Genomic DNA, 132,240 nt, shown 5'->3' with positions numbered 1-132,240 from the left:
AAGCTTTAAATTTCGGAATGGGGTGAAAATGGCAGCCAATCCAAACCAGTCTAATTGGAATTCATTGCAGTAGAGTCATAATCCTCATTTTACTTATGAAGGAAAATAAAAGTAAGGCATGTCATATATCCGAAATGTTAAGATTGTCATCCTAAATATTATATAATTATAAATACTGTCATCCTAAAATATTATATAATTATAAATACTGTCATAAATGTTGCTGTGTTGAAGAGACCAAACTGCAGCAGGTGAAATGTAGATACTCATCTTTTTAATATATAAGAGCAAAGTATCCACGGGAAAAACAATAAACAAAAACAGGCTAACAGGCTAACAGGCTAACAGGCTAACAGGCTAACAGGCTAACAGGCTAACAGGCTAACAGGCTAACAGGCTAACAGGCTAACAGGCTAACAGGCTAACAGGCTAACTACATACCAAAGACTAGCAGTGTTAGCACAACCACCCACAACCCCAAGTGACAAACATACTCCTAATTATATGACTCCCAATCAGGAACAACGATAACCAGCTGTCCCTGATCGGGAGCCACACAGACCCACATAGAAATACAACACCCAGAACACACAGACATACTCTGCCACGTCCTGACCAAAACTACACAACAACACCCTCTGCTGGTCAGGACGTGACAAATTCAGTTTACATGGGTTGTATACCAATTTTCTGTAATAATAGCCTGGAAACAGACCAAATCATGTCTCAATTTTTGTTTTCTTGGAAAACTGTGAGTGCTATTATAAGATACAACATCAGTACTTGTTGCATTTGCAACTTGTCTAAGTCCTATCATCAACTGATTTCAGCCAGTGTATGGCTGTGGATTGACTGCATTGTTTGAATGGAATGTTGGCATATTGGCAGATAATTTGAATAATTTATGGATTCATTCCTCTAAAACATTCTGGCTAGCTAGCTAACAAACCTACAGTGCAGATTATTTATTTAAATTCATTATTTTACACTATCTTATTACAGCACTGGCAATAATGGTTGACCAACTGCCTGACCAAAATGGCTGACCTTTATCCCATCATAACAGGTTCATGTCCTTTCTAGTATTCTAATTTCTCATTCTATGGAATATTTATTTAATTCAGAGATCTCTCAATAATCATTAAGCCGATAACACATTGGTAGTAGTCAGTGACGAATACCAAAGCTGAGCAGGGCATGTTAAAAACCCTGGAAGTTGAGACCAAATAAATAGCTGTAGATAGATCAACTCTCTAGTAGGAGGTGCTGCCTAGCCTATAGTTTTTTTCTGATAGTGGATAGAATGTTGAAGATCTGTCCTTGTTTCAAAGGTACAAATCAACATGTTTTATAAAAGGTTTGTCTATGTTGACAATTGGTTACAATGATGACATACTCATGTTATTGAAATTCCACGCTCAAAACAACATTAAATTACTTTTTTCAAATCCAATGTATTTTCCACTTTGATTCCATGCCACAATATGTTGTTGACAAATTATGTTGAAACAACGTTGATTCAACCAGTTTGTGCCCAGTAGGTTTTCTCTCTCCAAATATCATTATTGAGAAGCAGAGTTTTCAGGCCGCCTCTCCATTTAAGTGTTTTGTATTTTTTCAGCGTCTCTGTCTGTTGAGGGGCCGTGAGTCAATAGCTGAAATTAAATGGGCTCCATCGATCGGGGGGGATTTGGCTGTTTACTGTGTGTGGAGATCTAGTCAGTCAATGATGACGAATGATAGTCATCGGGAGACAATGCCTCCTAAACGATAGAAGGTGAAGTGCCTGACCATGGAGGCCAGAGGACATGCGTAATCAAGGAAATAAAATGTAGATTCATCCATGCACTTGTATGCTGGTTAAGTCAAAAAGTGGGCTGGCTAATATGGTCATCGTCCAATGGTCTCCTCCTTGCTGTTCTCTTAACAACTCTCACTTCACAGTTGCTGCCTTTAGGGCTCCTATCCCCTCTACTTTCCTCTTTCAAGTGGTTAACTGTGAAGACAGAGGGTTGGTATTGGCGCATTGGAGAGTTCAGTATCCGGCCATGAAATGGAGTGTTTAAAGCAGGGCCAGCAGGCAGTAGCAGCCTGTCTTTGTGCACTGGTGTAGAAGCCTGTATCGATTAACTTGACAGCAGTTTAGCCATGTGGAGAGCTGCTCCCTAAGGAGGTTAGTCTGGTCTTGCTGCCTTTACCCTGGTTGCTAATGGGAGTTGGAGGGAAGTTAGACGTGAGGGGAGTCCTCATTTCCTTTGTCCTAGCTACTTATATATTTCTGGCCATTACCTTGGTCTTTGAACATTTTGGTATGTTATAAGTTGGTACTAAGTGATCTAGAGTGAGATGAGGGGAGATTTCAGTTTTGTTTTCTTTCTACATCCAGTAAATGGCTGTGAACCTTAGCTGGACCTAACCCATTGACTCTCAGCTGTCCTCAATTTGTCTCCATTGACCAGACCACCACTGTCTCTGAGCTCTTAACACAGGGGCCAGCCATTACATCTCCTGTTATTATTTGCCATAAAGAGCAGCTGAATGGCGATTAACAGTGGGGCCTATAGAAGACATCGGGGTGTGAGATGGTGTCTGCATGTCATCAATCAGATACAGTGGTGAAAACAGCAGCTTCTCCACTGGGAGTGGAAATATATTTTTCTAAATCTCAAAAATGTGGTTGTGTGAGACAGAGGATGGAAGGAGTGGGGGAATTGGGCGAAGGTTGTGTGAGACAGAGGATGGAAGGAGTGGGGGAATTGGGCGAAGGTTGTGTGAGACAGAGGATGGAAGGAGTGGGGGAATTGGGCGAAGGTTGTGTGAGACAGAGGATGGAAGGAGTGGGGGAATTGGGCGAAGGTTGTGTGAGACAGAGGATGGAAGGAGTGGGGGAATTGGGCGAAGGTTGTGTGAGACAGAGGATGGAAGGAGTGGGGGAATTGGGCGAAGGAGGTCTGATGGTGGATGCTGTGAGAGAATGGTGGGAAAAAAGATTGTGAGAGAATGGGGTTGAAATAATTCAGCCTTAAAGTTTTCGAGAGTGGCACTACAGCTACAATAGTGATTTTGTGGCTTTGTATTCCTCAAAAGTCTTGGTTTGAGAATAAGTGGTTACTACAGTATTACACAATAGGTATTGCTATGCAATGCAACACTCTGCGATCAAATGATTGGATGGCCTTTACAGTGCTTGATATAACTATGTTAGCTACAAGACTACTTGTTTTAGATATTTTAACTCCCTCTCTCTCCCGTTTGCCAACTGACTACAACACCTAGCTACTATAGCTCCATGGCCACTAAGGACAGGAGGCAAGGAGACAAGGAAGGAAGCCAATGTTGAATTAGTGTGACTCCTCCAATGACAGTGACTCAATAATTCAACTGTGAAGAGTCTGAATCATGCTTTGATGGTATTCTGTTGCTCTAGCTACTCATCTATGAAATACCCTATCCATTCAAACAACAAGCAGAGCTCTTCAACTCCAGTCCTGGAGGCCTAGAACATTTTAGTTTTTTAATAATCTTCTTTTAATTAGAGACAGATTCAGACCTGGGACACCAGGTGAGTGCAATGAACTAGCAGGTAGAAAGAAAAACCTGAAGAGTTTCGGCCCCCCAGGACTGGAGTTGAAGAGCTCAGTACAGTACAGTCAGATCTGAGTCAGAGCTCTATTCTTATCATAGCCCTGGTATAGTGGTATATTCTAATACCCACGCTGGTGCACTGACCCCTGCCTGTGTCTCATAGCATAACCGTGTTCTGCAATGCCAGAGGTGTTGGGAGACAAGACACTCGTTCTGTCCTCTGCTATAATTTGTTTTTGTTACATGGTTACACCATATACAGTACCGGTCAAAAGTTTGGACACTCATTCAACGGTTTTATTTTATTTTTTCTATTTTCTACATTGTAGAATAATACAGAAGACATCAAAACTAAGAAATAACACATATGAAATCATAGACTGTTGGAAAAGCATTCCAGGTGAAGCTGGTTGAGATAATGCCAAGAGTGTGCAAAGCTGTCATCAAGGCAAAGGGTGGCTACTTTGAAGAATCTCAAATATATTTTGATTTGTTTAACACTTTTGTAACAGCAGTCTTCAAGAATGGACCAAGGTGCAGCGGGAATGTGGATACTCATAGTTTTAATCAACTCAAGTAAGGCATCCACAGGAAAAAACAATAAACAAGACAGCAACAGTTTTGCAGGCTATCAAACGCAGTGCAAAAACAACTACCCACAACCCCAAAGAAAAACACACACTACTATATAGGACTCCCAATCAAAGGCAACTCAACACACCTGCCTTCAATGGGAGTCCTAATCACCAACACAACACTTAACACACAAAAACCTGCCACGTCCTGACCAAAACTAATACAATTGCTCCCTCTGCTGGTCAGGACGTGACAACTTTTTTGGTTACTACATTGTTCTATGTGTGTTAGTTCATCGTTTTGATGTCTTCTCTACTATTCTACAATGTATAAAACAGTAAAATTAAAGAAAAAACCTTGAATGAGTAGGTGTGTCCAAACTTTTGACTGGTACTGTATATTAACTGTATATATGTAGGCTCTCATCCTTCTCTCTTATTCAAAGCTTCTCTCCATTTTTCAGCTGTGTACGGAAGTCTTTTTTCTCTTGTCGTTCTCCTCGCCTTTTGTCCTCAGGGTCAATTGTGAATGTGGTCAGGAAAAAGGCAGCCAAATGAATTCATGTTGTTGTAGAGGAGATGCGATGTGAAGGATGCCAGTCACTAGAGTATAGATGTTATCTATGATGTTTGAGGTTCATTGATGGGTTACTACCTCAGCTGTATGCCATCAGTTTAGTACGAGTGGATATGGACAAGAGTATGTTTAGGCCTTGATATAACACCAGGTGCACAAGCAAAACTAAATTCTATATTTTCACACAAATGAATTAATGAGCGAGAAGCAGTTGACTTTTGTCCAGCACAATAGGGTTGTGAAACCATTATAGCCCTGCTGCCATACAGTTACTACATTATCCAGACGTTCTAATTTCTAGTCTTTTTCTATCTGTTCCTTTGTTTCATTGTTCATGTATCCAGGCAGGGACACAAAAGCCTGTCTCAAGGATCAATTAATCAGTGAGTTACAAACCGTAGAGAGATGAGAGAAGGAGCAGGACAGACAAAGGCACAGGCCATGTTAGTCTATGGTAATAAAGTGACTACATCTTACTTCTGTGTCATTAACATACCACTGAGTGGGATGATATTACCATGCAGGTCAGCCACTCTCACACGAGCAGCAGTCCCTTCGATTCACCTCACCTCCATTCTCCTACCCTCTCCATCTTTTTGCCATTCTTCTCCTCCTCGTCTTCTGTAGTCTCTCTTTCTCAACTTGCTTTCCTTCGTTTCTTGGCGTGCTCTTATAGAGTGTGACACTCCACCAAAGCAAAACAGTGGGTTGGCACAGTAAGTCACAGCAGGACACAGACAGACACAAAACAGCACAGAGGGGTAAACAAGGTTATTTATAGAGGCTTGTGTTCCCTTAAGGATCTGAAAACACACTGCACTGCATAGAGGGGGAAAGAGACAGCAGAAAAGTGGGATGAGGGTAGTTGTCTGTTGTGGTACAAGTAGTGAGAGACAGAGAGGTGTGCCTGGTAAGGTGGCCTTCACAGTGTGACACCAAAGACTCTTAATTGTTAATACAGAATGAAGTAGCAGAATGCTGTCACATTATGTCTGTTTCTGGTGGGATTTAAACTCTGGTCTCCCTCTTGGAAATGTCTTAATCATTACACCAAATTTCCTCTTTGGCTGACGACTTCATGCAGGGTTACCTCATCAGAACAGCATGATTCCAAATCACCTCCACTACATGTACATACTGGAGCTGTGCCTGTGTGACCTGAATCAGTCCTTCAGTAATGGTGATCAGTAATGATGATCACGATTAATTTTCTTCTGTACATGTTGTGTTTGTGACAATCAGCACTTCTGTTCAAAGAAATGTGGTTATGGGTGTTAATGTGTTTGTTTCTCCATTACCTAAGCTTGGTCGTGTATCTCAGCTCCTATCTACATTTTGTGCTTGGCTGCACTGCACTTGCCCCAAAGCAAAGAGATTCTCTTGCTATTTAGGTACTGCCTTTCAAAGCTGTGTATATGCAAGTGTGTGTGTCTGGAGACTACATATGTGTGTGTGAAACGTGTGAAGTGTGTGTGTCTATGTGTGTTTGAGAGTGTGAAGTGTGTGTTTGCATGGCCATCATTTGAATGGCCTGTCAGACACTTTCACAATTGAAATAATTGGTTGAACAGTGACCAGATTTCACCATTCATTGATTCTGTATAACTCCGTGATTAAACATGAGAACTACCCTTTAGATATCATTGTCACAGAAGCTCTAAAGCCACGTTTTTACTGAACAATTGTCTCAACCATTTTGTCACCACCCCAAGAAATACAGGATCTTTCAAAACACCTTGTTCCGAAACATAATGTTGTCACGGTAGTCGTAGGGATTAGACCAAGGCGCAGCGGGTTGCGTGCTCATCATTATTTTATTTATAGGTGAACACGAAAAAACAATAAACAAAGAACGACAGTTTCGCAGGCTATACACAGCAGTGCAAAAACAATCTCCCACAAAGGGACAGGTGGAAAACAGGCTCCCTAAGTATGACTCTCAATCAGAAACAACGATGTACAGCTGTTCCTGATTGAGAGCCACACCAGGCCAACAAAGAAATACACAACATAGAAACCCTAGAATACAAAACAAGAACATAAACCAAAAACCCCGGAACACATAAATCCAACACCCCTCTACATACACACACACCCCGAACCATATAAAACAAATACCCCTCTACCTAAATACACAGCCCAAACCACATGAAACAAACACCCCCTGCCACGTCCTGACCAAACTATAATAACAAATAACCCCTATTACTGGTCAGGACATGACAAATGTATTAGGTGCTTTCTGTGAAAGGCATTACACAATGATAGTGTATACAGTAGACTTCACAGTTCATTCAGCTTTAGTATTCTGATCATAGAGCTCTGATCATGGAATTGTGAACGAGTCATGCGTCTACACCTACATTTAAATGTCCACAGTGTGTCCGAATTCCCTCTTGCACGCTATATTCAAATGCCAGTATGCATTCTACAAACGGTGGAATAGGTTAAATATGATAACAACTGATGGCAGTAGCTAACTCCTGTAGCTAATTAGCCAGCTAACCTCTGTAGCTCACCAGCAAGTTAGCAAGAAATGCTAAAGGGATTGCAAATGGGTTAGCATAACTCTAGCCAAACTAAAAATAGTTTTTCTAAATATTATCTAGCTGGCTAGCATTTATGAGTCCAGCAAACACATTCCTCACACACTAGGAACATATTTCCTCCAACGTTATAATAAAAGGTGCCTCTCGGGCCCAAAACACAAGTTTTCTGGAGACTTGTGGGAGGAGTGCTGATGACGTTGCCCACTGTATGCGCTTTTGGTAGCCTGATTTTCATCCAAACTGAGGGGAAATCCACACACAATGCATCGCTGACCACCTCCTGAATTGGTCAGCCAGATCAGAACACAATCAGATCACAAAGCAACTTTGTGAGTCTAAACGCGTATTTTCTATTTTATTTTTTGTAATTTTACCCCCTTTTCATGATATCCAATTGGTAGTTATGATCTTGTCTCATCGCTGCAACTCCCCAACGGGCTCGGGAGAGGCGAAGGTCGAGTCACCCGGTAGCCAGCCGCACCAATGTGTCAGAGGAAACACCTCAACTGACAACCAGTGGTCAGCTTGGTTGATGAATTCATTGTCAGCACTGCAGCCAAAACAAGTGATGTCACGACTTCAACTGAAGTCGGTTCCTCTCCTTGTTCGGGCGGCGCTCGGCGGTCGGCGTTGCCGGTCTACTAGACATCGCCGATCCACTTTTCATTTTCCATTTGTTTAGTCTTTGTGTGTTTGTGTTTGGGCAAGTGTAGTGTTTTACCTTGCACCATTCATTATTCTGAGTAAAGTTACGTTGCTCCCAATTCTCTGCTCTCCTGCGCCTGACTGCATACACCAGCTACATCCACCATTATGACAGAATCCCGCACCCATGAGGGTATGGAGTTAGCAGGAGCAAACAACCCCGTATTAGGGGCCGAGGAGCGCGTCCTGCAGACGATGGATCGCTGGGAGAGAAGAGGAGTGCCTCCAGCGCCTCCGCCTACACCACCAATGCACCACTACCCACCCCTCCTTCACCTGGTCCTAGTGGGATTCGGCTCGCTCTTCCGAGGGAGTATGATGGGATGGCTTCGGGATGTCAGGGGTTCCTAGTCCAGTTGGAACTTTACCTGGCAACCATTCACCCGGCTCCCTCAGGCCGTAAAAGCGTGTCCGCCCTTGTCTCCTGCCTCTCAGGGAAAGCCCTGGAGTGGGCCAACGCCGTATGGGGGGAAGGAGAAGCGGTGTTGGACCAATTCGAGGAGTTCACCCGTTCACCCACCCACCTGAGAGTAGAGCGGCGGGTGAACGGCTTTTTCACCTTAGGCAGGAGATGAGGAGCGCATAGAAGTTTGCGTTGGACTTTCGGACCCTGGCAACCAGCATGGGATGGAACGACAGGGCCCTGATCGATCACTACCATTGTAGTTTGCGTGAGGACGTCCGTAGGGAGTTGGCCTGCAGGGACACCACACTCCCCTTTGACCAGCTTGTGGACATGTCCATCCAGTTGGATAACCTGCTGGCTACCCGCGGACGTCCAGATCAGGGTCTGTTGGTTCCATCCCCCAGCACCACCGCTGCAACGCCCATGGAGCTGGGAGGAGGCGACCGGAGGAGGGGCCGTTCCATGCACCATCTGTGGCCCCAGAGGGCATACTGCCGGTCGGTGCAGGGGAGGTTCCACCCCATCGACGGGGGGATTGTGCGATAAATCTCCTGGTAGACGCAGCACCTCCCAGGAGTCACGTGTATCCCCTGTCGCAAGAAGAGATGGCGGCTATGGAAACATATGTCTCCGAATCTCTGGGGCAGGGGTACATTCTGCCCTCCACTTCACCTGCCTCCTCGAGTTTCTTTTTTGTGAAGAAGGATGGAGGTCTGCGCCCGTGCATTGACTATCGAGGTCTAAATCAAATCACGGTGAGGTACAGTTACCCCGCTACCTCTTATCGCCACGGCAATTGTGTCAATGCACGGGGTGCGCTTCTTCACTAAGCTGGATCTCAGGAGTGCGTACAACCTGGTGCGTATCCGGGAGGGAGACGAGTGGAAGACGGCGTTCAGTACCACATCAGGCCATTATGAGTACCTCGTCATGCCGTACGGGTTGATGAATGCTCCATCTGTATTCCAATCCTTTGTAGACGAGATTTTCAGGGACCTGCACGGGCAGGGTGTAGTGGTGTATATCGATGACATTCTGATATACTCCGCTACACACACCAAGCATGTGTCCTTGGTGCGCAGGGTACTTGGACGACTGATGGAGCATGACCTGTACGTCAAGGCTGAGAAATGCCTGTTCTTCCAGCAGAAATGCCTGTTCTTCTCCTTCCTAGGGTATCACATTTCCACATCAGGGGTGGAGATGGAGAGTGACCGCATTTCAGCCGTGCATAATTGGCTGACTCCCACCACAATAAAGGAAGTGCAGCGGTTTCCAGGGTTTGCCAACTACTACCGGAGGTTTATCCAGGGCTTTGGTCAGGTGGCAGCTCCTATTACCTCACTGCTGAAGGGGGGACCGGTGCGTTTGCAGTGGTCGGCTGAGGCGGACAGGGCTTTTGGTCACCAGAGGGCTCTGTTTACCTCAGCTCCCATGCTGGCTCATCCGGATGCCTCTTTGGCGTTCATGGTGGAGGTGGATGCGTCCGAGGCTGGCATAGAATCTGTGCTCTCTCAGCGCTCGGGTACGCCACCAAAGCTCCGCCCCTGTGCCTTCTTTTCGAAGAAGCTCAGCCCAGCGGAGCGAAACTATGACGTGGGGGACCGGGAGTTGTTGGCTGTCGTCAAGGCCTTGAAGGCGTGGAGACATTGGCTTAAGGGAGCTAAACAGTCCTGAGGATAATAAACGAGGTGTGTTACAGGCTACAGCTTCCCCCCAGATTACCGTATTAACCGTTAATGTGTCTCTCCTCAGGCCGGTGGTGGCTGGTCCGCTCCAGGAATCTGAGGTGCAGGAGGTTCCTCCGCCCCCTCTGGAAATCGAGGGGGCTCCGGCGTATGCAGTTCGGTCCATACTGGACTCGAGGCGTCGGGCGAGGAGCCTTCAGTACCTCATGGAGTTGGAGGGGTACGGTCCGGAGAAGAGATGCTGGGTGCCGGTGGAGGACGTGTTGGACCCTTCGATGCTGTGCGAGTTCCACTGTCTCCATCCGGATCGCCCTGCACCTCGTCCTCCGGGTCCTCCCCGAGGCCAGAGTCGGCATGCTGCTGGAGCCGCGCGTCAAGGGGTGGGGGTACTGTCACGACTTCAGCCGAAGTCGGTTCCTCTCCTTGTTCAGGCGGCGCTCACCGTCATTTTCCATTTGTTTTGTCTTTGTTTCTACACACCTGTTTTTCATTCCCCTAATTATTGTTCTTGTATTTAACCCTCTGTTTCCCCCATGGTGTTGTGTGGGATTGTTTTATGTCATGTTCGGTAATGTTGGTGACTGGTTATTTCGACGGGTGCTGTTTTTTGCCCGTGCGTAAAAGTTGATGTTTGTGTTTAGGCAAGTGTAGTGTTTTACCTTGCACCATTCATTATTATAAGTAAAGTTACGTTGCTCCCAATTCTCTGCTCTTCTGCGCCTGACTGCATACACCAGCTACACCCACCATTATGACAAGTGAATTGATTTCCCTGACCACAAATTAAGTTAGGGTGATAAAATTTTCAAAGTGGGCTTCTCCCACAACAACCTGCATGCCCCGGTGATCACTGTACAGCACAACAGCACACTCCTGCACAGCTATTTACAGCCACAGAGGAAACACCGATACACTGCTGCCTCCTGGTCGGCTCACCGATATTCTGGCTGTAAGATACACACAGAGACACACCAATACACGAAAATGTAATTAATGATTAATAGTAGCTCATTCCATTCTTTCACATTAATAGATATTACGGCTTTAAGATACAAACACACATACATACATACATACATACATACATACATACATACATACATACATACATACATACATACATACATACATACATACATACAAGCATAACATGCTGATTCCATTCTATCTCAGTCCAAACTGAACCTGACGTATGACTTGTTTCTGTAGATTTCAAAGCAAATGGCAGTCTCTGTCAGAGAGCATCATGGAGCCCTGTTTGATTGTTATCTGGTAAAGACTGAGTGCTCAATCACCCCAAATTCCCCTCAGCACCACCCTCCCCACAATAGAGTCAGAAGCTTTCTAATCAGACTATTTACAGTGTATTTTTTGTGTGTTTAAATGCTTTGAGAGGAGTTAACCGGCACAGATATTTGTGTCTTGTTCATACCCTGTAACACACAAAACCTCACTCTGCCAGTAGGTGGTGAGCTCTCAAACTAGTCAGGGCCAGTATTAATAAAGTGTCTTAGATTAGGACTGCTGATCTAGGATCAGTTATGCTTTAGATTATCATGAATGGACAGGGTGGCACCTGGTCCTAATTCAGCACATTTACTCTGAGATGCTTTGTGTCAATTGTAAACTTGGTGACAACCAAATACCCACAAGGATGAACCAACAGATCAGTTGACCTCACATTGTTACTGTGTCAAATGATTTAGATACCAGACAACTGTGTCTAGGTTCTCTACTCCCGGCCCCACTGAAATATCGACCTATCAGGAACATTGAAAATAGCAAGGCTGTTAATTCACAACAAATATTTAAAAGACCCAGTGAATTGTAAGAAACCCGAGTACAGTAAACTTCAGTATAGTACATACAGGAATGTAGAGTAGTTTAGTATAGTATAGTTCACTACTGTACTGAACTTAAGAAAAAAATATATATATATTTCACCTTTATTTAACCAGGTAGGCTAGTTGAGAACACGTTCTCATTTACAACTGTGACCTGGCCAAGATAAAGCAAAGCAGTGTGACAGAAACAACAACACAGAGTTACACATGGGATAAACAAACGTACAGTCAATAACACAATGGAAAAATCTGTATACAGTTTGTGCAAATGAAGTAAGGCAATAAATAGGCCATAGTGGCGAAGTAATTACAATTTAGCAATATACACTGGAGTGATAGATGTGCAGATGAGGATGTGCAAGTAGAGATACCGGTGTGCAAAAGAGCAGAAAAACAAAAACAAATATGGGGATGAGGTAGGTGGTTGGATGGGCTATTTACAGATGGGCTGTGTACAGCTGCAGTGATCGGTAGGGTGCTCTGACAGCTGATGCTTAAAGTTAGTGAGGGAGACATAAGTCTCCAACTTCAGTGATTTTTGCAGTTCGTTCCAGTAATTGGCAGCAGAGAACTGGTAGGAAAGGCGGCCAAATGAGGTGTTGGCTTTGGGGATGACCAGTGAAATATACCTGCTGGAGCGCGTGCTATGGGTGGGTGTTGCTAAGGTGACCAATGAGCTGAGATAAGGCGGAGCTTTACCTAGCAAAGACTAATAGATGACCTGGAGCCAGTGGGTTTGGCAACGAATATGTAGCGAGGACCAGCCAACAAGAGCATACAGGTCGCAGTGGTGGGTAGTATATAGGGCTTTGGTGACAAACAGATGGCACTGTGATAGACTACATCCAATTTGCTGAGTAGTGTTGGAGGCTATTTTGTAAATGACATCGCCGAAGTCAAGGATAGGAAGGATAGTCAGTTTTAGGAGGGTATGTTTGGCAGCATGAGTGAAAGAGGCTTTGTTGCGAAATAGGAAGACATTTCTAGATTTCATTTTGGATTGGAGATGCTTAATATGAGTATGGAAGGAGAGTTTACAGTCTAGCCAGACACCTAGGTATTTGTAGTTGTCCACATATTCTAAGTCAGAACCGTCCAGAGCAGTGATGCTAGTCTGACGGGCAGGTGTGGGCAGCAATCATTTGAAGAGCATGCATTTTGTTTACTAGTCTGCCGATAAGAATACAGTGATTGACAGAGTCGAAAGCCTTGGCCAGGTTGATGAAGACGTCTTTTATCGATGGCGGTTATGATATCGTTTAGGACCTTGAGTGTGGCTGAGGTGCACACGTAACCAGCTCGGAAACCGGATTACATAGCGGAGAAGGTACGGTGGGATTCGAAATGGTCGGTGATCTGTTTGTTCACTTGGCTTTTGAAGACTTTAGAAAGTTCTGGGACACTGAAGTCCATGGAGAATAAGAGCACCTCCTCCCAGCTGCTCACTGCTCTGAGGCTAGGAAACACTTACCACCGATAAATCCACTATAATTGAGAATTTCAATAAGCATTTCTCTACGGCTGGCCATGCTTTTGGGCCAGTTGCTGCTGGGGGTACAGAGCTGTTGGTCGGGGCTGGGGTAGCCAGGTGGAAAGCATGGCCAGCCGTAGAGAAATGCTCATTGAAATTCTCAATTATCGTGGATTTATCGGTGGTGACAGTGTTTCCTAGCCTCAGTGCAGTGGGCAGCTGGGAGGAGTTGATCTTATTCTCCATGGATTTTACAGTGTCCCAAAATTTTGGGGAATTAGTGCTGCAGGATGCAAATTTCTGTTTGAAAAAGCTAGCCTTTGCTTTCCTAACTGACTGTGTATATTGGTTCCTGACTTGCCTGAAAAGTTGCATACCGTGGGGACTATTCGAAGCTAGTGCAGCACGCCACAGGCAGTTTTTGTGATGGTCAAGGGCAGTCAAGTCTGGAGGGAACCAAGGTCTGTTCATAGTTCTACATTTTTAGAAAGGGGCATGCTTATTTAAGATGGTGAGGAAAGCACTTTTAAAGAACAATCAGGCATCCTCTACTGATGGGATGAGGTCAATATCCTTCCAGGATACCAGGGCCAGGTTGATTAGAAAGGCTTGTTTGCAGAAGTGTTTTAGGGAGCGTTTGACAGTGATGAGGGGTGGTCGTTTGACCATGGACACAGGCAATGATCACTGAGATCCTGGTTGAAAACAGCAGAGGCGCATTTAGAGAGCAAGTTGGTCAGGATGATATCTAAGAGGGTACCCATGTTTACAGATTTGGGGTTGTACCTGGTAGGTTCCTTGATAATTTGTGTGAGATTGAGGGCATCTAGCTTAGATTGTAGGACAGCCAGCGTGTTAAGCATATCCCAGTTTAGGTCACCTAACAGTACGAACTCTGACGATAGATGGGGGGCAATCAATTCACATAAGGTGTCCAGGGCACAGCTGGGGGCTGAGGGGGTCTATAACAAACGGCAACAGTGAGGGACTTATTTCTGGCGAGATGGATTTTTAAAAGTAGAAGCTCAAACTGTTTGGGCATAGACCTGGATAGTATGACAGAACTCTGCTGCAGGCTATCTCTACAGTAGATTGCAACTCCGCCCCCTTTAGTAGTTCTATCTTGACGGAAAATGTTGTAATTGGGGATGGAAATTTCAGAATTTTTGATGGCCTTCCTAAGCCAAGATTCAGACAGGGCTAGGACATCAGGGTTGGCAGAGTGTGCTAAACCAGTGAATGAAGCAAACTTAGGGAGGAGGCATCTGATGTTAACATGCTTGAACTCAAGGCTTTTACGGTTACAGAAGTCAACAACTGAGAGCGCCTGGGGACACACAGGGCCTGGGTTAACCTCTACATCACCAGAGGAACAGAGGAGGAGTAGGATAAGGGTATGGCTAAAGGCTATAAGAACTTGTCGTCTCGTGCGTTGGGAACAGAGAATAAAAAGGAGCAGATTTCTGGGAGCGGAAGGATAGATTCAGGGCATAATGTACAGACAAGGGTATGGTAGGGTGCGAGTACAGTGGGGGTAAACCTAGGCATTGAGTGACGATGAGAGAGGTTGCATCTCTGGAGGCGTCAGTTAAGCTAGGTGCGGGCTCTGCATGTGTGGGGGGTGGGGCAAAGGAGCTATCTAAGGCATGTTGAGCGGGACTAGGGGCTCCGCAGTAAAATAAAACAATGAGAGCTGCCCTAAACAGTATACAAGGCATATTGACATTAGAGAGAGGCATAAAGCACTCACAGGTGTTGATTGGGAGAGCTAAGACAACAACGGGTAAACAGCTAAGACAACAACAATGGGTAAATGGTGATGAATGGGCAGAGAGGGTCAGTTAGCTACACACAGGGCCTGAGTTCGAGGCTGGGGCCGACAGATAAACAAAATGAAGTACCGTGTTAATGAACAGTCCAGCAGGCATCAGCTGTGTAGCCGAGTGATCATAGGGTCCAATGAGAAGCAATAGATGAAACGGGGAGCAGTTCGGTAGTAGTTACTACGCTAGGTGAGCGGGAGACATGGCGTTTGGGAAGCTAACGGGCTGGGGCTAGCAGAAGGGTCTTCACCGACATCCACGATGCAGAGGACAGTTGAGAGCACATCAGCCGAATTCCGTCAGCAGACCAGCAGACCAGTCGTGATGGATCGGCGGGGCTCCGTGTCGACAAAGGGTCCAGGCCAATTGGAAAGAGAGGTATTGTAGTTGGTGTACTTCGTTTGCTAGCCGGGAGATGGGCCTAGCTCGAGGCTAACTGGTGATTGCTTCTGGACAAGGGTGTTAGCCACAATAGCCACTCAGTAGCAGCAAGCTAACTGCAATGATCCGGTGTAATGGTCCAGGGCTAGCAGCAGGAATCTGGTGATGTATTGGGAAAAAAAGCAGTCCGATATGCTCAGGGCTGATATCACGCTGTGCAGACTGGCAGGTATTATCCAGGCTATCCGGGCTAAAGCGGCTGGTGTCTGAGCTAAAGGTAAAGACCGCTAGCAGTGGCTAACAATGACTAAATAGCCAGTAGCTAATTAGCTGGCTAGCTGCTGATGGCTAGCTTCTGATGGAGGTTCAAGTTATAAGTAGAGGTCGACCGATTATGATTTTTCAACTCCGATACCGATTATTGGAGGACAAAAAAACCTGATACCGATTAATCGGCCTATTTATTTTATATATATATATATTTGTAATAATGAGTAACAACAATACTGAATGAACACTTTTATTTTAACTTAATATAATACATCAATAAAATCAATTTAGTCTCAAATAAATAATGAAACATGTTCAATTTGGTTTAAATAATGCAAAAACAAAGTGTTGGAGTAGAAAGTAAAAGTGCAATATGTGCCATGTACAAAAAACCTAACGTTTAAGTTCCTTGCTCAGAACATGAGAACATATGAAAGCTGGTGGTTCCTTTTAAAATGAGTCTTCAATATTCCCAGGTAAGAAGTATTAGGTTGTAGTTATTATAGGACTATTTCTCTCTATACCATTTGTATTTCATATACCTTTGACTATTGGATGTTCTTATAGGCACCATAGTATTGCCAGCCTAATCTCAGGAGTTGACAGGCTTGAAGTCAAAAACAGCGATGTGCTTCAAGCATTGCAAAGAGCTGCTGGCAAACGCAGGAAAGTACTGTTTGAATGAACGCATACTGCTCTAGGTTGGAGTCATTAAAACTAGTTTTTCAACCACTCCACAAAATTCTTGTTAACAAATTATAGTTTTGTCAAGTTGGTTTGGACATCTAATTTGTGCATGACACAAGTAATTTTTCCAACAATTATTTGATTAGATTATTTCACTTATAGATTATTTCACTTATAATTCACTGTATCACAACTCCAGTGGGTCAGAAGTTTACATACACTAAGTTGACTGTGCCTTTAAACAGCTTGGAAAATTCCAGAAAATTATGTTATGGCTTTAGAAGCTTCTGATAGGCTAATTGACATCATCGGAGTCAATTGAAGGTGTATCTGTGGATGTATTTCAAGGCCTACTGGGTGTGGACTCTCAATTGAAGGCAGCTGTTGGCAAGTTGCCTTTGATTGAGAGTCCTATATATTAGGGTGTGTTTGTGTTTGTATTTGTGGGAGGTTGTCACTTGAACTGCTGTCGGTTGCCTTCAAGTCTGTCTTCGTCGTCCATCGGTTTGTTTTGTTTGTATAAGTGTTTTCATTAAAGTTAATTATGAGCACTCAACCCGCTGCGCCTTGGTCCATTCCTGACGACCGTCGTTACAGAACCTCCCACCAAATCCGGACCAAGCAGTGAAGGAAGGAGCAACAGGGGGACTTAGTGGAGCAAAGGGAATTTGAATTGGACCAACGGGAGAAATGGACATGGGAACAGATTATGGCCGGAGAGGGCCCATGGAAAAAATGGAGCGAAGACCGGGAACGCTACAGGGGAACACGACTGGCTATTAAACCGGAGAGGCAGCCCCAATAAAAAAATTTTGGGGGGGGCACACGGGTAGTTTGGCAGGGCCAGGATTGAGCCGCAAGCCAAATCCCCGTGCTTATTGGGGGCAGCCTAGTATTAGTCAGGTCCCGTGCGTTGGAGTGAGGTGCACGGCGTTGAGGCCTAGTATTCACAGGCCGGTGTGCGCAGTACCTGCGCCCCGCATTTGTCAGGGGAAAGCGGGCATCCAGCCAGGAAGGGTGGAGCCAGTACTGTGCTCAAGACCGCCAGTGCGCCTTCACGGTCCAATATATCCTGTTCCCGCTCCACGCACTAGCCCTAAGGTGTGTGTTTCCAGGCTGGCATATCCAGTACCAGCACCACGCACCAGGCTTCCAGTGCGTCAGCCCAGTCCAGTACGTCCTGTTCCCGCTTCACGCACTAGCCCTAAGGTGTGTGTTTCCAGGCTGGCATATCCAGTACCAGCACCACGCACCAGGCTTCCAGTGCGTCAGCCCAGTCCAGTACGTCCTGTTCCCGCTCCATGCACTAGCCCTAAGGTGTGTGTTTCCAGTCTGGCATATCCAGTACCAGCACCACGCATCAGGCTTCCAGTGCGTCAGCCCAGTCCAGTACGTCCTGTTCCCGCTCCACGCACTAGCCCTAAGGTGTGTGTTTCCAGTCTGGCATATCCAGTACCAGCACCACGCATCAGGCTTCCAGTGCGTCAGCCCAGTCCAGTACGTCCTGTTCCCGCTCCACGCACTAGCCCTAAGGTGCGTGTCTCCAGTATGGTACCTCCATTACCAGCACCACGCACCAGGCTTCAGTGCGTCGGCCCAGTCCAGCACGTCCTGTCCATGTTCCTCGTACTAGCCATGTGGTGCGTGTCCTTAGTCTGGCATGTCCTAAGCCAGCCCCACGCACCAGGCCTTCCGGCAACAGTGCCTCGTCCAGAACTTCCGGCAACAGTGCCTCGTCCAGAGCTTCCGGCGACAGTGCCCCGGAGAGAGACGGCCCACTGTTCGGAACCAGGTGAGATGGCCCACTGTTCGGAACCAGGTGAGACGGCCCACTGTTCAGAGCCGAGTGAGTCTGGCTACAGTCCAGAACTTCCGGCAACAGTGCCTCGTCCAGAACTTCTGGCGACAGTGCCCCGGAGAGAGACGGCCCACTGTTCAGAACCAGGTGAGACGGCCCACTGTTCAGAGCCGAGTGAGTCTGGCTACAGTCCAGAACTTCCGGCAACAGTGCCTCGTCCAGAACTTCCAGCAACAGTGCCTCGTCCAGAACTTCCGGCAACAGTGCCTCGTCCAGAACTTCCGGCAACAGTGCCTCGTCCAGAGCTTCCGGCGACAGTGCCCCGGAGAGAGACGGCCCACTGTTCGGAACCAGGTGAGACGGCCCACTGTTCAGAGCCGAGTGAGTCTGGCTACAGTCCAGAACCAAGTGAGTCTGTCTACAGTCCAGAGCTCCTAGAGTCTTCCTACAGTCCAGAGCTTCTAGAGTCGTCCTACAGTCCAGAGCTCCTAGAGTCGTCCTACAGTCCAGAGCTCCTAGAGTCGTCCTACAGTCCAGAGCTCCTAGAGTCACCCTACAGTCCAGAGCTCCTAGAGTCACCCTACAGTCCGGGGTCGACAGAGAGGGACATCACTGTAGAGACAGTTTATGAGGGGAGTGAGCCAGGGGTGGAGTGGGGTCTGCGTCCGGCTCCTGAGCCACCTCCTGAGGGGGGAGTATTGGGGTTGGGGGGGGTGTTGCAGGAGCACCGTCGGTGACGGTGGCCACCCTCCCTTCCCTCCCATGTACTTTTGGGGATTTATTAGTATTTTGGGGGTTATTTGGTGTTGTTTTTTTTGTGTGTGTGAGGTGCATCCGGGGTCTGCACCTTTGGGGGGGGGGGGGGGTAATGTCACGTTCTGACCAGTATGAGGGTTATTTTGTTAGTGTAGGCTGGTCAGGACGTGGCAGAGGGTATTTGGTTTATGTGGTTCGGGGTGTGTGTATTATGTAGAGGGTAGTTGATTTATGTATTCCGGGGTTTTTGGTCACTGCTCTGTTAGTCTGTTCTTTCTAGTTGGTCTGTTTCTATGTTTAGTTAATTGGGGTGTGGACTCTCAATTGAAGGCAGGTGTTGTCTAGTTGCCTTTGATTGAGAGTCCTATATATTAGGGTGTGTTTGTATTTGTGGGAGGTTGTCACTTGAACTGCTGTCGGTTGCCTTCAAGTCTGTCTTCGTCGTCCATCGTTTTGTTTTGTTTGTATAAGTGTTTTCATTAAAGTTAATTATGAGCACTCAACCCATTGGGCCTTGGTCCATTCCTGACGACCGTCGTTACACCTACCTTCAAACTCAATGCCTCTTTGCTTGACATCATGGGAAAATCAAAAGAAATCAGTCAAAAAGTTGTAGACCACCACAAGTCTGGTTCATCCTAGGGAGCAATTTCCAAATGCCTGAAGGTACGACGTTCATCTGTACAAACAATAGTAGGCAAGTATAAACACCATGGGACCACGCAGACGTCATACCGATCAGGAAGGAAATTTGGTGCGAAAAATGCAAATCAATCCCAGAACAACAGCAAAGGACTTTGTGAAGATGCTGGAAGAAACCGGTACAAAATTATCTATATCCACAGTAAAACGAGTCTTATATCGACATAACCTGAAAGGTCGCTCAGCAAGGAAGAAGCCACTGCTCCAAAACCGCCATAAAAAAGACAGACAACGGTTTGCAACTGCACATGGGGACAAAGATCAGACTTTTTGGAGAAATGTCCTCTGGTCTGATGAAACAAAAATAGAACTGTTTGGCCATAATGACCATTGTTAGACAAGACATCAGTCAGGAAGTTAAAGATTGGTCGCAAATGGGTCTTCCAAATGGACAATGACCCCAAGCATACTTCCAAAGTTGTGGCAAAATGGCTTAAGGACAACAAAATCAAGGTATTGGAGTGGCCATCAGAAAGCTCTGACCTCAATCTTATAGAAAATTTGTGGGCAGAACTGAAAAAGCATGTGCGAGCAAGGAGGCCTACAAACCTGACTCAGTTACACCAGCTCTGTCAGGAGGAATAGGCCAAAATTCACCCAACTTACTGTGGGAAGCTTGAGGAAGGCTACCCGAAACATTTGACCCAAGTTAAACAATTTAAAGACAATGCTACCAAATACTAATTGAGTGTATGAAAACTTCTGACCCACTGGGAATGTGATGAAAGAAATAATAAGCTGAAATAAAACTCTACTATTATTCTGACATTTCACATTCTTAAAATAAAGTGGTGATCCTAACTGACGTAAAACAGGGATTTTTTGCTAGGATTTACTGTCAGGAATTGTGAAAAACTGAGTTTAAATGTATTTGGCTAAGGTGTATGTAATCTTTCGACTTCAACTCTATGTGTGCATTTATGTATTTATTCATTCAATTCTAATTACAGCAGCTTTGATCCTCCATAATGTATAGCCAGTCATCTGAAATGATTCATAGATTTTAAAGAAAAAACATTTTTTGTTCGTCTAGACAAACAAGAAAGGCGAGTTCCTAACAAGTTCAGGAAGCCAAAATAGAGCTCTGTAGGGTGTTCACAGCAATGGGGGCAGATCAAGAGAGACCTCTAGAAAATATGCACATTTTCTACAAAAGTAAACATACACATACAATACCAGTCCAAAGTTTGGACACACCTACGCATTTAAAGTTTTTTATATTGTAGAATAATAGTGAAGACATCAAAACTATGAAATAACACATACTATGGAATCATGTAGAAACCAAAAAAGTGTTCAACAAAGATCCTTCAAAGTAGCCACCCTTTGCCTTTGACAGCGTTGCACACTCTTGGCATTCTCTCAACCAGCTTCACCTGGAATGATTTTACAACAGTCTTGAAGGAGTTCCCACATATGCTGAGTACTTGTTGGCTGCTTTTCCTTAACTCTGTCGTCCAACTCATCCCAAACCATCTCAAATCGGTTGAGGTCTGGTGATTGTGGAGGCCAGGTCATCCACCATCTTTGATGTGTGTGAAGTATAAGGTGTGTGCCACTAGATCACAGATGATAGAAACTATAACCCAAGGAGTTAGCAATTAGTGTAAATGGATCTATTGATGCTTTGTACACACTTGCATTGAAATGAATGAATAACAGTATACTGTATATTCATATGTTATATTGCAAATACATAATAGCATGTAGTATAGCATTGTGGGTGTTTTCATATACACTATGAACTTATATCAATCTTTTTTCATTCACTCCATTGTTATGATAACCTATCCTCTAGGTTTTAAAGTTTCATTTGTGCTATAATACTGATGTACAACCGTTATCCACTTGCTTTTTGGGTAATAGGTATGCTTTGTTAGTCTTGAATCCAGACAAAATCCAGAAATGTGATTGTTTCACCCTCTACGCTCTATAACCAATAAATTGTATTCTAAATAACTTTTAAAGTTTAGAAATGGTGTGTTTGTGTAATGGTAAAACATGGCATGTTTTCAATTTCCTGAAAATGTTCTGTTTTGAGATAATAAAAAACATCACTATCCATCTACCTACACTCATAACCTAAAGAGAGTTTACAGTTTTATATCAACAGGTGATATCAAAGACTTTTTTGGAGAGACATGGAAAATAGGGTCTCTAAATATCTCCCCATGAAATGTTAATGTTGTGTTGTTTGCTACCTGTGGTTTGGGGAGGATACGGATGAGTTGGCATCTGACAGGGAGGCAGCAGTGGTTGAAGTTGCAGAGACAAGCAAGCTGCTACCAGGCTTCACAGTCACTTTACCTGCTGATAGTTTGACAACTGAGCGCCAAATTCTTCCTGCAGCTTTGACAAATAGTACTTTGGTTCCCTTCTCTGAAATGAGATGGCAGTAGATTGGTACTGTTCACACAAGGAAGGAAACAGCGGAGTATATACATCTCCCTTTGACTGAACACTCAACTCAGAGTATTGTGTTTGAGTCACAATATGCTTCCAAAATGTTTACAGTAACATTACACTTTGGCTTTGACAAGGGTGACCAAGCGCCCCAAGGATAAGTTCCATCCCTCCACTGATACAGTACTTTAGCTGCCTTATTCTCATTTCCCTCTGGCTGTGTCCTAAATGGGACCATATTCCCTACACAGTGCACTACTTTTGACCAAGGCCCATTGGGGTACCATTTGGGTCACAACCTCTGTCTGTAGGGTAGTGTCAGAGGTTCCTGGCAGTGTTACCAATTCATTTTCAGGGGAAGTTGGTAGAGGCAGGTCGATTTGTTGCTAAAAGTTGCTAAATGACGTTGTGATGTCATTGCGTAATAACGTAAAACTGCGTCATTACGTAGAATACACAATAATGTTACTCAAACTGACTGGCCATCTCGGCAAAAAATATGATTTGACATTTGTTAGTTTAGATTTGTTTATCACATTTTTATTTGTAAAATTAATATAAACACAACACATTTTATGTGATCAGATATTTTTAAACACAACACATTTAATTATTGAACAATTACACATTATTGAACAATTACATTTTATTTATTTTCTTTTTATCTAGTAAACCTACACATTCTGAACAATTATAGTTTTAACAGTGTATTGTAGTTAATTATCATGCCTGGCTGCAAAAGTGCATTGTGAGTGACTTCAGCAGCAGGTGCTCAGCTCGAATCCGGAAACAATCATCTCGAAAACAAAACGTTATTCCTGTTACATTGCACAACCTTCAATGTTATGTCATAATTACGTAAAATTCTGGCAAATTAGTTCGCAACGAGCCAGGCGGCCCAAACTGTTGCATATACCCTGACTGCGTGCAATGAACGCAAAATGACACAATTTCACCTGGTTAATATTGCCTGCTAACCTGGATTTCTTTTAGCTAAATATCCAGGTTTAAAAATATATACTTCTGTGTATTGATTTTAAGAAAGGCATTGATGTTTATGGTTAGGTACAGTCGTGCAACGATTGTGCTTTTTTCGCAAATGCGCTTTTGTTAAATCATCCCCCGTTTGGCGAAGTCGGCTGTCTTTGTTAGGAAGAAATAGTCTTCACAGTTCGCAACAAGCCAGGCGGCCCAAACTGCTGCATATACCCTGACTCTGTGTGCAAGAGAAGTCACACATCTTCCCTAGTTAAAAGAAATTCATGTTAGCAGGCAATATTAACTAAATATGCAGGTTTAAAAATATATACTTGTGTATTGATTTTAAGAAAGGCATTGATGTTTATGGTTGGAGCAACGTGTACCTAAGCGATTATATGCAACGCAGGACAGGCTAGATAAACTAGTAATATCATCAACCATGTGTAGTTAACTAGTGATTATGATTGATTGATTGTTTTTTATAAGATAAGTTTAATGCTAGCTAGCAACTTACCTTGGCTTCTTACTGCATTTGCGTAACAGGCAGACTCCTCGTGGAGTGCAATGTAAAGCAGGTGGTTAGAGCGTTGGACCAGTTAACCGTAATGTTGCAAGATTGAATCCCTGAGCTGACAAGGTAAAAATCTGTCGTTCTGCCCCTGAACAAGGCAGTTAACCCACCGTTCCTAGGCCGTCATTGATAATAAGAATGTGTTCTTAACTGACTTGCCTAGTTAAATAAAGGTCTAAAAAAAAGAAATAATAAAAATGAAAAAAATCGGCCAAATCGGCGTACAAAAATACCGATTTCCGATTGTTATGAAAACTTGAAATCGTCCCCAATTAATCGGCCATTCCGATTAATCGGTCGACCTCTAGTCTACATACAGTATACAATATATTGATTAGATACCATAAACAAAGAACAATTACACATTATAGGAGAATATTAGCAAATTGACAGTTGAGGATTGTACTCTTTTAATTTAGCCTTGTAACCAGCCTGACAGTTTTAAGCAAATTAATCAGGCTGACATGCAGGTTAGTATTTCTGTACTACGAACCAAATATTCAGTGGTACTCTTATCTAAACTATATTAAATACAGGTAATCCCATTTAAATAAATATCCCTTTAACAACAGAGACCTGTCCCAAGAAGGCAGCCATGCTTACACATACACATTTTTTATTACAAAAACTAAGGGGGTGGCAATCAACAGAACTTGCTCAGGATGGAAATGCTCACCTTCCTTTATAAGTGGGTTTAATGAATTTGTGGTTTTAAATAAATCACGTCACGCCTCCTCTCCTTGGTAATCAGTTCTGGGCCATTAATAAGCGGAGGACTATCGACTGCCAAAGAAGCTGATCATTGAATGTGTAGAGACCATTAAACACAAACACTTCGAGGCTACTCAACAACAGTGAATTCATGTTCCTTATTGGCAAAATCAAGTGAAAACTTGGTGGTCTATTCCCAGCTAGCACATTTGGTTCCTTGGAAGTTGTTGGAACGAACATTTTTGGTTTTCCATTGGTTCTAGGAAAGAAGCCATAAGTTTCCTGAACATTTTTTAAAATGTTCTGAGAACAGAAGTGAAAATTCTGCCTGTTTTGGGAACGTTCATTTTTAGGTTGCAAGGATTGAGAACCTTTTACTACTTGTCCTTCTTCCCCACAAAGAAGAATCCTGCACCGGCAGGAGAGGCAGAAGGGCAAATGCTCCCAACAGCCAGTGAGTCCTCTATGTACTTCTCCATTGCCTTGGTCTCAGGACCGGACAGGGAATATAGCCGGCCTCGAGGCGGTGTGGTGCCCGGGAGGAGGAAAATGGCACAATCGTAAGGACAATTTGGAGGAAGGGAAGTAGCACGAGCCTTGCTGAAATGCTCCAGGAGGTCCTGATACTCTGCGGGCATGGCAGAGTGATCCAAGGCCGTACTTAATCCTGGAGACAGATGTTTCGGAGATGGCTGTGCCGCCTTTAGGCAGTGTGAATGGCAAAATGAGCTCCAACCCAGAATGGAACCCATAGTCCTGTCAATGTCTGGGTTGTGTTTTTGGAGCCAAGAAAACCCCAAATCGACAGGTATGTGAGGGGACTCAATGAGGAGAAGTTGAATTAACGCACCGTGGTTTCCAGATACCTGCATATTAATGGGAACTGTGCTGTGTGTGACTCTACCAATGGAGCGGCCGTCCAGGGCCCTGGCATCCATGAGAACAGAGACGAGTTGAGTAGGGATACTTAGTTCTGAAACCAGGGTAGCGTCCATGAAACTCTCATCTGCCCCAGAGTCAATAAGCACTCGGAGAGACTTAGACTGGTCTCCCCACAGCAAGCTCACATAAAAAGGAGTTTGGGTAATGGGACTTAGAGGATTCCCAGTCAGACTCACCACAGTGCTTGACCTACTAAGGCTTCAGGTCTCTTAACTGGGCAGGTGGCTATGTAATGCCCTACATCTCCACAATACAAACAACAATTGGAGCTTAGCCTGTGGGAATGTTCCCTAGGTGATAACCTAGCCCTTCCCAGGTGCATAGGTTCTGGTGTATCAGGCTCACCCGTCATCGATGATTCTCGAGGAAGCTCGGGTGGCTTCGGATCCTCTCGGAAAAATAGCCTTCCGGGACTTCCGGATTCCTTCGAAGATGAGCGAGCCACTACGGTTGAACGAGTGTGACCTAGGCCAGACCACCTCTCACTCGTGCGTTCCCTTAGATGTCCATCAATTCTAATGGTGAGGGCGATGAGAGAATCGAGGTCCTCCGGTAATTCCCAAGCAGCAGATAGTCCAGCAGATAGTCACCTCAGATAGTCCATGAAGGAAGGTATCGAAAAGGGACTCCGGATTCCAGGCACTCTCGGCGGCCAATGTGCGAAAGTCAACAGCATAGTCTGCCACACTACGGGAGTCTTGACGTAATTCAATATGTTTTTGTGCTACCTCTCTCCCGGTTACCGGAGAATCGAACACCTTCCTCACCTCTGCCATGAAATCCTCCAGATCACGACAAATGGTGGATTGTTGCTCCCAAACTGCCGTAGCCCAGGAGAGCGCCCTTCCCGACATTAGCGTAATAATATGTGCCATCTTTGATTGGTCCGAAGAAAACGAAGATGGCTGTAGCTCAAAAATAAGGGAGCATTGAGAAAGAAAACCCCAGCAGGTACCAGGATCCCCAGAGTGTCACTCCGGAGGAGGTAAGCGGGGTTCTCGGGGAGCCGGGCTAGGCTGTACAAACTCACCACTCATAGGGAAAAAGTTACTGGGTGTTTGGGGGTTCTCAGAGGTGGCAGGCTGCCTATGAGCTAACTCCCTGATTTGCTCAATAATAGCCTTTAACCCTTGGTCGTGGCATTCCATCAGGGAATGAAGCCCTTCCAGAAGGTCCTGTAATAGCTCCTCATGCCTCCCAATGGTGGCTCCCTGCAGGGAGACAGTGTGGCGGAGCTGGTCCAGGTCTGCTGGGTCTGTCATGGCCAGTTCGTACTATAAGGGCACGAGGCCAGACCCAGATGCAGACACGTGAGGCAGATGGTTTGTCACTTCTTGTTCCTCTATTTTTATAATGCACACCAGATGCACATTGAAGTACAGATTGAACTCGTATTTGTAATATTATATTTCAATTATAATATTTATACTTCATGTATTATGTATTGATAACACTTGGATAATGAACTTCTTTCAATAAAGCGTTTCACATTCTCTACTGGTTGAAATTAAGTCTCTCGTTTGATGAAATACTACACATATCCTGTGTTTATCGGATCAATGCAGATGAAGAATATTGAGATGAACCGGTTTTAGAGTATTTACATGATGCATAGGAAGTGTAGTGTACTGTTTTTAAAAATTCTATTTCTGTATATATGAATTTCAAATCAGCCTTTAACTAGTTAAATCATGTTTCTAGTCTATTGCGTAGTTACAACGTGTAACCATTGATGTCTCAGGACCAGGATTGGTAAACACTGTTGAAGTGTACAATTGTAATACATACATGCAGACATAGCATCATTCAAAGACTGGAATTTGATACTGCTGGTATTGGATATGACTGAAAAATAATCTAATTCATACCTGAACTGCACCTTTATTTATCAAGGTAGAGTACATGATTAGTGAATATATTAAATGTACAGGCTACAATGTGGGGATCTCATGCATGGTAATAACTACATGTATATACGACTTGCATCCTTGCACAAAGTTATATTATATTCTACTTAATCCATAGGCTTCATTAATGTCCTTCAGACTGTTCTGAAGTTGATACAACTGGCTATGATAGCTGAGGTTCATAGCTAGGTTCTGAACTAATACAGTTGAAGTCAGAAGGTTACATACACCTTAGCCAAATACATTTAAACTCAGTTTTTCACAATTACTGATATTTAATCCTAGTAGAAATTCCCTGTTTTAGGTCAGTTAGGATCACCACTTTATATTAAGAATGTGAAATGTCAGAATAATAGTAGAGAGAATGATTCATTTCAGCTTTTATTTCTTTCATCACAATCCCATTGGGTCAGAAGTTTTCATACACTCAGTTAGTATTTGGTAGCATTGCCTTTAAATTGTTTAACTTGAGTCAAACGTTTCTGGTAGCCTTCCACAAGCTTCCCACAATAAGTTGGGTGAATTTTGGCCCATTCTTCCTGACAGAGCTGGTGTAACTGAGACAGGTTTGTAGGCCTCTTTGCTCGCACACACTTTTTCAGTTCTGCCCACAAATGTTATATATGATTGAGGTCAGGGCTTTGTGATGGCCACTCCAATACCTTGACTTTGTTGTCCTTAAGCCATTTTGCCACAACTTTGGAAGTATGCTTTTGGTCATTGTCCATTTGGCGGATTTCTTTTGATTTTCCCATAATGTCAAGCAAAGAGGCACTGAGTTTGAATGTAAGCCTTGAAATACATCCACAGGTACACCTCCAATTGACTCAAATTATGTCAATTAGCCTATCAGAAGCTTCTAAAGCCATGACATAATTTTCTAGAATTTTCCAAGCTGTTTAAAGGCACAGTCAACTTAGTGTATGTAAACTTCTGACCCACTGGAATTGTGATACAGTGAATTATAAGTGAAATAATCTGTCTGTAAACAATTGTTGGAAAAATTACTCGTGTCAGGCACAAAGTAGGTGTCTTAACCGACTTGCCAAAACTATAGTTTGTTAACAAGAAATTTGTGGAGTGGTTGAAAAACGAGTTTTAATGACTCCAACCTAAGTGTATGTAAACTTCTGACTTCAACTGTATACCAAAACGTTTTAGGGTCCATACACAGATTGGCTACATAGTTAGCTACACATCCATAGGCATAAAGGTATTTTTATCCTCCACTGCACAATAAGCAAGAAAATAGTTAGTTAGCTACGTTACTTCAGCCTCATTGCATAGCAAATATCAGCAAGGCAAGTTTACAAGATTGTACATTCAATTTGCAGTAAGTGCTTTAGCTAGCTAGATTCTTTACATGTTGAAAGCCTGGTTTGCTGGTTGTTTCAGGAGTCCCTAAAACATTAAACAACCAGAATTACAATTTCATACTGATGTCACAACACCCATACAGCTAGCCAGCTACCTGGCTAATGATAGCTAGTCAGCTAGGTTGCTAAATCTATTCACTTCATGACAAGAAAAATATGCATAATCATTTCTCTACATTAACTAACATATTCCTCTCAACTGTACATTTTTTGCATAATTCATTATGACGTTATAATCACTTACATTTGCTTCCATCCTAGTATTTTTGTCAGCCATCTTTGCTGAAGAAAGTATCCAGCCTTGGGTAGCATAGCGTCAAATTCATCATGGAAACCACTCGATATGATTGGTCATCGCCCAGCGGTCTCCGCTGGTGATTTGCATAAAGTTGGGTAATGTTGAACTTTTTCACAGCCTCCCAAGCTACATTTGCGCAGCCCAATGGTCCCCCGCCCTCTGCCTTCTCACCACTTTCTTTCCATTGAAAATGAATGGGAAGCGGTATTTCACCTCGTGGCACCGCATGCTAGTGTACACGGGGCACTATATCCAGGGACCTGTCCTGGGAGTGGCATCGCGTGGACATCGGCAAAGTTGTTGAGATAGAAAGCTATCCATCGATGGAGTAGAAAGCTAAGCTAGCTAGCTAGCTAGCTAAGGTGTAGCAGTAGTGACAGTGTGACTATATATGATGGGTTTGAAGTGCGAGAGAGTGTAGCCTGAGGTATACTCCCCCCGCAGGTGATACACTACAGTAGCTTTGTTTGGGCAAACAGGAAAATCATTCAGTTGAATAGCCTATTGTAGCTTGATTCAAAATATATAGCTAGCTAGGTAGGTTGTAATTATTTTATCATTTCGGAATATGGGAGGGTTTTAATAGTGCAGATAAGATAGTGCCCTGAAAGCCTGATGTGATGTGTTACAAGCTAGCCTCCAATGAACCGATGTGAAAATGCTCCATTTGTCACGCCCTGACCATAGAGAGCCCTTTTGTTTCTCTATTTTGGTTAGGTCAGGGTGAGATTTGGTAGGCATTCTAGAGTTTGTATTTCCACGTTCTATGTTTTCTATTTCTTTGTGTTTGGCCGAGTATGGTTCCTAATCAGAGGCAGCAGTCTATCGTTGTCTCTGATTGTCTCTTTTTCCCACCTTCAGTTGTGGGATCTTGTTTTGTATAGCTGTTAGAAGCCTGCAAGACTTTTCGTTCGTTGTGTTGTTTTTTTTTCTGGTTCACCTTAAATAAAATGATGATGAACCCAACTCACACTGCGCCTTGGTCTACCCATAATGACGAGTGTTACAGAAGATCCCACCAACAACAGACCAAGCAGCGTGATCAGGATTGGACATGGGAGGAAATCCTGGACGGGAAGGGACCCTGGAGTCAGGCCGGGGAGTATCGCCGTCCGAGGGAGGAGATTGAGGCAGTGAGAGCAGAGCGGCGATATTACGAGGCACTATACCAACCACGGGGCAAGCACGAGAGGCAGCCCCAAAAACATTTTTTGGGGGGGGGCACACGGGGAGATTGGCTAAGTCAGGGTTCAGACCTGAGCCAACTTACCGTGGGGAGCATAGGACTGGTTAGGCACCGTGTTATGCGTTGATGCACACGGTGTCTCCAGTGCGCAGCCACAGCCCGGTGCGCTCAGTGCAAGCTCCTCGCAGTTGCCGTGCTAGAGCTGGCATTCAGCCAGGAAGGATTGTGCCGGCTCAGCGTTCCTGGTCTCTGGTGCGTCTCTTCGGCCCAGGATATCCTGTGCCAGCTCTACGCGCTGTGTCGCCAGTACGCCTTCACAGCCCAGTTCTTCCTGTGTTAGCGCCGCGCACTTGCCGGGCTCAACTGAACATCCAGCCAGGACGGTTTGTGCCAGCCATACGCTCCAGACCTCCAGTGCGCCTCCACGGCCCAGGATATCCTGCGCCAGCTCTACGCACTGTGTCGCCAGTGCGCCTTCACAGCCCAGTTCGTCCTGTGCCCGCGCCCCGCACTTGCCGGGCTAAAGTAAGCATCCAGCCAGGATGGGTTGTGCTAGCCTTACGCTCCAGACCTTCAGTGCGCCTCCACAGCCCAGTATATCCTGTGCCTGCTCTGTGCACCCGGCCTCCAGTGCGTCTTCCCAGTCCGGTGAGACCGGTTCCGGCTCCACGTACGAAGCCTCCAGTGATGATCCATGGCATGAATCCTCCAGTGATGATCCATGGCACGAAGCCTCTAGTGATGATCCATGGCCCGGAGCCTCCAGTGATAATCCATGGCAAGAAGCCTGTAGGGATGATCCATGGCCCGGAGCCTGTAAGGATGATCCATGGCACGAAGCCTGCAGTGATAATCCATGGCCCGAAGCCTCCAGTGATGATCCATGGCACAAAGCCTCCAGTGATGATCCATGGCGTGAAGCCTGCAGTGATGATCCACGGTAAGGAGCCTGCAGCGACGGTCCCCAGTACGGAGTCTCCAGCAGCAGCCTGCAGTCCAGAGTCTCCAGTGGCGGTCTGTAGTCCAGAGTCTCCAGCGGCGGTCTGCAGTCCAGAGTCTCCAGCGGCGGTCTGCAGTCCAGAGTCTCCAGCGGCGGTCTGCAGTCCAGAACCTCCAGCGGGGGTTCCCAGTTCGGAGCTTTCCGGCGACGATCTACGGTCCGGTTCCTCCGGTGACGATCCACGGTCCAGAGCTTTTGGCGACAACCCCCGAAAGAGAGTCGCCACCGAGGATGGCGGATCTGCGAGTAGAGCGGGGTCTACGTCCCGCACCGGAGCCGCCACCGAGTCTAGATGCCCACCCGGACCCTCCCCTATTGAGTCAGGTTTTGCGGCCGGAGTCCGCTCCTTTGGGGGGGGGTACTGTCACTCCCTGACCATAGATAGCCATTTTATTTCTCTATTTTGGTTAGGTCAGGGTGTGATTTGGGTGGGCATTCTAGATTTTGTATTTCTACATTCTATGTTTTCGATTTCTTTGTGTTTGGCCGAGTATGGTTCCTAATCAGAGGCAGCTGTCTATCGTTGTTTCTGATTGGGAATCATACTTAGGCAGCCCTTTTTCCCACCTTCAGTTGTGGGATCTTGTTTTTGTATAGCTGTTAGAAGCCTGCAAGACTTTTCGTTCATTGTGTTGTTTATAGTTTTTTTTCTGGTTCACCTTAAATAAAATTATGATGAACCCAACTCACGCTGCGCCTTGATCTACCCATAACGACGAGCGTTACACCATTGCTATGTTCATCCTACGTTTATAAGATTAAAAACTATATTTATACTCTGAATTTGGCAGTAATACATACAGATTATGAAAGCAAAGACAGTGTTTTGTTAAAACCAGATGAGCTAGCTAGCGAGATCGCCAATTCAGGATTTTTTTTAACTGAGCTGTTCTTTATAATTGACAAATTCCTGAATTAACAATTAACTAGTTAGTTTAAATTTGGTTGATTGTCTGAACAACTGACAAGATCGCTAGTTAGTTGCTAGTGTCCAACATTAGCTAGCTAGTTAGCTTAGCTAGTGGGCTGATGTCGAAAGCACAGACTGCGTTGCATGTCCCAATAATCAAGTTTAACATTAAGGGGTACCGTCACATGTGCTCCCTCTCCGGCGCTCTAGGTCGCCATGCTCCCGCGTCTCAGCCGGACTGACAGGTTTCCCGCGCCTCAGCAGAAGTAACCGGTCCGCTCCTGATCCCCGGGAACGTCTTTTTGGTCAGCGTCCTGCGGCTGTAGCATCGTATTGGATAGGGGGTACTGTCACGTGTACTCCCTCTCTGACCTCTAGGTCACCAGGCTGCTCGTTTTGGCGCACACCTGTCACCATCGTTACGCGCACTTGCGGTCATCAGACTCACCTGGACTCCATCACTTCCCTGATCACCTTCCCTATATATGTCACTCCCTTTGGTTCTTTCCCCAGGCGTCATTGTTTATGTTCCTGTGTCAGTTCTCTGCGTTGTTCGTGTTTTTTATTTTTGCATAATGTTGTGTTTATTTATTAAAACACTCACTCCTTGAACTTGTTTCCCGACTCTCAGTGCACATCGTTACAATAAGTCAGAGCAAAATGTGTAGAATTGCAGGAAATTAGCTTAAAATACCTTAAAAGAAAATGACTCAAGTGAAAGTCACCCAGTAAAATACTACTTGATTAAATGTAAAATATTCATTGTTTTTAAATATACTTAAGTTGTCAAAAGTAAATGTAATTGCTAAAATAAAAAAATATAAAAAAATAAATCATTTTTGCTTAATTCCTTAAATTAAGCAAACCAGACGGCACAATTATTATACTTTTTTATGGATAGCCAGGGGCATACAACACTGAGACATCATTTACAAACAAAACATTTGTGCTAAGTGAGTTCTCCAGATTAGAGGCAGTAGTGATGACTAGGGATGTTGTCTTGATAAGTGTGTGAATTTGACGATTTCCCTGTCCTGCTAAGTACTCAAAATGAGTACTTTTGGGTCTCAGGGAAAATGTATGGAGTAAAAAGTACATTATTCTCTTTAGAGTGGAGTAAAATTCAATGTTGTCACCCTTTCCTTAACCCTTTAACCCTAAATCCTAACCCATAGCCTAGCTAACATTAGCCTATCATATCATATGAATTGTAATTAGTAACATATCATACGAAATTGATGATGACATCCACAAATTAATACATACCATAATAAGAGTAGCATATCATAAACAATGGAGATTTGGATTTATGTACAGAATAATACGAAATGCTCTGAGACCAGGTTACAGCGACTCATAGGCTAGGCCTACAGGTGACAAGCCATATGGCAAAAACTGGTTGAATCAATGTTGTTTCCACGTTAAACAAAAATGTAAATGTGACAGTGGCAGTCAGTGTTGTTTCAGATGAGGGAGGATGATTTTTTATTTTTTTACTTTGCCTTATTTTTATTATAGCATATTGGATGACTGTCATTCATATTCCATTCACCCAGTTAAATGTAACAGCGATAGGTTTAGGCTACTACATGATACTCAAACTTTCCCTATACCCATCATGAGGCTGCCAGAACCTAGCCTATGAATGAAACTTTACAAAGTAGGTGCACACAGGTGGAGAGACAAATTTGATAAACAGTGACACATGGACAGACAGTGACATTCAATACCGCCTTGCACACTCTTGCTTGCATCTTAAGCTTTAGCCCCACTAATCTCTTTAAGGGTTGGTCCAACCGTTCTGTACTAACTTGCCAGCTACTTCCAGATATCTAAGAGAGAGAGAACAGCTCACTGAACATTACTCGCTATATCTGTGGTTTCTCGTTCAGAGCGCACACTGGAGGCTCTGGCCAATAAGTAGGATTGTTCCGAAATCTCTGACCTCACAGCTACAGTCAAGCACCCAAACTAACTGGCTAACATTGGCTAGCTACGTCCTGACACATAATGAGAGAACACCACCTCTGACCATTTTACTCACCCTAGCAGAGCTGGTTAGGCATTTTTCATGTTATCCAGAGCGTTGACTGTAACTGTGACTGTGCTGCTGGCAACAACTGAATTAGGCTTTGTTGATGACGTTTACTGACACCGAACATATTCAACGGGTGTTGAGCTTTCAAAAATGCATCAGTTATTCTGCACTCTGGCACACTAAGACGAAAGTCCTTTGTTAATAAATGTAGCTAGATAGCTAGCTAGGTAAACAATGAATCCCAATGCATGACGTACCGTTAGCAAGCTAGCTAAACAATGGACCATAATCACAACTCATGATGTTACTACCCTGCATGAATATGCAGGTAGCTAACCAACCAGGTTCTATGGCTATAACTAGTCAAGCAAATGTGTCTGAGATACGAAGAATAAGAGCATACGCATAATGTTAGCTAGCTAACAGTACACTTGAAATTAAACCACTATCTGTCAAAATTAGAAACGTGTAATATCTGAAAATCTTACCAGTATACATCACGGTTGGACGCGTCTCCTGTCCGATGCAATGCATGGTTACCTTAGTTTGACAATGTAATCCAGACTGGTGTTTTTCTACATCTCCTTAGCTATCATACTCGAATTCCACTGACTTGAAAACTCGGTCGTCCAGAAAGTGGAGAGCAACACATATTGTTAGCTAGCTAGCGAGCCAGCCAGCTAACGTTAGCTAACTAACAGTACACTTTAACTTGACATTAGGTTTATGCAGTTTTACTAAGCGATAAAAAAAAAATTAAAAGCAGCATTCGACAGGATTACCTGAACATACTGACCAGCGCCAATAGACAGACGCAGGCTACATGGTAGACCAATCCAAACTCATCTCTCAGCATGTCCAGCCCTCGCATTATCTCAGCCAATCATGGCTAGCGGGAAGTTTACTCTTTTTTTCTGTGGATAAACCAACTAGGCTCATAATTTAACAATTTTATTCATATTTACAGATGACATACACGTTTGATATGAAAGCACATGAAAGTTCACATGTTCGAGAAGGCATTTCTGCCCCCCAAAAATATTTTTTACGTTCAAACAGCTCTCCTGTGAAGTTGTGACTTGCAACATACGCCTAGTTTCCTGAATCGGGTCGTATATTAGCTAAATTAACATCATAGTCAGCATAGCTAATAGAACTAACGCTTTAGTAAACCCACTACAATCATGCAGTAATGTTACAGTGCAGTCAGTAAGCAGTTTCACTGGCGGGCCCCGGTTGCAGTAAATGAGTAAAACCAAAAGCTTGTGTAGAACAAGTGTGCGGGCCTTCTTGTTCTATACAAGCTTTTGGTTTTACTCATTCTTGTTCTATACTAGTATTCTTGATTAGCCCAGCATCTATGTTTTTAAGGATGTGCATATGACCAGAAACTTTTCTAAAACCAAAAGCTTACCTTGACTTGAAAGAGTTCCAGTGATGTGTTGGATAGTCATAGCCAGCTAGCTAACATAGCATCCCTCTGTTTCAGTAGGCTAAACTAGCTAGCTGCATTTGCTAGCAAAATGAAACTGAAAAAAATTACAGAATCTGTCTTTCTATTTCTCTCTTGCTTCTCCTTCATTTAGGAAGAAATGGATTTGTCCAAAACTGTTCAACTATTTTCTTTCTCAGTCAACTACTCACCACATTTTATTTTACCTTTATTTAACTAGGCAAGTCAGTTAAGAACAAATTCTTATTTTCAATGACAGCCTAGGAACTTACACAGTAATTTTGGGTGGGTTAACTGCCTTGTTCAGGGGCAGAACGACAGATTTGTACCTTGTCAGCTCGGGGATTTGAACTTGCAACCTTTCAACGCTCTAACCACTAGGCTACGCTGCCACCCCATGCACTGCAGTGCTAGTTAGCTGTAGCTTATGCTTTCACTATTAGATTCATTCTCTGATCCTTTGATTGGGTGGACAGTTCATGCTGCAAGAGCTCTGATAGGTCGGAGGACATCCTCCCAAAATTGTAAAAATTACTGTGTAAGTCTATGGAAGGGGGTGAGAACCATGAGCCTCCAAGATTTTGTATTGGAGTCAATGTACTCAGAGGACAGAAGCTAGCTGTCCTCCGGCTACACCATGGTGCTACCCTACAGAGTGCTGTTGAGGCTACTGTAGACCTTCATTGTAAAATAGTGTGTTTTAATCAATTATTTGGTGATGTGATTATTTAGTATAGTTTTATCTAAAAAGGATAACTTTTTAAATGTTGTATTTTTATTCCCTGAGGAGGATGGTCCTCCCCTTCCTCATCTGACTCTACTGAAATGTGATAATGTTGAATCAACCTGGAAAATGTATTGGATTTGCAAAAAGTAATCAACTTGAATTTTTTTGTTTATTTCACGTTGAATTCATGTTAGTTGACAACTCAACCAAATGTAAATCAAAACTAGACGTTGAACTGATGTCTGTGCCCAGTTGACAGAGATGGAGACACCGATAGCCTAATTTTAATTATCAATCTTGTCCAAATAATTCCAATAACTGACCAATGCAATACGTTTTGTAAGTGTATACAAAACGAATCCAACAAAAGATCAATTTTATAAGCGGCCTTAATATGTTGACTTTTATTGCAGTCGCTTGCACATCACAATTTACCTTGCAGAAATGTATATCCTGTTGATTTTCACTAGCTTAACTTTTATTTTTATTGGGCGGAAGGAACAGTCAGTGGGTACGGTACAGGTTCCGTCGTCGGCTATTCACTTTCAAGCGCAAAGTTGCTTACGATTCTTGCGGAGATTTTGGTGTTCGCCTCCGCGTTTTGCACAAGGCTTATCTTTCCATCGACAGTCCGTGGATAGTTACACCTTACGGTCTACATGGGATAAACCTGTAACCTCCACCGGGATGAATGGTAGGCTATTTCATATAGCTGATGTTTCATTAGAATATTCTCCTGAATTTGAATGTGTTGAGAAACTTGCCAAATTGACATCTAATTTTGATTCAATTTTGGGCTATGACGCTTCTATCGGTGTTCCACTCCCAACAAATCATCGACAGAGTCACAGGATAAGATAAAAGGGGCATTTTGTAATAAGGGATCCTGTCAATCATAATCTTTTGGATTTTCCTCCGCAAAATGGATGCCAACGACGGGCTATCAGAACACCACACGAATAAGTATTCACCCATTTGAACGCCACTTTAAAAGTGGGAACAACGAGGGATACGTCGAGACGGGGCTACGGTCGGGAAAGGGAATGAAGAAGCTCTCGGCTGGTGGAGGAGCGTCACTCTGCTGTCTGCTGCTCCTGTGGGTCATCTACTCCCATCGCCTGAGAGAGGGTAAGTGCATAGCCTACATGATGCATGCCATGGTTACTCTACTTACTGTACGCTTTTATTCATGCAAGGAGATAGGACAGATGCAAATGGATCATCTTCTTGATACTGCTATACTGATATCTCACTGTATGATTATAATTACAGAATAATGTTGTTTTGCTTTGTTTTATTGCTTTTTACATAAAAATTACCCTCTCTTAGGGTTGGTATTGTAGACCTTTTGTATGGGTGTGTTAGGGATTATTTAAACAGTAAAACCCGAGAAGGTGTTATATGGCCAATATACCACAGCTAAGGGCCGTTCTTTCACAAGACGCAACGCCAAGTGCCTGGATTCAGCCCTTAGCCATGGTATATTGGCCATATACACTCTTAGAAAAAAAGGTGCTATTTAGAACCTAAAAGGGTTCTTCGGCTGTCTCCATAGGTAGAACCCTTTGAAGAACCCTTTTTGGTTCCAGGTAGAATCCTTTTGGGTTCCATGTAGGACCCTTTCCACGGAGGGTTCTGCATGGAACCCAAAAGGTTTCTACGTGGAACCAAAAAGGGATTTCCCTTGAACCAAAAATGGTTCTCCTATGGGGACAGCCGAAGAACCCTTTTGGAACCCTTTTTTCTAAGAGTGTATCACAAACCTAGAGGTGCCGTATTGCTATTTTAAACAGGTTACCAACGCAATTACAACAGTAAATAAGTAATTTTGCATCATACCCGTGGTATATTGTCTGATATACCATGGCTTTTAGCCAATCAGCATCCAGGACCCAAACTACCCAGTTTATAATTGTTGTTAGCCTACTCAATAGATGAATACGGGAAGCACTACTACTGTCATGTATGCTTTGGACTATCCCCGGCTATAATGTAGCCTATTCATTTAGCTATTAGGCCTACACTATTATTCTTCATCATGTGCCTAATGATTTCATACTGGTTTGTATTCATTCCTTGCCATTCCATGACAGTAGTAGCCTTCCGTGTTGAATTATGTATGCGCTAGTGCAATTACACCTTCACTCGTCCACAGAATGGAAAGCAAAACCATGTTTCTCTCCGTTACCTCGGCAACGATTTGGAACTCCATAGTCATGTCTAACAGTGAAGGACACCAACGCTTAGGAACTTGGTTATTCACTTATTACTACTGTGTTCATTTTCTTCTCTCTGGTTCACAAGGCAAATGCACTATGGCAAATGCACTATGTCCTCCTCGGCTCCTCGTCTCTCAAACAACAATATTTTATCCCTATATTCATTTCTTTGACCCGAAAGGATTGACAAAAGGATGCTGTGTTTGAGTCTGTTACAATCCTATTATTCATTCATTACCTTGTTACGGGCTGTAGAAACGAACTGATCAATTGAGTTTAATCTTTCACAACCCACTCCCATGCTGTAAGGCTACAGATGAAGCCCCCAGGGAATGTCTAAAGACTTCATAAAGTATAGGCCTACATAAAGTCTGCATATAAACTATTATAATAATATATGCCATTTAGCAGATGCTTTTATCCAAAGCGACTTACAGTCATGCGTGCATCCATTTTACGTATGGGTGGCCCCAACAGTAGTCGGACACACAACATTTGCCATTGCAAGCATGCTCTACCAACTAAACCACACAAGACCACTACATAGATCTATTTTATCCCCACTGACTTCTCTTTCCGTTGATCCCAAATCGACCACTTTCCCCTACCTCCTATGCACTTGTGGAGATCTGAAAGGATTAGATATGATATGGTAGTAGCTCCTAGCCTGGCTCACGTGGTACACAGCGAGGGAGAGCCGTGACACACTGGTCTGGACAGGAGTCCGTTTGTTGCTGCAATATTCCCACAAAAACTGGCTTGAACTTTGATTGGTTCTCCAAAAAAAAAATCCTGGGGGGTTGAGACTAGAGGTCAACCGGAATGGCCGATTAATTAGGGCCGATTTCAAGTTTTCATAACAATCAGTAATTGGCATTTTGGGACACCGATTATGGCCGATTACATTGCACTCCACGAGGAGACTGCGTGGCAGGCTGACTACCTGTTATGCGAGTGCATCAAGGAGCCAAAGTAAGGTGCTAGCTAGCATTAAACTTATCTTATAAAAAACTATCAATCTTAACATACTCACTAGTTAACTACACATGGTTGATGATATTACTAGTTTATCTAGCTTGTCCTGCGTTGCATATAATCGATGCGGTGCCTGTTAACATATAATCGATGCGGTGCCTACTTCGCCAAACGGTTAATTTAGCAAGCGCATTCGCGAAAAAAGCACTGTCGTTGCACCAATGTACCTAACCATAAACATCAATGCCTTTCTTTAAAATCAATACAGAAGTATATATTTTTAAACCTGCATATTTAGTTAATATTGCCTGCTAACATGAATTTCTTTTAACTAGGGAAATTGTGTCACTTCTCTTGCGTTCTGTGCAAGCAAAGTCAGGGTATATGCAGCAGTTTGGGCCGCCTGTTTCGTTGCGAACTGTGTGAAGACCATTTCTTCCTAACAAAGACTAATTAATTTGCCAGAATTTTACATAATTTTGACATAACAGTGAAGGTTGTGCAATGTAGCAGCAATATTTAGACTTAGGGATGCCACCCGTTAGATAAAATACATGTCACGGTTGTCGTAGGAAGGAGCGGACCAAAGTGCAGCGTGTGTGTCGTTCCACATTTTATTTTCACTGTGAAACTAAGCAATACATACACATAACGCAAGAACAAAACAACAAACCGTGACGCAGAGGTGAAACATACACTAACTCAAAATCAATCTCCCACAAACCCAGGTGGGAAAAACACCTACTTAAGTATGATCTCCAATTAGAGACAACGATGACCAGCTGCCTCTAATTGGAGATCACCCCAAACAAAAACCCAACATAGAAAAACTAAACTAGGAAAAAAAACCTGTCACGCCCTGACCTACTCTACCATAGAAAAGAACAGCTTTCTATGGTCAGGATGTGACAATACAGAACGGTTTCGTATTTCACTGAAAGATAAACGTTTTGTTTTCGAAGTTATAGTTTCCTGATTTGACCATATTAATGACCTAAGGCTCATATTTCTGTGTGTCATTATATTATAATTAAGTGTATGATTTGATAGAGCAGTCTGACTGAGTGGTGGTAGGCAGCAGCAAGCTCGTAAGCATTCATTCAAATAGCACTTTCGTGCATTTGCCAGCAGCTCTTCGCTGTGCTTCAAGCATTGCGCTGTTTATGACTTCAAGCCTATCAACTCCTGAGATTAGGCTGGCAATACTAAAGTCCCTATTAGAACATCCAATAGTCAAAGGTATATGAAATACAAATCGTATAGAGAGAAATAGTCCTATAATAACTACAACCTAAAACTTCTTACCTGGGAATATTGAAGACTCATGTTAAAAGGAACCACCAGCTTTCATATGTTCTCATGTTCTGAGCAAGGAACTTAAACGTTAGCTTTTTTACATGGCACATATTGCACTTTTACTTTCTTCTCCAACACTTTGTTTTTGCATTATTTAAACCAAATTGAAGATGTTTCATTATTTATTTGAGACTAAATTGAATTTATTGATGTATTATATTAAGTTAAAATAAGTGTTCATTCAGTATTGTTGTAATTAATCGGGATCGGCTTTTTTTGGCCCCCAATAATCGGTATCGGTATCGGCGTTGAAAAATCATAATCGGTCGACCTCTAGTTGAGACCTCTCGTTGTTAGAAAATCCAACAGTTGTATTGGAAGGGGGAGGCGCTTGGGGGCTGTGTGTGGTTGTCCATGTGGGTGTTTGAATGAGAAAGACACAGAGGAGAATCAATCAGTAAAAAAGCCCAGCCCCCTTCATTATGCCAACAACATCAAGGAGCCTTTCTGGACTCCGAAGTCAGGAAGACTTAGAGTTTGTTGTCAGCCAGTCTAAGTAGCTCCAACTTGCCCTCTGATTGACTAGAATTCTATCCATATCGCTTACACCTGTCCAATCCTCAGGTTGTCACACGTCCATAGAGGTCGATTTGATTTGGGATTGGGTGCTCCTCCAGCATTTGAAGTCTTCTGAACTTTCCCATCACTCAAGTCAGATACCTCTTAGATAGTGTGGACATAAATTCACCTCCACTTCCCTATTGTACGAATGTGCACAAACACTACATGACCAAAAGTATGTGGACACCTGCTCGTTAACATCTTATTCCAAAATCATGAGCATTAATATGGAGTTGGTCCCCCTTTGCTGCTATAACAGCCTCCACCCTTTTGGGAAGACTTTCCAACACATGTTGAAACATTGCTGCTGGGACATGCTTCCATTCAGCCACAAGAGCATTAGTGAGGTTGGGTACTGATGTTGGGCAATTACGACTGGCCTGCAGCTGTGTTCCAATTCATCCCAAAGGTGTTTGATGAGGTTGAGGTCAGGGCTCTGTGCAGGCCAAGTTCTTCCACACCGATCTCGACAAGCCATTTCTGTACGGACCTCCCTTTGTGCATTGTCATGCTGAAACTGTTGCCACAAAGTTGGAAGCACAGAATCGTCTAGAATGTCATGCTGTAGCATTACGATTTCCCTTCGCTAGAACTAAGGGGCCTAGCCCGAACCCTGAAAAACAGCCCCAGACCATTATCCCTCCTCCACCAAACTTTACAGTTGGCACTATGCATTCGGGCAGGTAGCGTTTTCCTGGCATCCACCAAACCCAGATTAGTCCGTCGGACTGCCAGATTGTGAAGCGTGATTCATCACTCCAGAGACCTTATTTCCACTGCTCCAGAGTCCAATGGCGGCGAGCTTCACACCACTCCAGCTGAAGCTTGGCATTGCTCATGGTGATCTTAGGCTTGTGTGCGGCTGCTCGGCCAGCGAAACCCATTTCTTGAAGCTCCCAACGAACAGTTATTGTGCTAACGTTGCTTCCAAAGGAAGTTTGGAACCCGGTAGTGAGTGTTGCAACCGAGGACAGACAATTTTTATGCGCCACCCACCTTAGCACGTGGCAGTCCCATTCTGTGAGCTTGTGTGGCCTACCACTTCGCAACTGAGCCGCTGTTGCACCTAGACAACTTCACAATAACAACACTTAAGGTAGACCGGGGCAGCTCTAGCGGGACAGAAATTTGATGAATTGACTTGATGGACAGGTGGCATCCTATGATGGTGCCACGTTGAAAGTCACTGAGCTCTTCAGAAAGGCCATTCTACTGCCAATGTTTGTCTATGGAGATTGCATGGCTGTGTGCTCGATTTTATACACCTGTCAGCAATGGATGTGGCTGAAATATCAGAATCCACTCATTTGAAAGCGTGTCCACATACTTTTATATATACAGTATACTGTATCTCAACCACACCTGATCTTACACAGCTACTCAGTGCTCCTAGGGCCCATCTCCACCTCCCCCGGAGGCCTCTGGAAGCCCCTAGTTGCCTAACAAAGAGAATGTGAGGGGAAAATTATGTATTCACCTCATTTGTTGAATATGTAACAATTATTTACTTAACAAACAGTAAGATATTTCTGTCCTGCTAATGCTGTGTTTCATGGTCTCCACTCTAGCACCCTGCAGCTAGTCTGGGTGTTGAGGACATGGGTCCTACTAGAGATAGCTTGAAGCTGACAATTGACTTGTGTTGGTGATAAAAACCTAAAAGCTAGCATTCTATAGACAAGATGTGGTGTGTGTGACTCGAGATAGAGAGAGCCTGGAAGAGTTAAGAACAATGCCTCATTGTCTCATCTTCCTGGCATCTGGGAAACTAAGACCATCCTGTGTAGATAACCAAGGTGGCTTATGGGGGAGACCGCGGCTCTGGAGAGCAATCGGCACGCGAGGCTAGCTCCAGCCAACAGTCAGCAAGACTGGGGGCGACGGTCTCGCTTTCGAGAGGAAGATGACCAAGACCGAGTCTCTCTCAGTACTGAATTTCCACGACAAGAGGTATTGGATCTTGGGTGCCGGGCCGGTCATGAATCCTGCCACGACTGGCTGCATCGCCTCCCCTCTATAGCAGCGCCATCCGTCACAGCGGCAGCGACAGGAAATCAAAGTGCAGTAGCCTGTCCGGCTCACACCATTGGGCCCCAGCCCCACACTAATGGATTGCCTGTCAAGCCCCTCTCTACGCTCGCCAGTTTATTCAACGATACATTCTGAGATTTCTGTATTTCCCTCACCAGAGCCAATTCCTCCAGTTGTTCAGTGGACCAGCAGCTCCACTCTCTTCATTTTGTTAACCTCAGCACCTTTGTTTTGGACGTGGGTTCGAGGACAGGGTGGAGATAGAGAGATGTTCTCTGATTTATGAGGTGGAGATAGTTGTTGTTTGGACTATATCGGCATCGTAAGGTGGTGATGATGGAATGGTAAGTTTGTCACTTTAGCTGTGTGCTGTAGCCTACTATGTCCAGCCTACTAAGTCAATTTGAAGCTATCAGTTCAATGGAGAATGCTTTGTAAAGTTTACAGAAAGATTTCAGTCTTCTCCGGCTGCTCAGTTCAGTGGTGACAAGTCACAGTGAGGACGATTTTGATCATAAATTGCAAGTAAACCACTACTCCTGTTTCGATAGGTAATGAAGTCATAAAACTACGGGGATGTTTATGGAAAAATGAGAATGTTTTTACAGCAAAATCAATGCCGCTGCACTCCAAGGCCCACACTTTATAGGAATTCTATTTTGCATCAACTGTTTGCCTCCCTTGCGGTTGAGTTTGTAGTTATTTAGTATGTGGAGTGCATTGGAGTTTAAAATTCTTGTAAATATTATCAGTAATTGTCCTCGTCTTTTTCTTTCCATAGTCTTTTTTTAATCATTTTATTCCACGAAAGGCGCTCCTTCCTGCATTTTAAAGGGAATTACTTAATCACAAAAATGCCTCCTTACCTAAGAAAAGTAGTGTGTTGTAATCCACAATCTGGGTTTAGACTACTTTTCAGAAACAAGCATTGATGACCAAAAACCAAAGAGAATGAGTGGCCCCAGCATGCTCTTGGGCATTATGAGTAGGGGTAAATCCCTTTGAATTTAATCACTTTTTGACAACACTCCTTTTGATTTGAACAAAACCTCCCGTACATATTTGCCCATTGTAGAAGTGCACTTAAAGTGACTTTTTGGACCTGAATGCCAAAACATTCAAGAGATAAAAGTACTCAAAGTTGATCCCTTTTGCATACCCTTCAATACCATGAGATATCCATGTCTTCATCACTGGAAAATATAAATGTTGAGCTTTATGTTATTTAAAGCTTACAAACAGGGTCGTCAAACTATCTTATAATTTCTTGAAATAAACAGCTGTTTTTCATATTTGCATATGTTGTAGCTTGATCCTATTTTACATCATCTGATGTTTTTGACTAAGATGGTTGGAGGTCTAGACATCAGAGAATGTTGACTTGTTTTAAAATGAACTGTCAATCCTCTATAGGAAACCTGTTGAAATCACAGAAATATAGATAATAGATAGACATTAACATTTAAGTTGTCATTGAACAATGGATGGACCGATGGCCATCTTTGTGGCAGTAATTAGAAGTTACAATTTCAGTGGCATACCAGCTAAGTTGCAGTGGTCTGAAGGGATAGGTCCATTCTATGAATTCTATTGCTATGATTGAAATGACACCCACACTGCATTCAACAGCATGTTGTGTCTCAACCGATGGCGGCAAAACACTAAAACCTCAGATGATGTACATATTACAACACATGAGAATAAGAAAAAAATCGAAGCCTACACTGTTTTTTATAACTGCCCATACCATAACCCCACCACCATGGGGAATTCTGTTCACAATGTTGACATCAGCAAACCGCTCGACCACACGACGCCATACACGTGGTCTGCGGTTGTGAGGCCGGTTAGACCTACTGCCAAATTCTCTAAAATTACGTTGAAGGTGGCTTAAGGTAGAGAAATTAACATTTAATTCTCTGACAACCACTCTGGTGGACATTCCTGCAGTCAGCATGCCAATTGCACGCTCCCTCAAAACTTGAGAAATCTGTGGCATTGTGTTGTGACAAAACTGCACATTTAAGTGTCGCCTTTTATTGTCCCCAGCACTAGGTGCATCTTGTGTAATGATCATGCTGTTTAACCAGCTTCTTGATATGCCTGTGAGGTGGATGGATTATCTTGGCAAAGGAGAAATGCTCACTAACTGGGATGTGAACAAATGTATGCATAACATTTGAGAGAAATAACCTTTTTCTGCAAATGGAACATTTCTGGGATCTTTTATTTCAACCATTTTATTTTCCAGTGATGAATACATGGATGTCTCATGGTAGTGTGGGGTATGCAAATGGTCAACTTTGAGCACCTTTATCTCCTTAATGTTTTGGCATTCACGTCCAAAAAGTAACTTTCTGACCACTTCTTCCATGGAAAGTTTTGTTTAAAACAAAAGGGATGCTGTCAAAAAGTGATTGAATTCAAATGGATTTACCTGTAGGCTATGAGAACATACTCTTATTTTCATTCACAAATCACCCTAAAATAAATCAAGCGACTCAGCTTCACCATCCATCCCCTTTAAAGTGGGTTATGTATACCATTCAAGATATTTACTTTACAAAAACATAATTTCAAGTCAAACTACAGTGCCTTGCAAATGTATTCAGACGCCTTGGATTTCTTCCAATTTTATTGTGTTACAAAGTAGGATTAAAATTGATTTAATTATAATTTTTATGTCACCAATCTAAATAAAATATTCTGTAATGTCAAAGTGGACGAAAAAAATTCTAGAATTCTTTTCTAGATTAATAGAATTTAAATAACAAAAATATAGTTGTTGCATAAGTATTTTGCTCCCTTAATCAATACACATTATAAACACCTTGTCATCGATTACTGCTGTGGGTCTTCTTGGGTAAGTCTATAAGAGCTTTGCACACCTGGATTGTGTAATATTTGCTCATTATTCTATTGAAAATTCTTCAAGCTCTGTCAAGATGTTGGCTATTGTGGCTAGACAGCAATTTTCAAGTCTTGCTATAGATTTTCAAGCAGGTTTAAGTCAAAGCTATAACTTGGCCACTCAGGAACATTCACTGTCTTCTTGGTAAGCAACTCTAGTGTAGATTTGGCCTTGTGTTGTAGGTTATTGTCCTACTGAAAGGTGAATTCCTTTCCCAGTCTCTGGTGTAAAGCAGACAGAAGCGGGTTTTCCTCTAGGATTCTACCTGTGCTTAGCTCCATTCCGTTTCTTTTTATCCTGAAAAACTACCCAGTATTTGCCGATGTCAAGCATAGCCATGACGCAGCCACCACCATGCTTGACAAATAACAAGGCAGTTACTCAGTGATATGTTGTGTTGGATTTGCGACAAACATAAGACTTTGCATTTAGGCCAAAAAGAGATCCATTTGCTGTTTTTTTTGCAGTATTACTTTGGTTCCTTGTTGCATACAAGATGCACGTTTTGGAATATTTATATTCTGTATATTTATATTCTTAATTTCACTCTGTCATTCATGTCATTATTGTGAAGTCACTACAATATTGATCCATCATCAGTTTTCTACAATCACAGACATAGAACTCTGTAGCTGTTTTAAATCACCAATGGCCTAATCATAACATCCTTGAGCAGTTTCGTTCCTGTGCTGCAGCTCAGTTCAGGATCACTATCTTTGATATGTATAGGTCGTTTAATATATAATCCACAGTACAATTATTAACTCGACCATGCTTAAAGAGATATTCAATGTATGATTTGTTATTGTTACCTATCTACCAATCACTCCCACATAGAAAATACTACAGTTTGCTAAAGAATACTATAGTACTTACTATAGAATTCTATAGTATTCTCTAGTAAACTGTAGAATACAATACTCCACTTTGTAGTATCCGTCGATAATGTGTCGTACTTTCTATAGAGGTCTTGTAATTGACGTATGACGCCTCCTGGCGGCCATGTTGGAAGACCATCACATTAATTCTTCTGACAACAACAGTCGAGTAGCTAGCCTAAACTGCATGATAACATAGTTGATTCATCACCACAGTCATTTTCTGTGGAGTATTTGGCTGCTCTAACAAGGCAGGAAAGACAACGGGAAAAAATATGTTGACAGATTCCTCTCAATCATGAAACACCTTTCGTGATAGCAATGAGACAAGACTCAAGAACTGTAAGAAAAGCGAAGAAACCTTTTTGCTGGTCTAGACCTTAAGCCAGACAGCTGTCAGTACAGGGTGTGCTCTGATCATTTCATGACTGGTAAGTCATGTATGATCAGGTGTTAACAACAACACTGTCTACTGTAAGTTAGCCAAAATTAGCTAGCTAGATAGCTTGTAGTCTAGCTATTAGAATGTGTCGCATGAGTTTCAAGTTTTGGGTAATTCTTTTTCACCATACAAATTCCCCTTTATAACAAAGGATTGCATGCCTATATCATTGCATTTGCAGACTAATGTAAGCCTACTATTCCTAATGTGATGAGTAGATTGGATAGTGATAATTTAGGCTATTAATAAGCACGTAGTGGCATTGGCTTTTAGGCTATATCAGAGACGTTTCTTTCCTTTGCACAGGAAAAATGTGGCCTTTGATAAATATTTAATGCAATTCTACTACACTTTATATGACTGGATACATTAGCCTAATCTTTTTTAATATGCCTACTCTACTGATAACAGATCAATTAAAACTACCTTGTCTTGAATGCATCTATGTAATCTAGGCCGATTTTTTATTTTATTTTATTTTTTGCATTTTAGCTAACCCTAACCCTTTCCCAAACCTTAGCTTAATTCTCCTAACTTGCTGCGTAAATTCTCCTAATCTGCTATGAAATGTCAAATGTACATTAATTTGACAAAAGCTGTATCCCTTCTAGCCAAGACCATGAAAAGGGGAGATGCAAATTGTATAATATGACATCCATATACCCTGGAGGACATTAATGTCCAAAAAACTCCAGTGGTTATCATAATTCATATAATAACCCAATGAACAAATCAAATCAAATGTAATTTGTCACATGCGCTGAATACAACAGGTGTAGGTCTTAGAGTGAAATACTTACTTACAAGCCCGTAATCAACAATGCAGTTCAAGAAATAGAGTAAAGAAAATATTTACTAAATAAATCAATTACATGGAAATGCAAGAAAGGTACATAACAATAATGATACAATATACAGGGGTTACTGGTACCGAGTCAATGTGCGGGGGTACAGGTTAATCGAGGTCATTTGTAAAGTGACTATGCATAGATAATAAACAGCGAGTAGCAGCAGTGTAAAAACAAAAGTGTGTTGGGGGGTGGTTCAATGTAGATAGTCCAGGTGGCCATTTGATTATTTTATTTGTCCAGCAGTCTTATGGCTTGGGGGTAGAAACTGTTAAGGAGCCTTTTGGTCCTAGACTTGGCGCTCCGGTACCACTTGATGATCATTTATAGACATAGGAGAAAGACCTCAATGGTATAGGACAACTTGCTGTGTTGACTATTGGTTGTTCCAGCCCATCAATATATGTCATCTTTATATGACACTAAAACACCTAAATGAATAAAACACAACCAAACACTTAAGTGTCCTGATGGTATAGGTAACCTGGAGTGCTTATAATTAGTTTATGTACTGTAGATTCACCAGCTGACCTCTATCAAGACACCCATGTCGACTGGATGCCCCCTGTGAAGATGAGCAATGTTGCATCAGTTTCAACTTCTACTTCGTCCTTTTCCAGATATGAAAGGAGACATCCCTCAGTTATACGGGATGGGTGCCATATGCTGTGCTTTGCCAATCTGAATGATTCTGTTGTGCCATTTGAGTAGATAGCACCTTCAGCTTGTCGTCATGACAAAAGTGCCCCTTAAACCATAAGCATATATAAAAAGTAATTTGAAAAGTGTAATAGACTATTGTTTATGATATTGTAAACATACTGTACTTTAATAATATGCTATATTGTTGTATGGGTGAACTGAAAAGTATTGTCATCTATGCTTTGCATAGCCTCATTGAATAAAAAGTAGTTCTTAAAGCCCAAATATTTTCTTTCTTGTACAGTTGAAACACATTTAGCATATACAATGTAATTGTTGTGGTAGTCTTGGGCAAACCATCTTCATTATCACAGTAGCACATCCAAGTGCCACTCAAACCTTCTGGGAGAAAAGTATCTGGCATTGAACTTGGTGGAAGTAGTAGTGGTGTGTATGTTTTCAGCTAAGGTTTACATCATCACCTGCTTCCATACATTTCACCACCTACAGTACAGTTGAAGTTGGAAGTTTACATGCACTTATGTTGGAGTCATTAAAACTTGTTTTTCAACCACTCCACAAATTTCTTGTTAACAAACAAAAGTTTTGGCTTGTCGGTACCTGTGGATGTATTTCAAGGCCTACCTTCAAACCCAGTGCCTCTGTGCTTGACGTCATGGGAAAATCAAAAGAAATTAGCCAAGACCTCAGAAAAAAAATTGTAGACCTTTATGAGTCTGGTTCATCCTTGGGAGCAATTTACAAACACCTGAAGGTACCACTTTCATCTGTAAAAACAATAGATCGCAAGTATAAACACCATGGGACCACGCAGTCGTCATACCGCTCAGGAAGGAGATGCATTCTGTCTCCTAGAGATGAACGTACTTTGGTGTAAAAAATGCAAATCAATCCCAGAACAACAGCAAAGGACCTTGTGAAGATGCTGGAGGGAACAGGTACAAAAGTATATATATTCACAGTAAAACGAGTCCTATATCGACATAACCTGAAAGGCCGCTCAGCAAGGAAGAAGCCACTGCTCCAAAACCGCCATGAAAAAGCCAGACTACGGTTTGCAACTGCACATGGGGACAAAGATCGTAATTTTTGGAGAAATGTCCTCTGGTCTGATGAAACAAAAATAGAACTGTTTGGCCATAATGACCATCGTTATGTTTGGAGGAAAAAAGGGGAGGCTTGCAAGCCGAAGAACACCATCCCAACTGTGAAGCATTGGGGTGGCAGCATCATGTTGTGCGGGTAATCGCACAACATGATGCTGCCACCCCAATGCTTCACAGTAAAACGAGTCCTATATCGACATAACCTGAAAGGCCGCTCAGCAAGGAAGAAGCCACTAATGACCATCGTTATGTTTGGAGGAAAAATGGGGAGGCTTACAAGCCGAAGAACACCATCCCAACCGTGAAGCATTGGGGTGGCAGCATCATGTTGTGCGGGTGCTTTGCTGCAGGAGGGGCTGGTGCACTTCACAAAATAGATGTCATCATGAGGTAGGAAAATGATGTGGATATATTGAAGCATCATCTCAAGACATCAGTCAGGAAGTTAAAGATTGGTCGCAAATGGGTCTTCCAAATGGACATGACCCCAAACATACTTCCAAAGTTGTGGCAAAATGGCTTAAGGACAACAAAGTCAAGGTATTGGAGTGTCCATCACAAAGCCCTGACCTCAATCCCATAGCAAATGTGTGGCCAGAACTGAAAAAGTGTGTGCAAGCAAGGAGGCCTAGAAACCTGACTCAGTTACACCAGCTCTGTCAGGAGGAATTGGCCAAAATTCACCCAATTTATTGTGGTAAGCTTGTGGAAGTCTGTCTGAAACATTTGACCCAATTTAACCAATTTAAAGGCAATGCTACCAAATACTAATTGAGTTTATGTAAACTTATGTAACACGGGTCGTATAAAGGGGACCAATTAGAGACAACGCTTCTGTGTGTCCGGAGGAACCAGACCGTGGATCATCGCCGGAGGCTCCGGACTGAAGAGCGTCGCCGGAGGCTCCGGACGGAAGAGCGTCGCCGGAGGCTCTGGACGGAAGAGCGTCGCCGGAGGCTCCGGACGGAAGAGCGTCGCCGGAGGCTCCGGACAGAGAAGCGTCGCCGGAGGCTCCGGACTGGGAGGCGTCATAATAGGTTCCGGACTAGTGACCTTTGCTGCTGGCTCCATGCCATGGATCATCTCTACGGGTTCCGCGCCATGGATCATCACTGGAGGCTTCGTACCATGGATTATCTCTACAGGTGCCGGACCATGGATTATTCCTACAGGCTATGTGCCATGGTTTATCCCTACAGGCTCCGGACCATTTATAATCCCTCCAGGCTTTTTGCCAAGGATTATCTCTACAGGTTCCGGGCCATGGATTACCTCTGCAGGCTTCGTGCCATGGAACATCCCTACAGGCTCTGGGCCATGGATCATCACTAGAGGCTTAGTGCCATGGATCATCTCTACAGGCTTCGGACCATCGATTATCACTGGAGGCTTTGTACGTGGAGCTGGAACCGGTCTCACCGGACTGGGGAGACGCACTGAGGACCGAGTGCTCAAAGCAGGCACCGGCCGTACTAGGCTATGGATGCGAACTGGAGGGAGAGTGCGAAGAACAGGCACAGGACATACTGGATTATGGAGGCACACTGGAGGGAGAGCACGAGGAGCAGGCACAGGACATACTGGGCTATGGAGGCGCACTGGAGAGAGAGTGCGAGAGGCAGGCACATGCTCACCACAATAAGCACGGGGAGTTGACTCAGGCCTCACCCCTGGCCTTAGCCAAACTACGCGTATGCCCCGGGTAGGCTCCGATATCGCTCGATTACCTGGCCAGTTTCTCCTCTCCGTCCACTCCTTATGTGACCAGGTGTCCATTTCTGCCTGGGCATGCCGCTTGATCCAATCATGGTGGGTAGTTCTGTAACACGGGTCGTATAAAGGGGACCAAGTCGCAGCGTGTAGAGTGCTCATACTTGTCTTTAATGAAACACTTAACCAAAAACAAAATGACAGCCAACAGTTCCGTCAGGTACACTTGACAAAACGGAAAACAACTACCCACAAAACCCCATAGACAAACCCCAACTTAAATATGATCTCCAATTAGAGACAACACGAACCAGCTGCCTCTAATTGGAGATCATCAAAACTCAACCTAGAACTAGAAAACAAGAACAAAACATAGAAACAAAAAAAACAGACTGCCCACCCATATCACACCCTGACCTAAAATAAACAGAAAAACACAGCTCTCCTAGGTCAGAGCGTGACAACTGGTATGGTTTTTAAATTGAGAACAAAGAGCTTAACAATATGTAAACAATGTGTGAGTTAAGCTATTCTCTGCTTCAGATGCACAATGTCAAGGGGTGCATTGCAAATGCTCATAAGGCTAATGCCATCATACTGTAGGCCAGTGGTTTCCAACTCGAGTCCTCGAGTACCCCCAACAGTACAGTTTATTGTAGCTCTGGACAAACACACCTGATTCAACTTGTCAACTAATCATGAGGCCCTCTAAGTTGGATCAGGTATGTTTTTCCCGGGCTACGACAAAGATATGTGCTGTTGGGGTACTCAAGGCCTGGAGTTGGGAACCACTGCTGTAGGCCTATAGGTGCATTGGCATTGCATGCCATCATCAGCTGCAAAATGGGTTCACATGGCTGATTGTCACAATTGTTTCAGTCTATCAAATAAAACTAATTGAAGAGCTTATGACTGAACAAAAATGTAATGTTCATTTGAGAATACAACACAAAAACAAACAGATTTGAGACAGATTTCTTTCCCCTCTTTATTGCAGGATTGTGATCTGTGATGAATCATGAATCATCAACACTAGCTCATCTTGAATAATAGTTAAGTTAACAATTAAAACAAGTCTAAACACTTCACTTCAAAGAATCAACACTATTTTGTATAATTTCAAAGTGTACAAGTAAGCTAACTCATATGTAAAGGTTAGACATTTTAGTAACATGTAAGCTATTATTACTAAAGCATAATTTCAGGTGAACAAAAAAAAGTCAATACCAGAGGTGGCCAACCTCGCTCCACCGATCCCTGATCTACTGGGGGAGCAGACTTCTGTTCCAGCCCAGCAATAGTGCACTTGATTATTAACTAATTTGGTTTGATACATTGAATCAGGTGTGCTAGTGCTGGGCTAAAACAGAAGCCTGCACACCCAGCAGGATTGGCCTGCTCCATGTTGTAATTGTCACGAGCGGAATGAACAGTTTGAGGAGTGAGTCAAGCGCAGGAGACTGAGGTCCGTTGGAACAATCTTAATTTAATAAATCCACGGTTAAGTTTCACATACGGCTGGGAGCATAATAGTCAGGAAAAATGACAAAAAAGAAGCTCCGCTCAGAAGGCAGACGGGGCACGTCGGTGGAAATGCGATATCCCAGAAAAGAAACGGCTTGTTGGAAGAACTCACATTTCTCAGCCTTGACATATAGGTCATGCTCCATCAGCCGCACTTTACGCACCAGAGCCACATGTGCGGCGCGAGTGGCGGAGTAGATCAAGATGTCATCGATGTACACCACCACCCCCTGCCCGAGCATGTCCCTGAGAACCTCGTCCACAAAGGATTGGAAGACAGCGGGAGCATTCTTTAACCCATATGGCATGACGAGGTACTCATAATGGCCCGATGTGGTACTAAATGCGGTCTTCCACTCGTCTCCATCTCGGATACGCACCAAGTTATAAGCGCTCCTGAGATCTAGTTTGGTGAAAAAGCGCGCCCCGTGAAATGACTCCACGGCCGTAGCAATGAGAGGTAGTGGGTAACTGAACCCCACTGTGATAGAATTTAGACCTCTATAGTCAATGCACGGGCGCAGGCCTCCCCCTTCTTCTTCACAAAAAAGACACTTGAGGAGACGGGTGATTTAGATGGCCGAATGTATCCCTGTCTCAAGGATTCAGTGACGTATGTCTCCATTGCCACTGTCTCCTCCTGCGACAGAGGGTACACGTGACTTTTAGGAAGGGCCGCGCCAGCCTGAAGGTTTATCACACAATCCCCTTGTCGATGGGGTGGTAATTGAGTCGCCTTCCTTTTACTGAAGGCGATAGCCAAATCGGCATATTCAGAGGGAATGTGTACAGTGGAGACTTGGTCTGGACTCTCCACCGTGGTTGCACCGATGGAAACTCCTATACACCTACCTGAGCACTCCCTCGACCACCCCTTAAGAGCCCTCTGCCCCCATGAAATCAGAGGATTGTGAGAGGCTAGCCAGGGAAGTCCCAGCACCACCGGAAATGCCGGGGAATCAATAAGGAACAGGCTGATACGTTCCTCATGACCCCCCTGCGTTACCATGACCAGTGGCACTGTTTCCTCCCTCACTTGGCCAGACCCTAGTGGTCGACTATCTAACGCGTGCACGGGGAAGGGTTTGTCCAGTTTAACCAGGGGGATCCCTAACTTATCAGCAACACTTCGGTCCATGAAACTCCCAGCTGCGCCTGAATCGACTAGTGCCTTATACTGGGAGTGAGGGGAAAAACCAGGGAAGAAAACAAGAGACATACATGTGGTCGACAGGGGGGTCTGGGTGAGGCTGGTGCTGACTCACCTGGGGGGGGTCGATGGAGTGCTCTGCCTGACATCTGAGTTCCCGGGAGAACCTCTCCAGCACCGGTCCGCAGTGTGTCCTCTACGGCCACAGTGGGTGCAGGAGAGGCCCCCCCCTCCGGTCCTCCTAGCAGCGGTCCCTCCAAGCTCCATGGGCGTTGGAGCAGGAGGGATGGGAGGTGGAATGAATAGGCCCCGATCGGAACGTCCCCGGGCAGTTAGCAGGTTGTCCAGCCTGATGGACAAATCAATCAACTGGTCCAGAGTGATGGTATGGTCCCGGCAAGCCAGTTCCCGGCGGACGTCCTCACGTAGACTACACCTGTAGTGGTCAATCAGGGCCCGCTCATTCCACCCCGATCCGGCGGCTAGAGTCCGGAACTCCAGCGCAAAGTCCTGAGCGCTCCTCGTCTCCTGCCTCAGATGGAATAATCGCTCACCCGCCGCCTTGCCCTCCGGGGGATGATCGAATACCGCCCGGAAGCGGCGAGCGAACTCTGGGTAGTTGCCCTTTGCTGAGTCTGGGCCCTCCCAGACGGCGTTGGTCCATTCCAGGGCTCTACCCGTGAGGCACGAGACAAGGACGCTCACCCTCTCTTCATCGGAGGGAGAAGGCCAGACGGTCGCCAGGTACAGGTCCAACTGGAGCAAAAACCCCTTGCACCCAGCGGCCGTCCCATCGAACTCCCTGGGAGCCATTATCCGTATCCCGCTTGTACTGGGTTCGGTTGGGTTCGGTAGGGGCGCAGGGTGATGAATTGGTCCTGGTGGGGTTGATGGAGCGACTCGCTCCCCGCTCTCCAATCGGGTCAGCACCTGGTCCATGGCCGTGCCCAGTCGCTGGCGGAGGCTGGCATGTTGGCCGACTTGTTCCTCCACTGATAATGTTCCTGTCCCTGCTGACTCCATAAGTGGTGCGGGATTCTGTCACGAGCGGAATTAACAGTTTGAGGAGTGAGTCAAGCGCAGGAGACTGAGGTCCGTTGGAGCAATCTTAATTTAATAAATCCACGGTTAAGTTTCACATACGGCTGGGAGCACAATAGTCAGGAAAAATGACAAAAAAGAAGCTCCGCTCAGAAGGCAGACGGGGCGCAGCCCGGCAACCCTAATGCCTACATAATATAAGCAACACCACACGTAACAACGAACAATCCCGCACAAATCCTAGCTAAACACAGAGACTAAATAACCCCCCTCACTAATGACAAACACAAAACAGGTGTGAACAAAAACAGACATAACTAATAGACACAAACACAGATCGGTGGCAGCTAGTAGGCCGGCGACGACAACCGCCGAGCGCCGCTCGACCGAGGAGAGGCGCCCCCTTCTGTGGATGTTGTGACAGTAATAGGTTTATACATTGTGTGAAACTTTTAAACTGTTCACAAAATGTGCTAACATAGTTTCACATATAATCCATGGTATACAAGGATGTACCCTTATTCTCTTGGGACACCTCTTCATCTGCAGACAAGGTTTTACAGATCTCTGTATCTGAGGACAGAAAACATCACAAAAGTAACAGGCTACATTATACTCAAATTAGACAGTACTGAATATTGTGTTGCTATATCTCTCTGTCCTCACTTTTTCTCACTAGGGAACTGGATAATATTTTCAAAATATCCTCCCACAAAGGTACCCGTCCTATCCAGAGTAGCCTACTCTGACTTGCCTAGTTAAATAAATGTTAAATAATATAATAATAATATTCTCCCTTCTGACAGCTGGAACTGCTACATAATCCTTTCACCCGCTCCATGGCTGTTAGCTAGCTAACGTTACCTAACTACAAATGCATTTACAGTTACAACGATAAATACATCAATAGCTAGCTAACTAGCTAATATGAAGTTAGCAAGCTGGTGATATTTAATTAACTTAGCTTGCCATACAGTATGTAAAGTTATCTAACTAGTGAACATTACGTTAGCAGCTCATTTGAGTTAGCCTGTACACTCTGTAAGCTAACACACTTCTGTACATCGCGCTGTAACGCACAATTGACCTTATTTTAGCGCCCAAAAAACGTAATACTTCCAGGTCAACTGTAATATGAATACCATTGTAAAGCACAATTTCTCCCCTTTCCCCTGTCTCTGCATGATTGAAGAAGGCAATGAGCTCCGTCAGGTCTTTTTAAAAATGATGGGTGGGGAAGCGGAACCTTGTGCGTGATAGGGAAAGGGGAAGATAACACGGAACCCAAACCGGCTGTGCGCATGCACCATCGTGCATACATTTATTTTGTCCCCCTACACCAAACACGATCACGACACGCAGGTTAAAATATCAAAACAAACTCTGAACCAATGACATTAATTTGGGAACAGGTCGAAAAGCATTAAACATGAATGGCAATTTAGCTAGTTAGCTTGCACTTGCTAGCTAATTTGTCCTATTTAGTTAGCTTGCTGTTGCTAGCTAATTTGTCCTGGGATATAAACATGGAGTTGTTATTTTACCTGAAATGCACAAGGTCCTCTACTCCGCCAATTAATCCACACTTAAAACGGCCAACCGAATCGTTTCTACTCATCTCTCCTCCTTCCAGGCTTTTTCATCTTTGAATTTACATGGTGATTGGCATCTAAACTTTCATAATATTACCATGACGACCGGCAAAACATTTCATCTTTCAATCACCCACGTGGGTATAACCAATGAGGAGATGGCACGTTGGTACCTGCTTCTATAAACCAATGAGGAGATGGGAGAGGCAGGACTTACAGCGCGATCTGCGTCAGAAATAGAAAGGAGTTCTATTTTAGCCCTTGGCATTTGCAGACGCTCGTTGGCGCGAGCGAGCAGTGTGGGTGCAATAATTGAATAACATGGATTTCTAAATGTATTTTGCGACACTCGCGCACGCGACGTGTCCGGTCTGGTCAGCATGTAAGCGAAACGGCTTGTGGGGAAACCCCCCTCACCCTGTCCCTTTCTTATTTTTATCTGCGAGCGAAGCGCTACACCTGGTGGAGAGAGGCTGTACGACACAGAATGAGTTGCTTTATGTGTGCTGTACGTTACGTCATGACACATCACAATTTAACGTACAGCATCAGCGGGGTCAGTTTTTTCAACTTTTCTCCAATACTATGGGGTCATTACCATGTTAATCAACGCTTGAATAGAAACGTAGTTCACACCCCAGATTTTGATGCCAACACAGTCGCGACAGTCCCATTAGTTTTCATTGCAGCCTCGTTTGAATGCCGTGGTTCTGCAAATTTGTACGGAATTGGGTTAGTCAACAGTACATTTCTGTAGCAAGCAAGCTTATACATTATTTTTTATCATTTTCAAAATATATAGTATTTACTTACTTGAATAGGTTCTCCCACTGCCTCCGTTTTCAGGGTCCTTAGAGAAACTAAATAATGGAGAATCTTCCTGAAGTTTCCGGTGGTAGCAAACACAGCCAGCCATGTGGATAATTGGAGAACTTCCAACAGACTGACTTTGGTCTTCCAAAATGGTGCCTGGTGTGGTTGCTAGGTGATTTGTGACGCAACTGCAAGCCCTCTATAGAATTGTGTAGTATACTGTTTATTACTATACTACACACTGTAGTATCCCTTGATCATGTAGTGCTTACTGTAGAATTTTGCAGTATACTGTAGAATACTATACGACACACTGTAGTATCCCTTGATCATGTTGTGCTTACTGTAGAATTTTGCAGTATACTGTAGAATACTATACGACACACTGTAGGATCCCTCGATCATGTAGTGCTTACTATAGAATTATGTAGTATACTATAGAATACTATACGACACACTGTGGGATCCCTCGATCGTGTTGTGCTTACTATACCAATTCCCCTTCCCAATATCCCAATTTTTGCCACCCATGAGTGAGAAACCTACATGCCAAGTAAAGACCATATATTGGTGTTTCCTACATGTTGTAGAAAATAGCAGTAGTGCTGAACATAGCTGTTCAGATCCCAGTCCCAACTACTTACAGGTTATGGACAATTTGTGCTTTTAGTATTTGTCCAGTAGGTTTCCTCGATGAGAAAGCCCAAACAATTCCCGACTCAGGCAGCAAATGTACTTGTCCTCTTGCTCAGTTTGGCACCGGGGTCTCCCACTCTTTCTATTCTGGTTAGAGCCAATTTGCGCTGTTCTGTGAAGGGAGTAGTACACAGTGTTGTACCAGATCTTCAGTTTCTTGGCAATTTCTCCCATGGAATAGCCTTCATTTCTCAGAACAAGAATAGACTGACGAGTTTCAGAAGATAGTCCTTTGTTTCTGGCCATTTGAGCCTGTAATCAAACCCACAAATGATGATGCTCCAGATACTCAACTAGTCAAAAGAAGGCCAGTTTTATCGCTCCTTTAACCTCTTGGGGCTAGGTGGGACGCTAGCGTGCCACCTGTGGTGCACTCCATCAACAGCAGGTGCATTTCAAGAGCGGCAAATTTGAATCCAAATAAATGTCAAAATTCAAATTTTTCAAAAATACAACTATGTTACACCATTTGAAAGATAAACATCTCCTTAATCTAACCACGTTTTACGATTTCAAAAAGGTTTTACGGCGAAAGCATAAATTTAGAGTATGTTAGGACAGTACATTTACAAGAGTTGTGTGTAATGTTTTGTCAAGTCAAAGACAGGGTCACCAAAACCATAAAACCAGCTAAAATGATACACTAACCTTTTACAATCTCCATCAGATGACACTCCTAGGACATTATGTTAGACAATGCATGCATTTTTAGTTCTATCAAGTTCATATTTATATACAAAAACAGCGTTTTACTATGGCATTGATGTTGAGGAAATCGTTTCCCTCCAATAACCGGCAGTCAAGTCAGCGTCAGAAATTAAATAATTAAAATTAGAAAACATTGTTAAAATATTATATTGTCATTTAAAGAATTATAGATTTACATCTTTTGAACGCAATCAACTTGCCAGATTTAAAAATAACCTTACTGGGAAATCACACTTTGCAATAATCTGAGCACTGTGCCCAGAAAAATACGCGTTGCGATACAGACTAGACGTCATGTTGGGGAGATCTAAAATCGAAAATACTATGTAAATAATCCATTACCTTTGATTCTCTTCATCAGATGTCACTTCCAGGTATCACAGGTCCATAACGAATGTAGTTTTGTTCAAAAAAGCTCATCATTTATGTCCAAAAATCTCCGTCTCGTTAGCACATGATGTAAGCCAGCCGGACTTCTCGTCATGAACGAGGGGAAAAAATATATTTCCGTTCGTTCAAACATGTCAAACGTTGTATAGCATAAATCATTAGGGCCTTTTTTAACCAGAACATGAATAATATTCAAGGTGGACGAATGCATAGCCTTTTATAACGTATTGGAACGAGGGTACCCAACATGAAGTAGCGCGCCAGGTGTCTAATGGGACATCACCGTTCCATGGCTCTTGTTCGGTCAGATCTCCCTCCAGAAGACTCAAAACACTTTGTAAAGGCTGGTGACATCTAGTGGAAGCAATAGGAAGTGCCAAAATATTCCTAAACCCCTGTGTCTTTCAATGGGATAGCTTTAAAGTCAATACAACACATCAGGTATCCACTTCCTGTCAGAAAATGTCTCAGGGTTTTGCCTGCCAAATGAGTTCTGTTATACTCACAGACACCATTCAAACAGTTTTGGAAACTTTAGAGTGTTTTCTATCCATATATAATAAGTATATGCATATTCTAGTTACTGGGTAGGATTAGTAACCAGATTAAATCGGGTACATTTTTTTTATCCAGACGTGCAAATGCTGCCCCCTAGACCCAACAGGTTAATCAGCACAACAGTTTTCAGCTGTGCTAACATAATTGCAAAAGGGTTTTCTAACGATCAATTAGCCTTTTAAAATGATAAACTTGGATTAGCTAACACAACGTGCCTTTGGAACACAGGAGTGATGGTTGCTGATAATGGGCCTCTGTAGATATTCCACTAAAAATCAGCAGTTTCCAGCTACAATAGTCATTTACAATGTCTACACTGTAATTCGGATCAATTTGATGTTATTTTTGCACACTCTTGGCATTCTCTCAACGAGCTTCACCTGGAGAGTATGCCAAGATTGTGCAAAGCTGTCATCAAGGCAAAGGGTGGCTATTTGAAGAATCTCAAATATGAAATATATTTTGGTTTATTTAACACTTTTTTGTTTGCTACATGATTCCATATGTGTTATTTCATAGTTTTGATGTCTTCACTATTATTCTACAATGTAGAAAATAGTACAAATTTTAACGGCCGTCGTCAGAAAGAGACCAAGGTGCAGCGGAGGATGTGTTCATCATAAAGGATTTAATTAATCGCATGAACACTACAAAATAAACGAAACGACCAGCAACAGTTCTGTCCGGTTACACACTAAACAGAAAACAATCACCTACAAACCCCAAAGGAAAAACAGGCTGCCTATGTATGACTCCCAATCAGCAACAACGAACTACAGCTGTTCCTGATTGAGAGCCAAACACTGCCAACCAAACAAACAAACCAACATAGAAAAATAAACATAGAACGCCCACCCATGTAACACCCTGGCCAAACCAAAATAGAGAACTAAAAACCCCTCTCTATGGCCAGGGCGTTACAATACCCCCCCCCCCCAAAGGTGCGGACTCCGGCCGCAAAACCTGACATTAAAGGGGAGGGTCCGGGTGGGCCTTCCTACAGCGGCGGCTCTGGTGCGGGCCGTGGACCCCGCTCCACCCTCGGCTTAGCCCACTTAGGTGGCGCCCCTGGCTGCGCCCGGCTGGCGGGCGACCCTGGCTGCGCCCGGCTGGCGGGCGACTCTGGCTGCGCCCAGCTGGCGGGCTACTCTGGCTGCGCCCGGCTGGCGGGCGGCTCCGGACAGGCGGGCGGCTCTGGCGGCTCCGGGACAGGCGGGCGGCTCTGGCGGCTCCGGACAGGCGGGCGGCTCTGGCAGCTCCGGACAGGCGGGCGGCTCTGGCGGCTCCGGACAGGCGGGCGGCTCTGGCGGCTCCGGACTGGCGGGCGGCTCAGGCGGCTCGGCCCAGGATTCACCAGGCTGGGGAGACATGCAGGAGGCCTGGCTCTGGGCGCAGGCACAGGACTCACCAGGCTGGGGAGACCCACAGGAGGCCTGGTCCTGGGAGGAGGCACAGGATAGACCAGGCTGGAGAGACCCCCTGGAAGCCTGGTCCGGGGAGGAGGCACAGGATAGACCAGGCTGGAGAGACCCCCTGGAGGCCTGGTCCTGGGAGGAGGCACAGGATAGACCAGGCTGGAGAGACCCACAGGAGGCCTGATGCGTGGTGCTGGAAGTGCCAGTTCGGGGACATGCACCTCAGGGTTAGTGCGGGGAGCGTGAACAGGCTGAGTTGGACTGGGCTGCCGCACTGGAAGCCTAATGCGTGGTGCTGGAAGTGCCAGTTCGGGGACACGCACCTCAGGGTTAGTGCGGGGAGCGGGAACAGGCTGAGTTGGACTGGGCTGCCGCACTGGAAGCCTGATGCGTGGTGCTGGTACTGGAAGTGCCAGTTTGGATACACGCACCTCAGAGCTAGTGCGAGGAGCAGGAATAGGACGAGTAGGACTGGGCTGACGCACTGGAGGCCTGGTGCGTGGGCCTGGTACTGTCTTTACCAGACGGCTAGCACGCACCTCAGGACAAGTATGAAGTACTAACTCAGGTGACATTATTTCTAGGACACGCTCTGCAGAGCGAATGCCGTGCCTAAAACACCAACACAATAGCTCTCTCATATTCTTCTCCTCCAATTTACCCATCAACTCCTTAACAGTCTCTGCTTTGCTCACCCTCCAATTTTACCCCGACTGGCTCTGGTTCCGTCCTCGGCTCCGCCGATCTGTCCATGTGCCCCCCCCAAAAAAATGATTGGGGCTGCCTCTCCGGTTTGAACGCTATTGGCGTTCCACTGTAATATTCCCGGTCCTCCTTTGCCTTCTTCCATGGGCCCACTCCGGCTCTGATCTCCTCCCAGGTCCACGAGTCCATACTGCCCCTCTCCTGGTGCTTCTCCTTCCTCCGCTGCTTGGTCTGTTGTTGGTGGGTGATTCTGTAACGGCCGTCGTCAGAAAGAGACCAAGGTGCAGCAGAGGATGTGTTCATCATAAAGGATTTAATGAATCGCATGAACACTACAAAATAAACAAAACGACCAGCAACAGTTCTGTCCGGTAAAAATAAACATCGAACCCCCACCCATGTAACACCCTGGCCTAACCAAAATAGAGAACTAAAAACCCCTCTCTATGGCCAGGGCATTACAAAAATAAAGAAAAACCCTTGAATGAGTAGGTGTTCTAAAACTTTTGACCGGTAGTGTATATATTTTTTCTGCACAACCACTGCGCAAAAAACACTACAGTGAATAATATAGTATCTAAATATAGTAATACTTCTATAGTATACTATAGGTTTTTTTCTTCATGTGTGCTGCCCTTCTTTATCAGGCTTTCGGAAAGGTTTGTAGTTGAATCTGTGCTTAGAATTCAATACTTAACTGAGGTACCTTACAGATGTTGTATGTATGGGGGACAGAGGAAGGCTTAGTCATTCAAAAATCATGTCAACCCCTATTTTTTCACATAGAGTGAGTCCATGTAATTTATTATGTGATTTGTTAAGCCACATTTTACTCATGAACTAATTTAGGCTTGCCTAAAAAAAGGTGCTGAATAATTACTCAATTACTATATTTTAGTTATGCATTTTGTATTTATTAACAAGACAAAATAGAAGGTTCTAAATACTTTTGAAAGGCACTGTATATTATCCAAGTTACTGTATTCATCAACTCAGAAAGAGCTTCTGGTTGTGGATGTGTGGTTTTGATTGTCTTACTTTTAGATAACATCACATATTCATCAACTCAGAAAGAGCTTCTGGTTGTGGATGTGTGGTTTTGATTGTCTTACTTTTAGATAACGTCACATATTCATCAACTCAGAAAGAGCTTCTGGTTGCGGATGTATGGTTTAGATTGTCTTACTTTTAGATAACATCACATATTCATCAACTCAGAAAGAGCTTCTGATTGTGGATGTGTGGTTTTGATTGTCTTACTTTTAGATAACGTCACATATTCATCAACTCAGAAAGAGCTTCTGGTTGCGGATGTGTGGTTTTGATTGTCTTACTTTTAGATAACATCACTGCAACTACATTGCTGACTCACATGATTTCAACATAGGAATGAGACTAAGATATTGTCACACATGCAGATTAAGTTACATAGTGCTAGTTTGAGCTGCAGCCAGCCAGGTCATAACAAAAATATGTGCATTAATAAAAATATCAGAATTTAAGCCATAGTTAAAAAAAAATTTTGATCCCATAGCTTTTGCTTGGAGTATACAGTATTTACAGAATATTGAATTATTGAAACTTAAAAGTCATACAATAAGTTTACACAAACATATTGCACATTTGAAATCACACTGAACTGTGAATTCACTTTGAGGTTTGTGTGTGTGTGTGTGTGTGTGTGTGTGTGTGTGTGTGTGTGTGTGTGTGTGTGTGTGTGTGTGTGTGTGTGTGTGTGTGTGTGTATATATGTATCCATGCATCTCTGTAAGTGGGTACGTTCGAGTGTGTGACTCAGTGATAAGGTCATTTGCCTGGGTAGAGCTCTACTCAGTAGCGGGTGCCAGCGCCTGTAGATGTCGTCTGTGATGGAAACCAGAACGTGGGCGACCCCCTCTGCCATCCCTCACTCTGTGGCCCGCCGTAAGTGCATTTCATAATCTGAAATAGAGGCGAGACTACGCTTCTCCGTGCCACCAAGTGACGGAAACCCCCTGTCATATGAATTAACTCCTGCTCTGCGTGATGGAATGGGCTGCAGTGGCTTAGGGCACATTAAGAAGCCTGTAATACTCTGCACTGTCTCCCTCCATCTCTCCCTCCATCGCTCTCTCCCTCCTCCCTCTCTCCTCTAGGCTTATCACATCTGGTTGCTGTTGAATCATGGGGAGAACATTGATATCAAATGGCACAGCTGTAACCTCCAGCACACTGCTGACAGGAGTGGGGGACTTGCTGGATGTGTGGAGGGGAGGTGTGTGTGACTATGTTGTGTCAGAATACTCATACTTGCGTCCTAAATAGTAGGCCGTTTGAGTATGCAAAAAAAATTAAGTTTTATAGTATGTGACATTTAGAAAATTAAGTATACTTTATGTAGTGTTTGAGAGATAAGCAGCATGTTATTATGCACACCTGGTTAAAAAGGTATGCATGTGTTCAGTACATGATATTGGAAATATGTAGCTGATTGGATGCGCATAGTTTTATTGGCAGGCCTCATTGGTTGTTGGCCAAGGTATTCAATTGTGTTTCCTTTGAGCGGGAGCAGATGGACTCGGCTTGGAACCGGCTATGTAGTATCTACTGTGATGTTAATGCTTTTTACTGTCGAGTTTCTCTTTACAATGACTAAAAAGAACCTGCTTCCATTACCCGGGGATGCTTTAAATGCCCGGATGTCATAATCGTTTCGGCTTTGACAATAGCTGATCAATTAGATATGGGGATGCACACAATGCATTGGAAGAGGGGCTGCGAGTTTTGAAAGCTAGATCTCCAAGCAAACAACAAAACAAAACAACTCGGAAGATGGCGAATAGCGAAGCTTCTGTGGTGGTGGTAGTAGTTTTTATTTATAACTATTATTTATTTATTTTCGGTCAAGTCCTTTTTTTAAAACCAAAGTGGATTTCTTTTCTAATTGAAAAGTGTTTCTTGTTTGTAATAAAACATTTTTTACATGATATTGGTACATCTTATGTTGGTGTGTGTGTGTATTACGTTCAACATTTCAACAACAAAAAATTACGCTCGCACATCTGAGCTATCTTGTTGCAGGTGCATGGTAACAATTTACATATGTTGATTATTTTTTTTACCTGCTCTTGCTAGTATCACTTTTTTATTCAAGCTTACGTTTCGGCCTCTTGGCCTTCATCAGAGCCTATTGCTTTCTTTTGAACGAAATTAACCATCTTTGGTAATGTAATAGTATTAACGTTTAACCGGTACTGCGTACCCCCACTATTTATTTTCCTGTTTGAACTTCATTGTGGGATGAGGTGAAATACTGCCTCAAGCCAGGGAGTAGAGCTGAAAGTTAACCTTCATGGAGCAACCTTGTTCATCCTAATATTTCATTTCTGGCAAAGACATAAAGAAGCACCTATGACCTAAAATTGAGCAAGGTACTATTCCATTGATTCCACTGTGCCAGGCAGCTCAATCATGTGCAGCTGAAGTATTTTGAAAGAAAACAAATACTATTTGAATGCAGGTCTGGATGAGAGCTTCTGCTGAATGACTGTAATGTAACATAGACGGTGTCTGAAATGGCATCTTATTCAATTCAATGGTCAAAAGTAGTGCACTGCATAAGGAATGTAGGATGCCATTGAAGACAGACAATGTAATGGACTCTCCCTTTGTTGTCTCTGCAGGCCAGTTGGCTGTGGGCACCTGTGAGATTGTGATGCTCAACAGAGACAGCAGCGTGCCAAGATGCACCATCGCACGTCAGACTGCCCGCTGTGCCTGCAGGAGAGGCCAGATCGCTGGCACCACGAAGGCCAGGCCAGCCTGCGTCGAAGGTGAGTGTCAACAATTGCGGTTAAGGCGGTATCTAGTGTTATAAAATTCAGGTAAAATCCACATATTTTTCAGAAATCCTCATTGGAGGATTTTGGATTTCATGCTTATCCCCTCCTGATTCTAGGAATCTTCCAACTGGAATTTCTGGAAAAATAAGGAATTTTGCAACCCTAGCAGTATCTCTCCATGATCATCTTCATCTTACATGGAGATCAACCACACTTGACCACCCCCCTGCCCCAGTCCGCACTGCTCTGCAGTACATAAACAACAGGACATATCTGGTGTATCTAGTACCACATAATCTTTGTAATACTGTCTCTGGCTCCGGCAATGCTAATTAACTAAGAGAGAACTATGATTCTAGAATAAGGAAATTGATTATTATTGGCTGCTAGAGTTGTAATGGTTCACCAAACCCACGGTTTGGTACGTATTGCGGTTTTGGGGTCACGGTTCGGTTTCAGTACATAGGGAAAATTAAATGCCAATGTTCAGCATTCACAATGTTCCTTGCATTGTCTGTTGTGACCAGATTGTTATGTTGGGCCTCACAAGTTTTCACTCTGATGCTGCATTTGTAACAATGTGGGAGGTGGGAATTTACCAGTTGTGAAGTCTTACATACCAGTCGGATGCATTCATGTGATTTGAACTCGTTGGGAAATGCTGATTGGCTAATGGCCAACAAGCTGTGCCAACCATAAACTAAAAGTACAGCTATCATACTTGTAAACAAATTATAGAGTTCAAAAACCATATTAATAGATTGCTTTTTATAAATAATGTTTCGTTGCATTTAACTGTCGAAAATGCGGTTATCGAGGCCATTTCATTAGTAGGTGACGTCAGAGGTCACTACATATTTTATATTTTAGTCATTTAGCAGACGCTCTTATCCAGAGCGACTTACAGTAGTGAATGCATAGGTTTCATTTCATGCATTTATTATTATTTTTTTTTGTACTGGCCCCCCCGTGGGAATCGAACCCACAACCCTGGCGTTGCAAACACCATGCTCTACCAACTGAGCCACAGGGAAGTGGGTGCTCAGGATGATCGTTTCAAGTTTTAATGTCAGATGCACAAGTACAGTGTAATGCCTTTCTTGCAAACGCAAAACCAAACAATTCAATAATCAAATAACAATGTAATACTAGAAAAAATTTAGATGCTCACCCCCTACCTCTGCCCTTGAACATAACCAGAGACCATCCTAGAGAAATTAACGACACTCGGGTGTGTCCCATTTACTCGTTATGATTTCCCTGTTAAAAGAGGTGCGTATTCTGTTGTCCTTTGCAGAAGCTTGACTTGTTTATCGTGTGTGGTCTTTTCCTGAGTGAATTTTTGAGACTTGGTGTTTGTTGTTTTTCAAGTATCTGTGATCCTGCAACTACCATTTCTCAGTAAAGTATTATGTTCATCCTTAACCACTGATTCCTCGTCTGGTCTCTCCTCTGCTCCTGGGTCCAACCTCACCACGTCACAGTAAGCTTCTGCCTCAACATGGTCCCAGCAGAGATCACCCAGATCCAGAATGCTAAAACCCACCAAGGAACACTGCTGGGGCTGCAGCAAGAACAACTCTCCCAAATATCGGAGACCCTTCGGACACTTACAGATTACCTCTAACCATGGCCCAACCCAGGAGGAGCCAATGCCCAAGTCTCATCGCCCAGTGCTACAAGCGTCGCCGTAGTTCCCCCAAGGAACCTGCACCGTGAACCCAAGATCCCAGCCCCCGAGTGCTATGACGGCCAGCTGGGAGGATGCAAGGGGGGGTTCCTCACTCAGCGCTCTCTGGTGTTAGAGCTACCGTCTCCTCGTTCCACACCGATCGAGCCATGATCTCCTACAACATCTCTCTACTCTCGAGCAAGGCCCTTGCGTGGGCAACGGCGGTGTGGGAATAGCAGCCACCATCCTGCAGTTCCATATTAGCCTTCACTGCCGAGCTGCGACGAGTCTTCAACCACGCAGTCGGCGGAAGAGAAGCGGCAAGCAGACTGTTCAACCTCCGCCAAGGGTCCAGACAAGTGGCTGATTTCGCCATTGAGTTCCGCACCCTCGCCGCAGAGAGGGTCTGTCTAACTCCATCAAAGATGAACTGGCCGCTCGGGAACTGGGAGAGGACCTCGAGTCCCTGATAATGCTGGACATCAGGATTGACAACTGCATCCGAGAACGTGTGAGACAGTGCCTTTTTGACACCAAACGCTCCGGTTTCCAGAGCACCCCAAGCCCCCCAGCCCAGCAATTAGGAGCCCAGGCAGCTGGGACGCATAAGTCTGAGCCCACAGGAACATGATAGGTGCATGTGCGGCGGCTGCTGTCTCTAATGCGAAGGTCTTGGCCATCTCCGTTCTACATGCCCAGAGTTGACGGGAAATGCCGGGGCTCACCTGGACAAGCTGTGCAGTTAGACCCCAGCTACCCGGTCACCGTCTGACACTACCCACAACCCTCTATTGGGATAACTGTCAGCACCACATTCAAGCCTTCGTGAACTCCGGGGACGCGGATAATTTCAATGACCAAGACTTCGCCAGAGAATTACAAATCCCCTGCGTGAAATCACCCATCCCTCTAGATTCAAGCCCTCAACGGACGCCCCATCGGCTCCGGCCAGGTGGAATATCAGACCAAGCCCATTCCACTGCAGGTTGGGGTGAACCACTCTGAGACTCTTCATTTTCTGTTGATTACTGCCCCCGAGAACCCCCTTATCCTAGGGTACCCCTGGCTAGTGCTACATAACCCACTATACTCCTGGTCCACGGGACATCTACTAGACTGGGGTAAGAACTGTCAGACTAGATGCCTCAGACCCCCACCAAGAGCCTCGCTGTTTTCCCGGCATCCATTGAAGACTAAGACTTTTCCCCTCTCCCTCCCAAAGACTTCGACCTCCGGGAGGCCTTCAGTAAGAGGCAATCCGCCACCATCCCTCCTCATCCATATGACTGCGCTATAAAACTCCTACCCAGCTCTACCCCTCCCCGGTGCCGTCTGTACTCCCTCTCGACCCCTGAAGCAACAGTCATGGACAATTACATCCGGGAGTCGCTGGAGGCAGGTTTCATTCGATCGTCTACATCCCCAGCTGCTGCAGGCTTCTTCTTCGTGGGAAAGGAGAATGGAGTTCTGCGTTCCTGCATCGATTACAGAGGGCTGAACAGGATTACGATTAAGAATTGTTACCCCCTTCCCCTGATGTCCACCACCTTGGAGTTGGCCTATGGGGCCCAATTCTTCACCAAACTGGACCTCCGCAACGCTTACAATCTGGTGAGACTCAGGGAGGGAGATGGATGAATGGAAGACTGCCCAAGTGGCCACTATGAGTATTTAGTCATGCCATTCTGATTATCGAACTCACAGGCAGTCTTCCAAGCATTGGTCAATGACACGCTTAGGGATATGTTGAATCGGTTCGTCTTTGTTTACCTCGGCGACATCCTGACCTTCTCCAAGATCCTTTCGGAACACATCCTGCACGTCCACCAAGTCCTACTGCAGAGTCAACTATACATCAAGATAGAGAAGTGTGAGTTCCATGTATCCAAAGTTTCTTTCCTGGGCCACATTATGTCTACCGCAGGCATCCAAATGGACCCTGTAAAGGTGAGGCGGTCGCCGACTGGCCCTATCCAGCCTCACTCAAACAAGTTCAGCGATTCCTTGGGTTTGTCAATTTTTACAGGTGTTTTATACGCAACTTTGTTGCGTTGGCAGCACCTCTCACGGCCCTAACCCGCAAGTCCCAGAACCATTTTTGCTGGACCCCCGAGGCTGACAGGGCGTTTGGGGAGCTCAAAGGACGTTCCACCTCCGGACCCATCCTCATCCATCCTGATCCTACCCGTCCCTTCGTGGTAGAGGTGGACACCTCGGATACCGGAGCACGGGCGGTCCTTTCACAGCGGAACGAGGAGGACAAGAAACTGTGCCTTTCTCTCCAAGTGGTTCTCGCCAGCGGAACGCAACTACGATGTAGGAAACTGGAAGCTCTTGGCAGTTAAGTGGGCCCTTGAGCGGTGGAGACAATGGTTGGATGGGGCACCTCATCCTTTCGTGATCTGGACGGACCATAAGAACTTGGTCTCCATTCAAGAAGCCAAGAGGTTGAATTGCAGTAATCAAGATTTGAGTGTGCGCATAAGATTTAGTTGTTTACCATAATAGCCTGAAAAAAATCAGGCTATAAATTCAGCTGTTTTACTCAAAAGGCATAGGCCTACAATGCAGTGTAGTGTTTATCTGGTAAATATTTGTTTAATTTATTCCTTCAGGTTGACAGTGCAGACTGAACCAAAGTCCCTGTACCGGACAGTTCGGTACAAATACATGTACTGTTACACCCCTACTGGCTGCCTGTCGCAGAACTCGTGCGCCGTTAATAGCCAGTCCATTAAACAGGGACCTGTTGCTCAGTGGCTGCCACTATGGAGAACGGGAATGCTTTCTATCATTACATCTCTTAATGGAATTACAGCATAGAGTTGTAGTGAAGGGTGGTGCTGTCGAAAGGAAATACCCACCACAGCGCAAATGCAATTGATCACTACTTGTGTTACCGTAGTGGATTTGGGAACTTTGCCTGTAAATTTAATTGTGGAGGTAAATGGAAATGTAGAGGACTTCATGGTTTGATGGTTATTCACATTCTCTTTCTATCATTTTCTCCTGCTCCCCCCCCACCTCACTGTACTTGTGCCTGTGACATTAAAACTTGAAACTATCATCTTGAGCACCCTCTTCTCCCACATGGTGACCTCTCATGTCACCTACTAAAGAAATGGCCTCGATAATGGCATTTATGACAGTTAAATGCAGTCTGGGTGGGGGGCCGTGATGACATGATGACAGGTGTCACAGCTCTCCCTATGTGACTACTTTACCCCTATTTTCCTATTGGACACGACCCAGCTGATTCAGTCCATCTTCCAGCCAGGCTTTGCTATAGCGCTCTGTTGGTCCTTCTGATGCACACTTTGAAAACTCAGCTCTGGCTGTCACATAATATACTCACTGCTACGTTTATGAATGACTGATCAATCTATGCTTTGTTATGTCTGATGGATCGTGCTGACAATCCAATTCGCAGAGGGAAATTGGAGTGTCGGGCTGGATAGCTGGGCTTTTTCAGCAGATGAAGGAATTGAGCAGTAAGCTAAAGGGAAATTTGAATGCTTTTTTCATTAAAGCTAGGCCTATGTGGTCTTTGAATCCCTTTTTTACCCTTTCCTATTTCTAATATGGTATTGGAAAACAGTTGGTGTTCAGTCAGCCATTGTTCTGTGTGTGTGCGTGCTGGTGTGCATACTGGCATGTGTGTGCACGACCATGCTAAGTCCCATGGAATGACAGATCTATACAGGACAGCAGTATCCAGCTCAAAGGGCCAACCTGACACACCCAATTATTGAAAACATGGACAAGGGGTTATCCTTTACTGACATCATGTCACAATCACTAGGGACACAAACTCATTCACTCTCATTGGGGACATTTGCCACTGTAGTCAAAATCAAATCAAATCAAATGTATTTATGTAGCCCTTCGTACATCAGCTGATATCTCAAAGTGCTGTACAGAAACCCAGCCTAAAACCCCAAACAGCAAGCAATGCATGTGAAAGAAGCACGGTGGCTAGGAAAAACTCCCTAGGAAAAACTCCCTAGAAAGGCCAAAACCTAGGAAGAAACCTAGAGAGGACCTAGTCCCTCTCTTTCAATTTGCCCACCATCATAAAGTCAGAAAGACCTTTTGATAAACCGAAATGAACAATAGTTCATGCCAGGTCCTGAGAGGACCGATTTAATCTTTGAGCCGACTTGAACACACACAAACACACACACCCAGTGTGAGGAACAATCAGTGTTAATTAGTGTCAACAAAGGCTAATGGTAATTTATTGTTTTCCGGACAGATTATACAGAGAGCACAAGAGTGGCCATCATTACATTACGTCTAGACTGATGACATTCAAGGATCTAATCAAGAACCCCTGATTGTGAAATACTTCTTTCACTCTCTCTCGCTCTCTTCCTCTATCTAGATGTCTATCATCTCTCTCCCCGCCTCTCTCTCTCTCTTCACTCTCTCATACTCTCCTTGCTCTCTGCTTTTTATTACTGTTAAAATGCACTAAAGTATGAATTTAAAGGTGGATATACAGTAGCTCAATCGAGCTTGGTTCTAACTCTTGGTCCCACCCTTTCTCTGTCTCGCTGTCTCTCTCTCCCTTCTCTCTGTCTCCTCAGTGCGTATCGTGAGGAGTAGACAGTGGTGTGAGATGGCGCCCTGCTTGGAGGGAGAGATGTGTGGCCTCCTCTTCAACCGCTCTGGTTGGACCTGTACCAAAGCCAGTGGCCACATCAAGACAGTCATGGTAAGACGTAGCCTTACAGAGTCATGTATGGAGTACATATTGAAGCATGCAACTTCCCATTAGCATTGTAACAGGAATGGAGAAAAGGGGAATTTACATGGATTTTGAATAATGTGGATCTGTATCTGTGCTGTTATCATTTGGTTGTAAATTACTTTGATACACAATTATGATACAATAAGTGAGAAACATAGAGAAAGAGAGTGTGTGCATGCATAAATAAATCATATTTCTCCTGTTCCCAAGTCCACATTTTGCCTACATTTGGTGTATCATTTTACTGCAAGAAATGCCAAAATCATGCTGGAGTTATTATTAAGGCTATAGCCCTATTTGCACGGGACTAGTTGGTTATGTAGCCTATTTATTGCCCCAGAACATCTATTATTCCAGAGGACGATTTGGATGGGATGCTTTTAATCTGCCCCCTGTAATAAAAAATAAAGAAAAAATTTACAGTTACGTTTTCTACATGTGAAGATATTTCAACTAGTCCAGACGATAACAGGCTACACTGATAATGTGGCCATAATATTTGAATTGAGGATGTGATCATTTGGATATTTTAGCGATCCACAGTAGAAGACGTCCCAAATACATCCAAGATGGCGTAGCAGTCAGACGTCTTTGTCCTTTGTCTTGTCGTGTCCCATGTATATATATTTTTCTTCGCATATCTTTTTTATATTTTTGTAAACCTCAACTTCAAAATACTCTCCTGCAACCCGCCTCACCCAATGTGGTGTGGATCTGTTTTTTCTAAAGTATTTTTATTTACCTCTGAACCGGAATCCCCGAACAGAAGCTAGCCAGCTCACTAGCTAGTAGCTAACCACTGCTAGCGGTCATCAGCTAACCTTTAGCTCGGAAAGCTCTCACCAGTTTGTACAACGCGACTCAAACCAGAGCATACCAGACCTATTTTCTCTCCATATCCCTGGATTCCTACTGCAAGCTCTGAACCTTTTCACCGGATCATCGCAGCTAGCTAGCTGCAATCCGAGTGACTACTCCTGGCTAACGTCTGTCCCGAAGCAAGCACCAATTAGCCTGGAGCTAGCCCATGCTAGGCCCATTCTCCCGGCTAGCTGAAGAGGTCCATCAGCCACTCCTGGGCTACAAATCCCGGACCCCTTATACTGCCGGTACGGGGTATGGAACCCCACCGATCCTTCACGACTGGACTACCGACATCACCTGCTCGAGGGGTACTCAACTGGCCCATATGCAGCGATGTCCCCTGAATGCCCATCTGCTATCCGCGGCCCGCTAGCTGTCTAGAGCATATTGGACTGTTAGCTGAATAGATCCATCGGCCAATTTCTTGGGCCACTATACCTATTTTGCCAATTGGACTTGGACCCCTCTGCTACTCGGAATCCTACTAATCCATCACGACTGGTCCATCGACGTCACCGCACGCGGAGGCTAAAACAGACTTTCCTCTGTTGCGATGTCCTTCTAAGGCCTTTCTGCTAGCTTGCTAGCCCCGGCCTGCTAGCTGTTTGAATCGCCGTGTCTCCAACCAGCCCAACCACTCACTGGACCCCTATGATCACTCGGCAACGCATGCCTCTCCCTAATATCAATATGCCTTGTCCATTACAGTCTTGGTTCATGATTATTGTCTTATTTCACTGTAGAGCCTCTAGCCCTGCTTAATATGCCTTAACCTACCATTTAGTTCCAACTCCTACATATGCGGTGACATCACCTGGTTTAAACATCTCTAGAGACAATATCTCTCTCATCATTACTCATTGCCTAGGTTTACCTCTAATGTACTCACCTCCTACCTTACCTTTGTCTGTACATTATGCCTTGAACTTATTCTATTGCGCCCAGAAACCTGCTCTTTTAACTCTCTGTTCCGAATGTACTAGACGACCAGTTCGTATAGCCTTTAGCCGTACCCTTACCCTACTCCTCCTCTGACCCTCTGGTGATGTAGAGGTTAATCCAGGCCCTGCAGTGCCTAGCTCCACTCCTACTCCCCAGGTGCTCTCATTTGTTGACTTCTGTAACCATAAAAGCCTTGGTTTCATGCATGTTACATTAGAAGCCTCCTCCCTAAGTTTGTTTAATTCACTGCTTTAGCACACTGCCAACCCGGATGTCCTAGCCATGTCTGAATCCTGGCTTAGGAAGACCAAAAACCCTGAAATTTCCATCCCTAACTACAACATCTTCCGACAAGATAGAACTGCCAAAGGGGGCGGTGTTGCAATCTACTGCAGAGATAGCCTGCAGAGTTCTGTCTTACTATTCAGGTCGGTACCCAAACAATTCAAGCTTCTACTTTTAAAAATCCACCTTTCCAGAAACATGTCTCTCACCGTTGCCGCTTGCTATAGACCACCCTCTGCCCCCAGCTGTGCCCTGGACACCATATGTGAGTTGATTGCCCCCATATATCTTCAGAGCTCGTGCTGCTAGGTGACCTAAACTGGGACATGCTTAACACCCCGGCCATCCTACAATCTAAGCTTGATGGCCTCAATCTCACACAAATTATCAATGGGAGGTAAGAGTCTCCAGCTTCAGAGATTTTTGCTGTTCGTTCCAGTCATTGGCAGCAGAGAACTGGAAGGAAAGGCGAACAAAGGAAGATTTGGCTTTGGGGGTGACCAGTGAGATATACCTGCTGGAGTGCATGCTACGGGTGGGTGCTGCTATGGTGACCAGTGAACTGAGATAAGGTGGGGCTTTACCTTGCAGAGACTTGTAGATGACCTGGAGCCAGTGGGTTTGGCGACGAGTATGAAGCGAGGGCCAGCCAATGAGAGAATACAGGTCACCGTGGTGGGTAGTATATGGGGCTTTGGTGACAAAACAGATGGCACTGTGATAGACTGCATCCAATTTGTTGAGTAGAGTGTTGGAGGCTATTTTGTAAATGACATCGCTGAAGTCAAGGATCGGTAGGATGGTCAGTTTTACGAGGGTATGTTTGGCAGCATGAGGGAAGGATGCTTTGTTGGGAAATAGGGAGCCAATTCTAGATTTAATTTTGGATTGGAGATGTTTAATGTGAGTCTGGAAGGAGATTTAACAGTCTAACCAGACACCTAGGTATTTGTAGTTGTCCACATATTCTAAGTCAGAACCGTCCAGAGTAGTGATGCTGGACGGTCGGGCAGGTGCAGGCAGCGATCAGCTGAAGAGCATGCATTTAGTTTTACTTGCATTTAAGAGCAGTTGGAGGCCACGGAAGGAGAGTTGTATGGCATTGAAGCTCATCTGGAGGTTAGTTTACATAGTGTCCAACGAAGGGCCAGAGGTATACAGAATGGTGTCGTCTGCGTAGAGGTGGATCAAAGAATCACCAGCAGCGAGAGCGACATCATTGATGTATACAGAGAAGAGTCGGCCCGAGAATTGAACCCTGTGGCACCCCCATAGAGACTGCCAGAGGTCCGGACAACAGGTCCTCCGATTTGACACACTGAACTCTATCGGAGAAGTAGTTGGTGAACCAAGTGGGGCAATCATTTGAGAAACCAAGGCTGTTGAGTCTGCCAATAAGAATGTTGTGTTTGACAGAGTCAAAAGCCTTAGCCAGATCGATGAATACGGCTGCACAGTAATGTCTCTTATCAATGACGGTTATGATATCGTTTAGGACTTTGAGCGGGGCTGAGGTGCACCCATGACCAGCTCTGAAACCAGATTGCATAACGGAGAAGGTACGGTGGGATTCGAAATGGTCGGTAATCTGTTTGTTAACTTGGCTTTCAAAGACCTTAGAAAGGCAGGGTAGAATAGATATAGGTCTGTAGCAGTTTGGGTCTAGAGTGTCTCCCCCTTTAAAGAGGGGGATGACTGCGGCAGCTTTCCAATCTATGGGAATCTCAGACAATACGAAAGCGGTTGAACAGGCTAGTAATAGGGGTTGCAACAATTTCGGCAGATAATTTTAGAAAGAAAGGGTCCAGATTGTCTAGCCCGGCTGATTTGTAGGGGTCCAGATTTTGCAGCTCTTTCAGAACATCAGCTATGTGGATTTGGGTGAAGGAGAAGTGGGGGAGGTTTGGGCAAGTTGCTGTGGGGAGCGCAGGGCTTTTGACCAGGGTAGGGGTAGCCAGGTGGAAGGCATAGCCAGCCGTAGAATAATGCTTATTGAAATTCTCAATTATTGTGGATGTATCGGTAGTGACAGTGTTTCCTAGCCTCAGTGCAGTGGGCAGCTGGGAGGAGGTGCTCTTATTCTCCATGGACTTTACAGTGGCCCAGAACTTTTTTGAGTTTGTACTACAGGATGCAAATTTCTGTTTGAAGAAGCTAGCCTTAGCTTTCCTAACTGCCTGTATATATTGGTTCCTACACCTCGCGGCGTTGTGCCATGCAATAAGGGCTCTCTATAATACTGTACGCTTTCTTGAATTTGTTCTGGATTTGGGGACTGTGAAAAGACCCCTGGTGGCATGTCTGGTGGGATAAGTGTGTGTGTCAGAGCTGTGTGTAAGTTGACTATGCAAATAATTTGGGATTTGCAACACATTCATTTTTCTTATAAAAAGAAGTGATGCAGTCAGTCTCTCCTCAACTCTTAGCCAAGAGAGATTGGCATGCATAGTATTTATATCAGCCCTCTGATTGCAATTAAGAGCAAAACATGCCGCTCTGTTCTGGGCCAGCTGCAGCTGAACTAGGTCTTTCCTTGCAGCACTGGACCACACGAATGGACAATAATCAAGCTTAGACAAAACTAGAGGCTGCAGAACTTGCTTTTTTGAGTGTGGTGTCAAAAAAGCAGAGCATCTCTTTATTACGGCTAGACCTCTCCCCATCTTTACAACCATTGAATCTATATTCAATATTCAGTAAGATGGCGCCGGAAAGAAGGCAGACGTTTTACGTGCCTCCAACCTATTATGTTTTTTATTAGTTCATTTGCGTTGTTTGTAACTTGTTTTTAAACTTATTTTGTACTTAAAGGAAAAAAATGATTCTGCCAGTCCGTGATGAGTAATCGCAGTCCTGATGTCCAGAAGTTATTTTCGGTCATAAGAGACGGTAGCGGTAACATTAACCTCTATGGGCTAGGTGGGACGCTAGCGTCCCACCCGTGGTGCACTCCATCAACAGCAGGTGCATTTCAAGAGCGGCAAATTTGAATCCAAATAAATGTCAAAATTCAAATTTTTCAAACATACAACTATTTTACACCCTTTGAAAGATAAACATCTCCTTAATCTAACCACGTTTTACGATTTCAAAAAGGTTTTACGGCGAAAGCATAAATTTAGAGTATGTTAGGACAGTACATTTACAAGAGTTGTGTGTAATGTTTTGTCAATTCAAAGACAGGGTCACCAAAACCATAAAACCAGCTAAAATGATGCACTAACCTTTTACAATCTCCATCAGATGACACTCCTAGGACATTATGTTAGACAATGCATGCATTTTTAGTTCTATCAAGTTCATATTTATATCCAAAAACAGCGTTTTACTATGGCATTGATGTTGAGGAAATCGTTTCCCTCCAATAACCGGCAGTCAAGTCAACACCACAAATTAAATAATTAAAATTAGAAAACATTGGTAAAATATTATATTGTCATTTAAAGAATTATAGATTTACATCTCTTGAACGCAATCAACTTGCCAGATTTAAAAATAACCTTACTGGGAAATCACACTTTGCAATAATCTGAGCACTGCGCCCAGAAAAATACGCGTTGCGATACAGACTAGACGTCATGTTGGGGAGATCTAAAATCGAAAATACTATGTAAATAATCCATTACCTTTGATTCTCTTCATCAGATGTCACTTCCAGGTATCACAGGTCCATAACGAATGTAGTTTTGTTCAAAAAAGCTCATCATTTATGTCCAAAAATCTCCGTCTTGTTAGCACATGATCTAAGCCAGCCGGACTTCTCGTCATGAACGAGGGGAAAAAATATATTTCCGTTCGTTCAAACATGTCAAACGTTGTATAGCATAAATCATTAGGGCCTTTTTTAACCAGAACATGAATAATATTCAAGGTGGACGAATGCATACTCTTTTATAACGTATTGGAACGAGGGTACCCAACATGAACTCGCGCGCCAGGTGTCTAATGGGCCATCATCGTTCCATGGCTCTTGTTCGGTCAGATCTCCCTCCAGAAGACTCAAAACACTTTGTAAAGGCTGGTGACATCTAGTGGAAGCAATAGGAAGTGCCAAAATATTCCTCAGCCCCTGTGTTTTTCAATGGGATAGGTTTAAAGGTAATACAACACATCAGGTATCCACTTCCTGTCAGAAAATGTCTCAGGGTTTTGCCTGCCAAATGAGTTCTGTTATACTCAGACACCATTCAAACAGTTTTAGAAAATTTAGGGTGTTTTCTATCCATATGTAATAAGTATATGCATATTCTAGTTACTGGGTAGGAGTGGTAACCAGATTAAATCGGGTATGTTTTTTATCCAGCCGTGTCAATACTGCCCCCTAGCCCTAACAGGTTAACCTCTTATGGCTAGGGGGGCAGTATTTTCACGGCTGGATAAAAAACGTACCCGATTTAATCTGGTTACTAATCCTACCCAGTAACTAGAATATGCATATACTTATTATATATGGATAGAAAACACCCTAAAGTTTCTAAAACTGTTTGAATGGCGTCTGTGAGTATAACAGAACTCAAATGGCAGGTCAAAACCTGAGAGATTCCTTTACAGGAAGTGGCCTGTCTGACCATTTCTGGAACTTCTTTGCCATCTCTATCTTTTACTAAGGATCTCTGCTCTAACGTGACACTTCCTACGTCGTCCATAGGCGCTCAGAGCCCGGGAAAAACCTGAATGTCGTCATCCCAGCCCCAGGCTGAAACACATTATCGCCTTTCTCAAGTGGCCGATCAAGGGACTGTGGGCTTAGGCGCGTGACCTGGCCGCCCCCGTCTTTGTGATTTTTTCCTCTGTTTGCCGAAAAGGAGATTCCCGGTCGGAATATTATCGCTTTTCTACGAGAAAAATGGCATAAAAATTGATTTTAAACAGCGGTTGACATGCTTCGAAGTACGGTAATGGAACATTTAGAATTTTTTGGTCACGAATTGCGCCATGCGCGCGACCCTTCTTTACCATTTCGGATAGTGTCTGGAACGCACTAACAAAACGCCGCTATTCGGATATAACGATGGATTATTTTGGACCAAACCAACATTTGTTATTGAAGTAGCAGTCCTGGGAGTGCATTCTGACGAAGACAACAAAGGTAATGAAACTTTTGTAATAGTAAATCGGAGTTTGATCAGGGCTAAACTTGGTCGGTGTCTAAATGGCTAGCCGTGATGGCTGGGCTATCTACTGAGAATATTGCAAAATGTGCTTTCACCGAAAAGTATTTTAAAATCGGACATATCGAGTGCATAGAGGAGTTCTGTATCTATAATTCTTAAAATAATTGTTATGTTTTTTGTGAACGTTTTTCGTGAGTAATTTAGTAAATTCACCGGATGTTTGCGGGGGGTATGCTAGTTCTGAACGTCACATGCTAATGTAAAAAGCTGGTTTTTGATATAAATATGAACTTGATTGAACAAAACATGCATGCATTGTATAACATAATGTCCTAGGGTTGTCATCTGATGAAGATCATCAAAGGTTAGTGCTGCATTTAGCTGTGGTTTTGTTTTTTGTGACATTATATGCTAGCTTGAAAAATGGGTGTCTGATTATTTCTGGCTTGGTACTCTGCTGACATAATCTAATGTTTTGCTTTCGCTGTAAAGCCTTTTTGAAATCGGATAGTGTGGTTAGATAAAGGAGAGTCTTGTCTTTAAAATGCTGTGAAATAGTCATATGTTTGAAAAATTGAAGTTTTTGTATTTTTGAGGAATTTGTCATTCGCGCCACGCCTATCATTGGATATTGGAGCAGGTGTTCCGCTAGCGGAACGTCTAGATGTAAGAGGTTAACGAGTCTGACGAGGCCGACGCAAACTATATACTTCTGTCTCGGGAACAGGCCCAGATCCCAGTGATTTGCGTGAAGAGGCGGAGAAAAAGGGGCCCGAGGGCAGGCTGCCTTATGAGAATTCGTAGGCGATCGAATAAACCCCCACATTCTGTTAGCAAACATGCAATCTTTGGACAATAAAATACATGCCCTACGAGGAAGATTAAACTACCAACGGGACATTGAAAACTGTAATATCTTATGCTTCATGGAGAAGTGGCTGAACGACGATACTATCAACATACAGCTGTCTGGTTATACACTGCATCGGCAGGATAGAACAGCACCGTCTGGTAAGACAATGTATTTTTGTAAATAACAGCTGGTGCACGATACCTAAGGAAGTCTCGAGCTATTGCTCACCTGAGGTAGAGTATCTCATGATAAACTGTAGACCACACTACCTACCTAGAGAGTTTTCATCTGTATTTTCCGTAGCTGTTTACATACCACCACAGTCAGAGGCTGGCACTAAGACAGCATTGAATGAGCTGTATTCTGCAATAAGCAAACAAGAAAACGCTCACCCAGAGGCGGCGCTCCTAGTAGCCGGGGACGTTAATGCAGGGAAACTTAAATCCGTTTTACCAAATTTCTAAAACGCATGTTAAATGTGCAACCAGAGGAAAAAAAACTCTGGTCCACCTTTACTCCACACACAGAGACGCATACAAAGCTCTCCCTCAACCTCCATTTGGCAAATCTGACCATAATTCTATCCTCCTGATTCCTGCTTACAAGCAAAAATTAAAGCAGGAAGCACCAGTGACTAGATCAATAAAAAAGTGGTCAGATGAAGCAGATGCTAAGCTACAGGACTGTTTTGCTAGCACAGACTGGAATATGTTCCAGGATTGCTCCAATGGCATTGAGGAGTACACCACATCAGTCATTGTGTTTATCAATAAGTGCATCGATGACATCGTCCCCACAGTGACCGTACGTACATACCCCAACCAGAAGCCATGGATTACAGGCAACATCCGCACTGAGCTAAAGGGTAGAGTTGCCGCTTTCTTGGAGCAGGATCCTAACCAGGAAGCTTATAAGAAATCCCGCAATGCCACCCGATGAACCATCAAACAGGCAAAGCATCAATACAGGACTAAGATCGAATCGTACTACACCGGCTCTGACGCTCATCGGATGTGGCAGGGCTTGCAAACCATTACAGACTACAAAGGGAAGCACAGCCGAGAGCTGCCCAGTGACACAAGCCTACCAGACGAGCAAAACTACGTCTACGCTCGCTTTGAGGAAAATAACACTGAAACATGCATGAGAGCACCAGCTGTTATGGAAAACTGTGTGATCACGCTCTCCGCAGTTGATGTGAGTAATACCTTTAAACAGGCCAACATTCAGACGGATTACCAGGACATGTACTCCGAGCATGCGCTGACCAACTGGCAAGTTTCTTCACTGACATTTTCAACCTGTCCCTGATCGAGTCTGTAATACCAACATGTTTCAAGCAGAACACAACAGTCCCTGTGCAACCTGTATGCTCTTGTTGGCTGGCCCTCGCTTCATATTCGTTGCCAAACCCACTGGCTCCAGGTCATCTATAAGCCTTTGCTAGCTAAAGCCCCGCCTTATCTCAGCTCACTGGTCACCATAGCAGTACCCACCTGTAGCACGCGCTCCAGCAGGTATATTTCACTGGTCATCCCCAAAGCCAACTCCTATTTTGGCTGCCTTTCCTTCCAGTTCTCTGCTGCCAATGACTGGAACGAATTGCAAAAATCACTGAAGCTGGAGACTTATATCTCCCTCACTAACTTTAAGCATCAGCTGTCAGAGAAGCTTACTGATCACTGCACCTGTAGACAGCCCATCTGCAAATAGCCCACCCAACTACCTCAGCCCCATATTGTTATTTATTTTTTTGCTCCTTTGCACCCCAGTATCTCTACTTGCACATTCATCTTCTGCACATCTATCACTCCAATGTTTAATTACTAAATTGTAATTATTTCGCCACTATGGCCTATTTATTGCCTTACCCTAATCTCACTACATTTGCACACACTGTATATCGATTTTTCTATTGTGTTATTGACTGTACGTTTGTTTATCCCATGTGTTACTCTGTGTTGTTTGTGTCACACTGCTTTGCTTTATCTTGGCCAAGTCGCAGTTGTAAATGAGAACTTGTTCTCAACTGGCCTACCTGGTTTTTAATTTTGTATTTCACCTTAATTTAACAAGGTAACGTGCCAAAATGACTACCGACCCGTAGCACTCACGTCTGTAGCCATGAAGTGCTTTGAAAGGTTGGTCATGGCTCACATCAACACCATTATCCTAGAAACCCACTCCAATTTGCGTACTGCCGCAACAGATCCACAGAGGATGCAATCTCTATTGCACTCCACACTGCCCTTTTCCACCTGAACAAAAGGAACACCTACGTGAGAATACTATTCATTGACTACAGCTCAGCGTTCAACACCATAGTGCCCACGAAGCTCATTACTAAGCTAAGGACCGTGGGACTTAACACCTCCCTCTGCAACTGGATCCTGGACTTCCTGACGGGCCACCCCCAGGTGGTAAGAGTTGGTATCAACACATCTGACATGCTGATCCTCAACACAGGGGCCCCTCAGGGGTGCGTGCTCAGTCCCCTCCTGTACTCCCTGTTCACCCATGAATGCATGGCCAGACACGACTCCAACACCATCATTAAGTTTGCCAACAACACAACAGTGGTAGGCCTGATCACCAACAACAACGAGACAGCCTATAGAGAGGTCAGAGACCTGGCAGTGTCGTGCCAGGCTAACAACCTCTCCCTCAACGTGATCAAGACAAAGGAGATGATTGTGGACTACAGAAAAAGGAGGACCGAGCACGCCCCCATTCTCATCGACAAGGCTGTAGTGGAGCAGGTTGGGAACTTCAAGTTCCTTGGTGTCCACATCACCAACAAACTATCATGGTCCAAAATCACCAAGAGTTGTGAAGAGGGCACGACAACGCCTATTGCCCCTCAGGAGATTTAAAAGATTTGGCATGGGTCCTCAGATCCTCAAAAAGTTCTACAGCTGCACCATCAAGAGTGTCCTGACTGGTTGCATCACCGTCTGGTATGTTAACTGCTCTGCCTCCGACTGCAAGGCACTACAGAGGGTCGTGCGTACTGCCCAGTACATCATTGGGGCCAAGCTTCCTGCCATCCAGGACCTCTATATCAGGCGGAAGGCCCAAAAAATTGCCAAAACATCCAGCTACCCCAATCATAGACTGTTTTCTCTGCAACCGCATGGCAAGCGGTACCGGAGCACCAAGTCTAGGTAAAAAAGTATTCTTAACAGCGTCTACACCCAAGCCGTAAGACTCTTGAACAGTTAATCAAATGGCTACCTGGACTATTTGCATTGTCCCCACCCCACCCCCCAGTTTTACGCTGCTGCTACTCTGTTTATTATCTATGCGTAGTCACTTTACCTCTACCTACATGTACAGTACCAGTCAAAAGTTTGGACACACCTACTCATTCATGGATTTTTCTTTATTTTTTTACTATTTTCTACATTGTAGAATAATAGTGAAGACATCTAAACTATTAAATAACACATAAACTCGGCAAAAAAAGAAACGTCCTCACTGTCAACTGCGTTTATTTTCAGCAAACTTAACATGTGTAAATATTTGGTATGAACATAAGATTCAACAACTGAGACATAAACTGAACAAGTTCCACAGACATGTGACTAACAGAAATGTAATAATGTGTCCCTGAACAAAGGGGGGTCAAAATTAAATGTAACAGTCATTATCTGGTGTGGCCACCAGCTGCATTAAGTACTGCATTACATCTCCTCCTCATGGACTGCACCAGATTTGTCAGTTCTTGCTGTAAGATGTTACACCACTCTTCCACCAAGGCACCTGCAAGTTCCCGGACATTTCTGGGGGGGAATGGCCCTAGCCCTCACCCTCCGATCCAATAGGTCCCAGACGTGCTCAATGGGATTGAGATCCGTGATCTTCTCTGGCCATGGCAGAACACTGACATTCCTTTCTTGCAGGAAATCAAGCACAGAACGAGCAGTATGGCTGATGGCATTGTCATGCTGGAGGGTCATGTCAGGATGAGCCTGCAGGAAGGGTACCACATGAGGGAGGAGGATGTCTTCCCTGTAACGCACAGCGTTGAGATTGCCTGCAATGACAACAAGCTCAGTCCGATGATGCTGTGACACACCGCCCCAGACCATGACGGACCCTCAACGTCCAAATCAATCCCGCTCCAGAGTACAGACCTCGGCGTAACGCTCATTCCTTCGACGATTAACACGAATCCGACCATTACCCCTGGTGAGACAAAACCGTGACTCGTCAGTGAAGAGCACTTTTTGCCAGTCCTGTCTGGTCCAGCGACGGTGGGTTTGTGCCCATTGGCGACGTTGTTGCCGGTGATGCCTGGTGAGGACTTGCCTTACAACAGGCCTACAAACCCTCAGTCTATCCTTTCTCAGCCTATTACGGACAGTCTGAGCACTGATGGAGGGATTGTGCGTTCCTGGTGTAACTCGGGCAGTTGTTGCCATGCTGTACCTGTCCCGCAGGTGTGATGTTTAGATGTACCAATCCTCTGCAGGTGTTGTTACACGTGGTCTGCCACTGTGAGGACGATCAGCTGTCCGTCCGGTCTCCCTGGAGCGCTGTCTTAGGCGTCTCACAGTACCGACATTGCAATTTATTGCCCTGGCCACATCTGCAGTCCTCATGCCTCCTTGCAGCATGCCTAAGGCACGTTCATGCAGATGAGCAGGGACCCTGGGCATCTTTCTTTTGGTGTTTATCAGAGTCAGTAGAAAGGCCTCTTTAGTGCCCTAAGTTTTCATAACTGTGACCTTAGTTGCCTACTGTCTGTAAGCTGTTAGTGTCTTAACGACCTTTCCACAGGTTCATTAATTGTTCATGGTTCATTGAACAAGGTTGGGAAACAGTGGTTAAACCCTTTTCAATGAAGATCTGTGAAGTAACTTGGATTTTTAGGAATTATCTTTGAAAGACAGGGTCCTGAAAGAAGGACGTTTCTTTTTTTACTGGGTTTATTTTGATTTGTTTAACATTTTTGTTTACTACATGATTCCATATGTGTCATTTCATAGTTTTGATGTCTTCACTATTATTCTACAATATAGAAAATTGTAAAAATAAAGAAAAGCCCTGGAATGAGTAACTGTTCCCAAACTTTTGACTGGTACTGTATATATTACCTCAACTTACCAGTGCCCCCGCACATTGACTCTGTACAGGAACTCCCTGTATAAAGCTTATCGACTGTTATTTTATTGTTGCTCCTTAATTATTTAGTATATACTTTTTTTTCTTAAAACTGCATTGTTGGTTAAGGGCTTGTGAGGTAGCATTTCACTGTAAGGTCTTGTTTATTTTGGCGCATGTGAGAAATAAAGTTTGATTTGATTTGAAATGTGTTTCGTGATGTTGCAAGGGCTAGGGGAAGCTGCAGTCATAAAAGGTGAGCTCCTTGAAATAGTGGAGGAGTACAAATTCCTTGGGCTAGTCATTGACAACAATCTTTCCTGGGATCAGTGTACTGACGCTATTTTTAAGAATGGAAATACAGTCTCTGTTGGCCTATGGAAACTGTACTTTTTAATGTTGATCTAACCATCATGGTTGTCTGTTATAAATAATTAATTGAGAGCATTCTGTCCTACTGCTTGACCTGCTGGTTTGGGAATATCAAGGTTGCACAGAAAAATAGGTTGGGCAAGATAGTCAGGTCTTGTGGAAAAATCATCTGGCAGCAACAGCAAGAACGGTCTCTACCTGGGCAGAGCACTACATGAGGTAAATAAAGTAGTGGTTGACTCTTCCCGTCCACCTCACCCTAAATTCCAGTTCCTTCCCTCTGGACACAGGTGCTGACTACCTAAGGTAAAAAAAAAATAGGGCCAAGTTCTATTTTATTCCGAATGCAACTGCAACTTAACCTCTCTGGGCTAGGCGGGACGAATTCGTCCCACCTACGCAACAGCCAGTTGAATCCCGTGGCGCGATTTTCAAATACCTTAGAAATGCTATTACTTCAATTTCTCAAACATATGACTATTTTACACCATTTTAAAGACAAGACTCTCGTTAATCTAACCACACTGTCCGATTTCAAAAAGGCTTTACAACGAAAGCAAAACATTAGATTATGTCAGCAGAGTACCCAGCCAGAAATAATCAGACACCCATTTTTCAAGCTAGCATATAATGTCACAAAAACCCAGAAGACAGCTAAATGCAGCACTAACCTTTGATGATCTTCATCAGATGACACACCTAGGACATTATGTTATACAATACATGCATGTTTTGTTCAATCAAGTTCATATTTATATCAAAAACCAGCTTTTTACATTAGCATGTGACGTTCAGAACTAGCATACCCCCCGCAAACTTCCGGGGAATTTACTAACAATTTACTAAATTACTCACGATAAACGTTCACAAAAAACATAACAATTATTTTAAGAATTATAGATACAGAACTCCTTTGTGCAATCGAGGTGTCCGATTTTAAAATAGCTTTTCGGTGAAAGCACATTTTGCAATATTCTCAGTAGATAGCCCAGCCATCACGGCTAGCCATTTAGACACCCACCAAGTTTAGCCCTGACCAAAGTCAGATTTACTATTACAAAAGTTTGATTACCTTTGTTGTCTTTGTCAGAATGCACTCCCAGGACTGCTACTTCAATAACAAATGTTGGTTTGGTCCAAAATAATACACCGTTATATCCAAATAGCGGCGTTTTGTTCGTGCGTTCCAGACACTATCCGAAATGGTAAATCAGGGTCACGAGCATGGCGCAATTCGTGACAAAAAAAATTCTAAATATTCCATTACTGTACTTCGAAGCATGTCAACCGCTGTTTAAAATCCATTTTTATGCCATTTTTCTCGTAAAAAAGCGATAATATTCCGACCGGGAATCTCCGTTTAGGTAAACAGAGGAAAGAAAACAAAGCATTCGGTCGACGCGGGCACGAGCCTGAGTCTCACAGTACTGTAACCAGCCACTACCCAAACGCGCTACTTTTTTTCAGCCAGAGCCTGCAAAGCCACGATTCAGCTTTTTGCCGCCTTCTGAGAGCCCATGTGAGCCGTAGGAAGTGTCACGTAACAGCAGAGATCCTTTGTAATGGATAGAGATAATCAAGAAGGGGAAGAAATTGTCAGACAGGCCACTTCCTGCATGGAATCTTCTCAGGTTTTGGCCTGCCATATGAGTTCTGTTATACTCACAGACACCATTCAAACAGTTTTAGAAACTTTAGGGTGTTTTCTATCCAAAGCCAATAATTATATGCATATTCTAGTTACTGGGCAGGAGTAGTAACCAGATTAAATTGGGTACGTTTTTTATCCAGCCGTGTCAATACTGCCCCCTAGCCCTAACAGGTTTTTAACAAATGTTGGACTAATTGCTCTTAGCACTTGCGCTATGAAACTGCACTTACCCTGCTGATTTGTTTGTAAATATCCTTTGCTATTTATTTTAAATTTTTAGATGTTATATGTTTTATGTCTGCTGCAAGATGAATTGCCTCTGAGGACATTCTGAATCTGAATCATGCATTTTGGCTGAAATAGTTAGCGCTCTATAAACGGAACAGCACACACAGGATGACTCAATGGGTCACAAAGAATTGTATTACAATTAAATAATGTTTCTCCTGCTGCCCTGATGGCTTTCTGCCAACTGTTCCCTCTCCCTCCAAGTTGTTAGCCAACATAAAATGATTGTAGACTCCAAGGACCCGTTTTCTGGACCCTGGACTAAAAAGCACTTTCAATGAAGAATCTCCATTGAGTATGTTTTTTTTTGTCCAGCAGTTGACTTCATCTTGGTCCGCAAAACCAACCCTATTTTGACAAGCCTATGCATTGAAAAGCATTGCGTTTGAATTTCAGCCTTCGATCAATTAATCTGACCAACTAAAATACTGAAGTGTTGATAACGGCATCTTGTAAAATGTGTTTTAATGTCGGTGACTACGCAAACCAGCATGCCTAAGTTCTTAATGCCCAAAGTTATTTTGATATCCCCTGCTCAAAATTGGAGGAGACAGACTTCAAACGAGCTCAAAGGAAGGAAAAAGCCCCTGGATTTCCCTTTGGTTTTCATACAGGATGTAATTGATTGTAATGTATTGATCCCCTCCAGTTGTACAAGGAGTAACTAATTATTTCATTATATATAAAAAAAAGTATGCTTGAATGAGCACACAGAGAGCAGAGGAATATTGTGTGTTAACAAGAGGAAAGAAGGATAGGTTTGGAAAGTATGAAACAGTATGGATAGACAGAAACAGATGTAGAAAGAAAGATTACTTAAAACGAAAGAATGAAAGCTGACTGCTGAAATCATTTCAATATGATTCCCCTATTTGTTCCCTCTTCTCTTTGACGTTGCAATGGCCTTTATGTTTTAGCTCCATTTTAAGAGCTAGTGAATTTCATGACTTTATCCACGGTATCTGACATGTCCCTGGGCACAGCCCCTTGTAGGTATAAATAAAGTGGCTTCCACTCTTTTTTTTACTCCTCTGGTGCTGCCACACTCTATTAATTCATCTATGTTTTCCTTTTATTTTCTCCTCGGTGTATGTTACCCCTCTCTTGTTCTTGTCAGAGCCCCTGTCTGAACACAGTCCTTTCCCCTGTCACGTAGCGCACTTTTAGCCCGCTTCCCATTTCAACTTCTGTCATTGCCTACTTTTTGAACTGACATTTTTGTTTTACTCAGCTCTGTTTTCTTTTCCACAGACTATTGTCTGGTGTAAAAAAAGACCTGTGTTCTGTTGAGGTGTAACGTTCAGAATGGAGCAGATATAAATTAAATGTAGAATGGCTCTGGTTGCTCTCGATTCCATGTGATGCAAAATAGGGTATCTTCTATACACCTAATTTCTATTGGCAATGGTCTGGATTGTGCTCCCTACTAAATATGAAATGATGCACATCAATTAGTTACAATTAGTAGTTACGTATTGTGGCAGACGGCAGGGAGAGGTGAGGGAGGAAGATATTTTGCAGCCCGCTGGCTCCACCCCCAGGCCTTATATGGACTTCCTGCCACAACGAGGCAAGCCGTTGCTCATTAAGCCATTGAGTGCTTGGGGATAAAAGAGGAAGCGGTCTGCACAAAGAGGGAGAGGACTGAGAGGGAAATGTGTATCATGGAGAGTGTGAGAAGCGGGAGAAATATCTGTACGATTACCCATTGTGAACTGGTTGCTGGATTCCCCCTTTTTATTATATTATATATATAGAAATAATCAAGTTGATGGCACAGTCATATAGCCCAGCACCTACATAAAGCTGAATGACTCACTCGTTCATCGCTTTGGATCCCAAAAAATAAGTACCAACATTCTTTCTGATAGTCTTTAATAAATAAATGTGTTCATTATCCTGACCTGGACACCATGTACAGTATTATAATAGCACATTGTGACTATTAGCAGGACAATATACCTTTACCAACACCTCTCTGTATTTTAATACTTAGTGCATTGCAATTGATCAGCATTAAAAACATTGTGGATGGGTCCTCCCGAGTTGCGCAGCGGTCTAAAGTATTTTTGAAATCTGACACAGCGGCTGGATTAACAAGAGGTTAAGCTTTTAAATGATGTAAGATACATGTATTTACAAGAATGTTTAATATTACGAATGGTATATTTAGAATTTTAGCGCTCTGCATTTCACCGGATGTTGGCCAGGTGGGACGGTAGCATCTCACCTACCCTAGAGAAGTTAAGCCCGTTTGTGTATCACTGAGTCATCATGAAGACTAGGGTTTGTGCAGATTTGACGGATTATGCGACGGTCAGAATGAGACTGATATGAGATAATAATAATTCATGGATGACTAATATAATAACGATATATTCTGATATTCTTGAGTTAATTCGGGAAACGGTAACTCATTAAACAAACTTTTTCCGTAGTGCCCCAAGATTGCTAATGAGTTAATTGTTACATGATTAATTTAATCATCGTAATAATTAAACGTAGTTAATTTATTTGATAAAATAATCGTCATTGCATTAATGGTAGTCACGTCACAGTGTACATGATAAAATACAACAGAGCAAATTACTATCACCAATTGGCTAAGATTTACATAGTTACATGTGTCTTCAGTTCAGAATGATCTCTAAGAGAAAAAGTCTGTGCACACACACAGAGCTTCCTAACAAGCCCTCAAAGTATGATTTAATTTACTGCCCCCAACATCACCCCCAACCTGAATCAACATTTCTTTGCACTTTGCTAGTGAAAACAAAAGGCAAGAATAACATTCTTGGATCTAAACATCACAATTCGTATCTAAATGATAGGAAATCACATCTGTGTCGCTCCTTCTTTGAACTATCCGCTGTCCGTCGGACGAAATAACAGTGTCCCTGTAACAATAAATCCATAGCACTTACAGTACAATACAGCCTTGTTCACTTGCTCTATTTTTCGACTACACATTCGTGAAATAATTTTGATGTGAAACGTACAGCAATTGAGAATTGATTCATGTTAAGATGGAGAATTTGGCTGTTTTGGCTGATAGAGCCAATTAGTTTCTAAACAGAACATGTAAGGTCCTTGGTCTATAAAGAGTAACTTTAGGCTCCTTTAGTTCATTATTGGGTTACATCTAACCATGCTGTCTTGGTGTAGTGTGTCATGATTATTATAATCATTTATGAATATGTCCTTGTGTTATGTCTTGTGGGTTTCATAATCAAGTCTTTGTAACAATTCAATAATGATGAGACAGGATTCAGTTCAACCATTTATCTAGGACGTGCTCGGTCTACACATACAGTGCATTCGGAAAGTATTCAGACCCCTTCACTTTTTCAAAATGTTGTTACGTTACAGCCTTATTCTAAAATGGATTTTTTTTTTTAAACTGATTTAATCTACACGCAATACCCCATAATGACAATGCGAAACAGGTTTTTGTATTTTTTTGTAAATGTATAAAAAAAACGTACCTTTATTTACATAAGTATTCAGACCCTTTGCTATGAGACTTGTAATTGAGCTCAGGTGCATCCTGTTTCCATTGATCATCCTTGAGCTGTGTCTACAACTTGATTGGAGTCCACATGTAATAAATTCAATTGATTGGACATGATTTGGAAAGGCACACACCTGTGTATATAAGGTCCCACAGTTGACAGTGCACGTCAGAGTAAAAACTAAGCCATGAGTTTGAAGGAATTTTCCGTAGAGCTCCGAGACAGGGTTGTCGATGCACAGATCCGGGGAAGGTCCAGAGGAACAGTGGCCTCCCAACATTCTTAAATGAACAAAGTTTGGAAACACCAAGACTCTTCCGCGAGCTGGCCGCCCGGTCAACCTGAGCAATCGGGGAGTAGGGTCTTGGTCAGGGAGGTGACCAAGAACCCAATGGTCACTCTGACAGAGTTCCAGAATTCCTCTGTGGAGATGGGAGAAACTTCCAGAAGAACAACCATCTCTGCAGCATTCCACCAATCAGGCCTTTATGGTAAAGTGGACACCAGCTAGAGTTAGAGTTGTCCTTTGTCTGAATTCGCAGTTTCAGACCCATGGAGATTGTTTAATCCATCTGGAAAAGCATACTTTTTTTTCTCATCGGTTCACCACACTTTTACGCACATAGACTACTTCCTTGTAGATGACAGGCTTCTCCATTCCATATCTTCATGTTCATATAATCCAATTGTTGTATCTGACCACGCCCCTGTTACTATGGAAGTAGTCTTTCAAACTGTTGACAATCTGCGACCACCTTGGCGGCTAAATATTCAACTGCTCAGTAATGAACACTTGGTCAATTTTGTTTTGGGTCAAATTGACTTTTTCATGAGTACAAATAGAACATCGCTGCATCTACACTCTGGGAAACTTTGAAAGCATATATCAGAGGTGAAATTATTTCCTACACCGCACATGAGAACAAACTGAAAAGGCATAGGCTATCAATGTTAACACGCTGCATTGCCCAATTAGATGACATTTACACCGTTTCAACATCTCCGGATATTTATAAGGAGCGTTTAACTTTGGAAGCAGAATTTGACTCATTATTAACAGACCTGGTTACTGAACTGCTTGTCAAGTCTAGGAGCACTTACTATGAACAAGGAGATAAATTATTAGCTCACAAGTTACGTCAACTATCATCATCATTTCAGATTCCTAAAATTCGTACATCGTCTGGGATATCATTAGACCCTAGGGGGATCAATGATGAGTTCAAGAGATTTTACCAGTCTTTATATACACTGCTCAAAAAAATAAAGGGAACACTTAAACAACACAATGTAACTCCAAGTCAATCACACTTCTGTGAAATCAAACTGTCCACTTAGGAAGCAACACTGATTGACAATACATTTCACATGCTGTTGTGCAAATGGAATAGACAACAGGTGGAAATTATAGGCAATTAGCAAGACACCCCCAATAAAGGAGTGGTTCTGCAGGTGGGGACCACAGACCACTTCTCAGTTCCTATGCTTCCTGGCTGATGTTTTGGTCACTTTTGAATGCTGGCGGTGCTTTCACTCTAGTGGTAGCATGAGACGGAGTCTACAACCCACACAAATGGCTCAGGTAGTGCAGCTCATCCAGGATGGCACATCAATGCGAGCTGTGGCAAGAAGGTTTGCTGTGTCTGTCAGCGTAGTGTCCAGAGCATGGAGGCGCTACCAGGAGACAGGCCAGTACATCAGAAGACGTGGAGGAGGCCGTAGGAGGGCAACAACCCAGCAGCAGGACCGCTACCTAAGCCTTTGTGCAAGAAGGAGCAGGAGAAGCACTGCCAGAGCCCTGCAAAATGACCTCCAGCAGGCCACAAATGTGCATGTGTCTGCTCAAACGGTCAGAAACAGACTCCATGAGGGTGGTATGAGGGCTCGACGTCCACAGGTGGGGGTTGTGCTTACAGCCCAACACCGTGCAGGACGTTTGGCATTTGCCAGAGAACACCAAGATTGGCAAATTCGCCACTGGCGCCCTGTGCTCTTCACAGATGAAAGCAGGTTCACACTGAGCACGTGACAGACGTGACAGAGTCTGGAGACGCCGTGGAGAACGTTCTGTTGCCTGCAACATCCTCCAGCATGACCGGTCAGTCATGGTGTGGGGTGACTTTTCTTTGGGGGGCCACACAGCCCTCCATGTGCTCGCCAGAGGTAGCCTGACTGCCATTAGGTACCGAGATGAGATCCTCAGACCCCTTGTGAGACCATATGCTGGTGCGGTTGGCCCTGGGTTCCTCCTAATGCAAGACAATGCTAGACCTCATGTGGCTGGAGTGTGTCAGCAGTTCCTGCAAGAGGAAGGCATTGATGCTATGGACTGGCCCGCCCGTTCCCCAGACCTGAATCCAATTGAGCACATCTGGGACATCATGTCTCGCTCCATCCACCAACGCCACGTTGCACCACAGACTGTCCAGGAGTTGGCGGATGCTTTAGTCCAGGTCTGGGAGGAGATCCCTCAGGAGACCATCCGTCACCTCATCTGGAGCATGCCCAGGCGTTGTAGGGAGGTCATACAGGCACGTGGAGGCCACACACACTACTGAGCCTCATTTTGACTTGTTTTAAGGACATTACATCAAAGTTGGATCAGCCTGTAGTGTGGTTTTCCACTTTAATTTTGAGTGTGACTCCAAATCCAGACCTCCATGGGTTGATAAATTGGATTTCCATTGATTATTTTTGTGTGATTTTGTTGTCAGCACATTCAACTATGTAAAGAAAAAACTATTTAATAAGATTATTTCTTTCATTCAGATCTAGGATGTGTTGTTTAAGTGTTCCCTTTATTTTTTTGAGCAGTATACTTCTGAAAGTAAAGCGGTTACATTGGAATTGGATGATTTCTTCCGCTCACTTGCTGTGCCTTCTGTCAGCCGGGATTTGGTCAAAAAATTTGAGCAGCCGATCACTATTGAAGAATTGTCTAATGCTGTCAAATCCCTTCAATCCGGTAGAAGCTCAGGGCCTGACGGCTACTCAGCAGAGTTTTATAAGAAGTTTCTCTCCAAAATAGCCCCTATTCTAATTGAAATGTACAATTAGAATAGAATTGCTCCGGTAGCCTCAAACCCAGCTTTTCCCCATCAATGGTTGATGGTGCTTTCTCAACATGATCTAGTCTCTGTATTAAAAGATTCAGAGATATCTATATTAACAATACATTTAGTACGTTTGAACAATTATCAGCTAAATTTGGTCTCCCCAGACATTCTTACTAGTCCGGAGTTACGTCCACAGCATAGATCCCTGATTACCCACCCTTCCTGGTGAAACACAGTTTGACACATTTCTTATCCCACTTTCTACTCTGAAAGGCACCTTGTCAATAATCTACTCAAATTTGCTCACTACAAACCACCTCATTACACAATATTAAATCCTCATGGGAGGAGGAACTGGGTGAGGAAATATCTGATGAACTATGGGAAGGGGCACTCAAAAGGGTACATACCTCTTCTATTTGCGCTCGGCACTGTCTCATTCAATGCAAACTCATTCATAGGGCCCACTGGACCAAAGCAAGATTATCCAAAATTGACAAGGACGTGAACCCTAATTGTGTACGATGTAACCGGTCTCCTGCTAATCATGTACACATGTTTTGGTGTTGTCCATCTCTTGTTGGTTTCTGTAAAGACATCTTTAACACACTCTCAGAATTAAGTGACACACAGATTGAGCCAGACCCTTTTATTGCACTATTTGGGGTTTCCTTACCCGCAATACAATTGACCAAAATTAATAAGGATGTAATTGATCTTTGTTAGCAAGACGATTAATTTTACATAGATGGAAATCCTCTGCACCCCCTTCTCATGCTCTTTGGATTTAATCAGTTTTGAATTGCATAAATTTGGAAAAATTAAACACACTCAATGGGTCTATAGACAAATTCTATGCAATGTGGGCTCCCTTCTTTCCTTATGTTAAACGACTACATTTCCCTGCAGTTCCAGAGTGATGTATATTTATATATTGGTGATGTAAGAGGCCTGGTATGTGTATACACGACATCTCGGATGTTAAGGACTGTATTATCTGTGCTAGTTGACCTGTAACAACTGTATCAAAATATATTTTTTCTTGTCTTTTTTTTTTTTTTTTTTTCTCTCTGTTTTGCTGTATTGTTGTCTTTGATGTGTTGTAAGTTATTTGGTAGTAATATAAAACAAGTGCAATTATTTTGTAAATGCTGGTGTTGAAAATTCAATAAACAAAGTAAAATTAAATAAAATAAAAAAAAGAAGCCTCTTAGACCTAGACTTGGCACTCCGGTACCGCTTGCCGTGCGGTAGCAGAGAGAACAGTCTATGACTAGGGTGGCTGGAGTCGTTTACAATTTTTAGGGCCTTCCTCTGACACCGCCTGGTATAGAGGTCCTTGATGGCAGGGAGCTTGGCCCCAGTGAGGTACTGGGCCGTTCGCACTCTCTGTAGTGCCTTGCGGTCGGCGGCCGAGCAGTTGCCGTACCAGGCAGTGATGTAACTCGTCAGAATGCTCTCGATGGTGCATCTCTTTTGTTACGTCTCGTGGGTTTCATAACCAAGTCTTTGCAACAATTCAATAATGACGACCCTCATGATGCGCTGCGGCACAACCCCAATACACAACAATAGCAATTCTAGCAGATCTCATCCAACAAATAAGATACAGAGAAATGGGACCAGCCCAGCTGTTAGATAGCGACTGTTGTTCATCTTCCTTAGCCATTAGATTATCCAGTTGCCTGGATAAGTACACAAAAACCCACCCTGGTCTGTTAGCATGCACTCTGGCATGTTGTGTATTTGGGGCTCTGACGAGGCAATTCTAGTGATTGTTAGTGGCTCTGAGCTTGATGAGTCTTTAGATGGTTAACCCCACCCAGCAAAGGCCACTCCAGGATGCTAGCACATTACTGTGCAGTCCTCTTGCAATACAATGTTGTTTTTTGTCATTGTGCTCGCCGTGTCTACAAAGGCTGGGAACTCTGAAGGTGAGAATTAGTGTCCTTGTCTGAACTACCACTAGTGTTAATATAGTGTTGCCTCAACTCCGGTTCAGTGTACCCCTCCACAGTATGCAACCAAGCTGGGTTACTTGAGTAAACCGTTTTTAAACGTGGATTTTATATATGTAGCGAGATCCTTTTGTAGTGGCACAACTGGTTTGTACATTGTCAAGTGGGTGGTCATGATGTGTGTTAGTGATCAGAGGGCCACTGGTTCAAGCCCAGTAAAGGGACCGGGACAGTTGAGGAAGCTAAGCTGTTAGCAGCACAGTGAAGCCAAGCTGTTAGCAGCACAGTGAAGCCAGTTACATAGAGACACATTCTTTTTTAGGGTTAGATCAGCACTCCTACTCTGAGAAGCGTGACACATACAGTCCCAGGAGCTCAGGGTTTATGCCTTTCAGTTAAACAAAGAATAGCTAATTAGTGAAACACTCAATACCTTTGTTGTATAACTCTCTTTCTCCATCCCTCTCCCATTATTTTCTATCTTTCTCTTTGTAGCCTAAGGAGAGGACATAGTCTGCGATGTCCTTAGGTTTCTTGTCCTGTGAAAACTAGGCATTGCTCAGCTGTTTGTTTGACTGGCAGTGGTACAGGCCACTATGTCTCTCCCACACCCCCTCCTCTCCTGGACCCAACTCACCTTGTTAGTGTCAGCCGTTAAAAGTGCCAAGCTAGTGCCACTGCCGCCTCAGCACATTGGCCTAAGTTAGTGTCCCCACAATCGATATCTAAGAGAAGTAGCGAGAGAAGGGCACTTAATTGTTGGAGAAGTACTAGCGCAGTCGTGACTCGCCTTTGGGGGGGAGAAATCACTTTTTCTTTGAGAGCAAACGAGGGAAAAGTGCCAAAGTTGGGTATCTCCCCAAAGCCAACACTTCCTTTGGCCGACCTTTCCTTCAAGTTCTCTGCTGCCAATGACTGGAACGAATTGCAAGAATCACTGGAGACGTATATCTCCCTCTCTAACTTTAAGTGTCAGCTGTCAGAGCAGTTTACCGATCACTGTTATTGTACACAGCCAATCTGTAAATAGCACACCCAACTACCTCATCCCCATATTGTTATTTATCCTCTTGCTCTTTTGCACCCCAGTATCTCTACTTGCACATCATCATCTGTACATCTATCACTCCAGTGTTAATGCTAAATTGTAATTATTTCGCCTCTATGGCCTATTTATTGCATTACCACCCTACTCTTCTACATTTGCACACACTGTACATAGATTTTTATATTGTGTTATTGACTGTATGTTTTTTTATGTGTAACTCTGTGTTGTTTTTGTCGCACTGCTTTGCTTTATCTTGGCCAGGTCGCAGTTGTAAATGAGAACTTGTTCTCAACTGGCCTACCTGGTTAAATAAAGGTGAAATAAAAAAATGAAAATATCAATACCTCACCTTCTACTCGGTTCTTGTACGTGTGTAATAGATAGCAAGGTCTTGGAACTCTTTTCACACACCACCAGTAGAGAATGTTCTAGTGTCACTGCTCTCTAGGAGTGGTGGGGAGGGGGAGAAGTCAGGCGCAGGAGACCAAAAGTGCACTTGCAGAGCGTGTTTATTCCAGAGTCCAAAAACACCATGAACAGGCATAAAACAAACCAGACAAAAATAGTCCACCCCAAAAAGGGCCGGGACACAGTCCAGAGAGCCCACAATAGACAAAGACAAATAAACGCAACCCCAAAACCCACAACAGGTAACAACAAACAATCCCGCATAAACCCAACCTAGACAAGCGAGACTAAATACCCCACTAATGACCCAACTCAAAACAGGTGCAACAAAAGACAGACAAAACCAAACGAAAAGGGAAAAAGGGATCGGTGGCAGCTAGTAGACCGGCGACGACGACTGCCGAGCGCCGCCCGAACAGGGAGAGGAGCCACCTTTGGTAGAAGTCGTGACATCTAGGCATTCAGCCTTCAACTGAATAAAAAAATGAAATCACGAAACCTTGGGCAATCTCGGAAGATTCTATTGTGGTCATTTAAGATTTTTTTTCCCCTCACTCTTTTCTTATTTTGATATAAAGATGTAGCGTTTAGATGAGATGATGTCAAAGAGGTGTGGTGTATCAGCACCGCTCCGAGGAGTGTTTCGCTGATAGCGCTTGGTAGGGCACTCGGACAGACAGAAGTGACACAGCAGGCAGACAGACAAACAGACGGACCAGACACAGACAGGACAGATGGACAGACAGACAGACAGACAGACAGACAGACAGACAAACGAAAGGACCAGACACAGAAAGACAGGCGGGCAGAGAGACACAACATACAGAGACACGACTGAACTACCGACTGACCAACAGATGGGTGGGAAGTGGAATACCAACTGTGCCCGTTGTTGCTGCAGGAGCCCCCTGTACAGCAGAGAAGAGGCTCCTGGGAATGCCAATGTGTTTACCACTCCCCACTGTACCATGGCCTTGATTGGCTGCACAGACCATTAGCTTCCTGATTATGAACAGCTTAGACATTAGCTTCTTGGAAGTAAGTTATTCATTCCCCACAGCTAGAAAGCACTAGCAGTTGTTTCCGTCCCTCTTGGCAAAAGGCAAACAGTTGTTTTTGATGCCTTACCAGTTTAAATGCCCTCACGAGTTTCTTCAAAAATGTGAGGGAAACAACAGAAAGTGCTCTGGGAAATTAATGAGATACACAAAATATTAGTGCTTATTCACAGAGAATAGATAATGAAGTGGAAAAAAGTATTCCTTTGCTATTAAACAACATGCAGCAAGCATATAGTTCAATTTTCACTGGACACACAGTATATTGTAAATGTTCTATTGTGACACTGGAAGGTAATGCCTCAGGAACCATGGCTCAATCGCCCATATGGACCCACCTTACCTGCTAGTATTTCCTGGTAGTGTATAGTTCAAAGGTCAGAAAAAATGCAACATTTGACAAGTAAGCCAAACTTTACGTTTTGGGCTCCCGAGTGGCACAGCGGTCTAAGGCACTGACTCTAGAAGAGTCACTACAAACCCTGGTTTGATCCCGGGCTGTATCACAACCAGCTGTGATCGGGAGTCCCATAGGGCGATGCACAATTGGCCCAGCATCGTCCGGGTTAGGGGAGGGTTTGGCTGGGGTAGACGTCATTAAAACATAAGAATTTGTTCTTAACTGACTTGCCTGGTTAAATATAATTAAAAAGAAAATACGTTTCCATCATCTAGCCTTAAATATAATTGAATGTCTTTCCATCTGTGCTTCAAAAGGGACATCTGTTATATGCTCCTTGCCATTTTGTTGGTGTATACTTTGATAGAAGAGAGCTGTGGTCTGTCCTGAAGTTTCTGCCTTTGAATCTTGTCTTTTATCTTCTTTCTAGCCTTTGCCTAAGGAACCATCGTAAGGAGTTTAGAACACAGTGGGTAGGTGAGTCTGGCTCAATCCATTCTCTCAAAGTGTATGTTTCTTTTTTGCACTGCCAGCTGTCAATCACATTTTTATATACAGTGGCAAGAAAAAGTATGTGAACCTTTTGGAATTACCTGTACTTCTACATAAATTGGTCATAGATCTTCATCTAAGTCACAACAATAGACAGTTTGCTTAAACTAATAGCACACAAACAATTCTACGTTTTCATGTCTTTATTGAACACACTGTGTAAAAATTCACAGTGCAGGGTGGGAAAAGTATGTGAACCTTTGGATTTAATAACTGGTTGACCCTCCTTTGGCAGCAATAACCTCAACCAAACATGTTCTGTAGTTGCGGATCAGACCTGTATAATGGTCAGGAGGAATTTTGGACCATTCCTCTTTACAAAACTGTTTCAGTTCAACAATATTCTTGGGATGTCTGGTGTGAACCGCTCTCGAGGTCATGCCACAGCATCTCAATCGGGTTGGGGTCAGGACTCTGATTGGGCCACTCCAGAAGGCTTCTGTTGAAGCCATTCTGTTGTTGATTTACTTCTGTGTTTTGGGTCGTTGTCCTGTTGCATCACCCAACTTCTGTTGAGCTTCAATTGGTGGACAGTTAGCCTTACATTCTCCTGCAAATAGTCTTGATAAACTTGGGAATTCATTTTTCCGTCGATGATAGCAAGCTGTCCAGGCCCAGGTCCAGAGATTTCTGTATGTCTTTACCTGACACTTTAGGATTCTTCTTAACCTCATTGAGCATTCTGTGCTGTGCTCTTGCAGTCATCTTTGCAGGACGGCCACTCCTAGGGAGAGTAGCAACAGTGCTGAACTTTCTCCATTTATAGACAATTTGTCTTACCATGGACTGATGAACATCAAGGCTTTTAGAGATACATTTGTAACCCTTTCCAGCTGTATGCAAGTCAACAATTCTTAATCTTAGGTCTTCTGAGATCTCTTTTGTTCGAGGCATGGTTCACATCAGGCAATGCTTCTTGTGAGTGTTTTTTAGCTCTAACCAACTTCTCCAATCTCGTCTCAATGTTTGTACTCCAGGTCAGCTGACACCTGACTGTGTTTGTCTGTTGTGACTTAGATGAAGATCAGATCTAATTTTATGACCAATTTATGTAGAAATCCAAGTAATTCCAAAGTGTTCACATACTTTTTCTTGCCACTGTATTTCTTAATTCCATTCTTTTACTTTTAGATTAGTGTGTAATGTGAACTGTTAGATACTACTGCACTCTTGGAGCTCGGAACACAAGTTTTTAGCTATACCCTCAATAACATCTGCTAAATATGTGTTCGTATGTGACCAATAACATTTGGTTTGATTTGATTTGAGATGAGCAGAAGTGCAGATCTGAGACCATCTTACCATCTACCAATTCTAACATTAATCGTTGGAGTTTTAAAGGTAAAACTGGCCTCTGTGCTTATATATAGTAAGTGAAACTTACACCTATTCATAGCAAAAATGTTCTCTTTTTCACAGAAAATACATAATTGGTGGTTGCATTTTCCTCTGCGAAAATGGCTTTGATGCAAATGTAAAAACAAAAAGGGCAAAAGAAAAATATAAAGGCGCTATACTGCTAGAAAATAACTTAATGCAGAGGGTTACAAATGAATAAAGCCCAAAGATGCTACTTCAAAGGACCAGGCAACTTCAAATGGCTGTGTTGTTTAAGAAGACTAAGGAAATATACTGAGGTGTTGAGAGAGTGCACAATTTTGGACTGAGAAGGAAAGAAAATGAATAACCGAATTAAGTCAAACCCGCACTGCAGAAAACCGTAAACTCCTCCTTTTTTTGTTTCACACAGTAAACATTGGCTACTGCAGTTTATCCAATTGCTTATTTAGTGAATTTCTGAAGCAATAGGAATATTATTTGTCCATAGTGCAGGGCTGTGTGAATCCTAGCCTAGAAAAACTATGACTGTAAAATTGGGTGATATTGCAGAATCTCAATGCCTCTATGTTTCACAGCCAATGTTGTAAGAATGATTTTCCTTCTTCCACAGAGATAACAAAATGTATCACGTACAATTACCAGAGACGGGGAGCAAAAGGGAAATTGGGTGCGTCGAAAATATTTATTTTCCGGGTAGCCTCAAATTCATGAATTTCTTTGCAGATTTCCAGACTCATATTTAAATGTATGAAAGCTTCATATGAGCGGTCTAGGGTGTCTAATTTGACCATTGCTCATGGTGAATCATTTATATATGTGGAAAGTATCCATTGTAATGTATGGACATTTTTATATGGTTTTATTATTATTGAACTCAATGAAATGTTAATTAAAAATAGCTTTAGAATAGTACATGAAGTATACAGAAAAAGATAGGGAGGATTAAAATAGTATGTTTTATTTAACCTTTATTTATACAGGTTATTCTCATTGAGATAAAATCTCTTTTACAAGAGAGACCTGTTCAAAGTAAGCCTACATAGTCCTTAAGCTGTCATTATACACCACTTGTTGGAATATTACAAGTGTTTGTATAGTCAAATCAAATTAGTCACATGCGCCGAATACAGTGACATGCTTACTTACGAGCCCCTAACCAACAATGCAGTTTCAAAAAATACAGATAAGAATAAGAGATTAAAGTAACAAGTCAGCTTACTTGGGAAGTTGATTTCATTTTTCCCTATTATAAAGTTCATAGATCGCTCAAGATGAAGTCATCCTGTATAAATGACAATGAACAACCACGAGTGATGAAATACCTTGTTTTCTCAATTCTACTGTTTATCCCCCTTTCTCCCTCTCTCTAACCCCCTACCCCATCCCAGGTTTTTTTTGCCAATCATGGCAGAAGGGGAACAGAGGGCAATCACCAGGCAAACACATTTTGTGTCGATTCGCCAATTTTTTTCTCAAACCACTACATACCCTCACTCCACAAATCAGAGGAGCCCTACTATGTGACAGTGCACAGATGTCCGTACTAGCCAATGAAAGCAACACACCACAGCATCATCATCGGGACCCACATGCCACGTCACAAACTGAAATACAAAACCTACTGTATATAGCCTGGGTTGTTTCAGCACGGCAAGCAGGATATCATTGGGAGTCTATGCATGTGTGAGGAACCCACCATTTTTCCACCTATCCCTATGGAAATAAATCTGAAGGTGTGTGTGTGTGGGGGGGGGGGGGGGGGGGGTGTGACTTGGACAATAGTTTGTTGTGTCAAGGTGTTGGAGGAGAAACTCTTGGATGGATTTGTCAGTGACTATTTAACTTGACATTAACAGAACATTGTTTATCTGGTGCATAGGACTGTCTGTCATGAGGCACTTACTGATGGACACCTGCCTGGCCCTTTATCCTTTGTGTGTGTGTGTGTGTGTGTGTGTGTGTGTGTGTGTGTGTGTGTGTGTGTGTGTGTGTGTGTGTGTGTGCGCGCACACGTGTGCACCTCCTGATATACAATGTAAAATGGGAAAAAGTTGACAATCTTGTTCTTAAGTGTGACACATCCAGTATTGTACTTCTGTCAAGAACTTTGTCAATTTACCTGAAGCTCACTTTCTTGCAAACTCGTATAATCATGTTTTAGGGGATGATCATTGATTTAAAGCATCATTATAACAGAATCATATCTTTTCAATACATAAATATATATAGAAAGATCTACGTCACATAAGTTAAAAACAGTAAGTATGTCCGTCAATGTGTAGTATCAATTCATTATTTCAAAGTTATGGTTTACAGTGCCTATGTTTTAATATGAAGCTCATTGCAAGTGGCATACCTCCATACTACATCAAAGTGCTGCTGTTTATATTGGATATAATGTGTACATTCACCGTGTATACTGTTCCGTGAATATTATCAACTTATATAAGAGTGAGCATCACAGAAAGACTGAGATGATATTGTACACATATCACTGACATGTAGTTATTTTCCTTCGAAAAACATGAGGATAAAAAGACAGCCTCTCATCCCTGGGGCTAATTTAATTGTGTGTGTGTGTGTGTGTGTGTGTTTGTGAATGTAGTCATGTGTGCTTGATGCTTGATTCACAGTGACAACGTTTACATGCGCACATTATTCCGGATAGTCGCTCATATCCCAGTTAAGGTCTTATTCAGGATAAGATGTTTACATGCACCTTTGATATCCCGCTCACGAGTATCCCTTCACTCATGAATAAACTAAATATTAATAATTTGACCGTGGATGGCGGAATGATTTTTTTGACAGGGGCTGTGGGATTTTTTGTTGTTGCCTCACTTGGATTTAAAAAATAAATAATAATCTGACATTAAGTAGGCTATTTGTTTGTCAACTTCTCCAAAATTTGATACATGCGGCTTCTCTTTTGTCATTACTTGATACTCAATAATAATGTCATAAATCGATAGAATGATCATCAACAATCTATTTGACATCTCTAAAGTATTATCTTTCATTTCTTTCAAGGACCCCCACACCTCTGAAGAATGACGAAGTCTACTTGTACATATTCACAAATTGGGTGTGGGAATTTCCATGTGGAGTTGATAAACATCAACATATAGCTAGCATGCTAACCTGCTAACCTTATCTAACTAGCTAGCTAATGTTCTATGTTGTTGCTTTTGATGCTGTTTTTTTTTAACTACAACATATTCAAAAGATTAGCCAGCTGGCTCTGTGGCTGGTTATGGATTTGTCATAAGCATTGATTTAGGGAAAACATCCCCACAGATGGAAACCACTTTGGCTTTGCCATCTATTGTTATCGCCAAAGTTTTGTCATCTTACATAAATTGTGGACGCGAATCCGCCATATAAAGTTAGAAAGAATAAGATGAAGCTCCAGTAATATGGGTAACTATTGAAAGAAAGCTCATATGCGTTTTTCTACATTGTAATGGACACGGGGGAACCTTTGGTAGGTAACGTTACGCTGCTGGTAGGCTTCGGCTGTGGTAGAGCAAAGCCAAGTCAGCCCTTGCTCATGGTTCTCACAGGGGAAGTGAAATTATAGGCTACATTGACTTTAGTCATAATCATGCAAGCCGCAAATAACATGTAACTATAAAACTCATATTGTTTTTTCGCAGGTGACTTTTAATTATCTGGATAGACACTTGTGGTTTCTTGCTAACGTTACACCAATCAAAGCATTGAAGAAAAAAATACGTAAGTTTGCACCTCCTATTTTCATTTTCTCCATGGCTCAGACGGCCATGTGGACACAAGGCGGTGGGCTCATTTTCGTAATGAAGAAGAATAACTTTGCAACTGTTTCTGATTCATAAGCAATGCCATGCTGGTGGGTGGTAACATTCAAGTAGAACCCAGCCCTGAAACAAAAAGTAGGCTGAAAATTATTTGTATGTCATATCATAGGATAAGACACTGCATTCACACAGATTTGCACAAAGTGGGCAGTTCGGATTTGTCACTTCAAGCACAAATATATAATTCTTTGTCTAAAACAAATTACTTATTGACATAAATCATTGTGCAACATCATGGGTAAGCTCTAGCCATCATCTTTCAGGTTGAAAAAGTGGATTTCTCCTGATGTGGAAAAGCTATAAAAACGATCCAGTATGTTTCTGATGGTATTCAGTTCGTCTTGGATGCATGTTTAGAAAGTGAAATACAGTCAGCTTTTATGTTGCGGACATTTTTTCACATTTAGGCTACAGTACATTCACATTTTTTTAAGATGAAATAAATTAATCATATTTCACCACACAAAATTAGCATTTGGTCTATCAAGAAACACTTAATTCTACAGGAGTTAATATTATAATAGGGTACATGTGAGGCCTACAGTCAGTGTCCAGACTTCAGTTAGTATTCCAACTATTACTGTTCCCATCTGAACATCAAACCTACGCAGACCGCAAAAAACAACAATAAACAGGATAAGATGTTTACCCCGTCTAAGATCAGCATATCCCAGGCATCTTATTTGGGTTTTTCAAAACCGGGATACAAGCTTCTTCATGTTATTGTAAATGGAATATAATGTTTATATGGGTCAACTAAAAAACAGAGTACTTGAGTATCCCGAGTAATAATAATATATTGGTTGGCATGTAAATGTCATCAGTGGTATGTGTGAAAAGAACACCACAATTCTCACCTGATCACACTTACCTTTGATTACTCCCAGCTGTACCCATTCTTTCAATCCTTTGTCTTGTTTTTTTTTAACCCAACACAAATAAAATGCTCTTGATTGAGTCTAATTCCATGGATGAAGCTATGAATCCACATCAGACATATGATAAAATGTCATTTCTATGATGTCTTGAAGGGCAGACAAAGTTAGAGAACAAAGAAATGTAAGGAAGTCTTCAGTTTCTCTTTATATGTGGTCTTCTCGGTTATAATCATTTTAAAGGATTGCACTTTGAACAATACAATGGCGCATAAGGATGGTATTCCCCGTATACTTACCACTAATGCCTCTTTTGATAAGTTCGTCGCATTGCTCTCCGTTACTCCTTTTTTGTATCAGCATTAGCGCAGTATACATGATCCCAATTCTAGCTTCAAGAATTTGAAAAAACTAAAAAGTAGATTGTGCTGATTTACTGGCGCATTGAACCATGTTGCACACCGTAGTTTAAGAACTGTGTGGGTAGTGCTAAAAAACAATGACATAATATCTGAATTCCTCCATCTTTATGCATTTTCGCCATTGGGAACACTTTTAAGGAAAATAGATTTGTATGTGGTCAAACCTTGACCTTTTGACTCGAATGCATATTTTTCCTAAGACACTTCAAATAGAAAGACAGATTTTTGAAGAGATTAACATCTACAATCAGTGTGAGGTAAACTTTAGGTCACATTGGCCCCGTTATCTTTAATGGTTGAATCCTGCCACAACACACCTAATACGAGAAACACACTTCAGAGGCCTTTGACTCTCTAAACACAGCATCGTTAAAGAGCGCTGTGGCATAGCAAATTAACTTTATGCCTGCATAAAATACCATTTACTTAGGCATTTATCTTACCATTGTGCTAATGAGAAGCAGTCTCAGTCTCATCTGATCCCATGTGACCCCACAGTCAAGTTGTGCTTTGTTCGCTCTGATGCGGTACTGTGCAGTCACAGAGACGGGGCATTTAGATCCCCTGCTCCCAGGCCAAATTGTTTTCTGCATGGCGGGCCACATATCGCACACTCGCTCTCCCAGTCTCATTAATGTGTACTTGTTTCAAAAGATGCAACGAACTGGTAAAGAAAGGCAATTAAGCCAACTGGGCATCAGTCACGCTTAAGGTCCACCACGAGGTGGTTCTAATGGGAAAGAAAGTATAACCATTTGATTGAAGCAACATCAGCATTTTGTCGCTTCAAAACATACAACCAGACCCATTATAGCTATATAAGGGCTTTTTCAGTGTGCAGTGAGACAGGGGGAATAGAGAGAAGATAGCGGTGTGAAATTGTCGTTTTGCTTGAGCAACGTGGCTAATTTATAGTTCTCCAGAGGTCAGGCGACGCTCCTTGACTTGTAAATTTTATAGGTCTTAATAAAGTGCTGCGAGCGTTTATGCATAGCACAACATCCTTCATTCCTTTCACTTAGTGAGGCACGGAGGGGCTGAATTTAGTCATTTTACTGCAGCATCGCTGTCCTTTTGAGCATGACACACACACAAACACACAAATTATGCTTTAAATTAAAAAACATGAACACACACAAATGAATGATATGACAATTGGATTAAAAAAAGGTTCTTAACCAGAAGCGCTAGCCTAAAATCCCACACCAGTCATTTCAAAAATGAAAAGACTATATGTGCTGTTTCTGTTTGTAGGTTGCTCACCATGTTAATCCATCCATTCTCTTGGTATACGTACCTCTGCCATCCCTGTTCCTCATAATGGTAAGTGTCTCATGCCCCCAGAAGCATTTCCCCGCAGCAGTTTCAAGCTGTAATATTTGGAGGTTGACAATGTGCCATGATGTGCTCACAACATATTGGCAGATGTGCACCCATTCTCATTTCTTGGTTGTGTTGGGGGGCCTTAAAGGGGCAATCCTAGATTGGTAGATCCAGTTTGGGACCCAAATCAGTTGCAGGATGACTGCTTTGTTATTCTTTGAATCCCGGATTGTCTCTGTAATGGGAGAAGCTCCATCGGTACGAGGTACGTACCGTAAGAGTCTGCCGCATAATGCAACAAAGTTCCAATTTAAAAGTGGTCTGACCCTATTGACCCGGCCAGTAGGCCTAATCTAAACAACACGTTTCCTTCCTTGGGCAGAGTACGCCCAGAAATCTGTCACTCCTCCACTGGGTTGACCCCCTTCCAGTGTGTTTTTGGTTTCCAGCCGGCCCTGGCCCCGTGGACCCAGGGCCAGACTGCGACTCCTGCGGTAGATGAGTGGCTCGTCAGAAGGAACAGGCAGACCATCACCGCAGTGAGACCCCTGTGTTCTATCCTGGGGATCGCATCTGGCTCCCTACCAGGAACCTCCCACGCCGCCTGCCCTGAAAGAAACTGAGCCCCCAGTTTGTGGGGCCATTTAAGGTTCTCCGGAGGGTCAATGAGGTGACATACAGGATACAATTACCCAGTCACTACCGTAGCTATCCCTCTTCATGTCTCCCTTCTCAGGCTGGTGGTTCCTGGTCCCCTAGCTGATGCTGTCCCCCATGACAACCCCCCCGGACATCGAGGGGGGCCTGGTGTATCATGTCAGATCCCTACATCGTGGGGGTCAGCTCCAGTATTTGGTGGACTGGGAGGGGTATGGCCCAGAGGAGCGGTGTTGGGTTCTGGTGGAGGACATTCTGGACCCCAACATAATCCTCGATTTCCACTTTTGCTGCTCAGACCGAACCACTCCTCGGGGTCGTCCCCCTGTCAGCTTTGTGCTGCGGCTGGAGCCGCACGTCGGCGGAGGGTACTGTCACTCTGCTCCTCCCCTCTGGCGTACGACGTTGCCAGAGTACTAACCACTGGTCTTGGGATTCATCATTACACACACCTGTTAATCATTATGATTCACACCTGGACTCCATTACCTTCATCTCCTCCCCTTTGTCTCTCTCCCATGTTAACTCACTTGTTGGTATTGTTCTTGTGTGTGGGCATTCTGCCTTATGTTAGTCGTGTTCTTGGTTTTGTTTTATTAAAACATTTCACCTGCTTTTGACTCAGTGCCCCATCACTACACTCAATGGAATGGCAAAATATGATTTTCAGAGGTAAATTACAATACTATACACACCGTAAGTCCTTTTGTGGACAACATTCCTTCGTGCTAGCAGTTCTAAGACTCAATTTAAGGGTACTTAGGGATGGAAGAACAAAAGTCACTATATGGTTCAGGTGTTTTTATTATTATTTTTTTATTAAACCTTTATTTAACCAGGAAAGGCTCATTGAGATTTAAAATCTCTTTTTCAAGAGCGTCCTGGCCAAGATAGGCAGCGCCAAGTCATTACAAAAATTAGACAAACAACATGAAAAACTACAAGTAATCTAGTAAAAACCATAAAATTAACAAAGAATATAACAAAATCAAAAACAGCAAATTAAAAACATTGACAGGTCAGGGAATCAGTCTCAAGATCATTCATCAGTGATTTAAAAATACCAATCGGGACAAGTTCTTCCAGTTTAAAAGTATTTTGTAAGGCATTCCAAGACGATGGCGCAGAGTACATAAAAGCCCTTTTACCAAATTCAGTTCGGACATTTGGAACAGTTAGCAAGATAAAGTCCCTCGAACGAAGAGAGTACCCACCACATTTCTGAACAATAAAAATGCCCAAATAAAAAGGTAGTAAACCCAAAATGGCTTTGTAAATAAAAGTATACCAGTGACTGAGCCTACGAGTGACTAGAGAAGGCCAGCCAACCCTGGTATACAAAGTGCAGTGGTGCGTAAGGGTTTTGCAATTTAAAATAAATCTCAAAGTGCCATGGTAAAGGGTGTCAATTGATCTCAAACACTGAGCGGAAGCATTTATATATAAAATATCCCCATAGTCTAGTAAAGGCATAAATGTAGCTGATACTAGCCTCCTTCTGGCTTCAAAAGAAAAACAAGCCTTATTCCTAAAATAAAATCCTAATTTCAGCTTCAATTTTTTTGTAAGTTGTTGAATATGCATTTTAAAAGAGAGGCCATCATCAATCAAAATTCCAAGATATTTATATGAGGTTACAACCTCAATCTCCTTGCCCTGAAAGGTAGTAATAGGTGAAAGGTTCAGGGGTCTATTTCTTGCTTTAGAAAACACCAGAAGTTTAGTTTTGTCAGTATTGAGGATAAGCTTCAATTGAGACAAGGTATGTTGAACAGTATTAAAAGCAGTTTGCAAGTTCTGGAAAGCTTTTGTAAGAGATGAAGCACAACAGTAAATAACAGTATCATCAGCATAAAAATGAAGTCGTGCATTTTGGACATTTTTGTCTAAATTATTTATATAAATAGTGAATAAGAGAGGACCAAGTACAGAGCCTTGGGGCACACCATTTAAGACAGACAATTTAACAGACCTAAGCCCATCAAATTGAGTGCACTGAGTTCTATCAGACAGATAGTTAACAAACCATGCAACTGCATGCTCTGAAAGACCTACACTCGACAATCTCTGCCTTAGTATAGCATGATCAACTGTATCAAAAGCCTTAGAGAGATCAATAAAAAGTGAGACACAATGCTGTTTTTTGTCAAGAGCTTCAGTGATATCATTTAAAACCTTCATGGCTGCTGTAATTGTGCTATGCTTCTTCCTGAAACCCGATTGGTACATTGATAAAATAGAGTTAGTATATAAAAACTCTTTTAGCTGGTCACTCACAAGGGTTTCAAGTATTTTCACCAGGGGTGACAGCTTTGAGATTGGCCTATAATTATTTAAAAGAGTTGGATCTCCCCCTTTTAAAAGTGGCAGGACAAATGCTGATTTCCAGATCTTTGGAATTTCATTACATTCCAGGGTTAGATTAAACAGATATGCAAGTGGTTCAGCTATGAAATCAGCTGCCAGATTTAAAAAGCAGGGATCCAAAAGATCAGGACCTGCAGGCTTTCTCTGATCTAAGGATTTCAGGGCTTTATGTACCACCTGCACTGAGAATGGCAAAAAGCTAAAAGTTTGACCAGCTCTCACTGGTTCATCCACACAAGGTTGTACAGAGACAGAGGACACTGAATCAAACAGCCTACCAGATGATACAAAGTGCTCATTGAAACAATTCAGCATTTCAGTTTTGTCATATATAGCAACAGAGTCCTTCAATACACATGACGGTAATTCATTAACATTACTGTTACCAGACATAGACTTAATAGCCTTCCAAAACTTTCTAGGGTCATTCAGGTTATCAGTGGTAACAGACATAAAATATTCAGATTTGGCCTTCCTGAGAAGAGAAGAACACTTGTTTCGTAACTGCCTAAAAACAAGCCAATCAGCATCAGAACACGATTTCCTTGCTTTAGCCCAGGCTAGATTACGGTCGTGAACAATGCAAGAAAGCTCAGACGAAAACCATGGATTATCCCTCCCTTTAACCCTGAACCTGCGGAATGGAGCATGTCTGTTTACTATTTGGAGAAAACCATCATGAAAGAATTTCCAGGCAGTTTCCACATCAGGGATAAGCTCAATCTTGCTCCAGTCAAAATAAAACAAATCATGAAAGAAAGCCTGCTCAATGAAACACTTCAGATTTCTCTTACGAATAAAACGCGGGTTAGACTTAGAAATCTTAGTATTTCTAATAGCAACAACAGCACAATGGTCACTTAAATCATTACAAAAAACACCAACCGCAGAATATTTATGTGGAACATTTGTCAATATCAAATCAATCAGGGTAGATTTATCAGGGCATTTTAGATTAGGGCGAGTGGGTGAGTTAATCAACTGGGTAAGATTCATAGAATTACAAAACATTTTTAAATCATCAGACACCGGCATTAACCAACACCAGTTAAGATCACCAATCAAAATCATTTCACTGTAAAGAAGTTTAGACATGAGGTGCGTCAAAGAAGAAAATGCATCACCGAGAGCAGAGGGGGGTCTGTAACAGCCAATCACAGTTATAGAAAGACCCTTAGAAACCTCAATATTCAAAGCAAGAAATTCCAACTGTTTACAAATAGTTTCAGACTTTGCCACACTTACAGGGAATTTCGTTTTTACATATATAGCCACACCCCCACCTTTCTTAACCCGATCAGTGCGATAAACATTGTAACCAGTTATACAAATATCCGTATCAAGAACAGACTTGCTGAGCCAGGTTTCAGAAAACACAATTATATCAGCATCAGTTGATTTAGCCCAAATCCTAACCCCATCCATTTTTGACAACAGGCTGCGTACATTTAAATGAAAAATACCAAGACCAGATCTTGATTTAAAATCAGAGGGGGTTTGGAGACATTGCATATCAGGGCCAGGGTTAGGCTGCACGTTACCTGATATCAACAAAAGAAGAATAACTAGGCACCTCTGTTTAATAACTTTGCACGGCTTCTCTTTTTTAAGAGACCTACTGCAAGCGAAGTCTACAAGTGAGTTTCCAGACAATACAAAACAGTCATTTAAAACCATTAGACTTTGGTAGTGACACAAATTCGTAATGTTCACATCATGCCACAAATACATCGGCACTTGGACGAGTGGAACGAGTGAAAAGGAGCGAGTTCCTGCAAACAAAATGTCCAATGGACGGGAGAGCACATTGTCAGATGTACTCACCCAGCGACAATGTTCGTTTTCTCCAGATCTCGTTAAAGTCAGTGCACAAAGCAATACCACGAAAATTGTCATTTTCTCTGACAAATGTAAATAGAGCCCAATGAAGGTAAGGGGAGAGAGGGACAGCGTATATGTAAATCTGAATGTGAGTATTTGCACGTGTGAGTAGATTGGGTGTTGAGGTCGATTGAGAGAACGGGTTGGGGATTATTGAGCTGCCACTGACAGCCAGACGAAGAGCAAAAAGGAGCGGCTTGGACGAGACACTCCGTGGATGAAGAAGGAACTCAGGCCAGCCAGAGATCGGGTTACTTTGGTAAACGTCAGTGCAGAGTTGAAGTGCCAAGTTGAGGAAGACCCGTGATCTTTACAGCAGCAAAAATAAAATAATTTGCACTACACAACAAGGAAGTTACTCAGCCATAAATAAATAGGTTATTAGTAGGTTAAAATGTACTAGTCACAGACAAATGACTTGACATGCTACCATCTTGGGATTTCCAATGCTAATGCCTTAGTTTCCAGCTAGCCACTGCTAGCATCATTTCCAATGCTAATGCATTAGATCACATCTAGCTACAACCTCACGCTGAATTAGCCTCCTCCCAACAGAGCAGACTATCATGAAGAATAGAAGACTCTGAGAGAGAGAGGAGGAAGAGGAGGGGTCGTTGGGGTGTTTTCCAGTAAAGAATACATTCACTTTCAACGGTCTTCTGAAAAACAGAAGTGCGAGCGCATTTCTTCTTCAACTCTTCTAACAGAATAGCGGAATACTTCACCGAGGGACGTTCGTTGATAGTTAGATGGAAAATGGAGATTGTAATTGTGTTGTAATTGTGTTACAGAAAATATACTGTTTCCAAGTCAAAGCAGCCACAGTTGCATTATCTAATGTTGGCTTCCGTGTCAAACTCTGATACTTTATGGGCAGCACTTGCAAGAGCCACTGTCAGTGATGGTACAGCATCTGTAATCAGGATTCGCTTCCTGGCAAGACCCATCTAATTTTCTCCCCAATTGATAAAGCAACTTCACTCAATGTGCACTGCACACACGGGACATGATCGTAATTTTCGGTGCAGCCTGTCCACCCAAAATTATAAGCAGCCACTGCTGTCGGATGTCATTCTTCCAAAATAGTGGAAGATTAATTTTACACTAGCATCCAGTCACAACACAGAGTGCTTTTGCTGCCTTGCTGGTAAGTAGCTTGCTAACAGTCACACCACAGATGAAAGGTGACCAGTATCTTTGGTCGTACGTTCTGCTTGCGCTAGCTAGTCGTACCTAGCTTACGGTTTGTAAACAAAGCCAAAGCAATGTGTAGGTGCACATTTTTATGGAGGTACATATTTTCAATAAGATGTATAACGCTAGATGTAAATCCTTGGCAATGCCTGCCTCCTGAATCCAAGTGTTTTACAATGGGCAGAGTGGACCAGCAACTTCATGATCAAACTTGACCAATGTACCAACTACAGTCATTGTTCGTACTTGGGTCACTACTTTGAACTGGTTTTCACCAAATATAATCAAATTTGATAAACATTTTCACTGTTTGGGACTTTTAACACTTAGGGTCAGAGTTCAGACCAGAAAGCCACATTTGTTTATGCATTTATTAGATGTCTAGAAAAATAGATGGCAATACAACTAGAAAATGGATGACAATTCATAAGGCCTTGGTTGTCTCTGCTCATTCAGTGGAGCTCACTGCCAGAGCAATGTGTCAATTATTACCATTATTAATAAACTACAGGCATTGAGCTATAGATAAATATAGATATAACCCCCTGACAGTAACAAAAAGCAGAACCATAAGTGGAGGCTGGGGTGATGGTGGGCTAGCAGAAAACAGACAACGCAGCAGTGATGTTACAGCAGCAGCAATAATAAGCAGCAAAGAAAAGCCAATTGCATAGCAGAGGATGGGTGTACAGAAATCAAATCAAAGTTTTACACAGATTTTATTTTTACATTTAGCAGACACTTATCCAGAGCAATTAGGGTTATTTGCCTTGCTCAGATTTATCACCTAGTCAGCTCGGAAATTTGAACCAGCTACCTTTCAAAAAAGGGGCCCAACGTACTTAACCGCTATGCTACCTGCCGCAGGTGCAGCAAAATGCTTGTGTTTCTAGCTCCAACAGTGCACTAGCAATGCCTAGCAATTCAAAACAATACTCACATGATTCAAAAGTAAAAAGAAAGAAATTAAGACATATCAGAAAGAGAGTTTGTATGGACAGTATATGAATAGAAAAGGTGTATACACCAGTAGTTATATAGGATGAACCATCACTAGAATACAGTATATGTCACGTCCTGACCAGTATAAGGGTTATTTGTTATTGTAGTTTGGTCAGGACGTGGCAGAGGGTATTTGTTTTATGTGGTTCGGGGTGGTGGTTTATTTAGTAGGGCGTTTGATTTATTATTTCCAGGTTTTTGGGTAATGTTCTATGTTTGTATTTCTATGTGGTCTCTGGTCTTTTGTATTTCTATGTCTGGTTTATTGGGGTTGGACTCAATTGGAGGCAAGTGTTTTCTCATTGCCTCTGATTGGGAGTCCTATATATGGGTATGTGTTTGGTTTAGTGTTTGTGGGAGATTGTTTCTTGTTTTGCGTGTGTGAGCCTGACAAGACTGTTTTGTTGATCGGTCGTTCTCCATTTTGTTATTTTGGTGTTTTCTTGGTTTAAAATAAAATACAAGATGAACATCCACATTCCTGCTGCGTTTTGCTCCTCCATTCCCGACGACAACCGTTACAGTATATACATATAAAGTGGGCTACATAGTGTCGTGTCTTCAGCTTATCGTTAAATGTGAAGACTTGTTTTATCAAATCAATTCTCTGTAATTATTATTATGTGGTTAAACTAATTATGTACATTTAATTAACTAGGAAGTCGGGCACCACGGAAAATCTTCAGATTACAAAGTTATCATTTTGCTAATATAACTCTTCAGATATTTTAATATCTGATCAATTAGTCTTCTATTAATTAATTATTCTTTACCTTATGTTAGTCTCATTTCAAATGTTGTAGAATTCTTGGTTATCTGCATGAACCCAGCCTAAACCCTAAATCATCCATACACCAATTGGCTTAACCTCTCTAGGGCCAGTGGGACGATTTCGTCCCACCTACATAACAGCCAGTGGAATCCTGTGGCGCGTTATTCAAATACCTTAGAAATGCTATTACTTCAATTTCTCAAACATATGACTATTTTACACCATTTTAAAGACAAGACTCTCGTTAATCTAACCACACTGTCCGATTTCAAAAAGGCTTTACAACGAAAGCAAAACATTAGATTGTCAGCAGAGTACCCAGCCAGAAATAATCAGACACCCATTTTTCAAGCTAGCATATAATGTCACAAAAACCCAGAAGACAGCTAAATGCAGCACTAACCTTTGATGATCTTCATCAGATGACACACCTAGGACATTATGTTATACAATACATGCATGTTTTGTTCAATCAAGTTCATATTTATATCAAAAACCAGCTTTTTACATTAGCATGTGACGTTCAGAACTAGCATACCCCCCGCAAACTTCCGGTGAATTTACAAAAAATTTACTAAATTACTCACGATAAACGTTAACAAAAAGCATAACAATTATTTTAAGAATTATAGATACAGAACTCCTCTATGCACTCGATATGTCCGATTTTAAAATAGCTTTTCGGTGAAAGCACATTTTGCAATATTCTAAGTAGATAGCCCGGCATCACAGGGCTAGCTATTTAGACACCTAGCAAGTTTAGCACTCACCAAAGTCAGATTTACTATAAGAAAAATGTTATTACCTTTGGTGTTCTTCGTCAGAATGCACTCCCAGGACTTCTACTTCAATAACAAATGTTGGTTTGGTCCCAAATAATCCATAGTTGTATCCAAACAGTGGCGTTTTGTTCGTGCGTTCAAGACACTATCCGAAAGGATAAAGAAGGGTGACGAGCACGACGCATTTCGTGACAAAAAAATTCTAAATATTCCATTACCGTACTTCGAAGCATGTCAACCGCTGTTTAAAATCAATTTTTATGCCATTTTTCTCGTAAAAAAGTGATAATATTCCAACCGGGAATCTGCGTTTAGGTAAACAGACGAAAGAAAATAAAGCATGGGGTCGCCTCGTGCATGCACCTAAGCCCATTGTCCTCTGATCGGCCATTTGTCAAAAGCGCAAATGTGTTTCAGCCTGGGGCTGCCTCGATATCATTCAGCTTTTTCCCGGGCTCTGAGAGCCTATGGGAGCCGTAGGAAGTGTCACGTTACAGCAAAGATCCTCAGTTTTCAATAAACAGAGACAAGAAGAACAAGATCTTGTCAGAGAGGGCACTTCCTGTAAGGAATCTTCTCAGGTTTTTGCCTGCCATATGAGTTCTGTTATACTCACAGACACCATTCAAACAGTTTTAGAAACTTTAGGGTGTTTTCTATCCAAAGCCAATAATTATATGCATATTCTAGTTACTGGGCAGGAGTAGTAACCAGATTAAATCGGGTACATTTTTTATCCGGCCGTGTCAATACTGCCCCCTACCCCCAACAGGTTAATCATTAATTTACTAACTAACTAAATAATCACAGAAATGCATAAGCAAACAAACAGTAGATATTGGTTACTAACAATCATAGGGAAGATTCCCTAGTGGGCTAAGCCGATATGAAAGGAAAGGGGGTGTGGACCGCTAAAGGAGCGGAAAGACAAAATGGCTTCACTACACACAGTGGATAATTGAAACGCTAATCCTTTGCACATGAACAGCCGTTCATTTGGGAATAATTGCAATAGATATATTTACACCTGGGTGTCGTTGTTCTCTTCTCTGTTGGAATCGTCGGTCCGTCTGCTGGAGAGTCAGTTCATCAGAGAGTCTCTGGTTACTTCCCCAGAAGTCACAATGTCTTTCATGGTTGTAGCTTTATCAGCGGCTCCTGATAGTGTCTGTTGTAATGGATACGTCAGGCGTCCATTGCTCTTAGAATTGATGTTTCGGCGGTTGTCGGTATTCGGATCTAGCTGCAGTCTAGTAATTAGTATCTAAAATTTACTCTTATCCTGTAGGGATCAATAGTCTCAGAGTTTAACCATTTCCAGCTGTGTAACCAATGCGCCACGTTGTATGGTTAGGAATGCTTAGGAAATGAACCATTTGCAACCTCAGCTCACGCTGGGTTTTGCTTAGTCTGCTGGGAATATCCTCATGAGGGGGTTTTATTTGTAACAATAGAAAAGTAAGGTTCCATGACGCCAGATCATGTCTGTGCTCACGGGGGCCTGGTCACTGAGTTGCAAAGAAAAAGCCAATAAAAAGAAAAGATTAAGATGGGCAAAAGAACACAGACACTGGACAGAGGAACTCTGCCTAGAAAACCAGCATCCCGGAGTCACCTCTTCACAGCACGTCTCCTTCCTGAGCGGTATGACTGCTGCGTGGTCCCATGGTGTTTATACTTGCGTACTATTGTTTTTACAGATGAACGTGGTACCTTCAGGCGTTTGGAAATTGCTCCCAAGGATGAACCAGACTTGTGGAGGTCTACCATTTTTTTTCTGAGGTCTTGGCTGATTTCTTTAGATTTTCCCATAATGTCAAGCAAAGAGGCACTGAATTTGAAGGTAGGCCTTGAAATATATCCACAGGTACACCTCCAATTGACTCAAATTATGTCAATTAGCCTATCAGAAGCTTCTAAAGCCATGACATCATTTTCTGGAATTTTCCAAGCTGTTTAAAACCTCTTACATCTAGACGTTCCGCTAGCGGAACACCGCTCCAATATCCAATGATAGGGCGTGGCGCGAAATACAAACTCCTCAAAAATCCGAAAACTTCAATTTTTAAAAAATATGACTATTTTACAGCATTTTAAAGACAAGACTCTCGTTAATCGAACCACACTGTCCGATTTCAAAAAGGCTTTACAACGAAAGCAAAACATTAGATTGTCAGGAGAGTACCCAGCCAGAAATAATCAGACACCCATTTTTCAAGCTAGCATATAATGTCACAAAAACCAAAACCACAGCTAAATGCAGCACTAACCTTTGATGATCTTCATCAGATGACACTCCTAGGACATTATGTTATACAATACATGCATGTTTTGTTAAATCAAGTTCATATTTATATCAAAAACCAGCTTTTTACATTAGCATGTGACGTTCAGAACTAGCATTCCCACCGAACCCTTCCGGTGAATTTACTAAATTACTCACGATAAACGTTCACAAAAAACAACAATTATTTTAACCTGTTAGGGCAAGGGGGCAGTATTGACACGGCTGGATAAAAAACGTACCCGATTTAATCTGGTTACTACTCCTGCCCAGTAACTAGAATATGCATATAATCATTGGCTTTGGATAGAAAACACCCTAACGTTTCTAAAACTGTTTGAATGGTGTCTGTGAGTATAACAGAACTCCTATGGCAGGCCAAAACCTGAGAAGATTTCAAGCAGGAAGTGGCCTGTCTGAGAAGTAGTGTTTCATCTTGGCTCTTTTTATTGAAGACTCAGTATCTGTGCAATAACGTGACACTTCCTACGTCTTCCATAGGGTCTCAGAGCCCGGGAAAACGTTGAACGATATCGAGGCAGGCTCTGGCTGAAACACTTTATCGCTTTTGGCAAGTGGCCACTCAGAGTACTATGGGCTTAGGCGCGTGCCCGCTTCGACCGAATGGTTTCTTTGTCTGTTTATCTAAACGCAGATTCCCGGTCGGAATATTATCGCTTTTTTACGAGAAAATGGCATAAAAATTGATTTTAAACAGCGGTTGACATGCTTCGAAGTACGGTAATGGAATATTTAGAATTCTTTTGTCACGAATTGCGCCATGCTCGTCACCCTTATTTAGCCTTTAGGATAGTGTCTAGAACGCACGAACAAAACGCCGCTGTTTGGATATAATGATGGATTATTTTGGACCAAACCAACATTTGTTATTGAAGTAGCAGTCCTGGGAGTGCATTCTGACGAAGACACCAAAGGTAATAACATTTTTCTTATAGTAAATCTGACTTTGATGAGTGCTAAACCTGCTGGGTGTCTAAATAGCTAGCCCTGTGATGCCGGGCTATCTACTGAGAATATTGCAAAATGTGCTTTCACCGAAAAGCTATTTTAAAATCGGACATATCGAGTGCATAGAGGAGTTCTGTATCTATAATTCTTAAAATAATTGTTATGTTTTTTGTGAACGTTTATCGTGAGTAATTTAGTAAATTCACCGGCAGTGTTCGGTGGGAATGCTAGTCACATGCTAGTCACATGCTAATGTAAAAAGCTGTTTTTTGCTATAAATATGAACTTGATTGAACAAAACATGCATGTATTGTATAACATAATGTCCTAGGGTTGTCATCTGATGAAGATCATCAAAGGTTAGTGCTACATTTAGCTGTGGTTTGGGTTTATGTGACATTATATGCTAGCTTGAAAAATGGGTGTCTGATTATTTCTGGCTCGGTACTCTGCTGACATAATCTAATGTTTTGCTTTCGTTGTAAAGCCTTTTTGAAATCGGACAGTGTGGTTAGATTAACGAGAGTCTTATCTTTAAAATGGTGTAAAATAGTCATATTTTTGAAAAATTGAAGTAATATCATATCTAAGGTATTTGAATAACGCGCCACAGGATTCAACTGGCTGTTGAGTAGGTGGGACGCACCTAGCCCATAGAGGTTAAGAATTATAGATACAGAACTCCTTTATGCAATCGCGGTGTCCGATTTTAAAATAGCTTTTCGGTGAAAGCACATTTTGCAATATTCTGAGTAGATAGCCCGGCCATCACAGGCTAGCTATTTTGACACCCACCAAGTTTGGTACTCACCAAACTCAGATTTACTATAAGAAAATTTGGATTACCTTTGCTGTTCTTCGTCAGAATGCACTCCCAGGACTTCTACTTCAACAACAAATGTTGGTTTGGTTCCAAATAATCCATAGTTATATCCAAATAGCGGCGTTTTGTTCGTGCGTTCAAGACACTATCCAAAGGGTAACGAAGGGTGACGCGCCGGCGCGTTTCGTGACAAAAGATTTCAAAATATTCCATTACCGTACTTCGAAGCATGTCAAACGCTGTTTAAAATCAATTTTTATGCGATTTTTTTCGTAAAATAGCGATAATATTCCGACCGGGAGTCGTTGTTTTCGTTCAAAGACTGAAAATGTAAAATGGACTCTTCACGTGCACGCGAGCGCCCGTCTCATTGTTCTCAGATCGACCACTATCCAAATGCGCTACTGTTTTTCAGCCAGAGACTGCAGAGTCATCATTCAACATTCTGGCGCCTTCTAAGAGCCTATGGGAGCCTTAGAAAGTGTCACGTTACAGCAGAGATCCTATGTTTTGGATAGAGATGACAAAGAAGGCCAAGAAATGGTCAGACAGGGTACTTCCTGTACAGAATCTTCTCAGGTTTTGGCCTGCCATATGAGTTCTGTTATACTCAGACACCATTCAAACAGTTTTAGAAACTTTGGAGTGTTTTCTATCCAAAGCTACTAATTATATGCATATTCTAGTTTCTGGGCAGGAATAATAAGCAGATTAAATCGGGTATGTTTTTTTATCCGGCCGTGAAAATACTGCCCCCTATCCATAACAAGTTAAAGGCACAGTCAACTTAGCGTATGTGAACTTCTGACCCACTGGAATTGTGATACAGTGAATTATAAGTGAAATAATCTGTCTGTAAACAATTGTTGGAAAAGGTACTTGTGTCATTCACAAAGTAGATGTCTTAACTGACTTGCTAAAACTATAGTTTGTTAACAAGAAATTAGTGGAGTGTTGAAAAACAAGTTTTAATGACTCCAACCTAAGTGTATGTAAACTTCCGACTTCAACTGTATATTAACGTGGGCTATTTTGAGCACTTTTCTTCTGGGATGCTTGCTTGCTTTCATTGCTTAACTGGGAAGTTTAGCAGAAGTAGATGTGCTCATGTTCTTTATGTTAGTGCAGGGTGTGCTGCTCACAGTGGACTTCCTACTAGGGCACACCGCCTTAGTGCTAACAGAAGAAATCTGGTTCATAGACACATGATTGCTGCGTACAATCGCTGTAGGATCAGCAGACGCATTCAGGCAGTTAAAGGGACATAAATTAGGTTACTTGTATTGTGTGTACTGATGCCCCTGGTGTAATGTACAATTGCTGAAGCATTATGACAACTCTGAGTCACAATGGTAGGGATTAGCTGAGCTGGACTTGAGTCATTGTATCAGCGCAGCCTTATAGTGCTGTGAAAGGATCCAGGATCGCAAATGATTTGGGTGGATCCAACCCTCCTTATAAAATCTGTTTTTGTTTCCAGAAGGTATTGAAATTGCCAACAAAAGTTACACCCGTTGAGCTGCAATAATCACATAGCCAGTTGTGAAGAGAAAGAATCCTGCTAAAGTTTTCAATACCACGATTCAAAGATGGCCAGATATGATTGGTCTTTTGTTAGTGATTAGCAGAGTCATTCAACTCTTTAAGCCCGTTGCTTCCAGCGCCTGTGGCAGGCCCCCGACAGATGGAGAAGCCCCGCTCGATCCAGAGCAGGGACGGAAGGTTTGTCGACTTCGATTTCGTAGTTGTAAGCACTGCGGCCGCAGACAGGCATCCCCAGTGACGAAGGTGCAGGAAGATCAGGCTCCAGGATGGCGAAGCTATTCGTTGTTTTTATTCTCTCTGGGCCTCTTGTTGGGAGTGTAGACTGCTTTGCGGGAAGTCGCTGTCATTGGCTTCCATGGCTCATGACATGCGACCATCGTTGATTGTCTTGCTCCTCTTGCTGTGCTCCTTCGACTCCGCTATCAGATGGGGGAACTTCAGGCAACACCTGCCAGTCGGATAATGACAAATGACAAGGTGGAGATGCATCCAACAAGCGCGAACGCCGTCCAGCCACCGGCATAGAAAATGTAAACATTCCTCTCCGTTTTTTCTCCAGTTTCTTACGTGGGCTGGCGACCTTCTTGATCAATGAAGCTACCTCAAGCCTATAATCCTTGGCAAGTAAACAATTTCCGCATTGGAACTCTGAGTGGTCCGGTCAATGTAAATTGTCCGGTGGCGATTTTTATGAATTGTTCAGCAGTCTAATGGCTTGGGGGTAGAAGCTGTTGAGGAGCCTTTTGGTCCAAGACTTGGTGCTCCAGAAACGCTTGCCGTGCGGTAGCACAGAAAACGGTCTTTGACTTGGGTGACTGGAGTCCCTGCCAATTTTATGGGCTTTCCTCTGACACCGCCTATTATATAGGTCTTGGATGGCAAGAAACTTGGCCCCAGTGGTGTACTGGGCGGCACTACCCTCTGTTGCGCCTTACGGTCAGATGCCGAGCAGTTGCCATACCAGGCGGTGATGCAACTGGTCAGGATGCTCTAGATGGTGCAGCTGTAGAACCTTTTGAGGATCTGGGGACCCATGCCAAATCTTTTCAGTCTCTGGAGGGGGAAAAGGTTTTGTCGTGCCCTCTTCACGACTGTCTTGGTATGTTTTGACCATGATAATAAGTTGGTGATGTGGACACCAAGGAACTTGAAACTCTTGACCCGCTCCACTACAGCCCCGTCGATGTTAATAGAGGCTTGTTTGGCCCGTCTTTTCCTGTAGTCCACGATTGTCTTGCTCACATTGATGGAAAGGTTGTTGTCCTGGCACCACACTGCCAGTTCTCTGACCTCCTCCCTATAGGCTGTCTCATCATTGTCGGTGATCAGGCCTACCACTGTTGTGTCATCAGCAAACTTAATGATGGTGTTGGAGTTGTGTTTGGCCACGCAGTCGTGGGTGAACAGGGAATACAGGAGGGGACTAAGTATACACCCTTGAGGGGCCCTAGTGTTGAGGATCAGCGTGGCAGATGTGTTGTTGCCTACTCTTACCACATTGGGGTGGCCCGTCAGGAAGTCCAGGATCCAGTTGCAGAGGGAGGTGTTTAGTCCCAGAGTCCTTAGCTTAGTGATGAGCTTCGTGGGCACTATGGTGTTGAACGCTGAGCTGTAATCGATGAACAGCATTCTCACATAGGTGTTCCTTTTGTCTAGGTGAGAAATGGCGTGTGGACTGCGATTGAGATTGCGTCATCTGTGGATCTGTTGGGGCGGTATACGAATTGGAGTGGGTCTAGGGTGTCCGGGAGAATGCTGTTGATGTGAGCCATGGCCAGCCTTTCAAAGCACTTCATTGCTACCGACATGAGTGCCACGGGGCGGTAATCATTTAGGCAGGTTACCTTCGCTTCGTTGGGCACAGGGACTATGGTGGTCTGCTTGAAACATGTAGGTATTACAAACTCGGTCAGGGAGAGGTTGAAGATGTCAGTGAAGTCACTTGACAGTTGGTCATCGCATGCTTTTAGTACACGTCCTGGTAATCGGTCTGGCCCATCGGCTTTGTGAATGTTGACCTGTTTAAAGGTTTTGTTCACATCGGCTACTGATAGCGTTATCACACAGTCATCCAGAACAGCTGGTGCTCTTGTGCATACTTCAGTGTTGTTTGCCTCGAAGCGAGCATAAAAGGCATTTAGCGCTTATGGTAGGCTCGTGTCACTGGGCAGCTCGCGTCTGGGTTTCCCATTGTAGTCTAATAGTTTTCAAGCCTTGCCACATCCGACGAGCGTCAGAGCCAGTGTAGTAGGATTCAATCTTAATCCTGTATTGACGCTATGCTTGTTTGATGGTTCATCTGAGGGCATAGCGGGATTTCTTATAACAGTCCGGATTAGTCTCCCGCTCCTTGAAAGCGGCAGCTCCAGGCTTTAGCTCGATGCGGATGTTGCCTGTTATCCATGGCTTCTGGTTGGGATATGAACGTAACAGTCACTGTGTGGACGACGTCATCAATGCACTTATTGATGAAGCCGATGACTGAGGTGGTGTATTCCTCAATGCCATTGGATGAATCCCAGAACATATTCCAGTCTGTGCTACCAAAACAGTCCTGTAGTGTAGCATCCGTGTCATCTGACCACTTCCGTATTGGGCGAGTCACTGGTACTTCCTGCTTTAGTTTTTGCTTGCAAGCAGGAATCAGGAGGATAGCATTGTAGTCAGATTTGCCAAATGGAGGGAGGAGGAGAGTTTTGTATGCATCTCTGTGTGTGGAGTAAAGGTGGTCTGGGATTTTTTTTTTTCTTGGTTGCACATGTGACATGCTGGTAAGAATTTGGTAAAACTGATTTAAGTTTGCCTGCATTAAAGTCCCTAGGAGCGCCGCTTCTGGGTGAGCATTTTCTTCTAATGTCTTATGTCAAGCAGGCTTAAACCTGTTTGTTAAGTGGGATTCCGGGACAAGAAATAGCGTTCCTTGCTGTTACAAGCTAACCGCTTACGGAATCCACGCAAAAACAAGTTCTGTGTTCGTATTTAATGAATATCGGTTTTGTTTCAATCAAAATAACAAAGTGAGTGTTTTCCAGCATACAATGTTCAGCTGCGCACTCTGATGACGTGGTGGAGTTAATTAAGCTTGGAATGTAATGAGTAAAGGAAAAAAGGTGATAATACAGTGAGCTTTCTGTACAACAAAGTAAAAAAATACAAACATAGGCGATTAAACACATTAAATGCTTACCCTCAGAGGCATAATTCCCATAGGAAGGGCCACGTGTCCCCTAAGATTTGTCATGTAAAAATAAATACAAATGTTGTTGTTGTTTCTCGGTTATACTACTTGGCTTTATCTAGCCCAGATAGGTTCCCAACCTTATAGCTAGATACCAGAAGCCATTTCAGGCTCTCAAATTAGAGTAACTAGCTTGTCTAACACTGTACAAAAATATAAAAGCAACAATTAAAGTGTTGGTCCCATGTTTCATGAGCTAAAATAAAAGATGCCAGAAATGTTCCATATGTACAAAAAGCTTATTTCTCTCAAACGTTGTGCACAAATGTGTTTACGTTCCTGTTAGTGAGCATTTCTCCTTTCACCAATATAGTATTTGGTAGTATGTCCAACCGGGCCTCACAACCACAGATCACGTGCCCAGGACCTCCACATCCGGCTTCTTCACCTGCGGGATTATCTAATACCAGCCACCTGGACTGCTGATGAAATTTTGGGTTAGCACAACCGAAGAATTTCTGCACAAACTGTCAGAAACCGTCTCAGGGAAGCTCATCTGCGTGCTCGTCATCCACACCAGGGTCTTGACCTGACTGCAGTTCGACATCGTAACCAACTTCAGTGTGCAAATGCTCACCTTCAATGGCCACCGACACACTGAAGAAGTGTTTTCTTCATGGTTTCAACTGTACGCGGGCAGATGGCAGACAGCGTGTATGGTGTTCTGTGGGCGAGCAGTTTGCTGATGTCAACGTTGTGAACAGAGTGCCCCAAGGTGGCAGTAGGGTTATGATATGGGCAGGCATAAGCATCAGACAACGAACACAATTGCATTTTATCTATGGCAATTTGTATGCACAGAGATACCATGATGAGATTCTGATCCTGATTGTCGTGCCATTCATCCGCCGCCATCACCTCATGTTTCAGCATGATAATGCACGGCCCCCATTCCGCAAGGATCTGTACTCAGCTGAAACTGTCGCAGTTCTTCCATGGCCTGCATACTCACCAGACATGTCACCCATTGAGCATATTTGGATGCTTTGGATTGACGTGTACAACAGCGTATTTCAGTTCCCGCCAATATCCAGCAACTTCGCAGAGCCATTGAATAAGAGTGGGACAACAATCCACAGGCCACAATCAACTCAATGCAAAGGAGATGTGTCACGCTGCATTAGGCAAATGGTGGTCACACCAGATAATGACTGGTTTTCTGATCCTTACCCTTTTTTAAAGTATCTGTCACCAACAAATCCATATCTGTATTCCCAGTCATGCGAAAACAAAGGATTAGGGCCTAATGAATGCATTTAAATTGACTGATTTCCTAATATTTGAAATTGCTGCATGTTGTGTAGATTTTTTTTGTTCAAGGTTGGTAGACTTTAGAAAAGCAAGCAATTACTAAATGTACTTAATTCCTTTCAATCTTTGACCCAGATTTTAGCAGAGATGCAGAGAAGAATATTTAGTTTCTTAAAAAAAACACCAATCAGGAGGATACAGACAGGTCAAAAGGTATGCTTAGATATGCAGAAAAATAAATATTTTTTACATAGAGTTAAGATTAATGATTATTTCTGTAGGTTGCAGGAAAAATCTGTTTCAGCCATTTGTAAAATGCCAAATCTCCAACTTCCAGATGGGGGAGCCTAGTCCCCCTAGGGACCGCCCCCCTGCTATCCTCACGAACTTTGTGCCCCCTCAGATTTTGCGTTGCATGACTCCCCTGCTTGCCCTCTAGGACATTGTTTTTTCCTGTGCCTTAAACCCAAATCAAATAGATATCCTCCACTTTAAAATGTCTGAAAAGTAAACAAAAGTCAGTATTCCAGGCGATTTGTCATAGCCTATCTCGATTAGATCAACTCTCAGCTCCATGCATTATCAAAGCTGTCCCAGCAGTCTGAGGTGCTGGTCCCTTGGGTTGCGACTGTGACAGATTGAGGGTGTCAGGAGTGTGGATGGGGGCACTCACTGACTACTGAGGCGGGAGCCCATCTGCGAATCTCAAGTGTCCCACCTTCTCCTATCAATACCGTAAAGGACCCCTAAAGCAACACAATTGACCAAGAGGGGGCGAGAGAGTGACAGACAGATGCTGAGAAAGACAGACAGAGTGAGAGTGAAAGAGAGCGGTGGAGAGAAAGACAGACAGAGAGAGAGTAGAGAGAGAGAGAAGGAGGGAGAGAGATCCAACATGAGTTGGCCTCTGTCCTCAGGGTGGGCTCTGTACAGATGGCTCACTGGAAAGCAGTTATCGTCTCATCCAGCAGAAAGCTGAATCTCATGCACCATTGAGGATTAGTTAGACGACAGAGCTGTCTACTCATCGGTCTGGAGATGGATGACAGTTTTTAGTCTCTAATGGTCTCTAATGGTGGTTATGTGTTAGACTGGCAGGCTAATAGGGGTTTTCCTTAGTTGTGGTAGAATTAAGATTATAAAGGGATGATATAAACATTATTTATTTTTGTACAATGGATTAAAGTGAGCCAAAATAAATCAATCTCTGCCTCGAATTAGTCCGTTTGGAAGTTTTTCTTGGTAAGCCGTCTTCTGATTTTTTATTTTTTTTTGTATTACTTCAGAAGCTGAAGTAATACAGATGTCCCGATGAATAGAATGACTGACACACTCGTAATGATACCTTTACTATCACCTAATAGAAAACAAACATGTAAAACATGTTCTAATCTATACATTATCAAGAAACAAAAAGAGCAGGTACAAAAATGATTAGCTGTAGTCATCAGAGCTAGGCCTACCAGTTAATTATCATACCTTTCATTGAAATATTTCCTCTGTGAAAAAAACAGCCTCCATTCTTGTTATAGCGTAAATGTTATATTTGTTACAGCCTTCACTGAGTTCTCATAGGGCAATTATTCCACATTCAAATGAATGCTAAAAACAAGTATGGATAGAAATTTCCCATGTGTGAATGTTAGATCAGAAATCCACAAAGATCCATGACACTACTTGATCAGTGTAATTCACTATGAAATATCCCCTTTACGCCTCAGTGGTCGCATCTGGCCCAGCAATTCATTTTGGTTAGCCATTCCAATGTAGCAATGAAAATGAATTAGCATGACAATTTTATCTCTGAAAAGCCTCACAGACCAAAGTTGTATAAATTAATTTCAATAAGAACTAGACCGTGGTCTTTTCAAAATGTCTGCCGTACTCTCCCACTTGACCTTCAAGTGCCCATTGTTCTCAGAGTAAGTACCTCCATGAAAGTCCATATCTGCAATCATTTTATATCACCATGCCCCAAGGTAATAGATGCTGGAGTAGAAATACAACAACTAAGCAGGATAAAAATATAATGAGAAAATTCAAGTGTAGCCGATGTGGGATGGCTTGCAAGTTAGCTGTGTGCGCTAGTAGTGTCCAAACGGTGATGTCACCTACTTTGAGACCAAGAAGTAGTTGTTACCCTTGCGACAGGTAACGTTGCATTGAGTGCCGAGGTATTGTTGGGAAGAGGAGATTTCTGGTTCGAGCTCAGTGAGGGACGAACATAATCTACCCTTTTACACAGGTATAGATTGATTTATCAAAACCCCAGTGTTGGCCAACACCATTAAAAAGCCTGACATGTTTTTGGTTGTTGATTGTGTGGGCTTTGTTGAAAAAACCTAACTATTATTTGGATGGTATCTTCCTTCCATATGCATGTTCTTGGTCATGAAGGCCAGCTGTTGCTTTTGATCCACCTTGGGTAATTTGGAGTTATCTGGGCTGAGCAGTGAGATGGTGATGAGCACCATTAACAATCCCTTCAGGAAATTCACTGTCGAGAAAAGAGATGGTGTCTGATCTCTGTGGTATAGAGAGGGAGTCACTGAGTGGGTCTGAGCCATCACAGGGTTGCCATAGCAGGGTGGAAAGGAGAGACAGCCATGATATCAACAGGGGTTGCTGGGTAATTGAGACCGCAGGGAGTCCATTTTGTGTCTGAGGAGATCTCACCGTCCGTCCACATCATGTCATCAAAGCTTCTGCAGTCCAAGGCACGTTCTTTTTATCAGCTCACCCACTCCCCAGTGGGATCCAGACACTGACAGGGTCAGATCATTACCAAAGAGGAACAGATAGAAGCTTTGGGTTTTGACATGGTGGTGACAACATTTAGTGGCAACTTTTCAAGGTGATACAGACATTTCTTCTGATTATCACACACAAATCTGGAAGATCTATTACAAAAAAAGGTACTACGTAGAACCATAAAGGATTTTTCAGCTGTCCCTGTAGAAGAACCCACTCTGGTTCCAGGTAGAACCCTTTTAACCAAAGAAGTTTCTCCTACATAGGGACAGTTCATCATCATCCATCTATCCATCACTTGACTCTATTTCCTGACAGTGAGTCATGATCATTGCAAGGATGTGTAGAAGCATATAAAGGCCCCACATTGGGTTAGCTTTGTTTCATCACTTACAGCACCCTGCCACAAAGATGTTAATTAATAATTCCTCCATACTCAGTCAACAAAAAGATGAAGCCCTTGGCATTTCTCTCCCTCTTTCTCCCTCTATCTTTGTCTGTCCATCTTTCCGTCTGTCTTTCTCGCTCTGTCTCTCTCTTTCGCTCTCTCCCTTTCTCTTTCCCTCTCCTTCTGATGAGGGATAGGATGGCACCATGTGGTCTGCAGCAGGCACTGATTAAAAGCTAAAAGGTGTGGCTTTATTGATATTGTATTCATACTCAGACTTTTTGAACGTTTGCTCTTAGAAAAAAGTGGTTTTTCGGCAGTCCCTATAAGAGATTCCTTTTTGGTTTCAGGTAGAACCCTTTTTGGTTCCAGGCATAACACATTCGGGTTAAATGTAGAACCCTCTATTGCCAATGTTTGTCTGTGGAGATTGCATGGCTGTGTGTTCGATTTTATACACCTGTCAGCAATGGGTGTTGCTGACCTTTGACCTCTCACTCACCTTCGGTTGAACGAGGAATGAGGAAAAGATCGGTTTTGTTGTTTCGAAAAAGTTTGTTGTTTGTTGTTTTGAAAGTGTATTGTAAAGTTCTTAGTAGCTAGCTCACTTTTTAGTTTGGATCCCGCAAGGCAGTTGGCATCAGTTGCTGGGACTGCTAGTCTCTATCCAGTGATCTTGCCAACCAAGGACTGTTCTGAGGAGCTATTTGGGCTTGCAGCTAGCCTAGCTGCTAGCTATATGCATATCAAGCTAGCTTGCAGCTAGCCTAGCTGCTAGCTATATGCATATCAAGCTAGCTGGGTTTTCTTGAGGCCTTGAACGCAGCCCGCAACGCGGTTAGCCATTGTGGCTGTTTTCAATCTTCCCTGTGACCTGCCCTGTCTGGAAGTGTGAGGAGTAACAGCGTAACCTACGTTACTAGCTAGCATGACAGAGACCAAAGCCGATGGAAGTACCGTTTCTATAACAGGTGAAGAATCTTTTAAACAAACAAAAATAGTTCTACACACAGTTGTTACAACAACAAAAAAAGTGTTTTGTCTAAATACTGGTGGATTCAACAAATAAAAGAATGGACGATCTGACCAGAGAGGTCCAGGACCTGAAGAACAGGTTGCAGTTCTCCCAGGGTCAGCTCGATTAGTTGAAACAGGAGAACGGCAAGATGACAGCAATCTGTAAGTCATTGAGAAAGGACATCAATTCTGTATGTGAATCCATGATAACAATGACAGATAAATCTCGAGGGACAATCAAGGCGGAACAACATGGTTGTGGACGGAATTGCAGAATCTCCACATGAGACCTGGACGGAGTCTGAGGATAAAGTGAGGAAATTATCTCTGAGAAATTGAAGATGGGTCACAGGTAGACTGAGATGGAGCGCACCCACAGGACTGGAAAACCCACCACCGGCCCAGATGACAGGCCCAGGCCGATAGTGGGCAAGTTCCTGATGTTCATGGACCCCGGTAGCTGTTCTGGAAATAGCCTAAAACTTAAGGGGAATGTATATCTTCCTCAATGAGGACTATCCTGAAGCTGTGCGCCAGAAGAGGAAAGAACTGATCCCAGCCATGAAAGCTGCCAGAGCACGTGGAGACATTGCTTACATCCGCTATGACAGGCTCATTGTCCGCCCTCCCTCCCAGAAGCCTGGAGGGGATGAGAGAGCCAAGCCTATGGGTGTGTAGCTTCAACCACACCTCACACACACACACACACACACACACGCACACATCAATTGAGGACTGATGAATGTATATATTTTTCTCTTGCTTTGTTTGCTCTTTTCAGTATTATGTCTATCTCTGACAAGCTACCCAGGACAAGGCTGGAAATAGCCCATATTATTATATGTAGCCTTAGAAATAAGGTTCATGAAATCAATAACTTGCTAACATCAGATAACATTCATATGTTAGCCATTTCTGAGACTCACTTAGATAATTAATGTGATGATGCAGCAGTAGCAATACAAGGATATAACATTTATAGAAGAGACAGAAATGGTTATGGGGGAGGTGTTGCTGTATATATTCAGAGCCATATCCCTGTAATGCTTAGAGAAGATCTTATGTCAAGGGTTATTGAAGTGTTTGCAGGTTGCAGGTTCACTTGGCACATCTAAAGCCTTTTCTTTTGGGTGTTTTGCTATAGGCCACCAAGTGCAAACAGTCAGTATCTAAATAATATGTGTGAAATGCTTGATA

The 132,240-nt window shown here is 43.2% G+C and overlaps 1 protein-coding gene and 1 non-coding gene across 2 annotated transcripts; both read left to right on the top strand.

Moving 5' to 3' along the window:
* Window positions 1-36,823: 36,823 nt before the first annotated feature.
* LOC106566952 (chemokine-like protein TAFA-5) lies at window positions 36,824-104,447 on the top strand. Its single transcript, XM_045693335.2, has 6 exons — window positions 36,824-37,448; window positions 66,275-66,424; window positions 72,695-72,822; window positions 100,204-100,250; window positions 102,277-102,333; window positions 103,055-104,447. Exons 1-4 carry the CDS (start codon window positions 37,247-37,249, stop codon window positions 100,225-100,227), a joined length of 504 nt encoding a protein of 167 aa, XP_045549291.1. The 5' UTR covers window positions 36,824-37,246; the 3' UTR covers window positions 100,228-100,250; window positions 102,277-102,333; window positions 103,055-104,447.
* Window positions 58,793-58,847, top strand: LOC123726255 (U7 small nuclear RNA). The gene has a single exon (XR_006758646.1). It is a non-coding gene; the product is annotated as a U7 small nuclear RNA (small nuclear RNA).
* Window positions 104,448-132,240: the final 27,793 nt, after the last annotated feature.

This window comes from Salmo salar, chromosome 13 (assembly GCF_965601325.2).
Source record: "Salmo salar chromosome 13, fSalSal1, whole genome shotgun sequence".
Classification (NCBI taxonomy): Eukaryota; Metazoa; Chordata; class Actinopteri; order Salmoniformes; family Salmonidae; genus Salmo; species Salmo salar.
Note: the sequence above shows the minus strand (reverse complement) of the source record. Positions and strands in the feature narration are given on the sequence as shown.

Excerpts from the sequence above, each read along its gene's own strand:
- LOC106566952 (XM_045693335.2), top strand. The coding sequence starts at position 37,247 with ATGCCAACGACGGGCTATCAGAACACCACACGAATAAGTATTCACCCA. Across the intron at positions 37,449-66,274 it reads CTCCCATCGCCTGAGAGAGG|GCCAGTTGGCTGTGGGCACC; the intron begins GTAAGTGCATAG and ends TTGTCTCTGCAG. Across the intron at positions 66,425-72,694 it reads CAGGCCAGCCTGCGTCGAAG|TGCGTATCGTGAGGAGTAGA; the intron begins GTGAGTGTCAAC and ends CTGTCTCCTCAG.